The 125,650-nt window shown below is 36.9% G+C and overlaps 1 protein-coding gene across 1 annotated transcript; it reads right to left on the bottom strand.

The window, feature by feature from the left end:
• Positions 1-5,871: 5,871 nt before the first annotated feature.
• Positions 5,872-74,083, bottom strand: brinp3a.2 (bone morphogenetic protein/retinoic acid inducible neural-specific 3a, tandem duplicate 2). Its single transcript, XM_027154476.2, has 8 exons — positions 73,586-74,083; positions 43,384-43,639; positions 26,185-26,375; positions 22,957-23,147; positions 11,540-11,645; positions 10,114-10,350; positions 9,566-9,788; positions 5,872-7,260 (listed from the first exon to the last, which is right to left on the bottom strand). Exons 2-8 carry the CDS (start codon positions 43,578-43,580, stop codon positions 6,144-6,146), a joined length of 2,262 nt encoding a protein of 753 aa, XP_027010277.1. The 5' UTR covers positions 43,581-43,639; positions 73,586-74,083; the 3' UTR covers positions 5,872-6,143.
• Positions 74,084-125,650: the final 51,567 nt, after the last annotated feature.

Genomic DNA, 125,650 nt, shown 5'->3' with positions numbered 1-125,650 from the left:
TCGATGCTTTTATAAACATCCATCGGGGAAAAGGGGATGCTTTATTAATGATAAACCTGTTTAAGCACACACACAGCCCACTTTATAAGAAACATGTCACCTTGTCTGATAGCAATCAAGTGTCCATTTTCAGTAAACACCGAATGGAACATGTTATAGCTTATTTGCCCCCAGTTTGGATTTTATTAATTTATTTATAATTATTTATTTGCCATGGTGACAGTCAATGAAATCACTTTTTCCCCACACTGGTGTTTGATATACAATATGCATGAACTGAAGGTATTGACCTGAAAAGAGCAATGTGCTGCTGGCACATGATTCACTGAATAATTGCCTGGTTGTGCAAGTGTACAGGTGTTTCTAATAAAGAGGACAGTGATTGCATATTGTGTGCTTTTTTTTAAAAAAAAAAAAAAAAAAAAGTATTATTGATTGAGCTCGATGTTGCTCTGTTTGTCAAAAATAAAGGAATACATTTAGTTTGCAAATGAAGAAATCAAGGAAAAAAGAATGTTTCCTGATTTATCTCTAGTTTGGTTTTTATTAGGGTCCTTGTCACTTCTTGTAGCATGATGTACCTGCAACCCAGTCATGTTACAAAGTTGGTCCAGCTCCTATAGGATGGCAGAACCATTTATGACATTAGGTTTAGGCAAGGAGGTTATATGTTTTCCCAGAAGAGTTTTAAGAGCATGAAGGAGATACCGGGAGACTGTTACACCAGCTCCATGTCCAATCTTATCTGGAAAGGGTCGGTGTGGGTGCAGGTTTTCATTCCCACCAAGCAGAAGCCACAGCAAACTCACTCACTCTCATTTTCTACCGCTTATCCGAACTAACTTGGGTCACGGGGAGCCTGTGCCTATCCCAGGCGTCATCGGGCATCAAGGCAGGATACACCCTGGACGAAGTGCCAACCCATCGCAGGGCACACACACACTCTCATTCACTCACACACTCACACACTATGTGCAATTTTCCAGAGATGCCAATCAACCTACCATGCATGTCTTTGGATCGGGGGAGGAAACCGGAGTACCCGGAGGAAACCCCCGAGGCACTGGGAGATCATGCAAACTCCGCACACACAAGGCGGTGGCGGGAATCGAACCCCAACTCTGGAGGTGTGAGGCGAACGTGCTACCCACTATGCCACAGTGTTCCCCCCCACAGCACACTTTGTGCATAAAATTGGACACCACTGTGTTACACGGAGAGAGCTAAACAGGTCCACATAAGCGTAACAACTAACCAGCAATGCTGGTATCTTCTCATTTTTTGCAAGGAGGAGAAGTAAGAGCACCACCAGGGCCCTAGAAAAGGACCTACAGCAGGCTAGTGATGTGCATGTGTCCTTGAGAGTGGCATGAGGCCTCACCCTCCTTTAGTTTAACCTGTGCCCACAGCCCACCACCATGTTTCTCGATTGGCATTTGCCAGACAACACAAAAAATGGCATGTCCAATATTGGTGACCTGCTCTCTTCATGGATATGTCTGGAGATGCTGTGGAGAATTATGCTTCCTTCAGTATCATTTACCATGACCATGTTAGGTAGTAGGTCAGTGATGGCATGGGGAGGAATATACTTTGAGGGTTGCATTAACCTCCATTTTCTAGCCAGTGGTACTCTTATTGTTGTTAGATACCTGGATAAAATCCTCAGAGCCATTGTCAGGCCATGCTGATGAAGTGGCCCTGGGTTCCTCCTTATGTGTGACAGTGCCTGGCGTCATGTGGCCAGAGTGTGTTTCTCAGACGCAAATTTAATTGAGAACCTCTGAGATCTCTGAGTATCAGGGTAGCTGAAGCCACCAAGTAGCATCACAGACTGTCCAAGAGATAACTGATACTGTACTCTGATCCAGGACTGGGATGAGACGAGACCTCAGAAGGACTTACCAAAAGCATGCCCAGATGGCACGTGTGGGCCATACCCACTACTGACTTACTTTATGACCTGCTGTGATAAAATTTCAGGTTGACTCAGGCTATATTTTTAAATGATTACTTTAATTTCCTTTGTGGTCTTGAACGCAGCCCTTAGTGGGTTAATAATTTTGTTTACCACTAACCAGTACCAACATTGTGTTCATAACAACTTACATAATGTATATATTAAAGATATTCAGCTTGAATATTTATAAGTACCTTCCTCTCATAATAACCTATTCAATTTCAAATATACGGTGCTTCTGGGATTGGAGCTTATACAATATTTGATACGATTCATCAAAAAGCTGAAACACTTTTACAACCCCATTGTTCCCACTAGATTTTAAAGATAGTTTACCTTCCTCAGAACAGTAAAATACCAGTGACAATAAACTTTCAGGTAATTTGCTGCCTCATATAACATCCGTTCATTATAATGCCATTCATTAGGAATTATTAGGAAATTAGAACAGTATCTTCGGTCCCACTTTGTCTACAGTATATTCCTTGCCAACAGATTCAGAAAGCTTCAGCTGCTGAATGCACTGATGTATTATAATCATAGATTTTAATGGACCATAACAGTGAGGATTGATTTGGACCTGTAGAAAGCCTACCAAGTGGAATACACAAACCGGTTAATAAATTGATGTTGATGCAGGTGTGGTGTCAGCATCAAAATACCATCGGTTTGTCTGACTGCATTGATCTTCCTGCAGAACCTTTGCTTCTAGGTAATAAAGCTGAACACTGATTTATTGGCAGTAGACAGTTACCTTTTTCTTCCTTCTCTGTTCACATGTCCTTTGTTCCTGCGGCATCATCTGTAAATACTTGTACTGCAAAACTGGCGATGGGGCTGATGTTATTGATTACCTTTTGCCCAGTGTCACATGGTGTGTCCAAATATCATTTACAGAACTGTGATCTGTACTGCCCAGTATCACAGCGTGTCTCCAAATATCATTTACAGAACTGTGATCTGTAGTTACAGACTTGGACTTTTGACTATGACTACTTTTTGCCAATGGAATGGAAATGGTAGAAAGCAAATAAGAAATGTACAGGTTGCTGTTGTGTGGTACAGCACAAAAACTGTTTTTAATCACCAAACAATACCAGTATAAAATCTACCAAATTACTGCAAAAAAATATGCAGTAAGCAAGCAACATTCACATTTTTTTGATCATTTAAATAACCGTAATGAATCAAAATGATCATTGACCAATCCATGTCAAAGTAGATAATATGTTTGGTGGCCTGGAAAAACCTTTCATGTGGTCCAATCTTGACATGTTTGACTTTATAATTCATTTTAAAAGTAAATCAGCATGATTAGAAATTTTAAATTAAAAATTTTGTACTATAGGAACTAGGAACTGGAACAGAAAAAAAAAAATGGGTGTAATTGGGATTTGATCATTTCACGAATATTATATAATACTACAAGTCTAAAAATAATTCCCTTTTTTTATTGACACACAGGTTAAAAGAAATTGTCGGTTGTTTCATCCATCTTAAAGGTTTCTGAGTCCAAGCTGAAAATCATTCTCAAAATGTGATGATCCGACTATCATGCTTCACTGTGGGGATGATGTTCTCAGGATGATGAGCAATGTTGGGTTTCCACCACACAGTGAAATGAAAATTAATTTTGCATATATTATTAAATGATTGGCTGTTTTCCAGAATTAACTGACAGCGATATCTGATGTTTTTCCAGACCACCATATGTTTAATACCAAAATTAGACAGTACAGAGTCTTTTCAAAGCCACTACCAATAGCTGCATTGTGGGAACTGAACCATTGAATATACCATGTGCCTTTTTGTTGCTTCTTTTTTTTCCAGGCTGGGAGAAAGACTGATTACCATTGTAATAGCCATTTTGTACTTTCCTATTTGCCATTATGAAAACAATGTGTTAACTCATTTTGGCATTACTGACAAGCACTAATTTCCCACTAATTTCTCTCTAGGTAGCATGCTGGTTATTAGTAGATGCATTTTAACACTAATTATGCCCTTGCTCATTCTTGCTCATTTGTTTGCACTATGTCATTGTGCCAGTGAGCGATGTTTCCTGTGTAAAATGTTATACTGGCAGCCCTGGTCAGCATGAATTGAAGAAAAAAAAAACACAGCTACAGTAATTGGATCAAACAGGAATGTTATATAATCTATAATCTATATTCTCTGTGTCACTTGTCACACATTCTTGCATTTACACCTCACCTTCATTTCACACTAGTTTGACCCATACATTATATAGTCTATATCATTTCCCAGGAAATTGACATTAGCAGCCTGAAACAAATCATCTCTAGCTGTATAGAATGATGAAATTGAAGTGTATATGCAAACCTCCTGACCTGTTTACTACATACAGCAAAAATGTCAATCAAATAATTGAATTAATTGAACACCTACAATAAAATTAAGCAGGGATTTATCTAAAAGAAACAGCACGACCTGGATGAGTTATGAAACTTTCTAGCACACATTTACAAAGGCACTAAGTTACCACTTCAGTTTAACATTCAGTATAAGGCTCCTTTGTAATTTTAGCCTCTTTTGACACTATATACTGTAGCTAAGTTTGTGGACACCGGACTATCACACCCAGATGTGCTTGCTGAACATCCAGTTCTTAGACATAGTCCCCTTTTGCTGTTATAATAACCTCCACTCTTTTAGGAAGGCTTTCCACTAGATTTTCGAGCATGCCTGGGGGTTGTTCTTTCAGCCACAAGAGCATTAGTGAGGCCGGGCACTGATATCGGGCACAGAGGATTAGTCAGCATTCCAGTTCATTCTAAGGTGTTCAGTACGGTTGAGGTCAGGGTTCTGTGCAGGATTCTCAATTTCTTCCACTCCAACCTTGGCAAAAACATGCATTCAAAATAGCTTAAGGGGTACTGGAATGCTGGGGCAATTTTTGGGGTCTAGTGAAGAGAAACTGTATGTGCTTTCAACTATGTGGCAATAGCCCGAGGAAGGAACAAATGGGTGTAATGGACAGGTGTCCACAAAACTTTGGTTATAACTAGTACAGTTACACACCACACACAGAAAAGAAGCACATAAGTAATAATAATAATAATAATAATAATAATAATAATAATAATAATAATAATAATAATAATAATAATAATAATAATAATAATGACACTATATAAATAAATGAGGACAGACAAATGGCAAATATGATTTTTTTGGGTCCACCAACATCTTTCATCATATTAGATGCTCAAACCTGGCCCCATAAACAGATAGAGATACCAAGAAGTAAAGCAGATATAAAAGAAGACAAGACAAGACAAGACAAGACAAGGCAGAAAATGAGAAAGATGGAGAAAATGCGAACATAAAAAGAAACACCAATAAGGTAATACAAATACAGAGAATAAGGGCAATGTGAAAATAATAAAAGAAACATTTCATAAATACAACTCCATTATTTGGTTTGTATGAGTGTGTGTATGCAATGTAAGGCCCATCTTTATAAAATGATAGCAAGATATCTAAGAAAGTGTAACACAGCTTCACCATGGCAGTGAGCACTGATAATTTGTCACAAAACACATGATCTGTAATGTTAATCAAATGTAATTTCTTTTGTTAAAAAAATTTGATTCTTTCAGACAGAAGGACACAGCTTATCATAAAAGCCATAGTGTAATTGTGTTAACGAGTCTGTTATATTACTATTCAATCAAGCAACTGTCAGGTTTAATCTCGTTTACATTATCATTATGCCATAGAAAAAGGTGGACATAAATTCCCAGTATGTTAACTTACATACTTCAAAAAAAAAAAAAAAAAAAAAAAAAAGAAGACTAGTAAATAATTAATATTACATTAAGTTTTAATAACAATTTATCTACAAAACATACTGACATCACTGAATTTTGTTTAAGGAAAGTGCACTGCCACTAAAGCAAAAAGAAAATTTATATAAATAAATAAAAGAAAACCACAAAAAAAAAAAACCATAGAAAATTTGCAGTCATACATAGCAAAGGTCCCACCAAATGTTTTAAGTGTTGCTTTATACAAGAAAACTGACTTGATTGATTTGAGTACACTTGTTTAGAAGTGAAAGTGGAAAGATATACAATATTGTAGTCAATAATTAAGTGGTTTATTCATGCACAGTCTCCACTGTGTGTAAACATGTTCTAGATGTCTGGCCTTTTAGTTGTTAACTACAAAGTTTGGTTGTCTCATAATCAAGAGGGTTTGGGAGTCGGGCACTGAAAGCCTGGAGAGAAGAATGGATTCGTGCCACTTCATTGACTGTGAGTTTGAGGCGATGACGGAGTAAGCAGGAGAAGAGGTCCAGAGGCTGCTGGCCTGGTGGAGACAGCCGGTTAACACGGTCTCGGATCTCTAGCAACTGCATCAGGGCAGAATCTTGCGAGCCCTGGGTGTACGGATAGTCCAGCTGCAGGATCAAGTCCCGAATTGCCTCCGGGTTAAAATGCATACTGTAACCAAAAACTTGTATGCTGTTGATTTTCATGTACCCTAAGTTTCTGGAAGGGTCTGCCATTTCCAAAGGTTCCAAGTAAACACTCTCATTAGCAGTAGAACCTGATGTTTTAATGTGGCTTCTCAGATAAATGTGAATTGTCTCAAAGAAGGTCTTCCACTTGTTTCCCAGAGTCAGGGTCCAGTTAAAACACTCAAGCGGAAGGTCCAGCTTAGTAGACTGCCAATTTGGAAATTTGTTCTCATTTACAGGTATCAACCAACTCTCTGAGTGGCTCCCACCAAAAGGGTTGATGAAAAGAGTAAGGGAAGGTTCCAGGGTGCTGTTCTTTGTAAGGCAAATCTGTAGGGAGATCCCCAGGAGCATGTGCACTAGATTGGATTTGTATTTGTTGCTCTTTAGTGTGAGAAGCATTCTCTTCCTCCATGAAGGGTCGAACCAGCTGTTGAGGCGCATATCATTGCTAATAAAGATAGCATGGACCTCTAGGCGACGGTCGGCCCTTTGCAGAAGGTACCGCAGCTCTAGGTCTTGCAAATCGGTCTCAAAACCCAAGTAGTTGTCAGTGGAATCGGCCACCATAGGCCGACAGGATCCTTGACTTAGCATATATCCAGCGTTGCAGCTACCGCAGCGAGTGTAGTTGTCACTGGCACAGGATGCACAAGCTAGACCCTCTCCTACAGAACATGGAGTAGGTGCCTGGCATGAGAATTGGTCATATGCGCAAATGCAGGTGTGCAGCTCCTCTGAGAAAATGCCCAGCTGGTTGTTCTCCGAGCAGTAGAGTAATGACTGGATGTAGTTCAGCCAGTATGACCGTGGCCTACATTGGAAGTAGACAGAGTGAGAATTCAGTAATGTGCTGAAAGAAGCACTCTAGACCATATGTGTGGCTTAATGCCTGAGCTAGTTATGGTACTATGTTTAATAATGACATAATCACCTTGGGGAGAAAATCAGACAAGCACTGGAGCACATAATTTGCTGTTAATTAAGACTTTAGCATTAGCACCTTATTGTGACAAAAATAATATTTGTACTTAAGCGGAAAAAAAACTGCTGAAACTATTAGGGCTGTAGAGATATATCTTTGCATTACTGACATTTACTTTGTGCCAGTAACTCTGCGAATGCAGCAGTGTGATCTGTTTGAGATATTTATACTTGGAACCAAAAGCAATAAAAGAGCCCAAGAAATTAACCAAAATTCAGCATGTACAGCTCATTCCCGAGATGAAATCATTCATTTGTTCCTCATGATTCCCAGGCAAACATACCACATTTCTCCAGTCAGTCCATTGAGATTTCAAGCTGAAATGTGTGCCACTTGGGAGAGGAGTAATAATTTCAGTTCAAATTGTGCAGGGAACTCCCTGTACTAATAAAGGTATGACTGAGAGAAGAGTCTTCCCAAGCACCCTGTAGTTCATGACCACTAATCTAGATGATAGAAAACAGCACTATTCTCATTTATACCAGGATAACACGCTTAACATAATTTCTTAGCATATGTCTCCTTCTTTGTGCCAGTTGACTAAAGGTAAAGCTAAAAAATTACTTAGAAAATTAAATATGGTACTTAGGCAATTAATTTGCGTGACTGTGCTGTAGCATAGACAGTGGGTAATTGCCTTCAGCAATACTATAGATAGTTTTGATAAAACCATACTTTGCCCTGTTTAAATAATGCATTGAAATGAAATGCATGTGTGTCTATGTGCATACAATACTATACTTGTTATTTATGAAATTAGCTAGCTCATTTGATAAAGTCATAAGAATTTGCTATCTAGATTAGTTACCTTGAATCAAGTAGGATTGTGATGGATAAGAAGAGATTTAGTTCCTCTTTAAAAAAGAATTTTGTTTTTTTCTCTCTTCTAGTCAGTGTTGTAATGTAACGGAGTACAAATACTTCGTTACTGTACTTAAGTAGAAATTTCACGTATCTGTACTTTACTTCGCTATTTAAATTTATCTCAACTTTCACTTTTACTCCACTACATTTCCTAGATATATGTATACTTTTACTCTGTTATATTTCCACTAAGCATCTTCGTTACTCGTTACTACAAAATAAAATCAGCAGAAATGTGTGTGACTGCAATAAGGGAGGTTTGGCGAATCACTGCTCCTAGATTGCATTACGCACGTCCGCATGCTCTACGGAGAAGCACAGATACGCGCAGCGTGCACGCGCAGTCAGAGCTGGAGGCATTTATCTATAACGTTAATCGGCGGAAAGCCGCAAATACGGCAACCAAAAGCAGTGAAATGTCACTATTCTTATTACCAGAGTTGTAGCACAAACAAAATATTAATGCAAACAATCCATTCAATACTAAATAAAAATAACATTTATTGATTTGGTCTTTGTCTTGTGAATATTTGTTTATTAATGACTGCATTCATTGGACACACTGTTTGTAGAGAATGCACACATACATGAACTGATTTGATTCAAGACTGGCATCATTACATCATGCATAAAATTTTGGTGTCCACTTTTGCCATTTAATAATACCATAACTTTTGGCTTACTATATAGTCAAATAATATATAATATAAAACTCTTCTTGTTTTAAATTCTCACTGAGGGCTAAAACCCCTAAAGATGAAATCCTAGAACCGCCCCTGCTCTTACAGTATGCCTACCGAAAATCACTGAAATTTTACTTTTTACTTTTACTTATAGGCTAATAATAATAAAGGCTACTTCAAATACTTAAGTACATTAAATATCAGAAAATTACTTTTGATAAGTAAGTACAGTAAATATCAGATACTTTAAGACTTTTTCTTGGGTAATATTCTAAAAGGTAACTTTCACTTCTACCAAAGTCTTTTTCTAGTACGATACTTGTACTCAAGTATTGCTTTCTAGTACTTTATACACATTGCATGTGTTGTTTCCATGTTTTGTTAACAATGAACTCTTCATGCTCACTTTTATGGGATTTTGTCCATGTTGTATGTACAGAATGAAACACAATGTACTGTGTATTACATTCATGGAACCTAGGTTGCACTGCAATTTACTTTCCAAGGTACTTAATCCCATTACTGAATTAACTCTTAGCTAACTCCAAAGAGCCTTGGTTTGAAGATAACAAGGCAGTTGTACTCACCTTTCACGTGGTAAGTTGATAACAGGCTGTTTTTGACACCTCTTGCTCAGACTGAAGAGTTTGTACACAACTCGCTGGGCCCTCCTGTACAGACCCTTCATGCTGCTCTCTAGGAGCTCATAGCGCCGCTGAAACATGCCATCTAGCAGCCATAAATGGTGGATTGCAGAGCCGTTGAGGTAAATGTTCTGAGGCAACCTCATCAGGAATGCCTTGAACTCATCTGTAAAGGTATGGAAAAAATAAAATAAAAAAAACTTTCTCCACAGTAGGTACAAACAGTGTGGTGAAATAAACTGCCAACACATTTTCTATAGAGACACTCCCAACATTTCCTTTTATTAACAAAGCAGAACATTGGATGTCTTTGATATCTCTCAAAAAAGGACACAGTTATGACACAAAAATACTTGTCTTACACTTCCCACACTTGCTATTTTTACACAACTGTAAAAATAACTGCACTCACTGATGAATCGGAAATAAAAGTGAATTCTTATACATAGGTTTACTGCATTTAACTATATCCATACTATACATATCCATACCTGATTCCTTGAATTCTTTGTAAAGGAGTTCCCATGATTCAGCTATCCGAAGAAGGCTCTCTTGCATGGCTTGAATGTCCATATAGGGACAGTTACATTCTGGGAACTTTGGGTCACATTTGCACCAGCAGTCACTATCCTGACACACAAAGTCACCTTCTCCATTGCAGGCAATGTAGCCGAGAGCCGCCTGGACAAAGGTATGTCTGAGGTAGTCTGGCAAAATTACCTGCAAACCTGCCATTAAAGAAGATAATAAATCCTATTAAGATTAGAATATAAGTAGCAATACTGTTACGTGTACATGTATATGTATGTATGTATGTATGTATGTATGTATGTATGTATGTATGTATGTATGTATGTATGCATGTATGTACGTATGTGTGTATGTATGTATGTATGTATGTATGTACAGTATGTATGTATGTATGTAAAACATGGCACCTGGCATGGTCAAAAATAGTGATTCTTTTTTTTTTTCATCAGTTTTTTCATACTTCCACATTTAGTTCAAATAAAATAAATTCAAAGTCACCTTGTTACTTTTGTAAATGTTATCTTAACCTCCACAATTTGGTTCAGTTTAAAGCAAGCAGTCATAAAACAAAAGGGAGGAGTTCAAAGACAGATTATAGATGGTTCACTGCTGTGTTTCTGCTTCCGTCAGCATTCGCAGTTAGAAAAAGTAAAAAAAAAAAAAAAACTTGGCCAGCCTTTAGTAGCTAGAAGTGAATTATGTGTTATTTGTTGTTAGAAGAAAGCTATTTGGCCCTTGTGAGTTGAGGACTAATCGACACCCTCCCCACCACTAAAAGTTCCCATGGAGCCACATATGAAGGCTTCACAGCCAAGAACATCCAAAAAAGCAACCATATCAGATACATTTACAACATTTGACAACATTGATTTTATACAATGGAACAATTAAATGTCAAGGGCTTTGCTCAAGAGTCCAGTAGTGGGAACTTGTTGGACCTGGGATTCAAACACACAACCATCCAATCAGTGGTCCAACACCGTAACCACCGACCTACCACACCAGATCAGATCCTGATGGCATAGCACATAGCAGGAATACAAACTTCAGATCGGCCATCGACCTCTGACCTTTTCAGGGCAAAAAGCCTTGTGAGTATTAGATCCCATTATTGTTATTTAAAAGACTTAGACATCGTTCAGATGAATGATGGTGTTTTGTAACAGTGTTCAGATCTAAGAAGGCTGACCTGGATATATAAGTAGATAAATACATAGAGTGGCACTGTCATCCTACCCAGGGGGTATTTCTGTCTTATACTCATTGTTCATGGGATAAATTTCAGATCTACTATGACCCAGAATGAATGTATGAATGATGCATTAAACACTTTGACATGAGATTCTGAGCACATAATAATAAAAATGATTCAGAACAGATTATTACCTTGTAAGTGAACTTTGTTTTCTGGGCTTTGAACCAAAACTGAACTGACAGAATCAAGGTTGTCATAGTTACTGCATCCAAGAGGGCCAGTCCTAGTTTCAGTTACCTGTACAAAAAAAAAAAAAAAAAACAAACAATATTAAATTACCATGAACGAGTTAAAGAGAAAGAGAGGTACAGTGCCGTAAACTACATTCAGCATTTGTGTATTGAGATATATTTACAGTGAAGGTTTATTAAATTGAGATACAGTATTCAGCTAAGAGATTTAGTGTGTTGCAGTACCACAGATTCATACACAGAGTACTAACACCTATTCCCAGTTGGGACACTTCAGCAGTCTGCTGTACTTCCAAGTCTTGTCATTGCTCCATGCTTTACTGAGCCGTTAACAGTTTTCACTTAATCCGGTGTTTTATTTTCTTAAATGTGTGCTAAGAAATTCACTTGCATAAATAAAATATTTTCCATGTTGTGAAAGTCACATATTCTCACATAACAGTCCTTTGAAACATAACCAATCACTTCATTGAATTTTTGCTGGAGGGGATTCAACATACTGCAAATGATTTCATCATCTCTTCTTCCTCCTTAAGGACTGATGGAACTGTGTCGTGTGACGTTCGTTGACATACCTAAAAAATTGCCTTGCTTCATAACCATTACATATATGTGATTATGTAAAGTTTATTATTATTTTTTTAATGATTACATCTATTTTTGCTTTAGTTCGTGGTTTCCCATGTTATCCGCGAGCAGTTACTGTATCTGCTGATAGCGATGCAAGGGGAATTAGCCTTGACTTCATTTTTACCTGAAGAGAGCAGTGTAGTATCTTTTCATTTATATGCTCTGCTCAAACAGATCAGCATCCTTTTTCATGCTAATACCACCATCAACACCATCACACTCCTCACCTTGCAGATCGACATTACGTTTATGGCGTTTGGCAGACTTACAGAAGTGAAAGGACATTACGTCGATACAAGTGAGCGGTTGAGGGTTATGGACCCAGCAGGGGAAGGTTAGTAGGGCTGGGATTTGAATTCATGACCTTCCTAGTCTAATGCCTTAGCCAATGTGACTGTTGTGTGAAAAGTTCAATTTTTTAAAATACGCTTACCAGCCCACCTGGCACCAAAAATCATTCATAAGTTAATGTCGCAGATATTTTTCCACATATTTGATGTACAGTAAACATTAACTAAACTTGTATCTTCATTCTGATGCTGTCACATGATTGGATATTTGGATAACTCCATGATCAAGCAGGTATACAGGCATTCCTATAAAAGGGTAGAGGATGGTGAGCGTATATGAGCACAGACCTACTGTACATACAAGAATAAACCATTGCAATAAACAATCAATTCAATACCAGTACAAAGTCCACATTCAGTGCTATGTGTTAAATGCAAGGTCAGATCTGCTTATTTGTAATAGATGTCCTTGTGAGTGACTGCTGTCATGTGCACTGCTTCTGATGGAGCAATAGTGCTTATCTGAAGAGAGATAGTTAGACAGAAACAGATAGTTCCTTCAGCATGTGGGGTCCATGGTGAAATTCTCAGCTTACTTCTTGGCCCTGATGTCATGCAGCTCCTGAACTGACAGCTGCTGCTTAAGAGTCAGCCTTTTCTGCTGTGCACACAATTCACTGCAGTCTTGACTTTAAACAGGAGGAGACCGAGCTGAACCGTACACTTATTGATGGGGTTCAGATGCTCTCTGTGATGGTTCTGTAGAGCTGAGAGACAGCTGGTTGACAGATGTTTAGTTTCTGCAAATCCCTCAAAAAGGAAAAAAAAAAGCCGATGGTGCTTTTTCATTGTGGTTGTTTTTGTGTAGAATTGTTTATTTTCCATTTGAGAACTTTGGACAGTTTCTAGGAATTTGATTGACTGCACCTTAATCACTGCACATTTTATTATTTCATGTGGTGGGGATCTTTTCAAAAAGTTTATGTGCGGTGTGTTTGTGTGTGTGTGTGTGTGTGTGTGTGTGTGTGTGTGTGTGTGTGTTGATCTCCAGAATGTTTTCAGTACAGCACAAAGCCAGATGGGCCACTTCTCTATCGTAGGCAGACTCATCAGTGTTGCTAATGAGGCCTATTATAATTGTGTCATTTGCAAATTTTATCAGCTTTATAAAATGTTTGCTAGAAACACACGTGTTGGTGTACAAGGTGTAGAGAATAAGTGAGTGTACACAGACTTGTGGAGCCCCCATGCTAATTGATTGGGATAATAACTGGGAGGGTTCCATCCATACAAACTGCTTATTGTCTGATAGGAAGTCAACAATCGACTGGCACATTTAGGGGTCTGCACTTTGTTGTAGCAGTTTGCTATGAAGTCATTCTTACACAACTTTATTAAAGACTGTCTACAAATATGACCTCTGGCATTGAAGCCTGGAGTATCCAGAAGATCAAGTTTGCTGCATGATCAGCTTAGAGGCTTGTCTTATCAGTAAAATGTACAGAAACTAGGACAGGATCAGTGGTGGACTTGAGATGCGATTGAGCCAGTATTTAAAAGCATTTTATGATTCATGTTAAGATTATGGGGAGCACGGTGGGTTAGTGGTTAGCACGTTTGCCTCACACCTCTAGGGTTGGGGGTTCGATTCCCACCTCCGCCTTGTGTGTGTGGAGTTTGCATGTTCTCCCCGTGCCTCGGGGGTTTCCTCCGGGTACTCCGGTTTCCTCCCCCGGTCCAAAGACATGCATGGTAGGTTGATTGGCATCTCTGGAAAATTGTCCGTAGTGTGTGATAGCGTGAGTGAATGAGAGTGTGTGTGTGCCCTGTGATGGGTTGGCTCTCCGTCCAGGGTGTATCCTGCCTCGATGCCCGTGAACCGAGTAGGTCGGATAAGCGGTAGAAAATGAATGAATGAATGAATGAATGTTAAGATTACAGGTCTACAGTCATTCATGTCGAGTAAACTGTCCTTCACTACATCTACACTGGAATACTCATTGGGAATGTAGGTCTTGGACAAAATGTTTTGTGCATTAGCTAACCACTTGTTCAATGCACAAATGAAGCCAACTAGTTGAAGAAAACGTCGAATAGTCTCTGTTAGTCTTGGTCTCAGACTTGTCATGGACTTGTCAATTATTTGACTAGAGCCCTGTTTATCATTAATATGCCACTGAGCATTGCTAGTAAATGGTGGACCTTGTCTTGGAAATGTCTTGGTGCTTAAAGAAAGAAGATGAGGTCCTGCTATTTTAAGTAAGCAGATATGCATGTAACTGATTTCTCTTTTTTTCAGAGCAGTATCGGTTTTCATTTAGCCTGTCAGATCGTGACATTTCCAGGCCGACAGGAAGACAAGGTAAGACATGGCTTGCTGCTGCCACTCAATCATAATTTCACAGATGGATTGCAGTGGTAGTAACACGGGCTCACTTCCAACATCGGTGTTCTGTTATGACACTTTTCCATCTTGCATGAAAGCATATATTATTTTTATAGATGCATACTTTACATAGAAAATAACAAAGGATCACTTGGGTGCAATTATAATTCCTGATTGATTCTTAGCATTTTATAAACTCTGACGAAGCCTCATGATTGCATAGACATGGTCTTAACAGTATTTAATATAAGGTGTAATGCAGATGCAATTGCAAATATATGATTAATCAGGTTGCAAAAAAGGGACTAAAAAATAGTCAAAAATTATGCAAAAGAACAGGTGATCATCAAAAAAAACACGACGCTAAGAAAATAAGAATCTTAACTTGAAGGACAATATAAAAGTCAGAATCCGCAGAAGGAACAAACACACTGAATGGTACTTCAGACTGGCTGAATGTTTTGTGAGTGTATATATAGAGGTGAGGAATGAATAGTGAGTGTGGCTGGGTGTGTGTAATCAGTACTTGGTAGACTATGAACTTGACAGTAAGTGTGTGTGTGTGGGCTGGGAAGTGGTGTTTAAGGCAGCTATGTGTGTAGAGTGTAGGGTGGTTTGGGAAATGGTGTTCAGGAATCTGGTGTCTTTCGAGATGTTGAGGAATCCCTTGCGGATTCCAGCATAGACATGTCATAACGCCATGTGGCGTATTGTACAACATTTCAAATAATTAATTACTCTCACTCACTCATTTTCTACCGCTTATCCGAACTACTCGGGTCACGGGGAGCCAGTGCCGTCATCGGGCATCGAGGCAGGATACACCCTGGACGGAGTGCCAACCCATCGCAGGGCAAACACACACACACACACACACTCATTCACTCACACACACACACACACTCACACACACACTACGGACAATTTTCCAGAGATGCCAATCAACCTACCATGTATGTCTTTGCACCGGGGGAGGAAACCGGAGTACCTGGAGTAAACCCCCGGGGCACGGAGAGAACATGCAAACTCCACACACACAAGGCGGAGGTGGGAATCGAACCCCCAACCCTGAAGGTGCGAGACGATCGTGCTAACCACTAAGACACCGTGCCCCCCATAATTCATTATATAATAATTAAAATAATGTAATAGCAATTATATTAATATTTAGCACATTTTAAATACTAACAAGTTTTACCAGCTTGGAACATTTTATGAGCTGATAATGTTTAATGTTAAAGTGATCATAATGATTTATGAATATTGGCTTCATAGAAAGTGTTACTGACTTTCCAGGCATAAAATGCACACATAGCAAAACCGCTAAAAGAATTGTGAGAAAGAAAAATCTAATAAGAAAAATATGCATAATGTAAAAGAAAAGCACGGTGTAAGGTAATACTTTCCAAACTTACAACAGCTGTTATTCATACTTTGTTGAAAAATGCCTAACAGCAGATTATGTAATGCTCGAGCATGTGCCTGTTGTTTTCCCATAACATGTGGTATTAACAGCCTGTACCTCACATAATGCAGTGAGCTTTGGATTAGATTTCCAATTGTCTGCATTAAAGCGATTAAAAACAAAATTCTATTAAAGCATCTTTATAAATAGTTGCAGATGTTATGTTGCCTGCTTATGGGCCAAATTGAATTAGTTATAGAGACATGAAAGTAGTATATTATATAACTCGTATTTTATAGGCAGTATGAATCACTTTAATAGGAACATCTGTACATCTGTGCACTCATTCATACTGTCATCCAGTGAGACACGTTATACACCATCAGTGTAATGCATAAAATCCTACATATACAGGTCAGGGTTAGGGTTAAAAAACAAAACACTGTAGTGAGTGTTAATTCTGCTGGTGAAAATGCCTCGTTGGTGTAAAGATGTTGGTGTGATAAATCAAATAATACTAGGGATAGGGATAGATATATAAAATTAAAATTTTTAAGTTTTTAAATTAATTTTAAACTTTAATTGTATATATTTACTTATTTATTTTTCTTCTTATTTCTTCTTCTTCTTCTATATTTATTGCTTTTTCTCTCTCTTCTGTTTCCATACTTCTGTAAAGCTGCTTTGAGACAATTGAATTGAATTGGATTGAAGTACTCTTTGCAATCAGGATAAGCAGAAACGCATCCCAAAATGCACAAAATACTAACCCTAACCCTAACCCTGACGCACATGGGCTACAACATTTATGACATTTTGCATATGCAATATATCCAGAGCAACTTAGTGAGCAATTAAGGGTTAAGGGTCCTGATCAGAGGGGCATTAGTGGCAGCTCGGTGGACCTTGGAATTGAACTGCTAACACTTTAACCACTAGACCATCACAACAGCCACAGACCACAATAGGTTCCACCCATTTTCACTAAGAACTGAACCCTGAGGCTACAATTGGTACAGACTCATCCAAACTATCCAGAGGGACTAAATTAAACTGCCCAGTTAGATTGAACTGGTTTACACTCGGTGCGAACCTGCCTTTAATATAACACTCTTTTAGAAAGGAATTAAGGAATTATGAAGCAAGACCTTGTTCATTAAAAGATATTTAAAATGCAGAATCAGAAATTCCAGTTCAAGAAAGGTAGAGGGGAAGAATGGCTTCGGGATTGCTATAAAAGGCTGTGAAATCATGAGCGAGCGCGAAATCATTAGTGCTCTAACAAGTGCCCACTCACTGCTAGGCTGAGATTGGTCATGAGATAATAGATTAACAATCCTTGAACAGGGCAGTTGGGCCAAATTAAGCTGGCAGATGAAGTGAATAGGTAATAAGTAGTATAAAGACAACGTCTCGATTAGTGAATATGAAACGAATGAACGTCTGAACATGGAAGTTATATTCGGACATTTATTTGTCCTTCCTATAGTATCCGTGAAACAAAAAAGGAGGTTATCGAAAAATAATGCACACGTTTTAACTTGCCAAGTCCTTGAGCTTGTGTGGATCAATTCCAAAATCTAATCAATACTAATTCAATTTAAATATTAAATGTATTCAGTCTTGAGATATCAGGATAAAGAGAAGCACAAACAGAAGCACAGATGGATGCACAGAATCCTAGCCAACTCGAAACAGAATTCTTCTGCCACTTGGTGGTGAAGGCTTTCTTTTTCCGGGTTGTTACATAAAAAAGTTTAGGAACGCAAAGAAAGAAAAAGAAAGAAACTGATTGGAAGAAGTGATGGGAAATTCTGGCTGTGTGAGGGGTTGAGTGAGTTCCCATGACACATAGAGATTCATCCTTGCTCCCTCAGGAGTCTGGCCAGCTGGTGCTATCTGAACAACCCCAAGCTCCTAGCAGCACTACCACCACCCCCGCGTACTTTCTTCAAAGGCTTCTCTTTTTATGGTGCCAACATGGGTGAGGACCCGGAAGTGAGAATGATAGGGCTCGTATTCCCTGGTGTTGCGAACATAGACATGTGGCCTCGGCCAGCTGGACCGCATCCATCGAAGAGTTTCGCTGGTGGCATTGTACCTACTCTACTGTGCCAAGTAACAAATTACTTCAGCTTCAGCATCACTTATTCAACCAGCTCTATACTCAGGAATCTCAGGGTCAGGCTCATGTGGTAATTGATAACATATCACAAGTTAAGCCAAAATCAAGAAAAGATGCAACGTAAAAAAGGTCGCTAAATTGCTAGAAATAAAAATAATATTAGTAAGCGGGGGAAAATAAAAGTGAGCAAAGAAGAAAGAAGGAAGAGAGTATGAAGAAAGAAGGAAGAGAGTATGAAGAAAGGATTACAGGGAGATTAGTGGTGTCAGGAAAGAAGCGAATGCTGTAGATTAGGATGGTCAACCAGTGGACCGTGGCATCCAGTGGATTTCAGTGGATCAAAGCATGCACTCAGAGAAAAACATACAGAGCAGGACCAATGGGCATTTTTTTAAAAAAAAAGGTACTCAGCAAAGGGTTGAGCATTAAAAAGTAACTGTTGTCACCTTTCAGTCACTGTAGTGAATTCAGAATAAGAATTCGGGAAAGAATTTTAACAAATTTTTCATTCATACATTCATTTTCTACCGCTTATCCAAACTACTTGGGTCACGGGGAGCCTGTGCCTATCTCAGGCGTCATCGGGCATCAAGGCAGGATACACCCTGGACGGAGTGCCACCCCATCACAGGGCACACACACACTTTCATTCACTCACACACTCAGGACAATTTTCCAGAGATGCCAATCAACCTACCATGCATGTCTTTGGACCGGGGGAGGAAACCGGAGTACCCGGAGGAAACCAGTGAGACACGGGGAGAACATGCAAACTCCACACACAAGGCAGAGGCGGGAATCGAACCCCCAACCCCCGGGGTGTGAGGCAAACGTGCTAACCACTAAGCCACCGTGCTCCCCTTTAACAAACGTTTAAATTTGTAAAATAAGATTTTCCAACAACACGAAATGACTGACAGATTTTTGTTTTTAAAGCTCCATGAGAAGATAATCAGGATCATCAACATGACATTCGCAGAAGACCTACGTGTACATTTGAGCGATCAGGCAGATTGATATGCTTTAACTTACAGACAATGAGATCTCACTTTGGGCAGATTTGCAAGTTGTCATGCTAGATTTGGAAAACGGTCAACTTATGAACTAAACGTTGGCCAGCCAGTCACAAAGCAGCTTGAGTCGTTCCACATTAGGAAGCAAGCTGTGCAGAACCATGCTGGAGCGATACATCATGACTTAGTAAAGGCTCTGTTACACCCACCAGTGCACTAAAAGGATTTGCTGCAAAATGAGTTGCTAAATTTCTCTTTCAAATAACCCAATGGGGGGAGAGCCAGGAGCCATATTCCTCACTCAAATGGTATTTAATTTAGAATTCACACAGCAGAACACTTGCTTCTGTCTGTCATGTGAAATTCAGTCATGGGTCAAAATTTAATAGATACAATGCAGGTGTCAAAGGTCACCGATTCATATTCCTGCATTGATGGAGTAGCACTACGCTCACTGCTATCTTCGCTCAAGGAACGTCTCGGCTTTCCGTGCACAAACTCATGCCGCGATAAGAGCAAGAGCAACTATAAGCAAGCGACAGACAGAAAAACCTCCGCCATGTGGGATCCTGACCTCCTAACCTCAAGAAAAATGTCTGAGTGCAACAATTGTAGGTTGTCAAGGCAGGGTGCTTCTTCATGTAATTAATTATGTAGGCATAATGAAGGGGTGGCCCAGAATAGGAACATCACCACACTCCTACAACTTACAGTAAAAGTAGCTCTTTGGAGGATTTAGTGGGCTTTTCCTGGCCAATTCATTAAATAGCATCAGAGATTTAATGTATTATCAGAGGAAAATCAGATACTGGGTCATATTTATCAATCTTCTAATAAACCTTGCACGTGTTTAGTAAACATTTTGGCGAGATGGATTTTCTTCACATTTGGTGATCAATGCCAGTCATCCAGAAATGACAACAAAAAGTCACAACACAGATGATTTGCATTTAAACACCAATAAAGCCAAAGCTACAGGGATCGACTGAGAATGTGTGCTACCGGTTACCATAGACACTGACTAATTCTTCCTCCTTTCATCGAGTGCCTGTTATATGTCTTTTATCTGGACTGAATGTGCAATCTTAATTTGCCTTGATTTGTTTGAAATACTCCAAATTGTCATTAAATTTGTGTGTAAAATTTGAAAATAATTAAGCTTAGTGGTTAGCACGTTCGCCTCACACCTCTAGGGTCGGGGTTCGATTCCCGCATCCGCCTTGTGTGTGTGGAGTTTGCATGTTCTCCCCGTGCCTTGGGGGTTTCCTCCGGGTACTCCGGTTTCCTCCCCCGGTCCAAAGACATGCATGGTAGGTTGATTGGCATCTCTGGAAAATTGTCCTTAGTGTGTGAGTGTGTGTGTGTGAGTGAATGAGTGTGTGTGTGTGCCCTGCGATGGGTTGGCACTCCGTCCAGGGTGTATCCTGCTTTGATGCCCGATGACGCCTGAGATAGACACAGGCTCCCCGTGACCCGAGTAGTTCGGATAAGCGGTAGAAAACGAATGAATAAATGAACTTGACACTCGTCCTATGTTGTCCTTGACACTTAAACTCGTCACCAGTTGTACGACTTGAAGCCGATCAGTCGAGGTTCCCGTTACTGAAGCTTCTTACATTATGTAAATTTACACAATTTTTGACACGCTTGTAGAATTTGAACAATTTAAACCAACTCTTCTTTCTGGAATGTCACATTGCTTGAGTAAATTTCTTTGTCTCCAGCTTGATAAATGCTTAGCGCAAGCTGTTGGATAGCTATGTGTGGCAAAATGCTACAGATATAGGCCTAATCAATTCAAGCTGTAATCAGATACCGGCTGTCAAAACATTTGTGATGCTCCTGCACTGTGGTCTTAATGAGATTTTTCAATGTAGTTTTGTCCTTTTTTTTTACTTTTGGGGTAAATCGACTTTAAAATGCAATTACGTTATTTCAGGTTGAGATAGATACTAAAAAAAAACATTGCTCTCTGGAAAAAAGCTTTTAGTTTTCAGTGCTGCATATAGGGGATGTCAAAACATTGCAGCTTGAAGCGGTTTCTCAGGCCACTACACATATAATTGCATTAGTAATGAATTTTATTAAACATCAAAATAATTAGCCTCAATTAACCCCAGGTATTGCTTCTGGTCTGTGCTCTGATCTGATTTTTTATAGAACATTTGTCCTGGTCTTATGAGGAAGAGGGTTTTGGTTTAATAGAAATAATCTTTATGAGAATCCAGGATTTGTTTAGAAAATTTATCAAGTAAGAACCAACCAGAGTTTAAAGAGAGTCGTGTGTTTAGTTGGAGATACAAATATTCTGCTAACTTTGTTATAATTATAATATAAGAATCTATCTGTCATGCATCATGTTAAAGCTAAAGAGAGGAAAAGAAAACTAATACATGATTACAAACAGATTAAGTAAGTAAGTTAGTACAGTATGTACAGTACAGACCAAAAGTTTGGACACACCTTCCAAATGTTTGGACACACCACCTTTTCAGCAGGACAATGAGCCCATACGTAAGTATGTATGCATGTAAATAAGTAAGTAAGTAAATAAGTAAGTAAGTAAGTAAGTGAGTAAGTAAGTACATAAGTAAGTATGTAAGTAGGTAAATAAGAAGGTAAGTAAGTAAGTAAGTATGTAAATAAATAAGTAAGTAAGTACGTAAGTCAGTAAATAAGTAAGTACTGTATGCAAGTATGTAAGTGAGTAAGTAAGTAATAATGAAAGTAAATAAGTAAGTATGTAAGTTAGTAATTAAGTAAGTAAGAAAGTAAGTATGTGGATAAGTAGGTACGTAAGTAAGTAAGTCTGCAATTAAGTAAATATGTAAGTAAGTAAGTATGTGTGTAAGTATGTAAGTAAGTATAAGTAAGTAATTAAGTAATTAAGTAAGTAAGTAAGTAAGTAAGTAAGTAAGTAAATAAGTAAGTAAGTGAGTAAGTCATTAAGTAAGTAAGTAAGTAAGTAAGTAAGTAAGTAAATAAGTAAGTAAGTGAGTAAGTCATTAAGTAAGTAAGTATGTAAGTAAGTAAAAGTAAGTAAGTAAGTGAGTAAGTCATTAAGTAAGTAAATAAGTAAGTATAAGTAAGTAATTAAGTAAGTAAGTGAGTAAGTCATTTAGTAAGTAAATAAGTAAGTATAAGTAAGTAATTAAGTAAGTAAGTGAGTAAGTCATTTAGTAAGTAAATAAGTAAGTAAGTAAGTAAGTAAGTAAGTAAGTAAGTAAGTGAGTGAGGAAGTCATTAAGTAAGTAAGTAAGTAAGTAAGTAAGTAAGTAAGTAAGTAAGTAAGTAAGTAACGGAAAGCTAAATAATCCAAAATCCTTCTTACATAAGATAATATAAGCATCACATCATGAAACCTCTCTCACACACACACACACATTGTGTTAAAAAACAAAATTGTTACGAATCTCATTGCCATTATGTTGTGATCCTGCGAGTGTTGGTTTGGCACGAGTGCTTTCGAGAAATATAACAGCCAGACTAGACATGACTAATGACCCACCTTGATGGCAGTGGAGGCGATTTGGAGGTGGTGCAGTTTGCGCAGTGTGCTCTCTCTGTCTATGAAGTAGGAGGCAGCCAGCTGATGGAGTGCTTCCAGAGTCACAGCTGTATTGTTGCTTGTGTAGTCACTAACTTCTGCTTTCTTGCTAAGCTTCCTCTTGTCTACAAATATAGTTAGGGCTTCTTCACCTGAAAATAAATAAATAAATAATAAAAGCAGATTATTATTATCACTCTTTGTGTGATGTATGATTTTATTTGGGAACGTAGCTCATTGAAGGCATGTTTACGCTTCGTCTATAATTTATTGCCGATTTTGTAACCAGGGTCATTTTAAAGGACAATATTTTAAAGGGTGAAACACTCGAAACATAAAACTACTAAAAGTAGAAGTAAAAAAAGGGAAAAAATGAAGAATGCTACAGTTTGGTGATCACAAGCAAGCAATAGGGAGATCTGGTTCAATATTTATGAGGGTACTGCCAGCAAAGATGTCAAGTTGTTTAATATATCTGAATGTAAATATAAGGAAATTAAATCTAGATTTTTTTCTAAACCTGTCGCCGCCTTAATCGTTTGATCTCAAACCTGAATGTATTTAGTGTATAGCATACAAAAGAATTGGCCTTGTCATTCCTGTAGTTTCAGACAGGAAAATAAATCGTTCATATACACATAGAAAATGAATCACACGAAAGAAAGCAAGTTGCTCTCTGTTCTTATAACAAGGTAGTAGGCTTCCATTAGATTTCCATTCTTCAAATGTAATTTTCTGCAAGTTTTCTTTTCACCGACATAAATGAACGCTCAGACCCTTTCCACCCAAGTGAGCAAATTAGAAATTGTTAGAATTGTTATCTAGCAGCATTTTTCATAGCAAACCAACCGTTCGGTAAAGATTTGTAAGAGGGCCAGTAAGAGGTTGTTTTTAATTAGAGAGCTTAAAGGATTTGTGTGAGTCAAGATATTTGCATTAGCCTTGATGAAAATAAATGTCAAGACCAAAGAACTATAGCTGGCAAGTTTATAGGCAGCGAGTTAAATAAAAGCAGCTTGATTTGTTGGTTTTGTAGAAAGGTCCAGCCAGTGGAACGAGAATCACACCTCCTCCATCATGCTTTAGGTCAGGTTATATTACGGTGTTGATAATTACACCCCCTCCCCCGCTCTCTGAAATGTGTATCAATAATAATTATCATTGATATATTTTTATGCTCATGACCATGTTTATTTATTATTTATTATTATTTTTTTCTTTTTATTCTTTATTCTCTTTTATTCTATATACAATATTTGAATTATAGCTTAAGCTATGAAAGGGCGGTGTATACATTTGATGGCAATATAGTGATTCAATTGATTAACGTTATCTTACGAAAAAAAGAAAATAACCAACAGCGATGTGGTGTTGAAGTTGGTTATTTTCCTGTGAAAGAGATTGCTATGAAAATTTTTATAACTCTCACAGCAATCTGCAACATTCATTCATTTTCTACCGCATATCCAAATGTCTCGGGTCACGGGGAGCCTGTGCCTATCTCAGGCGTCATCGGGCATCAAGGCAGGATACACCCTGGACGGAGTGCCAATCCATCGCAGGGCACACACACTCTCTTTCACTCACACACACACACACACACACACTCTGGACAATTTTCCAGAGATGCCAATCAACCTACCATGCATGTTTTTAGACTGGGGCAGGAGGAAACCTCCAAGGCATGGGGAGAACATGCAAACTCCACACACACAAGGCGGGGGCGGGAATCGAACCCCCAACCCTGGAGGTGTGAAGCAAATGTGCTAACCACTAAGCCACCGTGCCCCCGCAATCTGCAACAGATCACACACATTCTCTTTATCGCTTTCTGGTAATGTTTAAGCTATAAAAGATGTTCATCAAATCCTCTGTCTGAAAGATGTTTCTTGTTTCTTGACACTTTAATATTATGAAGACATTCATTAATTCATTTATTCATTATTTAGTTCCTCATTTAGTCTTGCCCAATTCCCAGCCTCTAGTTAGGCTTCCCATCATACAGCAGCTATCTAACTGGGACCATGAAGACAATCATGTGCTTTCAATGAGAACACTTGAAGCCAGTTTACTGCATCTTTTTTTTAGCCACATTGCAGCTCATGCTGTGTCACAGGATGTTGTCATAAACCCAGAGGAAATCCCTATCAAGCTTCTTCCACTTGCATCACATCCCAGACCCCCATGCCCTTTCAAATGCTGCTATAATCCTTCCCACCTCCTAGACTTGCGGCCATGGATATCTGTGGCATTTTCCTGGATTTGAACAGGATTTATCACTGGAACGATAGAGTGAACACTTTTTTTTAATATGTGCTTTTATAAAATAGCATTAATACATCTGTCCTCAATATTAATTACAGTTTTATACTACAATATACTATACACTGAAATGTTGTATGCACACACCAATTCGCACTTGATCACAATAAACTGACAGTTATTTGAAATCAAAATTGCTTTTATATCCTGCACATTATGTTCCTGTTCTTTTCATTTACTATTACAGCTTCTGATTTATTCAATTTGATAACAATAGGTCATACTGACTCCGTTTCTTACATCAATCGCTACGTTTTTTACCTCACAAAGGCCAAACGCTACCATCTAGACTTCAGTTTGAAGTTAGCAAACATTTATAGCATAAGTCACAGGCCTGGCACTCTATTTCCACTTTCTCCCAGTACACAGAATTGCTTGTTTACCAGAAAGATGGAGGTCACATGCCTCGAAGAGTTTTGCATTATATGGAGCTACTTGTGAGCGCAACCTTTGGTAGTCTGAATGTTGGGGGAGTAATCGACAAGTGTAGTTTTCACAGTGGAATCCAATTTCAGACATGATCCCAGGCTTTGTTACCAAAATAATCATGTCACTGTTACATTGAAGCCATCTAGCTGCACCTGCTTCCCACGTCCCACTCTACACTGCAGTAAAATATAGGGCACAAGAAACCGGCAGTTGTCAACATCACTTTCCTTGTTTCGAAATAGCAGCAATATGCTTGAGTTTTGTTTGCTTGATCTAGGTCTGTCTGTTACAAGCCAGCTTTTCTTGTCTTGTAACAGTGACTCCCATATCGAGCAGGCAACTGCCTAAGCAAATGGCTTTTTTTCCTGACAAATCATTTTCCCGCTCGTTTACGATAGTGCGCTTTCTGACATTCAGCATGATGTAAGATGTCTCTACCTCCCAGCGTGGCCGACAGGAGGAAATGCGTCCCATATTTTTTAATAAGGTTGTCGGTAATTAGCTTCACAGAAGGTCTGCGTCCAAGGAGTCGGATGCTGCGGACGAACTCGGGTGTGAGGGGTAAGGGGGAGTCCAGGAAATCCTTCCTCTCCACAGCCAGGTTGTTCACTTTCCAGCGACCGAACTCCCTGCAAAATAATCAACGACACGTTAAACGAGCTAATCCAAAATAATTGGTTTTAATTAACACACGTGTACTCCTCCTCCGGAGAAGGACCAGGACATCAGTTGTGCTAGACCATTAGTTTTCAGTTCTAAAAAACATTTATTTAGAGAATAAAACCTGAAAGCTTTCATTCGGAGAGGAAATCGACTCAGATACCTGCAGCTGACAGGTGCTTTTTGTAATAAACACATCAGAACAGAAATCAGCCCTGACATAAAGGTCCACAGAAACCTAACCAGTTCTGACATCACCTGCATTTATAAGCTTAAAAATAAGAAGAACATGATAAATGAGATATAAGAAAAAAAAAATCCATGGGTTTGGGAAGTAAAAGGTGGCTCGTTTTATAATTTCCATGTACCATGTTTACATACTGTTTACATTTTCTATGCATGCCATACTTTTATGAACTAAATACACTATTCTATTGTTACAATGCATTCATGAGGCAGTATATATATATATATATATATATATATATATATATATATATATATATATATATATATATATATATATATATATATATATATACAGGGGCGGTTCTAGGGTTTCATCTTTAGGGGGTTTTAGCCCTCAGTGAGAATTTAAAACAAGAAGAGTTTTATATTATATATTATATGACTACATAGTAAGCCAAAAGTTATGGTATTATTAAATGGCAAAAGTGGACACCAAAATTTTATGCATGATGTAATGATGCCAGTCTTGAATCAAATCAGTTCATGTATGTGTGCATTCTCTACAAACAGTGTGTCCAATGAATGCAGTCATTAATAAACAAATATTCACAAGACAAAGACCAAATCAATAAAGTAGACAGCTGATGACGCACTTTTGAAAGACGTAAAAGCAAAGTAAAAAAAAAAATCGCTCTTGGGTCAAACTGATAAATAATTTTCTTTCCCATCGACGACATGTCCTGCATTTTTATTGTTTATTCATGAAAGTAAAAATTATACTTTTAGTTTTAGGGTTTATAGAGATATTTATTATGCATTAAGTTAGCTTGATATATACTGTTTTTTACTTGGTATTGATAATATAATGCATTATAAAGACCGGTCACGCATCATCGAAACTTACTATATGCATGCTGTACAAAAATTTATTTTATATACTTGAATTTGTTGCATTTATTTCAACAAAATGGGTCTGAACTTTTTTGGTATTGATGGTATACCGATTATAAATGGTACTGAATGAGCATCAATAAAGCAATTATCTATTTTTTACCATAAAACATATGTAATTAATTGCTCAATCTAACTACCCTATGAACAAAGATGGCTTTTCAAACCTTATGTCAGGGTCATAAATATCTCTAGGACTGCTTTGTCTTAATAAAGCCTTTATCATATTGTTTGCATAAAGATAGGATTTGCATTCAGGCTAAGGCAATTAAATAAGCGAGCCCTTCTGTCGTCCCCACGCTTTGTTTTACTCATTATTTCTCTCTGACATATCTCTTCATCATGTTGCTTTCCGTGCAATCAAGCATAAATAAAAGAAAAAAAAAAGTAAAAAAGAGAGAGAGAAAAAAAAAAAAAATAAATAAATAAAAAACCCACAAGCATCCACAGAGGTCTTGGTGATTATATCATTGCATTATGAATCTCACTCAGCCTCAGAGCTGTTTAAAAGGCAGCATGTCCTATCTTGCCTTTATTCATGTGAGAAACAGTGTGCAACCTCATCCTCAGGTGATGGATAGGGTTAGTAAGGCCCTTTGAAAGGAAATACATCATGTTAAATCAGAAGTAATGACAAGGACCTCCTGACCAGATGCTTGATTGATTCTTTCCAGAAAATGAACTTAATTTCACCTGCCGTTTTGCAATTCATTAGGTGGCCGAACCGGATTTCATACCAAATTATATTAAGAATAAAGTGCACTACAGTAGTGTACAAGCTGTTTATTTGGAATGAAGTCAAATGTAATTTACAGGTATGGTATAAAATGTAATTTTAACTGCAGTGAAAGAGTCAATATACCTGGCATAAGGTGTTACATCAGCCACAACTGGGCCTTCTGGCATTGTAAAATTTCATGCTTTATCTCAATTGTATGTGACACAGTGGTAAGCCATCTAAGGCATATCTGGCAGATCTGGCACAGGAGCTGTTAGTGCCCTCAGCGGTTCAAAGGTTCTGTGCAACAGAGGGTGAAAATCTGCTCTGTCATTTTATTCCTGAGTTACTAGCGAGCGTGATAAGCCTGCCTTGTTTTATCTTAAGCCCCTTATTAGGTCTTGTCATTCGAACCCCAGCAGGGTACTGGCCACTCTCTGAAGCACTGCATGGAGATTTGAAGGAACAGCCTGATTTGCTCATTATCTGAATTCTTATCTTCAAACCCTGTCAAATGCATGGAACAGTTAAGCCTTACTTGGTAGTTCGATAGGCAAATACTTTCTTTCTTTCTTTCTTTCTTTCTTTCTTTCTTTCTTTCTTTCTTTCTTTCTTTGATCAGTTCTGAAATCTGATTGGCTGCACTGTGTTTAAAGCTGCTTTTAAATCTTCTAAAATCTTCATTTCATTAGACTTTTTAATATCCTCATATTTTTTTCATTATTTGTAATAATAATAATAATAATAATAATAATAATAATAATAATAATAATAACATAATTGTAATAATATCTGTTATTTATTTATTTATTTCATAATATTTTTTAGAAATAGAGGAAGCACTCGGGATGTGATGCCAGTCTAATGAGTGGCATAAACATTTTAAAACGTTTTTTTTTAAACTTTATTTTATTTAAAATACCATACCAAACAAACAAACAAACAAACAAACAAACAAACAAACAAACAAATAAATAAATAAATGTGTATTACTGCATTCATACAGTAATATACTCAGCTAATGTTCATAATCCATCGATTGTTTAAAAAAACCCACTGTATAACACATTTATATTTGTAATTTATAATTATTTTCTTCGTCCGCATATTTTGCCCTGCAAAATGTTCGGTATAGGAGTCACTCCAGAACCAGGGTTGAAAATGTGTGCATTAGATCAATAACATGAGCTGTGCAGATCAATCTATGAATGCATGTGTGTGAATGATTTGGTTTTCTCAGTATTCTTGGAGATATTTCTGACCTATATACGCATAACTATAACCGCACCCCAATCATTACATTCTGTATTCATGCACTAGGTTTTAAACCAGCAGTTTGAATCAAGAAGCCATGTTTTCATATAGCAGGTGTTTTTATTCACAATAACTTACAAATGAGGAAACAGAAGCAAAGCGATATATCAAGCAGAGGACAATACAAGTAGTAGTAGTGCAACCATGCAAGATGTTTAATTGAATGCTCGAGGAACAAATTGCACAGAGTAAAGATAGAATAAGTGCAGATTTTATTTATTTATTTTTTTAACTTACTATTAACATACTAACATAAGACATATTTATGTGAATTCTATTTAATAATACATTCTAATAGTATTTGAACACTGGATTGTATTTTTTTATTTCTTTTTTTTTTTTTTTTTTTTGTTCCCACTTTATAACTATAATAAGCTCCTTGATGCTTTGTGATACAGTGATTTTATCACAGGATGGATACGGTGCTCTGGTTAGCGTTAATCCTAAGCACACCCTCGTCCATGATAAAAGCACTGTAATGTATATCTCTCAGGCTGTTTGCTAGATTTATGATATGAAATCTCACAGAAGAACGTTACCCCTACGAAATGTGGACCAGATACACTACAGACTTTTCCCTTGGTTTCAGGTGCAATTAGAATACTTTCTTCCTGGACTAAAAGTAGCTTGTTATGTACGAAACTGGCTTACAAGCCTTAATGCTTAATTTATGTACCGTGAATATAGTAACAGCTAAAGTCTGCTTTTCTTTCTCATACATATGGATTTAAAGAAGGCATGCACATAATGTGGTAAGTCAGTGCAATTAAAGGGTTCTGGTCAATTAGTGACAGCTAGTTTGGCAGATCATTTCCTCCAATGCCCAAAATGAGGAGTAAATTAGCATTTAGCTTGGAGCAATGCAGCATTGTTGCCAGGTGCATCATTTTCCTGCGTACTTCTCAGGCTATGGGTTGAATTGTTGTTTTTTTTTTGATGATTTATGGCAAACAATAGATCATTAGCATTTTCTCTGTATATTACTGTTTAAATACATGAATCAGTCTTGTTAATATCCTCATATATTATCAGTTCTAATCATTTCTGTAGTAGTAGAAAATCATTTAAACACCTTATTCCTGAACTCAGGTGTTTCGCATTGTCTCTGAGCAACGTTTCGCATGGCCTCTTCTTGTCAACATGGGTTGTCCCAATGGTCTCTGTTATTTTCTCTTGTACAAATGTGTTTATGACACTGTGCAATGGACAGGCATCAAATATAGAGTGCAATACTTCCTTTATGTTTTACATATTAGTATAAAATAAATAAATAACAGATATTATTACAATTACATTTTTTTATTACAATTTAATTATTTATCACACATATATTACTATTGAATTCAAAGCACATACTATACCACACTAAATAAATAAATAAATAAATGTGTATTACTGTTACTAATGTTTATAATCCATCACTGTCAGGACTCAACCCGGACTTTTGGCCACGTGCTGTTTTTGTTTACCTTCTTCGTCACGTGTCTGCCCCTCCCTGTCTTCACACCTGATCCTTATTGTGTCATCGTGTCTTTTTATATTTAAGTGGGCCGCGTTGCCGAGTGCAGCGCGGAATCATTAGTTACGTTTCCCCTCGTCATGTCTAGTCTTTTGTTAAGTGTCTTCATTTGTATTGCTTTTGTTATCGTCTTATGTCTTTGTCTTTATTATTTATTAAACCCCTTTCCTTTGAAGCTATCCTGCTTACGGGTCTGTCTCCTTCCTCTTCCGGTTGTGACAATCACTCATTTAAAAAAAATCTAAAAAAAAAATCTAACACGTTTATATTCTTTTGTAATTTAAATTAAAAACCATTTTGCTAACCCTGATCTTTATTTGCAAATTCTACCCTACAAAATATTCCATATAAGACTTACTTCCAAACCTATGTTGGAAATCTGTGCATTAGATCAACATTAGCTTTGCACATCGCTCTATGAATGCATGTGTGTAAATGATTTGGTTTTCTCAAAACTCTTGGAGATATTTTTTGACCTATCTGTAATAGTTTGAGTCAATTGTAAGACCCTGGGACCTTAGTGACATTTCCAATTTTCCAAATGTTCTAAGAACCGTAGTTGGAAATGTGGTTTATTTGCACATTTTTATAGGAAATATTTTATTCAATATGCGGCGGTCTTTTCTCTGGAGTAAAACCAATTACCTTGGAAATATAGCTTCTTATCAGCCATATCAATGCCCCGTGATTCTGTCTGCCTGTCCTGACAGAAGCCTCAGTAATATACAAAGAACTTTTATTTATTAACAAATGTAACATTTCCTTGCTGTACTTGCATTTTCTATTAAATTCTCAGCTATCTGGCAACTCTGTAGTGGCTGTTTCTGTCATTTTGTTAAACCCTGTGCCTTGACAGTACACACTCGGTGCTGTTTTCATGATCATCTACAGCCTTTAAAAATTGCACATTGATTTCAGATGCAAAGTGAGTGCACACTGCAGCCATGTCAAGCCCTGCACTTCCTTATCTATGTACAGTACAGCTCGCTCTGTGGACCTAAAGTTTTTAAAATATTTTTTTCAAAGGAGAATGGTACCTAAGCAAAAAAAGTCTTTAGTATGAATTGAACTAAAGCAACCCAGCCTTTAAATGACTTGACCTTTGAGGTCCTGCTTTTATATCGTCAGCACTAAGCATCTATTGCAACATCTTGGGCATGACTGGCTGCTATTGATGGGTTGAATATATACCCTATATGTTTAGATTTCTTAAGAATCCATAAAGACATAAAGTCATTCCATTGACACTGCACACTGCACTTTATTTATTTACATCAATATGCACTGATTCTCCCTCGCATGTCCTCTGAACCCCTGTTTTTTGGATTATCCTATTGCCTCATGCTTTTTTTTATCTGCCATAATAATAGTAATAATAATAATAATAATACTAATAATAATAATAATAATAATAATAATAACAATTTATTTTAATTGTTATTATTATTAATAATTTAATTGTATTATTATTATTATTATTATTATTATTATTATTATTATTATTATTATTATTATTATTATTATAACAATAGTCACTATATAAGCAATCTTAGTATGTAATATTTACATACAGTATGTACATGAATTATAACAACAGTCTGATATATAATGGGTCTCACCCTCCTGCCATCTGGAAAGGTATCTAAGCATTCGGGCCCTCACAACCAGACAGTGTAAGAGTTTCTTTCCCCAAGCCATCAGACTTCTCAATACTGAACTGACATTCACATTCAGTATACATGTATGATTACAGCACCACCGATGTTCTGCACATATCTTTCACACATTCACTTTTAACTTTCTGCACATTTAATGATGCAAATAACTGCTGCTATCACATAAGCAGACATGAGCCGGTCTGCATGCTATTTTATTCATCTGTCCTGTAGGGTGTTGTATTGTCTGTCTGCACTGTCTTTTGTTTTACAACAAATTGTACACTATGTGCTTTATGTAGCTAGGCTAACATAGCCTAGCTACATACATATTACATATATTTGTACATATATTTTTCATATATATTAGATTAGATAAGAATAGATTAGATTCAACTTTATTGTCATTACACATGTACAAGTACAAGGCAACGAAATGGAGTTTAGGTCTAACCAGAGTGCAATAGCAGCAAATACAGGATAAACAGTGTTTACATGAGTTAAATAAGTTAAATAAAATGGTAATATAGGAGTAATTTACAGATGTGTATGTACTATGAACATAATATACAGATGGCTATTACTATAAACTGAAATTTATATATATATATATATATATATATATATATATATATATATATATATATATATATATATATATATATATGAAAAGCTTCTTCGCTTTTTTTAATCCAGTAGCAAGCCTCAGGCTTCATGTACAAACGATCAGCTCAAAACTCGACACTATTGCGAGTGCACAGTCACACACAGCTGGACTAATACACCCAACTGCTTGTCAAGGGAGAAGTTAGACTCACACAACATTCTCATAAAAACCCCATTTACTGTGCTGCATATGACTTTTCAAAATCACCAGAGGATACTATAACCAGCACTGAACCCTCTGAACGTTGCTGAACTCTTCCTCATAAGCACTACTGGAAGAAAGCTGCACCTTCCCTTACACACGTTCCCTCACTCATATACAATAAATCCTCTAATCGGTTCTTCGTGCCCTTTGTACGGTGAAGTTTTTGCCTTGGTCACATTGTCTAATCAATTAATTTACATTTCTTATCATAACGCATCAAAATATTTCTTATCATGAGATTATTATAAATGAACAATTAACACATTTTAAGCTTTATATTGGCCTACTGTATTAACAGAGGCAGCTAATTGTCCCTATAATTAAATAAAAGTAAAGGAAAAAAAAAAATATATATATATATATATTTTTTTTTTTTTTCCTGTCAAAATAATTATTTCAGGCTTGTTATTATATTGTAATTATTATAGCTTTCATAAGCATACACTGTGCTGGACTGCTGATCGGAAGGTCATTGGTTCGAATCCGAGAACCACCAAGTCACCACTGCAAGGCTCCTGAGCAAGGCCCTTAATTGCTCAGGTGAATAAACTGAAATTAAAAAATGTAATTCACTCTGGATAAGAGGGTCTGCCATATGCTATAAATGTACATTTCCTATAAAATACAGATTCTTTTTAAGTATATCCAAGATCCTTTCACTTTCATATATTTATAACATTTTAAATGTTTTTTTTTTTTTTGTTTTTTTTTTTAAGAACTAAATTTGGGGGTTGATTCTGCAGCCACATTGTCACTCTTTTTTTTCTATCACATTCTTGCAATTGTCAATGTTTAATCTTAAGCCTGTAATTACTGCCACACATCCAGGTCATTCAGGATCATTTAATGAGCCCAAAAATGAATCTGAAATGAAGATAAACACAAGCCCTATAGAAATCTGAATGTTCTTAAATATTAATTGTCTTCAAGTCACAAATGCTTAAAATATCATTTACATATATATGCCTATTTTGTCCCACATTTGGAAATGAAATGAACGTAACATACAAGGACAATTTCCTTCCAGGTCAGGTCTGCCTCCCCAACCCTTCTGTTGGGTCGCCCATTATCAACCCAATTTGGGTCAAGTCTACATGACCCAACCGACTGAACCCTTCAAGTGAGCTGTATAAAAATAACCTGGCAGTGCAAGTCTTCTTCAATTCCTTATATCAACTTATTGAAATTTGCCAGAACAGCAATGCTATACTCCAAGGAAGCGTCGGCTCAGAAAATAATATTGTCCGTTTCAATATTTACAGATCTGTTGCACATCAGATTCAATTTTTTTTTGTTCAAAAAGAGTGATATATTCAGGAAATAATGCAGAAAGGAATCTGCACTGGCATTAAGGGATCAGGTGTCAGCACATGAGGCTTCTCATATGGAAATATTCTTATAATACAATTCTCCAGTGCAAACAGAGTTCACAACACTATTTGTTTACTCTGTGGATTACATTGTATATATATATATATATATATATATATATATATATATATATATATATATATATATATATATATATATATATATACTGTGTTACCTTCTCTTTCCTTTAGAATCCAGTAAACAGGGTTCTGACCGTCCATCATGGATACTGATCATCACTCGTGAATCCGACTTTTTTCCGAGGATAAAAAGCTGGAGCTTATGTGACTTCCTGCATACTGATTGTAATCTACCCTGTATCTAATACAACCTTGTTGCTAACAGTCGCCTCTCGAGAGAATCCCGATAATGCAGTGTAATAAGTATTAAGATCCCACTAATCACTTGGACGCATGATAAGACTATTAATCTCGCAAAGTATGCAATGAAATACTGATGTCAAACGGCTGCCAAAGGCAAAAAAATAAATTCAGGAAATCTTTTAATGGTGAGCCAATCACAGGAGCTATAAAGTACATGCCACAAATCCATAGACGTCAAGTGTAATCGTGGTGACCGGAGGAACATTCAATATTCGTCCTCTGATGAGGGACAAGATTTATGGCGCATTGAAATAATTTTAATAATTTAAGTGCTGAAGTACATGCACAAGTCCTAACAAATCATCCATTTGCACCATGCAGAAGTCAACAAATCCGTGTCCACTTAGCAGAATGTGCTTGTTACTGCAAAGCGCAGATATGAATGATGAATAAATGTGAAAAACATTATGACAATGGTAATTTATAATAAAATATGCTAAAAAATATGCTTAAGTGATTCATAGTATTTGAATTTGACGGTATGAAATTAGCTCATGAATATGATTATGCTACCCAGTGACTGCTGAGCTGATATATTTGTAATACATTTTCCTACAAGGTTATTAAAGGTTGTTATATGTTACTTACATATAACTATATAAATTTGAGTGTGTGTGTGTGTGTGTGTGTTTGTGTATCTCAGTGTCTTGTAGCTCTCAGGAGTTATTTAATGTTATTTGCTGATTCTTGATTTCCAGTCCAGTCTCACAGAAGAATATCATCTCTGTACAGTATATCCTCTACACCTGATCAGAGGAAACAATAATTCAGGAATTTAATGACGATAAATATAAAAAGTGATTTCTTTATCCTTGAATAAGAACCACAGTTATTGGCTACTAGTGACTGCATTTACCGCTTATCTGAACTTCTCGGGTCACGGGAAGAATGTGCCTATCTCAGGGGTCATCGATCGGGCATCAAGGCAGGATACACCCTGGACGGAGTGCCAACCCATCGCAGGGCACACACACACTCTCATTCACTCACATACTATGGACAATTTTCCAGAGATGCCAATCAACCTACCATGCATGTCTTTGGACCGGGGGAGGAGACCCCCGAGGCACGGGGAGAACATGCAAACTCCACACACAAGGCGGAGGTGGGAATCGAAGCCCCAACCCTGGAGGTGTGAGGCAAACTTGCTAACCACTAAGCCACCGTTCCCCCCTATTGACAGCAAATATATCCTAATGTGTTAGACTTGTATTCACACTTGTATAACATGCTTACATAGAAAGAAGTTAACACAGTGGAGCAGAATTACGTTTAATAATTTATACAAATCGTCTAATAGTTGAATGCACCCACAAAATATACATATACTTAGAAAATCTACAAACTGGCATTTGAGGGAATTAATAGCTACATAATATAGCACTTTTGTTTTCAGAGACATTTGCCTTGAGGACATTTTTTTAAATTATAATTATGTGTTGTAAGCGAATCAGATGTGTCATGGTTATGTCAGGGACTAGTCCGGACTTCTGGCCATGTGCTACTGTTGTTGTTGTTGTCACGTGTCTGCCCCGCCTTCGTTTGCTCCTCCCTGTCTCCACACCTGATCCTATTTGTGTCATCATTGTCTTCTGTATAAATGTGAGCCACGTTGCCGATGGCAGCGTGGAATCATTAGTTACGTTTGGTTACCCTAGTTATTGTCAGTCATTGTTAAGTGTCGTCATCTGTATTGCTTTAGTTCTCGTCATTTACTGTCTTTGTCTTTATCATTTATTAAACCCCATTCATTTGAAGCTATCCTGTGCACGGGTCTGTCTCCTTCCTACCCTGGTTGTGACAGAATGATTCCACCGACAACTCGGACCCAGCAGGATAGCTTCCAGCTCGGACCAGCTTTTTTTTCTGTTGTTAAAAAATATCCCCCCTATTCTAATCGTCGTCTCCCCAGGACTGTTCCGTCAGTCTTCCTGATCGTCGTCTCCCCCGGACTGTTCCGTCAGTCTTCCTGGACCTGCCTACCTTGGTTGTGACAGGTTATGCCAATATTCTCACTTGACTACATTACCCATCAGCCTATGCATACCACATGACTGTGCATGACACCACTCTGTAAGTTCTGGTTCTTTGGTATACAATTATCATGTTCAGGTTAATTTAATGTAATTTTTTTGTTTTGTTTTTGCTTTGCCTCCATAACCTTGCCTCATGCTTTGCTATTTTTGTTTCTATTTTTAAATAAAAGTAAAATACAAGTCCACATTTGCATCCATTGCCAGTGAGAATCTTCAAACTGGGGGCACTTTTTTTAACCGAGATTTCTTGGCATTTATAAGTACATTTTAAAAGGGGTATTATTTAATTCATTAATTCTGACTATTCAAAATACCTTTCATGTTTTGTATAAATCATTCATTCATTCATTCATTCATTCATTCATTCATTCATCCATTTTCTACCGCTTATCCGAACTACCTCGGGTCACGGGGAGCCTGTGCCTATCTCAGGCGTCATCGGGCATCAAGCAAGGATACACCCTGGACGGAGTGCCAACCCATCACAGGGCACACACACACTCTCATTCACTCACACACTCACACACTACAGACAATTTTCCAGAGATGCCAATCAACCTACCATGCAGGTCTTTGGACAGGGGGAGTAAACCGGAGTACCCGGAGGAAACCCCCGAGGCACGGGGAGAACATGCAAACTCCACACACACAAGGTGGAGGCGGGAATCGAACCCCCAACCCTGGAGGTGTGAGGCGAACATGCCAACAAGCCACCGTGCCCCCTTTTGTATAAATCAATCATTGGGAAATCATTTGCCATGAATCTATAGAGCCTGATAGATTCATTATTTTGTTTAGAAATAAACCTTTACTACAAAATTCTGAATAATATACAAAAAGCTTTTGAAATGTAAGAAACAGTGTATTATGTGATAGACAAATTGGACAGTTTGGCACAATGTTACATAAAATATGTTCAACCACAAAAAAATAAAAAGTTTTTAAAAAATAAAAAAAAATAAGTAAAACATTCAAATAAAGGTTTGAGTCTTATTTTCAATTATTATTTGTTCTTATATAAGTACTATTAAATGTACTATGTTACTGTTTTTTTTATTACTAAAGAAAGAATTTGCTTATATATATATATATATATATATATATATATATATATATATATATATATATATATATATATATATATATATATATATGTATATGTATTTTTTTTTCTTAACAAACTGGTAAAGGTTGTGTTTAAAACTATAACAAAAAAGATATATACTTTTATATACTGTATTAGGACTCTTTTGGGATCTGAGCACTACTGATGTGAACTGAAATCAGGACCCTGACTTGATGTCTGGACACTGAACAAACATTATATTCAAAATATATCATTTGCATATGTTAAGGAATGGTATTCTTAATAGATTAAGAATTAAAAAAAAATTAAACACATTAATAAAAAGTGTAGTGGTAAATCATTGATATGCTAATCCATTGAAATACATGTCATTATTGAGAGATGGTAGATTATTGACTTTGTTTGGCAACAATTTTTATTTTAGAATTTCAATAATTTTGTTGGTTAATTTTTAAAGTAAAATTATAATTCGAATACTTTAAAGGTAATTCTGAATCAATATACTAAATATTCCACTTCAGTTAGGTATAACCTAGGTAGAAAATATTTTTTTTAGTATTTTTTCATATCTGTGTTATTTCTATTTATTGATGAAGTGGAAAAAAAAGTTTTTTCAAAAGTTTTTTTTTCACTTAAAGGTTTTTTTTCTTTTTTCTTTTTGTGCATTAAAGATTGTAAAGCCATTTTCTCCCTGACCCTCCCTTTTTTTTGCTCCTAAATTTTCCTCCTTTCCTCATAAATTAGCTTTTTTGGGCTGCTCTGTTGTTGCATTGTCCTTTCCGATTCTCCTTGCCATGGTTGTAGTCAAGAGCATTATTTAGAAAGGTAAAAAGTTTACAGCTTTTCCTTTTATTAACTGGTTTAATAGCTAGATTAATAGCTAGTTTTCCTTCCCATTTCAACACAGTTGTTGGGGCTCTTTGATCAAGCATTTATAAAGCAGCTAAATATTGTTCTGATTCTCTTTGTTGCTGGTATTTTTACATTGTACACTAGGAACTATGACAGTGACGACATGTATATTATAGAATAAACATAAATTGATATCATTTTTTTTCATACACATTTATTCACACACATTATTCGTTGTATAATAATTTCTACTGTATAAGAGTTCTTTACTGTACTGGATCTGTTTCTCATAATATAAACAAAAAATCCTTATATCCTAATTTACACCTAATCACCGAGATCCTGACCACGTACTTACTAAGGATGAATAAATAAACCTTGGAAATGAATAACCCAGATTCATGAAGATAGATAGATAGATAGATAGATAGATAGATAGATAGATAGATAGATAGATAGATAGATAGATAGAAGATAGATAGATAGATAGATAGATAGATAGATAGATAGATAGATAGATAGATAGATAGATAGATAGATAGATAGATAGATAGATCTGTTTAGGAGACATTATTTATTCCTTCTCATAATGAATTCATACTGAAGTCATTAAAGATTTTCATATTCTAAAACTTTTCTGTTTAGACACTGGGTATTACAAATGAAGTTAGCAATATGTATATATGCAACACCAGCAGAACGATTCTCATTCTATGTTTCATTTTATATTGTACATTATATACATCGTGACTTATTTAATAAATGTCACAAAATGTGCTTTTATTTACTCACATTTTCCAATCTGAGCTTGTTCATGATCGTCGATTGAGTTGAGGCACGTTGTTAATGTACCCAGCAAAATTTAGCATTCAGAAAAAGCTAAATGCATTAGACTTTCCTTCAATATCCAAACAGCAGTTTTTCCGCTTGAAATCGGGCCAGGCATGCCACTCACACTCATAGTGAAACAAGAGTTCATCTACAGTGCTGAGAGCATCAGACTCTCAAATTAAGCTTGAGGAGTACACATGGGGATAAATGAAAGAAAAAGAAAAATTCTAGTGGATCATTTGTTGATCACATCTGGCTTAGATAAACATCACTTCTCAGGGGTCTTAGCAATTATATGCAAAAACAGCTGTCAAACATGCTGCTTCGTTTCAACAAACATCTTCAGCGCAAACATGAAGCGACCCATAAAATGATTAACTCCAGTATGCTTTGGATGATGACACTGTATGTCATTCGTAATAAGTGTAAGTCTAGTATTCAAGCAACGCTCTGTGTTCTTCTTCTTAACACCACACAAGACCTGCTGCTTTTGAGATGCTCTGACCCAGTTACAGTACCTAGCCATCACAATTTGGCCCTTGTTAAAGACTCAGATCCTTATGCTTGCCCATTTACTTCAGTAACTGTTCACTCGCTTTCTAATATATCGCACCTCTGGACAGGTGCTACTATAACAAGATAATCAAAGTTATTCACTTCACCTGTCAGTACTTTAAGGTTATGGCTGATCAGTGTGTTATTAGGGACGTCTACTACACCTTCTAGAAGGGGGATTAAATCAAATTCTGATTCAATTGTTATTTGTCACATTCTGGCATGGAGTGAAGTGATTTTTACATGATGTTAAAAAAAATAGAGTCAAAATAAAAAGGAAAAATAGACAAAGGATCGTTGTATATATATATATATATATATATATATATATATATATATATATATATATATATATATATATAGAGAGAGAGAGAGAGAGAGAGAGAGAGAGAGAATGGCTTAATTAAATATCTTGCTTACTGAAAGCAATGAAATGAGCAGATGAGCAGTGTGTTTCTAGAAGGTTGTGTTTTCTATCAACCCAAGATGTTTGAGTTACATGGTCATACGATCACACCGCATTCACAACATGACTGGAGTAAAAAAGAGTCTCTAGCTCTTCATTACTTTAGGTGAAACTAAATTTAACATCAATAGTTTTGAAAAACTTTGCTTCCTTGTAAATTTGTTGATTTTTTTTCCCACTCATAACTTTTTTATTACATTTTATTAAAAAACAACAAAAAACAAGAAGCACTTTAAAATAAAAATGTGATGTAATAAAGGTAAATGGCAAATATTAACCATACTGTATATGCTGTTTGTATTGCTTGTAATTGGGATAAGGTAAACGTCTGTAGAGTATTTTAATATAAAATTTTTGATTGTGTTGAATTAAAAACCCCAAAATGCAGGAACCCACGAACACTGGATGAGTAACACAAATACAAACACCATACAAGGGTTAAAAAAAGAAAATAAAACAATAATCACAAAGTATATGAAAAAAAATCTATTTTTCATTTCACAACACAGGAAGTCTTCAATATCTGCAACGGGGTCATGGACATGCACTTTGAGAATAAATACATTATATAAGTAGCACCAGTCAAACATTTTTAAGGTGATATCTGAATAGAAAATCATGGACATGTATCTAAACTAAGACTACAGTATCAGATGAGACCAGAGGTAATGAGTAATTCAGCCTGTAATTTTCTCAGAGGATGGAAATAAAAAAATCATAATAGTCGATCCAGACAGGAATAAAGTCACAGAATAACTTCTGTAAAATAAGAAGTTATCTCAAGACCAAAAGTAAATTCAATCCATTTGAAATATCGATATATTTCAAGTCAGTAAATTCTGTTTTGGCCTTTCCTATCAGGGTTATGCTTAATGCCAGTGCACTAGGGGGCGTTCCAGCAGTGTATGATTTTGTATTATGTCATATGTGGTTGTGAGTTTCATGTTCACGTGTCCTTGCATCACCCTAACCTCTGCACACCTGTACCTAATGTGTCTAATTGTTTCCCGTATATATTCCTGCCGTGTTTTGTTTTCTAGCTCGGAATTCTGGTCTTCAAATTCATGTTTGTCTTTATCTGTTTTTTTCTGTTTGGTTTCTCTTTCTATTTAGTTTTCTTGTTTTGTGTTTCGGTTTCATTTCTTGTCCAGTTATGTGTTTCATGTCCTTGTTACCACTGCTATGTGTTCATAAAATGTGACTATTTACTATCCCTGCATTTGGGCCTGGCTTTTACTCGGAAAGGCACCCCATCACTGATATTTCCAAGGATTTCCCCAAGCTGATACATATTTGAGACAAGGAACATATTTGAGACAAGGAACATATAATGATCTTTAAAGAGACAATCATAGTTTTGAACATTGGAACTGTGTTAGATTGGACACATAACTTACTTCTTTATTTCTTAAATCAAAAGATGTTCAGTTTTCCTATGTCTTTTTTGTGATAATAAGATCAAGATTTCTTTCTGAATTATATATTTTATGATATTTGTACAGCTATAGCTATATATTTATTAAATAAATAACAAAGAAAAATGCTTCATGACCAAAAAAAATAAATAATTCTTTAACAAAACACAACTGACTATATAACTCATCAGTTAACCCTTTAGTGTTAACACAAACAATGATCAGTCGAGTGAAGAGACGATGATGAGCCTTGCGTTTAAATGCCAAAAGTGACTTTTGCCTCAATCTATTATAGTATCTTTTATACAGAACATCTAAATCTAGAACCTTAGAAAAAAAAGAAAAAGAAAACAGAAATAATAATAATAAAAAAAATTGTGTTAATAATCAAATAGAAAATGATGTAAAAATTAAGCTTTCTACTTCAGGAATTCTTCAGGACAGATTTCTGTTTGTTTATTTATTTATTTATTTATTTATTTGTTTGTTTGTTTATTTGTTTATTTGTGTATGTATGTTTTTTTGAAATATGACAAGTTGTATTTTTGACTGTTGATATGACAACAAAGTTTCCAGCTGACATACAGTAGTGCATGTGATAACAGGAACTTGTCCCACAACGTGTAGCAAAAATGTAATGTTTAATAAGTATGTCTTGTGATTCATTCATGTTTTTTTTTTTAATTGATGCAATATTCCAGTGACATGATAACAGTAACCGCTATCATGAAAAAACAAAACAACATTTACTTCACTTTACTTACCTGTATATCTTGTAGCGAGTAGAAAAGCCTTGGCGGTTCCTCTCCACAAAGTCAGTGTACTCCTGGGAGTGATGGAAGGGGCCCTTGTCGGAGAGGAGCCAGTCCAGGGGTCCAGCGGGGCCTTCCTCACTTAAACTGGCACATGAAGCCAGCCAGCAGTGAAGGCTGAGCGAGAGCAACAACTCCCATAAAGCCATGAGAGAGGATTCACTGGCTTCACCACTCAGCACTGGATATCAACATGGCCTCCCATCTCCTATAAAGAAAGAACAGAATTAACACACGCTTATGTGCAAACACAAACACAAACACACACAAACACAAACACAAACCCACACACACACACACACATATGGGCAATTAGCCAAAAGTTCTCCTGTGTCCTTAAGGGAATGAAAATCACTTCAAGAGATCTTGCGATCATAGAGAGAAGAAAGACGAGTCTGCTAATTGTCTGAAAATGAGAAGAATAAGGATGCACTTCAGATGCTTTCAGTAAGCTCATAAGTGTTTGCTGTTTCCTTAGGGATAAATTGAGGACTGATTAACAACAAAAATATGAAGCAATGACAACCTCTCAGACTTTACCTCTTGTGCTTTTAGGATTACATCATTACATCGCATTCAAATTCTGTCTCTTAATATGACAGTTTATGTTAAATTGTGAAAAATGACCCTGTCCATGAAAAGTTATAATCCATAGCTTTAAATATTGATGCTATAAATCAGTGCAACATCATCCATGATATCCACCCTGTATCTATTTTACTAATTTTTTTGCTCATGGCATTATATCCTTATTTTTTCTGCTGCTGTCAGTCTTTTTTTTCCTAAAGCCATAACTGAAGCAGATGTTTGAAAAAAAAAGAAAAGGAAAAAAAAAAAAGATCTCATTACTGCATTATGACAACAGTCTATGAGCTGATGTCTGGCATGTGGCCAGATGTGTGCACGACTCTCATGACTCTCACTGGTAATGGTATTTAAGAAGGTAAAAAATAAATACGTTAAATTTTCCTTCAGTAACCAAAAAGCTGATGAGATCTTCTGCACTTTGTGTAGGATGTTAGTGGTGTGTTGCCTGTGTTGCTGCTGCAGATTTGTAGCATTGTATCCGTTCTTGCTAGTTCCAAGAGCCCTGGCTACAACTCATCTGGGCTTGGCTCCCATTATCCTTCTGAGCCCAAATTTCCAGATCTCTTATTTTATTCTTAATTATATTTGCTCAGCTTTTCACCCTCTCATGTTCAAACTTAATGGTGTTATCATTATCTGCTGCATCCCTCAACAAGCATTGCTTCTCTTTCTTGTCGTAGAATAGCAAATCAGGAAGGTTTGTGAGGAATGGTACAATGGTGCCATGTCTGAACCGCCATGTCCCACATAATGGTGGTGCTCCAGGTGAGTGTTCATACAATTTTCTACATGGAATCTTTTACTTTATGTCCTCAGTATGTTCCATCTTTGCCCACCTAAAATATGATATTGTCTCCTCAGCTTCATTGCATATCCTTCCTTTGCTGTTGACCTGCTGCTTGAAGATGTTCTGTTGGTGTTACCTGGTGTTAACTGCCTGGTCCTGAGCTGCCATAGCAGGCCTTCAGACTTTTTCTTCTACCCAGAGCTGCTCAACCATGCCACACTAGCACTTATATCAACAGACAGTCTGGGAAGAACTGACCAGGATGTGGATTTTTTTTAAGCATTTAAATCTTCTCAGGTTAAATATTGATTTTAATTCTTTGCTTCACTGAAGATCTAGGTCTACAAGTCTACAGGATGTGCTGGAGAGAACTAGCTCATCATTTCTTTTGCAACTGGTATAAAGGAATAATAATAATAATAATAATAATTATTATTATTATTATTATTATTATTATTATTATTATTATTATTATTATTATTATTATTATATTTTAAATTATCTAATTATATTTGGACTACAATTTAAATAAATATATAAATAAATAAAAAAATCTGATTTTAGCAAAGGTCTACCACTGGATGCCCTTTCTGAAAAACCTTCACATCTTCCAAATCCTGACTTGGCCGAGGAATCGAACCCAGACTGCAGCAACGAGAGCCTGGTATCCTGCTGCTGTAACACCTCGGGACTTAAGTCAATACTTGTTTTTATTTTAAATCAAGAATATATATATATATATATATATATATATATATATATATATATATATATATATATATATATATATATATAGTTTTCTGTATTATCACCACATGTTGAGATCCTTTAAGTCCTCTAAGTTGGGACACAGATGTTTCAGATCCTTTAAGTCCTCTAAGTTGGGATGTGAAGCCTCCATGGATCTGACTTGTTTGTCCAGTACATAAACAGTTTTTGCACTGGCAAAGTGCATTATCCGGCTGAAAGAGTTCAATACCATTAGGGATTTCTTTTGCAGCTGTACGTTCTGCAGGTCTGGAACAATATTTAGTTAGGTGGTACAAAATAGACGATAATCGATGGTCGTGAAACACAAAAAATAATCGACAGATCAAAACATGCATTTAAATCATAAAGGAGAGAATAAAATGTTCCTCAATAATGGAAAGGTACTCACTCAGTAGCACAAGATCTCAAATTTCAAGGGAAACAAACTATATCTCTCTCTTAACTAAACGGCAGCAATGGTCTAAAAACAGCAGTGAAATTCACTTCTTTATTTCACCTCTTCATATCTGAGAGTGTTAAAAACTACAGATGCCACCAAACCAGTAGTGACCCACCAACTCACAATAAGGAAGAACAAACAAAGGACTGATTTTTATTATATTCATACTGCATCCGCTATATTATATCTTGCATGTATGTGATGTCATCTTTTTGCTTTGTATTTTTCCTGCTTTTTTTTCTCAAGTGCTTCAGTTAAAAAGTATGACTTCTTAAACTGTAGCATGTTTTAAAGAAAACAAAGGAGAAATAAAAAAAAAATAAAAAAATAAAACATCTATCAGGATGCAGTTGAGGGCACAAGTGCAGGTACTCAGTGATCTTTATTATCAAGGCAAACAAGACAAGGGTGTAATAAAAAAAAACAACAACAACAAAAAAAACAACAAGCAAGGGTCAGACGGTGAGCAAGCAGCATAAACAAGAGCAGACAAAACAAGATCAAAAACGTGAATATCAAAACGAGGTCAAACCAGACAGACTATCAGTGAATTAAACAGCCTGGTACAGACTGGTACATAGAAACATAGTGTCGAAATGCATTGGTGTGTGTGTGTGTGTGTGTGTGTCTGTGTCTCTGTGTGTGTGTGTGTGTGTGTTCAGAATGTTGTGTAGCTAATCAAGTCCAGGTGTGTGTAAATTTAATTAAAAAAAAAATTAAATATCACACGTACATAAGTATTCAGATCCTTTACTCGGTTCTTACTTGAAGCACCTCTGGCAGCAATTACAGCCTCAAGTCTTTTTGGGTGTTACGCAACAAGCTCTGCACACCTGTACTGCGGGGTCTTCTGCCATCCTTCTTAGCAAATCCTCTCAAGCACGGCCAGGTTAGATGGGAACTATGAGTGGACAGAGATTTTCAGGTTTCTCCAGAGATGTTCACTAAGGTTTAATTCAGTGCTCTGGTCTGGGCCACTCTTGGACATTCAAAGAGATGTCCCTAAGCCACTCTTGTGTAGTCTTGGCTGAGTGCTTGTGGCCCAGACTGATGTCCTGACCACCGTGGAACAGGTTTCTATTAAGAATATCTCTGCACTCTGCTCTCCATTCAGCTTTCCCTCAACCCTAAGCAGTTCAATTCAATTCAATTCAAGTTTATGTGTATAGCTCGTTTTACAACTGACATTGTCTCAAAGTGGCTTTACAGAACATAAACATAGAACAAAAGGTTGTTATAAAGAATAATATAAAGAATAATTGAATACAAAATTCAAGATTAATATTACATATATTTAAATGTTTGTATTGATCCCCAATCAGCAAGTCTGAGGCGACTCATTCAGCAGTAACAAGGAAAAACTCCCTTGAATGGAAGGAAGAAACGTTGAGAAGAACCAGACTCAAAGGGGAACCTCATCCTCATATGGGTGACACTGGAGGGTGTGATTATAAATATATGAATAAAATAAATATATATAAAAAATGTAGCTGTAAAACACTCCCACAGTCTGATGCTGCCATCACCATGCTTCTCAATCAGTAATCTGCTGAGCATTAATGTGAGAGAGTTTGGGTATTATGGTTTATAATAGCCACTAGGTAGTGGTGGCTCAAGTGGTTAAGGCTCTAGCTCATTGGTCAGAGATCAAGCCCCAGCACTGCCAAGCATAACCCTTACTGCACCAGGGGTGCTGTATCATGCCTGACCCTGTGTTCTGACACCAACCTCCAAGGTTTACTGTGCTGTAATGTATATGTGAAAATCAAATGCTTCTTCTTTGATTATAGCCACTTTTTGGAGGCCCTGCTGAATTCTGGGATGTGTAGTTGAATGAAGATTCCTTCGTCTAAACGACATTCGGAAACGAGAAACTGTAGCTCTACTAGTGCCAGCTCTATTAAAACATATCTTTTGTGTTTATTTATAACATAGTTACATTACAACTTACATTACAATTATTAAGTCACTAAGCATTTAAGCTGTTGGGTATTTGGTTTGATTCAAAGGTTTCATATTGAACTCAGCCTGGTCTCATGAGGCAGGAGCAGCTCAAAAGTTAAGGTTCTGGCTACTAATCAGAAGTTCAGGGGTTCACGTCTCAGCACTGCCAAGCTGCCACTGTTTGACCCTTGTGCAAGAGCTTTAAGCCTGTCTGCTCTAGGGGTGTTTATTCATGCCTGACCTGTACTCTGACCCCGGTCTCATAACAAGATGGAATCTTTGGGCAACAAATTCAGAGCTGTAATGCATTAGTGACATATTGTTTTCTTCTTTTATTGAACAAACAAAAAAATACTAGTTCAGCATTTAAGTTTGCTATTATTATAGCGGTTTAGTATTCACATTTTGTATGGTAGAATAAAGAAGCACTCATTTACAAGTAATTTACCTTTGGATGATTCCTTATTATACGACTTCTAAGTATAGTGAAGTATTAGAATATATTAGCAATGGAACAATAGGACAAAATATGTGACTCGTTGGGTTTTTGCTTTAAGGACATTAGTCCTACATTTCTGAACACACAAATTTAACTGTATATGTATTATGTATATATACATAATACATATACAGTTACATTTGTGTGTTCAGAAATGTATAGGCCTACGTATTATATCTTCGGGCGGAATCCTCATATCTCCAAAACCGTTATTTTTCAGGAAATTAAAAAAAAGCTGTATCTTATCTGCAATGCACAGGGTTTAGTCCGTGTTGCAGTGGATTGTCTTGCGCTAAATTCCTGTCCTCAGACGAGCACCAGAACTAGCGGGGGTCAAGATTTTTTTTTGTCTTTGAGCCCAGTGTTTTGAAGACATTTACCTCAGAAGACGTGTTGATTCTTTGCGACTCTTCTTGAGGAGAAATATGCCACAAAGCTCTCCCGCTGAGTGAAGAAGAGGTGGACAGTTGAAGTGTCCAATGGAGTCATGAGATTTGCACTCATGCTATTTTCAAGACTTTAGATTGGTTAATAATGTGTAAAAATAACAGACCCACATGGGGACTGACCAATAGCATCGATATGTATAAAAATATGAAATTGACAAAATTTGGACATGCCCGACAGCGATGATATGGCAATTATTCTATATCATGTAAACCCTTATGTAAACATTTATGGCATTTGGTCGCTAGGTCCTGTCAAACATCCCAAAAAAATATGAGCTGGTTTTTTTTTTTTTAAATATCCGGATGTCAGTTGATTAAAATAGGCAGAATGTAATATCCAGATAAGCAGATGCAGTCCAGTCTGTCAGAAAGAACACACTCCAATATGGGCTACAATGCTGCTTGTGTGATTACAGCACATTTAAAAGCTGCCCTTTTTACAGCATGACATCTAATTCTTCTGCACCAACATTGGTGCTCTTCCATGCATAATGATGAAGCACCTCCAGTGGAACCCAACAGCCACTCAGCTACCATCCCAGAATGCAGTGCTCTTCAGCGTTTTGGCATGCCATGGAAAGAGCGCTTCAACTGAGATGTACCTTTCATTCTCAATAGCCACTTGTTCTGACTTACTGTTTCTCTGGTTTGTCCCTGTTTTTTGTCCCTCTGTGCTTTTTGGCAAATTGCAGTTTAAGTTGCTCCCAAGAGTTCAGCACTGCTGTTCCATTTGAAAATAACAGCATAATGATAATAATAGTTTATTAATTTTAATTTTTGTTATTTAGGCATATTAAATGCATTGTTTTTGAAGGAAATAAGAAGGAAATAGGAAGGAAGGAAGGCAGGAAGGAAGGAAGGAAGGAAGGAAGGAAGGAAGGAAGGAAGGAAAGAAAGAAGGTAGAAAGGACAGGAAAGAAAGAAAATGCATGGGTCTGTATAACCTGCAATGTTCTACATTAATCTTTAAAACATTTCAAATGAATAATCATGAGTGAAGGATGTGAACACAGCCAGCTGACAGTAAACATGTTATAATTACTAGTGAAGAACCCTCCTTTGTGTGCCTCTTCCTTATGTGATTGGTATCTTGTTTTAATAAAAGGACGTCCAAATTAAAATCAGGGCTTTGTTGTTGGATGTTCCCTCGGGCCAGGAACAATTTTCCTTCCAGAAATTAAAGTGTATCGATTTCCAAAAGCACAGCGAAATACTTCAAATGCTTCAGAGCCGAACGAATACCCGCTAGCAATCCTGGCATCTGTGGCTTACATTTTATTTCAACTTATATGAAATATTAATAAAGGATTGTACAGTACTGTGCTTAAAAGCGGATGAAGCGAGTCTTTAACAAGCCAATCGCTTAGAGACTAACAAACATTTAAATGTTGCATGTCCTTTGCAATTAATAAAGCTAAACAACTAGCTAACAAATTCACTCAGCAATATACAGTACCTACAGATTCAGCTTGCCATTATGCTATCTTCTTAGCAGTTAATCATTCTGAATACATTTTACACAGCCTTTGACTTGCCCCAGCTTTGTCATATAAAATACAGATTGAAAATGCATTACAAGAGCAATAAAATTCCAGCTTCTGCTAAAAATAATATGAAAAGTGTCCAAAATTACAACAAGGTTTCTTCAAGTCTCGGGTTTAAATACACCAGATATGAAGAATACCATGGTATACATTAAGGTAAGTCACTGGATCAAGTCAAATTAAACTATTATTAGTCACATACACCATCATACACTGTACCACATGCAGCCAAATGCTGTTTATGTTGTGTTATTAAAAGTAGAATAAAAGTAAAATAAAATTAAAGAGAATTTGCTGTATAGAAGAGTAGAACAATTAATATACAAAATATGAAATGCAGGTAACTGACTGATGATATAAATATGAACACTGTATATGAAGAATTATAGTAAGACTTTATGAATAAAGTGCACAAGTGTGCAATATTTGTTAGCTTCTCTTATGACACAATATGTAATCTAGTTATTTCATTTCATTCATTCATTCATTCATTCATTCATTCATTTTCTACCGCTTATCTGAACTTCTTGGGTCACGGGGAGCCTGTGCCTATCTCAGGCGTCATCAGGCATCAAGGCAGGATACACCCTGGACGGAGTGCCAACCCATCATAGGGCACATACACACTCTCATTCACTCACTCACTCACACACTACGGATGATTTTCCAGAGATGCCAATCAACCTACCATGCATGTCTTTGGACCGGGGGAGGAAACCGGAGTACCTGGAGGAAACCCCCGAGGCACGGAGAGAACATGCAAACTCCACACACATAAGGCGGAGGCGGGGATCGAACCCCCAACCCTGGAGGTGTGAGGCAAACGTGCTAACCACTAAGCCACCATGCCCCCCATTTCATTTCAACAGATTTATATTTTAAAATTGTGTCACAGGAACAAACATAACTCCAGGTGGGTCTCATTCAGCTTCTAGTTAAAGGGAAAAATCCTTCCAGAACATTTCACGAAAAACATTTGCTTCCTAAAAAAAATCCAACAATTCACCACAAAAAACAAACAAGTTGTATATATAGAACACCAAAGTGAAAAAATCCCTGACATAAGTAATCATTTGAGAAAATATGTTTTCCTCATTTGATTGCTTATGTCAAGGTTTTTTTTTTTTCACTTTACTTGATGCTCAATTTGTTTGAGTTTAAAGAATATTAAGTGTTTCATTATTTTAGAAAATCCACTAACTAGCCTGCAATCCTGCTTAAAATACCATGACAGAAACACATGTGACTAAACTATAGGAAAATATTTTTTAGATTTGTTTTTTTCATTGACTAAGGAGGAAATTAGTCATCAGCAGTGTTGGGCAATAACGCGTTACTACTGTAGTAACGCAGTTACTTTTGACAGTAACTAATACTCTAACAATTCATCTCTTTTTAGAAGAACTGGCCTTACTGTCCACAAGGAAATGTATTCAGAACATATGTCTCACTATAAAGACACTATTGATAAAGCTAAATCTACATACTATTCTGGCTTAATCGGTTCTAATGAAGGGAATACAAGGGTTCTTTTTTCCTTATTGAAAAATTTTACAACACCCACCGACTCACTTCCCTCTCATTTGTACTCATCTGATTTCTGCAATACTTTAGCATCATTCTTTACCTCAAAAATTGAAGGTATTCATCGTCAACTTATGGCCACTCCTGTTTCGACTCCATGTGTCTCAGTTTTACCTGTTCCTACACAACTGTTCTCTGAGTTTATTCTGCCCTCAATTGATGATATCTTAAAACTTATTCATCAATCTATATCTTCAACCTGTGTTCTTGATCTTTTACCAACTGGCCTTGTTAAGGCTACTGCTTCCTCTCTGTCCCATTTTATTATGGATATTATTTACTCTTCCCTTACCACTGGGGCTGTTCCTTCTCTTTTCAAAACAGCTGCTGTAACTCCAATTCTAAAGAAACCAGGTTTGGACACCAACAACCTTAATCATTTTCGTCCTATTTCTAATCTTCCTTTTATTTCAAAAATTTTGGAAAAAGTTGTTGCTGCTCAACTTCATATCCATTTGTCTGGCAATAATCTATATGAACGATTCCAATCTGGTTTTCGCCCATTTCATAGCACTGAAACAGCTCTATTAAAAGTCACAAATGATTTGCTTATAGCAGCTGATTCTGGTTTACTATCCATCCTCCTTCTCCCTGATCTGAGTGCAGCTTTTGATACAATTTCCCGCGATATTCTTTTAGACAGGCTTTCCACTATTGGCATCACCAACACGCCTCTGAAATGGTTTCATTCATATCTCTCTGATCGCACACAGTTTGTTCAACTAAAATCATTCACCTGTTCCCCAGGGCTCTGTCCTTGGCCCTTTGTTATTTATTACTTACCTTTTACACCTTGGACATATCTTTCATAAACATCAGGTTAAGTTTCATTGCTATGCGGATGACACCCAGCTCTACCTTTCCACAAAACCACATTCCAAACTCCCTCCATCTGCTCTTTCTGATTGTCTCATTGACATAAAATCATGGTTTTCAGCTAACTTTCTTAAACTAAATAGTAATAAAACAGAATTTCTCATTATAGGCACAAAAACTGTGCTTAACAAATTTTCAAATTTTCTTATTTCCATTGATGAATCTCTCATAGCTCCCTCATCTCAGGTTAAGAGTCTTGGTGTCATCTTTGATAGTACCCTTTCTTTTACCTCACATGTAAATAATGTTACTCGGGCTGCATACTTTCACCTTCGAAATATCAATAGGCTTCGTTCCTTTCTCACCACTCAATCTACTCTCACTCTTTTTCACAGTCTAGTAACCTCCTGGCTTGTAATACTGTAATTCTTTTCTTATTGGGCTTCCTCACAAAACCCTTCATAAGCTGCAACTCGTTCAAAATTCTTCTGCCCGTATTATCACTCGTACTCCCTCTATCCATCATATTACACCTGTTCTGGGACAGCTACACTGGCTTCCCATTAATTTTCGTATCAAGTATAAAATTCTTCTTCTAACATCTAAAGCTATCCACAATCTTGCACCCTCATATCTTCTCGATCTTCTCCATACTCCAAAACCAACTCGTACTCTTAGGTCTTCTTCTTCCACTCATTTCATTGTTCCCTCTGTCCGTCTTGTAACTATGGGGAACAGAGCTTTCAGTTACTCCGCACCTCAGCTCTGGAACTCACTTCCATCTGAACTCCGTAATATTGATTCTCTTTCATCATTTAAATCTCAGCTTAAAACTCATCTGTTTAGTTTAGCCTATTCTACATCTTGATTTGTAATGTTGGTCCAATTTGTATTTCTACTAATGTTGGTCCAATTTGTATTTCTATTTAACTTTTTTTTTTCTTTTGTACGCTGACCTTGAGTGTTCAGAAAGGCGCCTTTAAATAAAATGTATTATTATTATTAAATGTATTAACGCAATACTTTTTAAATAAATTAACTCCATTACCGTTACCATATGGTGCGTTTGTTTGTTACGTTTCTAAATTAATTCATTTTGGCTGAAGTGTAGCCTACAGCCGAACCTGTTTACAGCAGCGACGCATTGTAGGATTGGTGGATGCCAACCGCTGTGAACACGAATACGAGGCACTGTGGGTGTGTTTCCGTTTATTCAAGTATGTGCGGCAGTAATGGCGAGTCAAGGCGAGATCAAGACGAGTTTCTCAAAGTGGAAATATGCTCATTATTTCTTTAAAAAAGTAACTAAAAAGTTACTTTGTACAGTAACACGTTATTTTGGTGTACGTAATCAACAAAGTAACTGAGTTACTTTTTGAATGAAGTAACTAGTAACTCTAACTAGTTACTATTTCTTAGTAACAGCACAACACTGGTCATCAGTGTATCTACGTCTAGAAAGCTAAGGTCAAAAGCAATGCCCAAACTTGTGTAAAAGAAATACTGATGAGAGACTTAAGTAGCTGATTGAGACTCACCCTCTATAACCGTAACCTCTCTGAAATGGTGCATATACTCACATGTATACATTAGTCAGAAATGACATTTCCTACTCTGCATGGGATGCACAGAAAATGTGATTAAGCTGTTTGCATAAGTGAATGGGCAATTACTGAACCCACACGACAACAGTTATCCACCTTTGAAGAACTGATTATGATAACTTCACCGTAAGCTGGCCCAAGAAACTGCCAATAATTCAGTCATTTCATTCATTTACAAAGACGATGATTCCCAGCAACTATCCCAAGCTCATCACACTTAGATCTTTAAATATTAGTAGTGTTGGCCAGGAAAGACAAGCCCTCACTAATCATTTTGTACTGTTAAATCCTGAAACATGGGTTTCAGGTAAGGAATAAAATACATATTTCATAATTAATTTAATGAAACATTGAAATTTACGGCATTTGGCAGACGCCCTTATGTAGAACGACTTACATTTATCTCATTTATACAGCTGAGGAACTGAAGATTAAGGGGCCAAGGTGTGGCAGCTTGGTGGCCCTGGGATTTGAAAGCACAACCTTCCAATCTGTAGTCTAAGCTGTCCACTGAGCTACTGCTTCCTTCTGTAGTATAAAGAAAAAAACACCAAACATGCTGTTATAGTAAATAACATATCTCCATACCGGTAAAAGTAACACCTTTTCTATAAATAAACAATGCACAGGTTTTTGCACAAGTACACAATGTTCTTCATGCTTTCAGTTTAAAGCTTATAAAATACACTGCGCTGCGTCATGCAAAGGGAAACGATTACAAAGTTCGATACGATTTCCGAGGGAAAAATATCCTATTGGAACCCCCAGTTATTTCTAGTAATAGGAAGACAATATTTCTTAGAAATGGCTGTCCAATTGGCCAAACAAGCTATTTGTAGTTAACAGAATGCCATTTTGTTTGCAGAGCATAATGACAAAATGTGTTCTGTAATTTGCAGTGTTAGACAGTCATTTTACGTTAATGGCATTGATGGGAAAATGGGAAGGAAGGAAAAGAGATGGAAAAGAAGAAGAAGGAGAGAGTGAGAGAGAGAGTGAGAGAGAGAGTGAGAGAGAGAGAGAGAGAGAGAGAGAGAGAGAGAGAGAGAGAGAGAGAGAGAGAGAGATTGCTAAGAATCGTAAACTATTTAAACTATTTAAATGAAGGGAACATGTAGAACTTAAAGGACAAACACATTACAATATGCTTTTACTGTGCTAAAATAAAATGCACACATATGTAGTATACAAATAAAAAAAAAGCTAAATCTTGAGCTGGGTATGAAGGAATTATATTGAACTAAACAAAACAACGAAATGGGGTTAGCAGCTCTTAAAATGCGTAATAATATAAAAAAAAGATGACAAAATGATTATGACATGATGATAATAGCAAGTTCAACGTGAATAAATAACAAATTAATGTAGTACATGCATATTAATAATCATAATAAAAAGATCATATGAATTTAGGCCAATCTCTATTGTATAAGTATTGAAATGGGTCAGAGCCTTATGGGACTGTTCCTATTTTCCTTTACAAAATATGCGTCATTCTGTCCACGAAGAAAAAGCCTGTTGAAGTATAAATAATTAAGGGACTCTATCTGGGTGAATATAAAACTAATTGTGTTTTTACAAGTCTCTGAGGTAAAATAGATTTTTTTTTATGTGTTAACCACTTAAACTCTATACATTTGTTCTTATAATTGTGCTTCTTTTTTATTAGTTTCACTGTAGTTCCAGAACAATCCATAGTAATTAGAGAATAACTGGCTTTACGTTGTTGCTACAGTAGTAGTGAATACGATTAAAAGTTGTGATACTTTTAACTCATGCCTTGGAAAGTTCCAGCTAAAGAAGATTGATCACTGGCTGTCATATTCGGATTAAATCTAATATGAAATTATCTTTTGATCCGAGGCAAACTCAGAATGATGTGACGTGTAGATATGTTTAAATAAAACCTTTTTTTTTTTTTTTACAGATCCCTATATTTTTGCACAATGTACCGTATAATATACAGTATACACACTGGTATCCTGTAGTGTTTTGTATTGTGTGTTTGCACTGTTTTTGTCTCGCACTGTTTGCACAAGGCTGTTGCTAGGACATCTTACCTTAAGTCCTTAGCTCTGTATTGTTTTATGTAGAATCACGGTCCTGGAGAAACATCGTCTCATTTCATTATGTTCTAATTATGGTCGAAATGACAATAAAAGCTTCTTGACTTGACTTGAGAACATATTACACACACTTAAAGACATAAGACAATGTACCTGAATTGTTTTAGGTTTGCGTTCAGGTTTTTAATGATCTACTCGGTCTTTGTTGTTGTTCCCCTTTAAATATTAAAACTCGGTAAACAAAACAGCTGTAGTTCTTTCTTTTTAATGAAATTTGATTTTCTGAATTTTAATAAAGCTGGTCTTCTGTGCAATTTGTAATTATGTACTTTTTTGTATTTTGAATGGACAATGTGTAATTAATCTATCTAAATTTACCTCCAAAGACATCTTTGGGAAATAAGTACACAATGCAAACGTTATCTAATCATGTTGATATCATGCGGAAAAATATCAACAGCTTGATTATGTCAAAATTTTTAAAAAATGGTATGTTTGTTGGTGCCATTATGTCTTTGTATGCTGTAGAGTGATGATTTCTCTTCACTGGAGCTAAAAGGCCCAAAACTGTTCTAGCATGACTGTGCATATGTTCATGTCTAAGCCACCTCCATGAAGACATGATGTGTTAAGATTCGAGTGGAAGAACTTGACTAGACCAAACTGAACACTAAGCTTTCTTGGCTAACATTTAGTGGAAAGCCTTCTCAAAATAATTGAAGGTTATAATAGTAGCAAAGTGTGACTAGCACTGGAAAGAAATATTCAAGAGGCACACAAATGCCTCGTGCCACACATGCCAGCTCCAGTTGTGTCTTTCTTACTGAATAGGCCAAACCTGTGAGGATCCTAAGACAGCTATAGAGATGTACAGTACTGTATCAGCTCCAGTTGGATTCAATTTCATGAAGATTTCAGATATTCAAAGAGAACATGCCATCTACATGGTCTTTGAGGACAACAACCTCCTAATCAATACACAATTCTATGACTGTATCTGACTATAGAAAGGAAATGATTCATAATAACACTCTCTAGTGTTTATAACAATTTATAGTCACACCTTCCAGTGCCACCCAAATGAGGATGAGGTTCATTTTTGAGTCTGGTTCACCTCAAGGTTTATTCCTCTTCCATCAAGGGAGTTTTTCCTTTCCTCAGTCACCTCAGTGTAATATTAAACATTTTGTAATATTTATTATGTTCTGTAAAGCTGCAATGTGCATTGTTAAAAGCTCCATACAAATAAAATTGAATCGAACTGAAAAATAGACTGAGTGACGTAAAGTGTGTTAAGGTGGATGTAAAGTTATTGTTGATAAGAGATGTCAGAGTAATGGTCTAGTAGCTCGTATAAGCACTCTTTACACCCATGGTGAGCAGAAAAGCATCTCACTATGCACAAACCTCTTAAGGTCACAACAGCAGAAGAAAATATCAGGTGTCATTATCACACTCAGACATTTTCATGTTGGAACATTAGGGGGCGTTCTGGCAGTTGTGTCTTGTGCCCGTTCTGACAGTTGTGTCTTGTGCCCAGTGGCATCCCCAGAAAATTTAAATAGGGGTGGCCAGAGGAGGCAACAGCAATTCTTGGGGTGGCAAAAAAAACCAAAAAAATCATCAGTGTAGTAACGACGAGATGGCGAGGGGGAGGGGCAGAGAAGCAGCTACTCTGGTGGTGCCAATCAATCTACAATCTTTTTTGGTGGCTGCAGCGTATGCTTCATTTTATTTATTTATTTATTTATTTATTTATTTATTTATTTATTTATTTATTTATTTATTCATTCATTCATTCACTTCATGAACTATTGTGAATTTTCATTATGCATTCAAATTCAAATTCATACAAGGGGTGGCCACAGGGGTGGCCCAGAGTTTATACAGGGGTGGCCGTGGCCACCACTGGCCACCCCTTGGGGGTGCCCCTGCTTGTGCCTTGTGTTTGTTCATTTGTTCTGCCCTGCACTTGTCTTAATTTCTTCCCGCCTCTGCGTACAGTACCTGTTGTGTCTAATTATCTTCAGGCATTGTTATCCTTGTCGTTGGAATCCTTGTCATTGCGTTGTTTTTTGTTTGTTTTCTCTTCTTAGTGTCTTCAAGCTTGTGTATTAGTTTCCACCCCCCCAGTATTTTCTTTGTGTTATTATTGTTAATAAATCATGTATTAGCTATCTCTGCGTTTGGGTCTGTTTTTTTTATCTGTGAAGACAATCAGTTTTTCTGACATCAGGTTTCACTCCTGTCAACCAAGAACAGGAATCTGAGAATATCATGGCCACAGACTCACTGAAACCAGACAGATGAAGACTGGAAAAAGTTTTAATGTGTTGTGAATTCTGAGGTGCTTTTCTTCACCATGGCTGTAAAGAGTGCTTATTTATTTACTGTACCATAGACTACTTGTCAGTTTAGACAAGTTCCTCATCAACGAGGTCTGATATTTTTTTGCACCATTCTTTGCAAACTCTAAAAACTAAAGACTGTGTGAAATTCTCATGAGATTAGCCTGTCATGGTTACAGTCAAAAGAATCACACTATTTTATTCTGATGTTTGATGTAAACATGAACTGAAGCTCTTGACCTGTATCATTGTGTTGCACACCATGATTGGCTACATGATTGTATAACTGCATAAATAAGCAATCGCTCCTATTAAAGTGGACGCTGAGTGTATGAGAAAATAATCCATCATTGCAAATCCTCATTTGCATTTACTACACCCACGACTATATTCCTAATCACACATGCCTTCTCAATCACAGCTGATGTGTTATAGATGTGTCAGCAAAGTGGGCATAAATAAATTAGCACTAATATACTAATTTCACTCTGTTTAATCACCTGCCATGAAGCTGCCTTGAGCTACAATCTGGGCTAGTAAGAAATCAGCCCCAGGCTTGCTCTTTTATATCATACTGCCATTGCACTTGAATCCATAAACATAGACATTTTTTAAAAAGCAAATAATTCTAATAATAATAATAATCTCAGAGCTCATAATTTAGCCTACAAATTGAAAAAATAATAGCACTTTTAAAATATGGTATATATACATACACTGTAATGAGTCTGTGCATCTGTGTTTGCCCTGTTTCTGTCTGCTGTCTTACCCCTGCTGTTAATTTGTATGTTGTATGTTTATGTCTCTGTTCCTGGTCCCTGGTTTGCTTTGTGTTCTGCCTTGGGTTGCCTGCCTGCCTGTTTCTTGATTTCTGATTAAATATGTTCAAACTGCATTTGGATCCTCATTCGCCTTTGTGTAACAGTGACAGAACGATTAACCACTATGGATCCAGCAGAAATTTTGTTTTGCCTCCGTCAGGAAGATTCCCCAATTGAGGAATACGCTGAGGTATTTTTGGACCTATGCAACCAGGTGAACTTCGGGGAAAAGGCCCTGAAAGACATCTTCAGGCATGGACTGGAGAAGAAGGTGCGCTATTTAATGCCGGCTGGCCGAGAGATGGGGTCATTGTCAGACTTTGTCAACTTAGCCTTGCTCCTGGGCGGGTCCTCGTTAACCACGGGCAGTGGAGAGACGGACGTCGGCCTTAAATATTTTTTTTGGGGGGGGCAGTAAGCATCGGGGTCCGTGGGCTACGGAGCAAACCAGCCACGGATGCCCGAATGCCCTACAGTAACTCCATCCAGCCCAGTCCTGTGCATGCCTGTGACCGAGCCTGTTCACATGGCTGCCATACCAGCAAGCTCTGTTGAGGCCCGTGCGAACCGGCTGATCTCCAACCTGGCGGATATTCCGATGATGTCGGTTCGGGCGGCCAGCATCCCTAAGCCATCTGCTCCACCAGCCGGGCCGACTGGGCCGCCGGAACCAGTCGGGCCGACCGGGTCGATAGAACCAGCCGGACCGACCGGGTCAACGGAACCCTTTACTTCGACCAAGCTAGCCGAACCTGAACCTTCGGAATCTGCTGTCCTGACTCTTGAGCCTGTCTTGGAACTTCCGGAATGTTCTGGGTCATGTAGCCCAGCTAATATGGTTACGCCCAAGCTCTATAGACACTCTGTCCAGTCCAAGAGGGATAGTCCTGAACTCTCTGCCTGGCCTGAACCAACCAGTTCTCCTGTGTTATCTGTCTTGTGGTTTATTTCAATGGCTTTGCCAGCCCCTCTACCTCCTGTCCCTATTTACTGGCCCAGAATACCTCCAGCACTGCCTTGGGTTGCATCGGACCTTGCATTGCGTCCTGACCTGGCCGCGACTGAGACGGATATAAATCCGATCGTTTAAATCACATCAGGAGGTGGTCTTTGACGCATTTCAGATTAAACTGTAAAATGTAAAATTTGTAAATGAATGTGGTTGTTCAAGTGACATACGTCAGCGCTATACTCCTCCCAAACGGAAGTACGTAACTCGCAAGTGTTGGCTCCAATCTTTCACCCAGGTGTCTCGTTGCGTCTTAAAATGCACTGCTGTCGCCAGTGAAAATGCAGCAAACCATAAATGCTGTTTTTTGTAGCATAACCGTCGTAACAAGTTTATTCGTCTTCCTTTTTTATTGCATTCTGAAAACCGCATACACCAAAACGTGTTCCATTTCAATTACCCTGTAAATGAGGTAAAATATATTTACATTTTGGGTGTGAGGAGAGATTCGCCAAGACGCATTTATGTGGCCTAATGTAAATGGAACAGTTTTAACAAATCAGATAGCTATCGGATCAGAGAAAACACATGAAGTGACCAGGTGTAAAAGGCCCTAAAATCTCAGTAGGATTCAGGTCAGGACTTTGACTCGGCCACTCCAAAGTCTTCATTTTGTTTTTCTTCAGCCATTCAGAGGTGGACTTGCTGGTGTGTTTTGGATCATTGTCCTGCTGCAGAAGTTTGCTTCAGGTTGAGGTCACAAACAGATGGCCAACATGTTGTCCTTCAGGAATATGGTAGACAGCAGAATTCATGGTTGCATTTATCACTGCAAGTCTTCCAGGTCCTGAGGCAGCCCCAGTGAGGGGGCGCGGTGCGGTGTAGGTGTGGATTTCCCTTAGTAATAAAGACTTTCTTTTAAAAACTGCATGTTGTGTTTACTTGTGTTATATTTGACAAATATTAAAATTTGTTTGATCTGAAACAATAAAGTGTGACAAACATGCTATATATATATACACAGTACACCAGTGTGATGGAGATGTTATATCTAATATTGTCACAAAAGTCAATATCCCTACAATAAATAGATAAATAAATAAAATCCCTACATGATCTAATCTGTATCATTTTATTAACTCACTATCATTATTAAATATTGTATACAATACACTAATTGTCCCTCTTCATCTTTTGGCCATTTTCTCCTCGGCTGAAGAAACTCTTAAGCCTCTTAAAAGTCCTCCTCACTTCTCCTAACCCTTTTTGACTATTTTGAACTCTTTTAAGGTTTAAGGTGCTTTATGAATAACTTATCTTAACTATGATCTTCTATTTCATTTTAAGGGGAAACTCCCACATTTATAAGAATATTATTAGAATTTCGTCAGCAGGAGAAACTCTTTACACTAAGAATTTTAATGAATACAGGCCCTGATCTAGATGCTGAAAATGAAACCATAAACTAATGTTTTTTTTCTGGATAGGAAAACTTATCCCTGCTAGCACATTTATATCAGATGGCCCTTACCATTAACAACTTTTCTGCAATATGGTTATATGGTTTTATATATATATATATATATATATATATATATATATATATATATATATATATATATATATATATATATATATATATAAAAAAAAGAGAAAAGATGTTTTCTCTCATGGACTACTTTCTTTGACTCAGAAATCACTTCTGGCCCATCGACACCAGCCATCAGCAGCTACCCACACAGGTTAGCTTGACTCTGCACAGGAGATTCATGCCAGCACCAAATAAACGACACTGAACTTTTATTTTCCCTTTCGTTCTTTCTAAGTGGCCTTAAAGAAGCTTGAGAGTTCTCGAAGGTATTTAATTGAACGATATTTAAAGGGATAAAACAAGAACACAAGTGTGTGGGCTGCTTTTGACTCTGACCGTCTGTTCCAGTATCTCATCTGAAAAAAAAAAATAAAATAAAAAATAAAAAATAAAATTGCAACTGAGTTGATGGACTCACTTACACAAGAACTGTAACACAACTTGTTTCTTCAGTATTCATTGTCTGGGAGGAGGGATACATGGTGAATTTGACATGGTAGTTGGACTAAAAAGTTTTAATTAAGACAAGGTGATAAACACATAGCTAAAGATGAACATGGTTGAATCGTATCAAAGTGGATCTTCACACGAAAGGCAATAAAACACAGTAAATGAAACGTAGATATTACATAGCTGTCATGTGATTGAATAAATATTGCATCAGATATGCTGTCTAATCTGGCTGCCGCTATGAGAAAGAGGGAAGCTTGTGCGATATAAATAACGGGGGGAAAAAAACTAAATAAATACACATGAGACCCCAGATGAAAAGCTTGCTGAAGTGTACAATGAATGCAAGTGTTCTTAACAATCATTAATAATGAATTTGGGGGGTGGGGAGTTTGGAGTGAGAGGGGGTCCCTTGAGTGTCTAGTGGTCTTATTCATAATTATAAATGAAAAATGAAAATAAACACAATTGGATTTTGAAGCAATTTTCAGTACTTTCTCTTTCTTTTTTCTCTCTCATTTATTTCAAGACAGTGCCTTATAGGATCATATGGGATATGGGCAATGAATTGCATCATCTGAGGTGTTCTTTTTATGGCTACTGCTATAAAAATGATGTATATTCATATGCATTCAACCAATTACCCATGGATATTAAATGTAAGAGTTCGTTGAAATACTGTAAAAATGTGTGTAACATGACAAAGTCCTGATTATTCCTCCAATAAAACAAACCGTTTAGCTTGAGGTTGAGATGATAATGAAAAAAAAAAGAGATGGGTTTTAATTATTGCACTTTTGCTCATAAAGTTCTTCATTTTGCATTTTTATTTGGCTGAATATCATTGTACGTCTTGCAGCAGCACAAGAGAAAAGTACAGATAAAACTTGGCGAAAGTGCATGTAGGTATCTCTTAAAAATACATGACCAAGAAGACCTGGTGCAAATGGTGCAAGACGCCTACACTTCCCTTGAGTGCAATGATTATTATGGTTCATTTGTGGCACTTAAACCACACAGTTTTAATGCCTGGAGTGTGAGTGAGAGGCTAAGATTTCAGAACTTAAACATTCTGCACCAAAATGTGTTAGAAATTCAATTCAGTTCAATTTGATGGCTATGACGGTTTTTAAAATGGATATTGTCACAAAGCAGCTTAAAAATGTTACATTTACATGTATTGAATCTATTTAGAAAGCTAGAAGTGATGGCGACAAGAAAAGTAAAAAAAAAAAAAAAACTCCCTGATATAAGATCGGGAAGAAATCTTCAGAGGAACCAGAGTTGAAAGTGAACCCATCTTCATCTTGGTGACACCTATTATAAATATGTGATTATAAATAATCTATCTTGTTAAAATAATCAACTGTTCACTAAGAGACTTGAGAGCCAAACCTTTTAATGTCAATTCCAGGCCAAAGTATTCTTCATGGCTTCTATTTTATGTGGTACCATCTAAAGCAATCCCATGTACAGTATGTCCAAGCTGTGTCTAAGCATCTTTATCTACATCAAGTAGGGCTGGGCGATATGGCTGAAAACTGTATCACGATATCAGTGTTTCACATCGGTCGATATCGATAATTATTGATATTTTTATGACCCATAAGGACCAGGAGAAAAATATATTACATTTAAACATTTTTATTTATTTTATTTATAAACTTAACCTTCCTCTGATCATAATCCCCTCAGTTATTAAAACAAAAATGTCAACAACCAGGAAAACTCAAATAATTATAATGTAAATATAAGTCTAAAGTCACAATGAACACGTCAATTATGTCTTAACATTTAAGGTGCAAAATGAAAGAAAATGTAAGAAATGCTTAGTCAAGTGTAATAAAATAGTGCAAAGTGTTAAATATAAACATAGAGAAACCTGAGAATTTATTGCAAGTTTAGTGCTATTGCATAATTTGCAGACGACATTGGTCTGACTACGGTCAGATTTATAATACCGAAAAAACTGCCATACTGGCGAGCTGACTTTCCCTCTTTTATTTACAATTACCTCGCTCGCCGCGGCTCATTTTCTGCCCATCAGTCGCCGGTTACTGAAGAGGAATCCAGCAGACCAGCACGAGACAATGATATGGCACAACCAAACATGATACTGTTACATGATTGGCTGATAGCGTGTCACTCCCTATGCTGCTAGGTTACCAGAGAGCGAGTGCCTTTGTTAATGCAACCAAACTTGCTTCACAACCTCTATTTCTAACGAAGAAGAATAAAAATTATCGAATGTTTTATCGAACCCATTTCTTTATTGATATCGATCACGTGTCTATCGCGATACATATCGTTATCGTTTTATCGCCCTAACATCGAGTGGCCATAGAAGTACGGTATCAGGTTGGAGAACTTTTCTACACACATATATGTGCTAGAGAATGCACAGGGTGCTCTACTATTACCTTCACTATATATTCTGTAAGGATATAGATTAGCATACAGTGTATGGTAAATGCAATCAAACATTAATAAAAACATATACTTTGTATATGTCTAAATTAAATTTCATAATCACTTTATTTTATATTTTAAGTCTTGTTCCCACTTTTCCTGAAGGAATTGTAACTAATCCTGTGTGCTCCGTCAGTTATTATTGTCGTACAGCTACATAAATTGCAAATAAAATTCTGACACTGTGGTATTGCCAATTCCATTGAGACCAGCATTGCATGAACATCACTATCTAATCCCACTCAGCTAGATTAGAGTGCCTATGGCACTTCCAAGGCTGGAGCTGAATATGGCTTTTCAAGCCCTGGGTCATTATTAGCATGGAAAAATGTCCCAGTTTCTGCTGTGGAAGGACTCAAGCTTCCATACTGCAGACTCTCTGAATAAATTCAGCTGATCCACCTACATCATCCACATCATCCTTTTATTATGTATGACTGTAAACTGAAGAGCAGCTTTACATGTCATTTGTTGTTTATCAGCATTTACCTATGATGTCCTGAATCTTTTTTTTTTTGTTGTTGTTGTTGCTTTAATTATGTAAAAAATTATTACTACTAATAAGTAAGTAAATAAAGTCACACAACCTCTAGTGCATATTCCATCCTTGGGACCTTCTTAAAATCCTGGGACCATAGTCACATTTTTTTAAGCCTGCCCTTGAAACAATCAATAGTCAATTCTTAAGCTTATAGGAAGTGTGGGATTTGTTATTATGAATTTTAAAAATTGCTGATGAGGTTAAGCTTGGCTTGGGTTTCCCAAAAGCATCGTACAGCAAAAAAGCTCATTGCTAAATAACCAAAAAGGCATTACGTTGAATAAGCTCTAAGCTAGTTATTTTTGGGAAACATCCCTCAGCACTAAACACTAAACCAACATTCAGAAACCAGATGGGGACAAAAAAAAGACACTCAAACATTTTAAAATTGCTGTTCGATGAAAGATGCATAACAAAAAGGAGCTCTCTGAAGACACGTGATCAAGAGTAGTTGATCTCCATAAGGCTGGAAAGGGCCATAAAAAAATCTCAAAGTGTTTAGATATCCATCAACAGTTAAACAGTCAACAGTTAGACAAATTGTCTATAAATGGAGATGGTTTAATTCTGTGGCTACTCTTCCTAGAAGTAGGTGCCCAGCCAAGATGACACCTAAAGCACAATTCAGAATCCTCAATGACTTAAAGAAGAACTCTCGAGTAACAGCTACAGGCTTGAAAACTCACTGGAACTGGCAAACATCTCTGTTCACGAATCTACCATATGCAAGTCTTTGAACAGGCATGTTTTTTATGGCAGTGCACCATGGAGGAAGCCAGTGCTCTCCCGAAAAAAACATTGCTCGTGCCTGAAGTTTGCCAAAGAACACCTTAGCTATCCAAAGTGCTACTAGAAAATGTTTTATGGACTGATGAAGCAAAAGTTGAATTGTTCGTGAAGAATACTCAGCAGTATGTACAGTATGGTGCAAAAAGAGCACAGCTTTCCAACATCAAAACATCATACCAACGTTAAAGTGTGATGGAGGGAACATCATGATTTGGGCTTGCTTTACTGCCTCATGGCCTGTATCACTTGCCATCATCTAGGGGAAAATCAATTCCCAAGTTATCCTACAGGATAATCTCAAGGTGGCCATCCGCAAACTGAATCTTAGTAGAAGTTGGGAGATCGAAGTAAATAAGTATCGAAGTAAATCCACCACAGACTGGCATAAGAAAAACAAAATACACCTTTTAGAGTGGCCCAGTCAGAGCCCAGACCGTAACTCCACAGAGATGCTGTGGAATGACCTCAAGAGAGCAGTTCACACCAGACATCCGGCAAATGTTTCAGAGCTAAAGCAGTTTAATATCTATTAGTCCATTAATAAACAATAGTAAAGAACACACACCCTTCTGTGTTTCTTTATCAGGGCTTAAATAACAGTTTTGTGGTCTTCTACCACTTCTACAATCAAAGTACTTCACATGACCACAAAAAACACAACACATTTCAGAAAGTGGTCTTTTTTCTGCAAGATTAAGAGAACATTCAGAAAACAGATGGGGGGAAAAAAGTACACCCAAGAATTCAGTTAGATTTATGATGTTTTACAACATTGCTTCAGATCATCAATGTTTGAGGACATTTGTTTATGTACAGCTCTTTAAAGATCCCTCCAGAGTATCTCATCTGGGTTGAGGTTTGAACTATGACTCCACCAGAGCATCATCTTCATTTCTTCCTTCTTTAGCCAGTTAGATATTGATTAGCTGGTGGATCATTGTCCTGAATATGGTAAATCCTTGTGGATGAATTTGCTGGGACACTGGAAGGTTTGCTTGGAAGTTTGGCATCCTTCTCACTGTAGAATGATGAAGTTCAATGTTCTCCTTTTTCAGTCGCAAGAAAAATATGTGAACCATTTTCTGCTGTAATTTGCCATAAAATGAGATCTGATCCTCATCTTATTTAGGCAGGCACTTATTTCCAGGGATTTCAGAACAGCATAACAGATATTGCGTCATCGTGTAGGCGTGGCCTATTTGATAATCTAACGTTAACCCTAACCCTAACCATAACCGTAGTTTTTGGTTTATTTGTTTTGTTTTCTAAAATAAATCTACCTGTATGACCTTCGTATTATGCTCTTTTTTTGAAAGAGGGCGTTTTTCCAAGACCTCTCGAAACACGACCACTTTACGTTGTGGTAACGAAACCCCTGGAATTTAGTGAATGCCACTTATTTACAGCAATAAGCTGATAACAGACAAACTATTCACATTTCTTGTGACTTTATTGAACACACCCATTAAACATTCACAGTGCAGGAGGAAACATCAAACCTCCTTTGGCAGCAAGAACTGCAAGCAAACGCTTTTGGTAGCTTTTTTACCAGACCTGTACAACGTTCTAGAGGAATTTTTGACCATTCCTCTTTACAAAACTACATTATGTTACTTTGCGTCTCACTCAGGTATAGATTTAAACAGCACATGCAGACTTTAAGCAGTAAGCATAGCTTAGAAATAAGGCTTGGATGATGTGCCAACTGGAGAGCGATATTTAATGGTTAAATATGGGCAAGTATCAGAGAGTAGATACTCAATTATTTCTTTTATAAACAAGGTGACTGCTTCTCTCAGTAAGTCCACAATAAATGCATTCCTTCAGAAACTGAGACAATAGCATTTAAAAGCTTGTTGGCACGAAATATTTCAAACACATTAACTCAATTGTGCCATTAAATCCTGGCCAGCCATTTAGAGTTGTTTGTGATTATTTTTTAGTGACATAGATGTCCTCTGAATCACCCCTAGGCTTTTACAGGTTTAACAACTGCTCTTAGAGCTAAAATGCATTGCAAATTTATCACGGAAACATATTGTTTTACCCCTTTATTAGGATTTTTCCCAAATCTGCCAGGTACTTTTGACAGGTCTGAAAACTGTTCATTAATTTAAGGCTGAGTTTTTAAATATATTACTTATGAATGACCTCTAGCTCACTCCAGGGTTACTTTTATCCTGATATTTATTACTTTATAGATTCTTGCTGCTCCTGTCAATCTAACAGGGCTCACAGTACCAGATTGGATACATGTTGGGCATTTCTCGTTAAGGTTTCTGCATAAAAAAATAAAAATAAACTGAAGGGGGGGCACGGTGGCTTAGTGATTAGCACGTTTGCCTCACACCTCCAGGGTCGGGGTTCGATTCCCGCCTCCGCCTTGTGTGTGTGGAGTTTGCATGTTCTCCCCGTGCCTCGGGGGTTTCCTCCGGGTACTCCGGTTTCCTTCCCTGGTCCAAAGACGTGCATAGTAGGTTGATTGGCATCTCTGGAAAATTGTCTGTAGTGTGTGATTGCGTGAGTGAATGAGAGTGTGTGTCTGGCACTCAATTCAGGGTGTATCCTGCCTTGATGCCCAATGACACCTGAGATAGGCACAGGCTCCCTGTGACCCGAGTAGTTCGGATAAGCAGTAGAAAATGAGTGAGCGAGTGATTCATTAAGGCATAGACGCTACCAAACCTCTGACAGTGTGCCGCGGTATCTGGGATTATGACAAAAAGCTTCTAGCTGGCATCTGCATGGGTCAGATTTGTTTGTCCAGCACATCCAACAGATATTTGGTCAGATTGAGGTCTGGAAAATTCGGACGACAAGTCTGCACCTCTTTGTCATGGTCTTTAATTCCTAAATTATCCTGCTGAAAGAGGCCAATGCCATTAAGAAATACCATTCTCATGAAGGAGTGTACTTGATATGCAACAATGATTTAGTAGGTGGTACTTGTCTCAAGTAACAAGTAACATCCATATAATTGCTGGGAAACAAGGTTTCCTGGTAGAACATTGCCCTGAGCATCTCAATACCTCTGCTGACTTGCCTTCGTTTCCTGCTTCCAACACATCAACTTTAAGAAATGACTGTCCATATGCTATCTCTGGAAAATTGTCCGTAGTGTGTGAGTGTGTGAGTGAATGAGAGTGTGTGTGTGCCCTGCGATGGGTTGGCACTCCGTCCAGGGTGTATCCTGCCTCGATGCCTGATGACGCCTGAGATAGGCACAGGCTCCCCGTTACTCGAGAAGTTCGGATAAGCGGTAGAAAATGAATGAATGAATGTCCACATGCTACCTAAAATATCCCACTCCTACAAAAGTGCCGTTGTAACGAGATTTGGTTTTAATGTTAAGGCTGATATGTATATAATGCATGAAAGTGTTAATAATCGGTTCCATTTTTTCATACTTTCATACTCATTATTCTTCTATACACTGATGAGAGTCTGCAGTCTAAAAGCATTCTTCATTACAGTTCCTGGAAGTCATTGTTTTAAAGCTTTAATCAGCAAGCCAATCTTCCTAAGCTCTTCTTTGGTCTCATATGTCTCGCATAAAGCCGAAAGTCAGGACAAATTCAGTGATCTGCCAGTTTTGCTCATTATCATAAAATAATGGGCTATGGCTGCTCAGCACAAAGCCTCTCTTCTGCTCAGGCCTGACTGCCTGCTTCATGTTCAGCCAATCACTCGCTCACCCTGGGATTTGTGATCTCTTACAATAGCCGCAGTGGAGCCTTCACGCACGAGTCATTCATTAATCTGAGGGCTTGTTAGAGAGACACTTTACCTGTAGATAACCATTTGAAGAAAAGGGCTTCAGCAAGGCACAGTGTGACACCTTCACTTGGCTAAGAAGGGCATTTGTCCACCTCTCATGGTTTCTGATCTCTAGCTGCAACCATTTGAATGGACTAAATGAGCCCTTGAGGAAAAGTGGGCCATGCTAGCTACCATTTGTGTTTATCCTGTATGCTGCAAAGGTCTTTTCTACCTCTTAAAACCGAAAAAAGGGCATAGCTGAGATCCTGTTGAGACTATTATCTCTGCTGAGCACAGACACAGTTACATGTGCCCACAGTAAAGAATATGAATTATCCAGACTCTCACTGCAGTTGTGCTGGTGGCTTTTCTGCATAGAGAAGTATGAACAATGAAATTTATATCTCGCAGACAGAACATGCAAAATACAATAGGGGAGAGCCAGCACAGTTGCACAATTGCAGTTCCCACATATGTTTTTCCTGACTTCGTTACTTTATTATGTCCAGCGGGATTTGGGTGCAGGTTGGAGACATTTTGGATATATTCCCTTAGGTTCTGCTACAGTTTGCAAGATGGTGAGGAAGCATGGGTGTGACCTGCAAGTATAACACCTGTTACAATCATACAAGCACATGCTATAGAGGCATGCCAGATCGTTAACGGTAACAAAAGGTGGTTGTCGATTTGGAACTCCATGATTGCTGAAAAAAGAAATAAAGCAAATTAATCTGAATCGTCCATTGAATAAAATACATTTTATGAGACTGGAAATTAAAGGGTGCATGCCTTTTCTATCTCAGTCCTGCCAGTTTTCTCATGCTACTGTACATCATGTTATGTATTTCAATTGTTTATCTGTGTGCGCTTCTGACGATATGAATGTTAGACTTCCAATGAAAGTTCCATATTTTCAAATATATACCACACATAGTAATTATTGTACTATATTTTGCTTTAACGTTGGATTTGTCTGATGGAACCGCATATCTTTGGCATTTCTGTGCTTTCCGAGCGTGGAACCTGAACTAAAACATGTGAAGTTAGAATTGTGCGGATTTCTCAGCAGCACCTGGTTTAATGCAAACGTCTGATATTATACGCTCGTATCGAATAAAAGGAACAACTCGTGTACGCATGACAATACAGTATGTAGGAAGTATACCGGCTAAATAATCGTCGAGTGCTTAACATATAATAAAAATAATTAAAATCTTACAATGGTGCCAACTCGCCCCTGAGTCTCTAGGTCAATTCTATGCCAAGATCTAATAAAACATTTCTGTCCATGAGCTCTCCAATTGATTTTCTTTCTAATGTTTTTGATGTATTGCATATACCTAATATTCAACACAGGCACAATTGTTTAATGGCATCTTTTATTGCTTTTATAAAAATCTCTGAAAATAAAATAAAAGGTGAGCATTCCCAGCACAATGTAAGCCATAGATTGTGCAGGCTTTTAGACTAAGTCTTTAGAAAGTTGAAGAGTGAGCCTACTGTGTGTAATAAACAGGCACATAACAGCACTCAGCTAAAATCCTCACTGGGCATTGGCTGCTACACTCTTTCCACTGGCTATAGAAAAATCACACACAGTTTGCTGCAATGCATTTGCTCCATCTGTGACAACCCAAGTTGATGTACTGCACAATATCTTGCCAAATCCCTACATTACACACCCTTCTACAGAGCTGCCAATAAATACACAGCATGTGATTTATGATTCAACTCCTCATTCCTTCTTGATGAAAATAATATATTATGGTTTACTGTCAGCAGGAATTCTTATCCAATTTATCTATTTGCATTCATGCACCTACGTTATTTATTTACTGTACACTATTATTATGTGGGTTTTTATATGATTGTCTCTGTTCGGTGCCTTATAAAGCTTCATTCGATTCCAGGCTTAGTTGAGCATTTATTCATGTAAGTTTCCTAGGTTATCAAAATTTCTGTTTATCTTCCCCTCATTCAGGGAGGTTTAAAAGGGTATATTTAAACAAATCGGTCGCTGGACATATGCTGTTTGGAAAGTTTGAAGCTTGTACTTCATGCATCACTAACACTTGACACAAGTCAGCTCTTCCCTGTTGGGTATTTGGATGTCTGGAGGAATATCAACAAAGCGTGCGCCTGTGTGTGTGTGTGTGTGTGTGTGTGTGTGTGTGTGTGTGTGTGTGTGTGTGTGTGTGTGTGTGTGTGTGTGTGTGTGTGTGAGTGAATGAGTGTGAGTGAGAGAGAGAGAGAGAGAGAGGGAGAGAGAGAGAGAGAGAGAGAGAGAGAGAGAGAGAGAGAGAGAGAGAGAGAGAGAGAGAGAGAGAGAGAGAACAAGAAACAGGGAAAGAGAAAATAGAATGCATAATAAGACATAGATGAGAAAAACAATGAGATAGATAGATAGATAGAGAGAGAGAGAGAGAGAGAGAGAGAGAGAGAGAAAGACATATAGAGAGAATCACAGTAAGTATCACTGACCTTCTGTTCTCAGCTTCTACCCTACTGCTATTATTACTGATAATGCTAATATACCTGTTGTTTTTATTAGTATTATCAGTATCAGTTTTGTTGGTACTGTTGTTTGCAGTTGATCCACAAATATTGCTTTTATTGTTAATGCTCTCATTACTTCCTAATGATCTGACACTATTATAATCTATCCAGTCAAACCAATAAAGCCACAGTGCATTGAGCTGAATTCTGAAAGCAAGACTGAGAGAAAGGGTTAAAGAGTGAGAAAGGAAGCGAATATACAGCATAGATCTTATATCATATATCACATGGACATGAACATTCTTCAAGTGATTAGAGTTCCTGCTCAGAAGCTCAGTTAAGATGTGTAATAGTAATAGTACCCTGTCTCTTTCCTGTTATTCATGTGCTATAGGCTCCAGTGGAATGGAATTAAGGCATGCACAGGATCATTGCTAATAGTATCTGGAGGTATTAACTGATTATTGGGAGACCAGTTTCACAGTAATACCACTTCAGGACATGGTTAGTTGACAGCTGGAGTATGTTAGACCCGACCAGCTTGAATTCCGAGCATAAATAAAAACAAATAAATAATTTAATAAAAAAAAATAATAATAATAAAACAAAATGTGGTTTCTGGTGGTTTTATATATATATATATATATATATATATATATATATATATATATATATATATATATATATATATATATGTGTGTGTGTGTGTGTATGTATACCTTTTATGACTATCGTATACATTGTTCTGAACATGCAGCATTACGCAGCATAAAGTCACAAAGTCCATGTTGCTATTACTGTACATCTATGTTCGGGATAACAGGATAGGAAAGAAATTGCCCCAACTCACCCCGACAAAGAGCCCCATTCAAAGTTCATCTGAGCGCGTCCCATTTGTGCTCCAAATTTGCTCATCAGCCATTTCCAGTTTAACGAGATTCTTCATGCGTGTATTTGGCTTAAGGAATAATGACACGCACTGTAATGAGTTCGCAATGGAGACAAACCCGACTGCGCTTTTCACTCCGCGTTCGCGCTCTCACGCTTGCCAACTTCGGTAAGGAACCGCGTCCATGATGCTGCGCTTGGTGATAGCGACTTGGATGTTCCTGGTAGCCAACAGCCTTTCATATAACAAATAAAAATGGGTTATCCTTTAAAAACGTTGAAGAAGAGACACCGTGTGCACTAAAGAAAGCGATGGAGCCTTGTGCGTAAAACGCTCGTCTTTGATATTCCGTTAGAAAGTCAGCAAAAGCGCTTCTTTGGCTGACCCTACTACTCCGGCATCGTGTGTGTGTGTGTGTGTTTGTGTGTGTGTGTGTGTGTGTGTGTGTGTGTGTGTGTGTGTGTGTGTGTGTGTGTGAGTGAGAGAGAGAGAGAGAGAGAGAGAGAGAGAGAGAGAGAGAGAGAGAGAGAGAGAGAGATGCATCCGAGCGGATAGTCTCCAGTAGACGCGGGTGCGAGGTCTTTCGTCGCCCCCTCTCACGCTTGGTCACATGTTTAAAGCACAAGTAGTTCTCTGTAACGGATTTCTGGCGAATGAAGACCGGCAAGACCGTTGACGAGGAAGGAATGATAACGACTTTGAGAGCTAAAGCTCCTTTTTATTTGAGAACAGCAATGCTGGGCTTCGAATGCCGACAGCATCCCACATAGTCGGATATACTGTACATATGCTGGAGAACTTTATTTGTTTGTTTGTTTGTTTGTTATCAAAATCTACACGTCATATATATCATGTGAATAATATGGGAAACATTTCCACCTTACAGCTTCAGGTTCTGATTTAGGGTGATTTTATATACAGTATATAAGTCCTGCATCAGTTCTCTTTGGGTTTTCCGAGGGTTCTCCAGTTTCCTCCCACCTCCTAAAAACATGGCAGATAAATTGGTGGTGTTATTTTTTCCCCCCTATGTGTAATAAGTGTGCGAGTGTGTGTATGTTTGGTGTCCTACAATAGAGATATCCCTTGTACCATTCAGTGTGTATTCACACGATAACCTCACACGATGTCATTCCACTGATACACTGGCTAGGACAAAGTGATTACTAAATATTAAAGCATAAGGGAATGTGTGACCAGATGAAAATGATCCATGTTACAAAATCTCATTTGAAAATTTGAAAAAAAAAAAAGATTTTTGTGAGATTTTATTTGCCAATTTCTAAGAATCTTTGCCATAATATGAATGGATTCGTTCTATATCTGTGTAAGATAATCAAAGCCAGCAGATCTATAGTTGCCTCATATCACAGCTGGCATTCAGAGCTGTCCCTTGGTGTGTATGGGTATGACACTTCTCTCTCCAGACCCTAGCCCCCATCTGTGCTTCAAGAGTGAGTCAGACTGCAGAGGCAGGTCGTACAAATCTCTTACTGATGCACAGGTCCTTTTTTTTTTTTTTATAAAGAAGAATAATTTTTAAGAACAATACAAGAAACATGCATCATACACTGCTGCTACCATCTTACATGTACCTGATACAAAATTAGACAGAGTAAGCCCTTTTCTGACTATATACAGTAAGTACCACTTGACATTGTTCAGAATGAACACTGCAGTCATACTTTAACCATGGGAACACATGCACGCCTCCGTATCTGGCTCTTTGTCTTTTCTTGATTTGCTGTAACACGGATCTGCTGTGCAAATGCCACAGTGACACATCTCTGTGTCTGAGCTGTCCATCGTAATGAAATCAATAATACACAGCCGTTCTGATTATATTACTATTCATGACTCATTTAGGTTTAACTATTTGTCATGTTTTTTGTCATGTTTTCATTTTCCAGATTGATTTAGCAGATTTATGAGATTCTGGTCTCAATATTGATTTTTTATCCCATGATAAAAAAAAATGAGTTGACAAAATGACAAGATGGTGATGTAATGCTCTTGACTTTACTTTTTCCAACACCTATGAACTGTGTACGTCTCGTCGAGAACAATGACTAAGTGAATACAAAATGCCAACCCATCTCAAGGCACAATTACACACTCACACACCAAGTCATACAGTACAGACATGTTAGAGATAGAACACATATCTTTGGTGTTGGAGGAAACCCCTGAAACACAGGGAGAACATGTAAACACACTGCACTGAGGAAGGAAATTACACCCTAATCATGAAGTTGCAAGACAATCTTGATAGCCACTAAGCCACAGTGCCCTAGTGACTTATTATTTTGCATATGATTTAATTTTTTCATATTGCTATTTGCAGAAATCCGTACTTCTGAGCACACGAGGTAGTTGAGGTTATCTCTTTAAAAGCTTGCTTTTTCTCAAAATCTCCTGGTGAATATGAAATAACCCCCATTCTATTAGGAGATAAAAATGAATTTAGATCTGTTCAAATAAGTTCCCTGATTCTGAATTTCTAGGTTTATCACATTACGGAATACCACCATCAGGGATCTAAGTATCTATTTCATAAAGAAGGCATAAGGTCATCTTTCTACAGCCAATGAGAATCCTAGCAACATAGAAAAATAGTCCCCCTTGTGCTGTTCTGATCATTGATCATCATCAAGGGGTGCTGTGGTATCTGGCACCAATCCGTTAACAGTAGATCCTTTAAGTCCTGTAAATTGCAAAGATCCAACTTGTTTGTCCAGAACATCCCTTAAATGCTCAATTGACTGGAGATCTGGGGGATCTGGAGATCTGGGGGATCAGCCAACCCCTTTGTCATGTTCCTCAAACAATTCCTGAGCAATTTGTGCAGTGTGGCAGGGTGGATTATCTTGCTGAAAGAGGTCATGAACATTAAGTAATACTGCTGCCATGAAAGCATGTACTTGGTCAAATATTTAGGTACTGTAGGTTGTATGTGTCCAACATCCAACATGTAGGTGTATGTAACATCCAACATCCAAGGCTTCCCAGCAGAACATTGCCCAAAGCATCATGTTTCGTGCCTTATTCACATAGTGCATCCTGGTGGAATCCCTTCCCCAGGTAAAAAAAAAATGCACACTGACCAAGGCATACTGGGAACACCCTACTCTTGATCTGCAAGGCAAGAGCTCTAACGTTTGCTTCACTCTATGTCAGACATTTTCTTAGTCCTGAACACTTATCTTAAGTCTGTTCCATAACTGTGGGCTTCTGTAAGAAAAATCTCTGTCCCTTCTGTTGACTTTAATACTTGAGGTACTATCAAATAGCCTGTAACTTTTGATCAAAGTAGGCATGACAGATCATTAAAAAATAAATACATAAATAAAAAATAGATTGCTCGGGTACTGCAAGACCAATCAGTACTTCATAGTTAAGTAATAGTATTTTATAATCATTGACTGGGAGCCAATGCAATGTGGATAAGATAGGGGTGATTGTGAAATTGTTTATACATACACTTTTTTACTATTTTTTTTAATAGTCTATTAAAAAACTACCGGTGCAGAATTATTTGAGGAATAAAATATACAACATTTGTGCATTTATTGAACAATTATCAATGTTTATTTGATGCGGAGTTACTATTACAGCTACAAGTTTATTAATTGTGCAACACCGCACCATGTCCCAAAGTGTTCCTCTTACCTTGTCCTTATATAATGACATATTATGTGTCTATATGTTTGTAGTTACTTTTAATGATACGCTATTTCGACAAAACAAGTTACTGGTTACCATGTATAAAAAACAATAGCTGTAAACAGTCATTCCTACACCAGGCTCACCTTTTCTCACTTTTGTTGAAGATGGAGGGAGTCAGCAAAACCTAAATGTCTCCATGCTGAAATCTCACCGACTCAAAAATGACAAATAAATAGAAATCATTAAAAATAAATAAATAAATAAATAAATACCACTGACAATAACAAAAAACTGAGAAGTCGATGCAGTTATAGACAACAGATCAAAACAAGCTGCCAGAACGGACCATTTAACAGGACAGTTGTTAAATGCTTACAAATCTTTGCCCTCAGCCCTTGTTCACAAACAGAAACTCAGTCAGGTATTATCTCTGTTGTACTATCATCATCTGACAAGCTGAGAATCATGACAGTTCCTGGCAGTGTGTAGATGCTTTGAAGCTTGTCTATAGTCTAGCCACTTTAGAGAGGCTCCATATAAAGTATTAATACTGCTTAGTTTAACACACATCAAACTTAGACTTTAGATTACCAAAAGTCCTACTGTCAAGATTTTTTTTTTTTTTTTTTTTAATGTCCACGTCTTCATCTCAGGCATAATCCCATTGACTGGTAGTGTGGAATTCTTTTTCTTTTTCATATGCTTGCCTGACAATGCCAGTGTTTCATTAAACATTAAAATATGCTTTTGGACACAGGCAGATGGTCTACTCTACTCCTTGGAGCTAATTTAACTGGATTCTCAAAAATGAAAACCATCAAACCGTTTCTTCCCATTTGGTAGATGACTTTTACCCTGTAAGTATGATAATACACATTTCTGCTAATAAGAAGTGCCTTACAACCAAAGGGCTTACTGGCTGAATCAAACCTATTGAATTTTGCATAATCGTTTTTTAAAAAAACGAAGCTTGTAAAATTTGTCTAAAGTAATTGTGTTTTATAAATAGGGCACTATGACGCTTCACAAAAGCGTTTTAACCGGTAATAGGAAAAAAAAAAAGAAATATACCCAACGAGAGGTTTTTACTTTCTTTTTCTTGATTACTCTGAAGTGAGCTAATGACTCATTAAAAATATTTAACAGCTTTTATAATAGTCCACTTGGCAGTTTTGCTGTTCACCTAAATAAAAACCTTCTTCTTTTCCCATCGTTTTAAAAGCACTTTTCATTAGCGATTCGCTCATATATAATTAAAAAAAAAAAAAAAAAAAGCCAGGGCTATATATTAGGATTATGAATATTCCATTCTGTCTCATTTGTAAAGATTATACTAAGTGATTAGATATTAGACTGTACTCATACAGCAGCTGCAATACACTAATATACAGCTGTAAAACACATAATATACTGAATAATTAAATAAATGTGGCATTGGATGTGAATATACATTATGCTTAGAACAAAAACACAAACAAAAACAAAACAAACGGAAAAAAAAAAAATCAAGACATTATGTTCTTATTCTTGTGAGCGTGAGCTGTCCAGCACTGTCAGATTAACAAGTTAACTATATACACTTGTCAATCATCTCTCCTACTTCCTTCCAAGCTATATTCCTTGTAATAAAAATAATGGATGAATTTTTTTACATCACGCTTATTGTCTCATGTCTCTATTAATAAGAGGTCATATACTGTATGACAAAATTTGATGATTGTATTTGTCACATATACATTACTGCACAGTGAAATTCTTTCTTGATATGTCCATGTGGGTGCGTAGGGATGGGGCTATTCTTTGGGGGCCTTGCTCAAGGACCAAGCAGTGACAGCTTGGCGGTGCTGAGGCTTGAACACCAATCCTCTGATCAACAACCCACAGCCTTAACCACTTGAGCTACTACCACCTGTTAAAATACAGTACTTTGCAAAGGGTTTAGGCAGGTGAGATAAAATGCTGTAAACAAAGAATGCTTTCAAAAATGGAAGTGTTAAACATTTATTTTCATAAATGAACACAATGCAGTGAATGAACAAAAGAGAAATCTAAATCAAATCAGTATTTGGTGTGACCGCCCTTTGTCTTCAAAACAGCAGCAATTCTTCTAGGTACACTTGCATACAGTTTTTGAAGGAACTCGGCCGGTAGGTTGTCCCAAACAGGTTGTCGGCTTTCTCACATCCTTCTGTCTCTTCATGTAATCCCAGACACACTGGATGATGTTGAGATCAGGGCTCTGTGGGGGTCGTGCCATCACTTCATGCTGGTTTGAAGGCAAAAGGTAGTAACACAAAATGTTGATTTGATTTAGATTTTTCTTTTGCTTAGCTTTTCTTAGCTTTCTTTGTTTACAGCATTTTTTCACACCTGACTAAAACGTTTGCACAGTACCGTATATCCACCATGGAGGTAAGCATAAAAAAGGGTAAGTGGAAATTAGTTGTAAGTGGAGAACTAAATGATTTGTCAGAAGAATTGTTTTAGTGGGAATTTTAGCTTTAGTGAGTAATTAAAAAAGTTGAAGTGTGGATGTTTGGTGAAGGTTGTTATATTAATAATGCATTGCCTAAAGCAACCTGAAGTTAATTTTAATATTCTATATCAAATGAACTACAAGCAACAACATATCTGCCTCTAGATCCTTCTGCTGCATGTACAAGCAAAAATGAAAAGTTCAAATACCAATGAAGATTTTCTATTTGTTTAAATGCATTGCATTGTACCTCCAGGATTTCTAAGTGTTTTGTGATTGTTTTGACCAGAAATATTTGATTTTGTTGCATTTATTTATTTATTTATTTATTTATTTATTTATTTATTTATTTATTTATTTATTATTATTATTATTATTATTATTATTATTATTATTATTATTATTATTATTATTATTATTATTATTATTAATTTGCAAACTATTAAAATTGGCAAAAATACAAGCACAGGATTCTTACAGTGAAGCCTCATATGTATTTACTTACTGTTATATCTGTGTTCATATGTTTGACACACGTGAATATGAAAAAAAGGGCTTTGGCTAAATGTTGTGATGACATCAATCAACCTGTCTCGACCGAAATCTTTAAAAAAAAATTGATTTCTTTTTCATTTCTGCAAACACAGAATCCTTGACGGACTAAATACATAAACTAAACCAATGCTAGGATGTAGTTTTGATCCTACTAAGGAAGAACAGAAGAACAAAATGCTGCATTGCCTTCTTTATAAATTAGACAAATCTCTTACAACATGATTTTATTTGCCTACTTGAACGCAAGAAAAAAAAAGCAACGTCTGTGTCTGATCTGATAAATCCATGAGCTGCAGGATTACACGGATGATTCAGGGTCATAAGTCTGATGGTTTGGTGTCAGTGCTGGAAGAGCTGGTGAAAAAAAAAAAAGCTCATGAGTCAGCATATTATATCGTTCCATTAAAATTCAATCTCCAGCCAGTTTCAGACACACCTCTGATTCGAGGCAATATGCGGGCTGCTATCCTCCCTCCTGGAGATGTGCTGGACAGTCATTTCAGAGCGCTATAGTCATTATTAACCTTATCACTGCCTCTGTACTGCCCTTTGGCTGTTGAAACTATACAGCAGCATTTGCCATCAGTGCTGAATTTTAAAAGATGACCTTATAAAAGCCTGATCAAGAAGATTATCACATTGACTCTGGGTATATGTCAATCCTGAGAGTGTTGTCAGGAAGTGTATTGCTTGATTATTAGGAATTTGAGGTCATATCCCAAATGCTAGGACATAAAAAAAACTACAAGAACAAATAGCTAATAAGCTTGAGCCCTCAAGCATCTGAAAAGTACAATTTAATAAAGAAAGAAAGAAAGAAAGAAAGAAAGAAAGAAAGAAAGAAAGAAAGAAAGAAAGAAAGAAAGAAAGAAAGAAAGAAAAATAAGAATGTAATGGCACAACAATAAAAGCGGAAATATGGATGGGTATCTTTGTAATAAGGGTGAAACGCAATGCCGCTATCTGTAGCTGTATCTGCTGCTATATTGTTTTTGAATTTGGACCATCATTGGGCAAGGATTATATCAGAAGGGATTTTTGGGGTTGTTTGTTTTTATGCTTGTCTTTAGTACACTTTTTATGGAAATAATAGAAAAATAAATCACGGGCTGCTGTATTAAGAGAACAAAGTATATTATTTTTCACTATTCACTAGGGATGTGGTAGCCTAGTGGTTAAGGTGTCGGACTACCAATCGGAAGGTCAGAGTCAACCAAGCTGTCACTGATGGGCCCCTGAGCAAGGCCCTTATCCCTCAATTTCTCAGTTGTGTGAACTGAGATTCAATGTAATTCGCTCTGGATAAAGACGAATGCGGTAAATGTAAACTAACAACGTTATTAATTGGTCTTTAAGCAGACTCCTGCAAGAGGTCTAATTAACGTGACTGTTGAAATTACAGCAATTTAAAAAAATAAAAGATGTCTGTCTAAAATCAAGGTACCGTTAATGTATATTTTGCCGCTTTCTAATTAAAAATACATTATTAAAAATATTATTCATGAAAACGTTCATTTAACACTGATGGAGAATGTTCGTTTAAGAAGGACAAAACAATCATAATGATGAACTTAACAATTAACGTTTAAAAATGTATTTTAGTTAAGACCCCATCAGAGGGATTCTGCCCAGTGTAGAGCATGTGGCCTGCGTAGGCTTTATGAAATGTCAGCTCTGTGAATATAAACAAATTTCTTTCAAGCCAGTTGGCTTAGTGATGCAATCAATCAATCAATCAATCAATCAATCAATCAATCAATCAATCAATCAATCAATAAATAAATATATTTTTAATTGTTTCACTTATTAATATATGTATTTGTATCTCTTTAGAATATGTACATTCTATATATTGCTAATTTTACACCCCTATTCTGTAAAGCTTTTTCTTTGCTGGCTTTATCTTCTTGAAATGATTAAAGACACACACACATATATATATAATTTTTATGATTCTATCTAGTGCTGGGACTTGACAATTGGTAACTGACTTTAAATTAATAAAACTCAACAAAAGCAGCTTTATAATTGTTTGGATGGAAGTGTTTCAGTAACAGTAAGTTTCTCTTACTGTATGTCCGAGGTTTGGGGAGACTTCCAGGCAAAGTAATAGCATATGTATGTAAGTAATAGTTTAACCTGAAAACAAGGATTGTCATTTTTTTCAAATGTTGAAGAAAAATAAGTAAATAGTACATGGTTTCTTTCTTGTGTTCACAATTCCGGAGTTCTTATTTATTTATTTATTTATTTATTTATTTATTTATTTATTTATTTATTTAATAACTTCAGAAATATCAGGTAAATATATTCTTTCTCTCTCCCTCTTTCTTTCTTTCTTTCTTTCTTTCTTTCTTTCTTTCTTTCTTTCTTTCTTTCTTTCTTTCTCTCTCTTCCTCCCTTTCCCTCTCTGTCACTCTCTCTCTTCCTCTCTCTCTCTCTCTCTCTCTCTCTCTCTCTCTCTCTCTCTCTCTCTCTCTCTCTCTCTATCTCTCTCTCTCTCTCAGTTCATGTTCCGGCGACAGCATATGGGAATAAGAAGGAAACTCTGACTGGCAGCACAGTTAAATTACTGTGAAATTTTAGGAGAGAGGCTGTGTCACAAGGGGAAGACTCGCATTAATTCTGCTCAAATCAAGGACCAGCATTCCCATGTTCCTTAGGCATAAATTAACAGTTCTAAAACAGGCCCATGAGCCAGTGCTAAACAAAACCAAACGTGAATAATGCCAAGTTAATTAACACAAACCCAGATGCTCTGTCTTCTGAATGCTTTTACTGCCAAAGAGGGAATATATATGTTTGTTTTGACGTGAAAGCCTCGGTGTCAGTGGAACAGGCATGTTAGCTCTCTTCAGATGCTTCGCTCATTTAGTTTTAGCCGATTGTCGCTCTTGAACTATGTGATTAAATCAGGCATCTTGGCACCTGAAGACACCAGAAGCAGTCCAATTATTATTGATGGAAGAATCTGTTGGTGGCGGAACAGAAATTAAAAGTGAAACTTGAATCAATGAGAAAGGAAATCAAAGTCAAAGTAAGCGAAAATAAATCTGTTCGAGTGAGTGTTTTTAATGCAACGATCGTTTTACGTCTATTCTCTAAAGCAGGTGATCAGATTGTTGTCAGAATCCATTACAAAGTTCATGCTTTTACTTTTTTTGGCATGCTAGTAAAGCAAAATTAGCACACAGTCTGATTCAGTATGATTCCCAGTGTACTCGTTTGAAATTGGCAGCTTTACGGTTCATTTGTGCCTTCGGGGGATTTTCTTACACTAGAAGCCTAGCAGTGTGTTGTCTCATTTCTATTTATTTTTAAATAAAGTAATCAAGGGAAAGTAAATGGCACATATTACTTACAAATAAGCCTTGATTTTTGTTTACTGGGACTAGACCCAATTTAAATATGTAGTTAAAATAAATAAGAAGCAATACTAGGGATGACAACACAACAAGAGCAATGTCTGATTCGCATGCTGAGCGCATATACTCATCATGGCAAAGTAATTATTTAAAACAAATGTGATCACTCGAGTACTATCCAACTGGAATGACAAAGAGAAATATGGTGTTTAAAAAATAGAAATATTTATGTTTTTGTTCCCTCCCCCCCCTCTTTTTTTATTTGGTAACCTGCTTTCTTTTTTTCGTTATTAATCACACACATTCCCAAATGTGTATATTTTCTTCTTGACATTGCCTAGGTAATCTATTTCCTGCTTAGTTATCATAAAAAAACCCCTCTTCTGAAATGCCTACTCTACTGTACAACCTTGCGGATAGGACTCTTACAGTAAACACAGAAAAAACTAAAAACTAAATAATAAATTTATGTATATATTGGTTTTACGTGACTTTAACTTTGCAGTAATATAGAAAGTAGGATGCAATGGCTGATTGCTTTTTTATTTATTAATCAGCTATGCTAAAATATAATTACATATGTGGCTTCACTGTTGGGAGTTTAAAAGAATACTTGTGCTCACAAGCTAAATCGTTTTCTAAAAAAATAATTGATTGTTTAAAAAAAAACAAAAAAACAAACAAAAAAAAAAACACTACAACAGTGCTCACAAAAATAAAAATTATTGGCTGCAACAACCACAAAAAAACCTACTCATGCAATAAATCCTCAAGGGACTGATTAAGACATATGAAAAATGTAAGTCTGACAGAATAATAATAATAATAAAAAAAAAGTAAAACATATCGGAAACATAGACAAAGTACATTCATTCATTTTCTACTGCTTTATCCGAACTATTCTCGGGTCACGGGGAGCCTGTGCCTATCTCAGGTGTCATCGGGCATTAAGGCAGAATACACCCTGGACAGAGTGCCAACCCATCGCAGGGCACACACACACTCTCATTCACTCACACACTACGGACAATTAACAGAGATGCCAATCAACCTACCATGTATGTCTTTGGACCTGGGGAGAACATGCAAACTGCACACACACAAGGCGGAGGCGGGAATCGAACCCCGACCCTGGAGGTGTGAGGCAAACGTGTGCTAACCACTAAGCCACCGTGCGTCCTCAACAAAGTACATATGGATAACAAATCAAAAAACTAATTAGGGAATAATATAAAACAGGTGCACACGGTGAGCAATATACAAATGATATAACAGGGGCAGAGACAGGACCAAATGCAAAAAAAAAAATAATAAAAAATCATATGGTAAAGCGCGAACCAATGCACATGGTGAACAATCACGCATTGTGAACTAGAGAGTGTGCTGAGAGGGGCAATTTGTAACATGGACTGAATGAGTTCTATGATTAAATGGCATCCTGCTTTTTTTGTACATTACTAAGACAAATTTGAGTGAAACTAAGAACACCAAGAACTCCCACGATTTATTTTAATACTGCTCCATTTTTCTCTCTCTCTCTCTCTCTTTTTTACATTTTATTCTCCAGCTGATTCTAGCCTTGTTACTTGTATTGTAGTCTCTAGCCAGACCTTATGATGGCACATCCCAACCATTTTGTGATCCACACTATTGAAAGTGGCTTCTTTTATGATTTGTTATATATCATAGGTGACCCTTACTGCATTTATGACTTCCCTGTCATTTTGCCTCCTAGAGAAATGTCTGAGGCATCTTATGCTTTCCAGGTCTGCAGTACACTTCACAACAGTGTTCTATACAATAAGATATTTTGCACCGATTATGCCAAGCCAAAGAATTTTACGGGCCAAAGCAGTACTTAATGCATCATAACCCAAAGCCTAGTGGGATCAGCCACGGATCTCATAAACCGTGCCTTTCTGAAAATTTATAATTATTGAACGAGGCCAGTCAGAGCATTCCTGCCAACTCCAGACTAGATCTTATGGTTTATAACCTGGGTTATGTATCACTTACCGGATATCTCTAGGTCTTCACTGCAAGAGTTTAAGTTTGGAATTCTGTCTTCTGTAGACAATACTAGTACTAAAAGCACTTCGTCTCTCTAAGCCTCACAGCTAGCCACATCATGTATGTATGATTTGCAGCCAATAACATTGGCTTTTAAAGCATTATTGGCTTTACAGAAGAAGTATGGCAAAAACCAAAGCTGTTTATTTTAGTTTTGCTGTCAGTTGGCGGGTCTGATCTTGGAATCTTGCACCAGACTACTCAAATCATTCTCTGGCCCAACTTCCAACCAGATTGCTTTGGCCTCTGGTTTATGCATCACTTTCCAGATTCAATATTGCATTACGGTTCAGTTCCTCTAGGTCTGCACTACAAGAACCTGGTACGGATGTCAGGGCAAATTTATCCAAGGTTAACATATAAATTTCAGGGGTTTCTTTTCTTACACATAAGATCCCAAAGCTTGCCAAATCATGCTTAATCAATAACATTTGTGCTGCTTACTTTACAGGAGATGTACAATATGATTAAAACTTTGCAGCCTATTTTAATATTTTAATATGGTTGCTTTCTGTAATGGGAAAAAAAAAATCTGTCCTTTTTTTTATTATCCAACCATGACATTATCCAGCAATTGCGTTTCAGTCTGAATTAAATCTTTGTAAATATTGTTGGATAATCAACAGCTTGGCCAACTTATTGCAATCACTGGGTATCTGGTGACCATGATGACATACATGATTAAAGCTTTGATTATTCTCTCCATTCAGTCTGTTTTTTGATCAGCCTGAACTTCTTGATATCATGGTTAACAGATTTATCTGTCATGATAAGAACCTGGTGAATTGCTGGCGATTGTTCTGAAGTTTATTGGTCAGGATTTTGACTGTGCTTTTCCTGATAAGCATCATGTATTCCTTTACTGTTTTTGCTGGTCCTGTAGGAAAACGTGTTGGACGTAATAATAAGTAAGTTCTAACAGACAGACAAAAATGAAAGTGTTGTTTTCTGTCTACAACCTACTTTTCATCACAATTATATGGATTTTTTTAACATAAATATTGCTAGACTATTTCTTTGCAAAGACCATATTATTTAGTGCAAATAAGGAGCCAGTCGAATTGTCGTGGATGTGAAACGAGTGTGCCTGAAAAAGAGGTTTTAATTACTAACCGCTTTCACACAAAAGAGGACAACATTTCAGGTTAATATCTATGCACAATTAGAGAAGTTTGAGGGCATTGCATCACTGTGTAAATCACCCAAGTGCCTGCAATCAGTTTTTGCCAGCATTAGAAGCCCTGTTGCTACCGTGGTCAAATTAGACTACCTGGCATTGAACAGAGCCGTGTTGGGGTGTGTTGGCTTGACCCCTGAAGGGCATCACCGGCATTTCCAGAAGCTGATATTGGAGATCGGTGATCAGCCTTTTGCCTAAAAGCTTCCAAACACCTGTGGCTTAGATATGACCCTGATAACACAGACAAATTGGTGACTGGTGCTGGAGCAATTTCAATCATTTGCCTGATTTACACAGCAAGAGTCTTCAGTGCCATGATTTACATTTACAGCATTTGGCAGACGCCCTTATCCAGAGTGACGTACATAAGTGCTTAAATCTCTAACATTGAATACATTAATGCTGGTTCACTAGGTTACATACTTAAGATACCATGAGTTTAAAACTTTTTTTCAAAGTTACAATGAAAAAGTGTCAAAGGTTGTATTTTTTTTTTTTTTCCATGATCCCAAATCTTACAGAGGTGGGAAGTCCCTATCCATTGCAGCTCAATGGAAGACCAAGCTAATCCAACCAACAATCTCTGCAAGACCATGATATGGCTTTCTTTTACTGTATGTTATATCCATGTACACTATGCTATTTTATGAATTTATGAATTGTTTGTATTTAAAGGAACTAATTCCACTTGCATACTGATGGGCTAGCTGAGCACTTTGATCAAATGCATACAATTATTATGATAAATCAATTTTGTGTACAATAATTGTTGGTTTCACTTTTAGGATTGTTGTTAGGACAAAAAAAAAGAGAAGGTGTTGTTGTAAAAGGTATAGTGCTATTGTTAAAGAAAGCTGTAAAAATAATACAACCAAAAAAGAAATTCAGTATTTTTTTTATACCCTGAAAGAAAAACATGCCATTCATCATCATACTTGGTCAGTTGCCAGAATAGAATTTGCTTCAAAAATGGCTCTCTCTCTGCACTAGAAGTGAAGCTCCAGTGAACATATGTCTTGTGTGCTAGTACGTCTGCTGTCAATGCCACAATAGCCTTCATTCCTGATCTCTTGCCACTTTAGGAAGCATCTAATGAAACCCTGGCACTCTCGGTCAGGTCATAAGACCTCAGTACTGTCTAAAGTGAGTGCTTTTTTGGACCATGTGCACTATTTTCTACTTTTGTTGTTCAAGGAGACATTAAAATAAAGTTATTTCAGCAGACAGTTGATAAATCCATCCCATTCCTCCTTGTTCATTAGCTTATTCACAGATCCAGAATCGACTGTCGGTCTCCTTGACAATAAGTTTCCTTATATATATACAATATTGTATATGTTTTTATATATGTATATGTATGTATATATATGTTTTTAACACCTGTCTGAGACTAGATTCATGTTTGTCTTCTGTTGCAGGAAAATCATCATACACTGTATACCCCAAAGCTACAGCATCCTTCTAGTGTTGTAATATATCTCTGGTGCTGAAAGAATGCCAGTGGCTGATGAAGAAATCCTGCATTGTCCTTCTGGTGTACTGAATGTGCAGAGATGTTTTCTGTAGCTCCACCTGCCAGAAAACAGAAATTGTATCCAGCGTTCTTAATCATCATTCTTCTAAAAACTGAGACATTATTTCATCTCAAGCACTCAAGTAAACAACTTAAACCGGTCATGCTTGATGGTTTTGTTTGCAACGATGCCATCTATTTGTTCCTACAAGTAAACTGGCGTAAACTGTTGTGTAGTGAAATCTTGTCTATATATATATATATATATATATATATATATATATATATATATATATATATATATATATATATATATATCCTCTGCTTCATGCCCAAGCTTGCTGTGAGTGTCAATTCCTGAGTGACTGAGAGTCATTTCCTTTTTTTTTTTTTTTTTTTCTGAGTATGATGGAGCTTGGCTTTAACAATCAAGTCACACTTGTAGGTGTGAGGCAAACGTGCTAACCACTAAGCCACCGTGCCCCCCAGAACAAAATGTTATTATAAAGAATAATCTAAAGACTAATAAAATACAAAATGACCAAGTCTGAGGTGACTCAGGCAGCAGTAACAAGGAAAAAATCCCTTGAATGGAAGGAAGAAACCTTGAGAGGAGCCGGACTCAAAGGGGAACCTCATCCTCATATGGGTGACACTGGAGGGTGTGATTATTAATATAAGGTCTTACAAATGTTGTGAAATACAACTTAGCCCTTCAAAAACACAAGTAGTAAAACTTCTACAATCTCAATCTCAGCCATTGATCGAACTCTCTCCATTTTCTGATGCACAAAAATTCCAGTTAGTAATTTTTGTAATATGGGTTGTGAAGTTACGTCATGCGCTCAGCTCTCTGAAATGGATACTGACTCTTATACTAACTCTAGTTAACCATCTAAAACACACCATATAAAAAAAAAATCTCACAGAATTTGCTACACTGGATCTATGTGATTGAATTGAGTAACAATAACAAAATTAGATTTCATCCATCCAACAGGTTTCAATGACATATTTTCAAAGCCTTAAATAAAATCAAATACAAAGCTCACACCTGAGATGAAAATCAAACCCACAACATATATTTTGCAACAGACTCAATACCACTACACTATTCTACCATCGCCTGAATGTAACAATGTAGTTATAGTCAGATTATATTAATAACTCAGATATATCAAAAAAATAGAGAGAAACAAAGAAAATCGTATTTGAGCTGTTAATAATTTATTCTCTAGCTAAACAACTTCACAAATGGACAATGATGAAAAATCCACAGTGATAATAAGCTCTCTAAAATGTATTCGTTTCCCAGTAAATAGAGTAGAGAATAAAGTACCACTTTATTTGTTTAGCCAGAACAAAAATAAAATACAAATCACATCTGAATCCATTTCCATAATGTGACCAATGGTCACATTACATTTTTGTTTGTTTTTTCTCTCACATTCTTTCGTCTTTTTCCCCTAATTGGATTGTTCTGTACATTTTACATTATTTTTCACTATATGGACTCTCACCAGTGTGTGTGTGCCCTGCGATGGGTTGGCACTGCGTCCAGGGTGTATCCCGCCTTGATGGCCGATGACGCCTGAGCTCCCCGTGACCCGAGGTAGATCGGATAAGCGGTAGAAAATGAATGAATGAACGAATGAATGCATGAATGAATGGACTCTCACCCCCGGCAACCACTTGCACACCTCTAATTGTGTTCACCAGTGTTTAATTATGTATCTTTAGTTTAGCACTGTTTATATGCACCTGTGTTACAGTTTGCACTTTATAAAGTATACATTCAAGTTTGTGATGTTTACCAAGTCTGCTTTTTGCTCCTGTTACCTGTTATTGTATTTAATAATTTCTTTGTTCCTGACCTACCCTAGCCTGATTGGTACCTGTTCATTGCTTGAATAACCTGTGACCCTGCTCTTTGCTTGACAGCTTAATTTTTTCAGCTGTTCTCTAAATCTTGTTTAAATTCCTAATTTCTATTTTTTTTCTTTCTTAATAACTGACCAGCATTTACATTCTACCTCTACTGTATATGTTTGACGTCATGACATTATCGGTGCCTCAAGGGTTCACTCACTCATTTTCTACCACTTTTATCCGAACTACCTCAGGTCACGAGGTGCCTGTGCCTATCTCAGGCATCATCGGGCATCAAGGCAGGATACACCCTGGACGGAGTGCCAACCCATCGCAGGGCACACACACACACACACTCTCACACACACACTAATTTTCTCTGCATATTCATGTTTCCTCACTCAGTCCAATGATATGCTTTTTTTCTGTCGTCTATAAATTGTCTGTAGTGTGTGACAGGGTGTGTGAGTGTGTGGGATCGGGCACAGCGATGGGTTGACACCCTTTCCAGTGTGTCTCCCACCTTGTACCTCAAGTCCCCTGGGACCCTGTGAAGGAAAATTGGTACATGAAATGGATGAATGGATATTCTTGTTATTTTACACTAGAACAACTTGTTCTCATGGATGGACCCCAGGTCGCATGGAATGTTTTATTTTCACAATGTCAACTCCAAGTGCACTACACATTTACTGCAACATTCATTTATTTCGCACATCCATCTTATAGTCCCGGATTTGTGAAGCAGCGGTAATGGGAATTACACAAATGCACTCAAATGTAAAGAAATAATAAAATCTTGTATACAAGAACAAGACAGACGATAGTGAAATAAAACATCTTAATACGAATATATTCATTCACCAAAGAAAAATAAATAAATAAATAAATAAAGAGAAATAAATAAACAAAAGACTGTATTCAGTAATGCATTGATTATATTGTTTCCACAGAAGCAATATAATCGCTGTGCTGCTCTCAGGGGTTTTGTCATTTCATTTGCAAGACAAGAAAAAAAAAGAAATAGAAAAAGGATAAAACAAACAAAAAGAAACAAACAGAACGCATAAAAAATAGAGACTTTGATCGATGTCCAATTCACATTTTTTGAAGAAAAAAAAAAAAAAGCAACACAGTTTATCACAAAAGTACCCATGGCTTTAAATGAGAACAGAAAAGCTCACCGAAAGCATATCTTGTAGCTGGGTGGAAATCATTTTAAAGAAGATATCTACAGTGCCACTGAGGTAACATGATGGGTATTTTTTAATAAGATGTAACCATGAATGTAATATATTGTGCACACCATATTTCTTAGAATCTAAGAATCTCATTCTAACACAAAACGGTTAACTTCATTAATGGTGGTTAGTGGATATCATGTTTGGGGCTTAATTCTAACATTGGTCTTGTATGTGAGTGGAGTTGTTCATGTTCTTCCCTTGCTACATGTTTCTTAGCTTTCCTCCTCCTTCTTCTTCGCTCCGAAGACATGCGTTGAAGGCTGATTGAAATGTCTAAATTGTCTGTAGTGTGTGATTGGTTGTGTGAGGGTGTGTGTGGATGGGATTGTACATGTTGGCACCTTGTCCAGAGTGTCCATCTCCTTGTGGATAGACTCCAGGCTCCCTTTGACCCCATGGAGGATAATTGATATAGAAAATAAATGGATAGATGGATGGATGATAATAACCAACATGGTGCCTCAGTAGCTCTATAGATGACAAAGAATCAGTGATTCGATCAGTGAAAAAGTGATTCATGATGGTCTCCTAACATATTAATGAATTTGTATTGTACATACCATAAACTGTTCCATTTCTCATTGTCTCACTCAAGTTAATTCATCCGGACACAACTTTTTCATGGTCTCAGTAGGATACCATCATGATTTTCACTACACTAATCCCAACTCTCACTCTCGTTTCATCAGATAATCTCAGACAGATGATTACTGTATGTTAACCTAAGAACTGCTGCTGTAATCTTAAAGACTGTAGACTTCCCACGACTCATTCATAATCTGCACTTAAAAGATATCATTTTACCACCTTCCCTATTTGACTTGAACTCTACTACACCTGCGTAATCTAATGATTTATAATCTCACTATACAGTTACTGTACATCCAGAAGCAGATGGGTTCCTGTTTGAGTCTGCTTGCTATCAAGGTTTCTTCCTTGTCATATCTCGGGAAGGTTGTCCTTGCCACTTGACGTCAGAATTGTAAAAGAGATTCAGATTCTATGGCATTTCTTTATGTTTGGTATTCAGGGGAAACGACCCAGTGCAGTATTATGTACTTTTATGTTTATAAAATGTTATAGAAATTTTAAAAATGCCTCTACATATCTGCATTGAATTCTCTGTGTATGGGGGTGTCTTACTACAGTAGCCTAGTGCAATCTATTACATGGTGCAAAAAGGGACAAAGATACTGTATCTAATGCCAGATACCCTGAATACAATTATGACTCGGTCTAAAGTTTAGCCGCACAGAACGATTAGCTCACTAAATGAATTGGTAGCTCTATAGTTGTGAGTAAGTAAGCATTTGTAGAAATATATACAATTCTTCTGTTTTATTGTTCTGTATATATTTTCAGTTTTTTTATTGTATATTTTCAGTTTTTTTATTGTATTTTTTATTTATTTATTGTAGAGCATGAAGTGACAAACAATTCACAGCACGTATTTTCAGTTGAATAAGTTTATCATCGGGATACTTGAAGTGCACTTTTTAATATTGGAAATGTCTGAAAATGGATGTCTTCTGGTATAAAAACAGGGACAGGGAAACAAAAAAAAAAAAAGCAAAATGACAGGGCAAACTTAACAGAAAATAGAAAACTGAGGAGAACAAGAAAAGACAAGGACTCTGCAGAGGAAATAAACGTAATGCAGAGGAAATAAATAGGCAAGTCAATAAGAGTCAGTTAGTTGTAGGAATGTAAAGGCCGAGAACACGTGACACATACAACATGCTGCCGGAACGCCCCCTAATGTTCCGACAGAGAACGTCCAAGCAATGTCCTGACAGGAAATTTCAATGTAAATGGCATGCAATACTAAACAAGTATGTAATTTTGGAGACAACTAATGACAACTTCTCGCATGCTTTTTAAATGCTGTGTTTCCTTCTCGGTGGACCAAGGCCGATATAATAAACCAAAGGGTCTACAAGTTTCCTTCTTGACCTAAACACGACTTACCTAAACATAGACTGGGGGAAAAGAACCCACTCCCAAAGAACACGGCTGCAACACTCTTACTGCCGGTGAACTAAGTGCCAATATGTGCAGTGAGAAATATATATATATATATATATATATATATATATATATATATATATATATATATATATATATATATATATATATACAGTATAGTGAGAGTGATGAAACAGCTAACATATCCAATGGGAAAACCAAGCTCAACGAACAAAGAACACAGGCAGGAGTCACAACGGAACAGAGAACTCTACTCAACAATCTGTTCTCCAACACACACACCACTTCTGACACCCACCCCCTTACTTCCCTTCTTCTTCTTAAACAGGGGCACCAATAATGATGTCAGCGAAGAGGAGGTGGGATCGAGGCAAGCCGGAACTCTGGCTGGGAGAACACAAAGAACACAATAATAAAAAAAAAAAAAACAAACAAATAAATAAAAAAAAAGAAAAACACAAACACTACATATATTGATGTTAGTAGTGATGGATAATAATTGTTTTATAGCAAAAAATATAAGGAAAAATGCAGTTTGCATGTTTTATTAAGCTACAACATAGGCTACACTGGAGGAAGTGTCTGGGGAGAGGGAAGTCTGGGCATCCCTGCTTAGACTGCTGCCCCCGCAACCCGGCCCCGGATAAGCGGTAGAAAATGGATGGATGGATGGATGGATGGATGAAATAAATCCAAATCCAAAAGAATCAAATGCAGTTTCTATTCAAATGAGCAATTGAACAAGCCTTTAGCATCTCTCACTCATTCTCGTTTTCTGTCGCTTATCCGAACTTCTCGGGTCACGGGGAGCCTGTGCCTATCTCAGGCATCATCGGGCATCAAGGCAGGATACACCCTGGACTTAGTGCCAACCCATCACACACACACACACACACTGATTCACTCACACAATCACACACTATGGACAATTTCCCAGAGATGCCAATCAACCTACCATGCATGTCTTTGGACTGGGGGAGGAAACCGGAGTACCCGGAGGAAACCCCCAAGGCACGGGGAGAACATGCAAACTCCACACACACAAGGCGGAGGTGGGAATCGAACCCCCAACCCTGGAGGTGTGAGGCGAACATGCCAACCACTACGCCACCGTGCCCCCCCCCCCCCCCAACATCTCTGAAACAAAATGACAACCCAAATGATGTTGATAGAAGTATAATACGTTTCCAAGTGGATGGCAAATGACGCCAAATACATGTAACATGTTTCCACTAGCTCACTAACTTAAAATATCAAAAATATATAACACAACATTAGCAAATTTAAAAGGCATTTTTAAGATGTCTTGTCCGTCAGAGTTTACATTACATTAAAAACTTTTTTTTTCTCATTCAGACTCTCACTCCTCTTCTGTAAGCAAAGCGAACATGGCATAAAGTGGCTAAAGTTTCACAGTTTGTATTTTCAGTGGAATAAGTTCATCAATTACCTCAAGTGCACTTCTTCTTCTTAAACGGCATATAATAGTGAATAAATATGTAATTTAGGAGGCACCTGATGACAACTTCTTGCATTCTTAAAAAAAAGCTATGTTTCCACAGGTTTTAAACATCAGTTTAAATTCTATAGATATTGTGAGACAAGCATGCTAACATGTCACAGTTTCCCCCTTGTGTTACTTTCTGAAGGAGTCTTGGTGGCTGCTATGCACAGATGTTTATATGGCATTTTGCTGAGCTTTGCAAAACTTAAATGCTGCACTTTAGACTAAATATGTGGATCTTCTGTACTTTCAATTGTACGTGACAGGAACTGTATTTAGTTCAGCTTCAATAGCAGCTTTAGGTTGGAGTGACAACCTAACACAGGGGTGTGTGGTAGCTATAGTGTTTAAGGTGTTGGGCTTCCAATCAGAAAGTTGTGAGTTCAATCCTAGTTCATTGGGCTACCAATCAGAAGGTTGTCAGTTCAATCCTAGGTCATTGGGCTACCAATCAGAAGGTTGGGAGTTCAATCCTAGGTCATTGGGCTACCAATCAGAAGGTTGGGAGTTCAATCCCTGGTCCACCAAGCTGCCACTGTTGTGCCCCGATCAAGACTCTTAACCCTCAATTGCTCAGTTGTATAAAAAAAATAAATTAAAGAATGTAAGTCTCTCTGTACAAGGGCATCTGCCAAATGCCGGACTTGTTTATAGTGGCAGTGGTACCTTTGAAAAAGCACCGATACATTTATTTATTTATGTTCTTGGAGGTGAACATGTATCCTGTTCTTCATTTATGTCTGCAGAAGGGACATTTCCCTTCATTGTAACATTATATTTACCTATTAAGATCATAATCCTACAATTATACAGAATGCTGGATGTCATACTGGTTAACTTACATGCCATTTTCTTCGTTCCTGCCATGACTGTGATAACGAGAATTATATTTTTACTAATCCATATTGTCATAACATTGGATCTTTTTTTCTGAATCACCATCTTGTTTGACATTTTTTACCAGCTGTGATAAAAGTGGACCGTCTATTTCTTGCAAAGCCCTATGGCATGACTGATGCTATTATCACCTTTTTACATTTACATTTACTTTTGTGGAATTTGCCAAACTCTACAATAAACATATACAAAATCATAAATCAAAATCATAACTATACTTACAAAATGAGCATAAATAATGCACCATAAATATTATATTATGGCACAAATATAAAGGTTAAAACAGCTTCATGCTTGTGGGGATAATTAATTCCGCCTATACATAGACACAAAGTGTGATAATTATATTCCACAAAGTACACACTGTGTTAGTGTATTCCCATTTTGCTTAAATAAAAATAGGCCAATTTAAAACCATATGCATAATTTACACTTTAGCTTTTTAAGAAAAGAAAACATAACCTAACAATTGCCTGTGTCTGAAGAATTGCAGGTAGGTTCATTAATTCACAGTGAGTGCTTTCAGCATTCTGGATGCCTTATCTGTTGTAACACAGACTTGTTGCTCCTTGGGTCAACCCGATGATGCTAATGATTCTTTCATGCTGTGTGCTGTGTTGTCCCTTATGTGCTTGCCAGGGAAAAAGAAGTCTGTAAGCAGTGAAGTTTCAGCTTGAAGTCATTATTGATAAAATGTACTGTTAAACTCATGGAGGGTTCAGTCATCCAGCTGTGTCTGTGGTAGAGGCAAAATATTCTTCTTGTTAGAGGTCAACATTGTAAAGTTTGGGTATGGCCACCTGAGTGAAATATGGTTAGGTGTTTTTTTTTTGTTGTTGTTGTTGTTGTTGTTGTTTTTGTATGGTTTATCAATGATTTTCTGGAAACTTTTTTTTTTATTATTTTGTATAACTTTTAGTGTCTACAGAAACCATGTTTTTTATTATTTTGATTTTTTTTGTTTTAATATGGAATTAAGGAATTACGGTATCTGTAGTTGCTTCATGCCTTTTAGACATGTCATACAGCATTTTGAATACAGAATACATACAGAATTATGCTTGGATTTGGTTATTATTATTATTATTATTATTATTATTATTATTATTATTATTATTATTATTATTATTATTATTGGGGGGACACGGTGGCTTAGTGGTTAGCATGTTTGCCTCACACCTCCAGGGTCGGGGTTCGACTCCGCCTTGTGTGTGCGGAGTTTTCATGTTCTCCCCGTGCCTCGGGGGTTTCCTCCGGGTACTCCGGTTTCCTCCCCCGGTCCAAAGACATGCATGGTAGGTTGATTGGCATCTCTGGAAAATTGTCCGTAGTGTGTGAGTGTGTGAGTGTTGAGAGTGTGTGTGTGTGCCCTGCGATGGGTTGGCACTCCGTCCAGGGTGTATCCTGCCTTGATGCCCGATGACGTCTGCGATAGGCACAGGCTCCCCGTGACCCGAGAAGTTCGGATAAAGCGGTAGAAAATGAATGAATGAATGATTATTATTATTATTATTATTATTATTATTAATATTATTATTATATTGTTAGTGGTAGTCATAATAGTAGTAGTAGTAGTAGTAGTAGTAGTAGTAGTAGTAGTAGTAGTAATCGTTGGTCAGGATTTGTTGATCTGGACTTGTTTTATGGCACTTTTTATTTTTATAGTGTTTGTGTTGCTTAACATAGTATCACAGGCCAAAAATGGGATTTCTGTCTGTTTTGTCTCGCCCATATTTAACATTGCATTTCATAGTCAAGTTACTGTACACTCCACACTGGTTCAAATGAAATTAGACAATCACTGATTTAAGTATTTTTATTTTTTCATAAGAATTTCTGTGTTTAGTTAGCATACTTGAGGCAATTTACTCATAGAAATTAATATATATATATATAAAAAAAACATTTTTCCCCCACACAAATATATATCAAACACGTTTCTGCTCTGTGACATGCCCCATGTGCTTGTTCATAAAGATCTACATTTTAAAGGTGTTCAGTTCAATGTGTTTCAGGTTATCCAAACAGAGATAAAAACAATCACCTCACTCTGAAAGCCAACAGTTGTCCTCACTAATTCTTTATCAGATTCATGGCGATCAAATAATTCATTTGTTTATACTGATGGAAAATGTCAGATAAGTGGAACGGAACAACAGTGAACTAGTAAAAAAGGTTAACGTGATGGAAAAGTTTTAATGTGCTGCCTGTTTGCATTCTTACTTTGACAAGCCAAACACTGTACAACATTTCTCTCTCTTCTACATCATCCTTTCAAAACCCAAAATATCTCCAATTAACAGCGAATGCAATCTTTTTTGGGATCTAATCCGCAACCCTGACTAAATGCACTCATTTCTATTGATAATTTCCCACACTCATTGCACATTTTGTCTTTACTCAATCAAGGGAATGTTTCTGATTGGCTGGCTTGCTATGCATGACCTATGATGGCCTGTATGACTGCTCATACCACGGTATAGATATGTTAACGGTATCTCTTTCATCCTAAGTACTATAATAAATTAAAAATAGTAATGCCTACAAGCAGTCAGTGTTAAGCTGCACAGTGCAATATTACTGTGGGTAGGAAGGCAAGGTTAGTGAGAGGAGGATGCTTTCTGTTTTGTCACTGACTCAGATTGATCATTTATTTATCTTCTCTTATTATTTATCTTCTCTCCATGCTAGGGGACATGTCAACAGAGAAGCAGCTCATCCATGCACAAGGGATTGGAACTTGGGGTCAGCTTAGTTACCTATGCTGCTTTATCTTATCTCCTATCATTTCCTATTCCATGAGAGATTGATTTTGTTTTTGACCACTAAGACAGGTAGCATCCACATATTCTGGTCATTCTGGTAGTTGGAGCCGCAACGATTATTTTGGAAAAATAGCTTATTTCTATAATTTAGATTATTTTTATTTGAAACATCACAGTGGTCATGGTTCATATTTAAAAAAATAAACAATACAATAAAAAAATACGCATTTCTGATTACTTTCTGTATGATGGCAGTGATATATTCTATTTTAAATGCATAGTTATCTGGACCATATAGTATAGTATTAGAGATATTCTTTTAAAATCTGGTGAAAACTAGATGAGGACGGCTTCCCTTTAGAGTTTGGTTGCTCTCATAGATTTTTCTCATGGATCATCTCAGGTAGATTTTCCTTGCCTCCATCACCTCTGGCTTGATCATTAGGAAAACATTTTATTTATTTATTTTATTTATTTCAGTAATAATTTATAATTTTTTCCCACAAAACTACTTTATAGAAATATATGAATTCAGAGAAATTATAAAGCTGTTTTGTGGAAATGTCTGTTGTTGAAAGTGTTATATAAAAAATTATTTAATTGAAAATATAATTTAACTTAACAGAATTAAAATATGACAAAAATGACTGACAATAAAAATAGATGGGAAATTGGAAAAGTAATTAAACAATAAATAGAGAAAAATAATTTTGCTTTTGTATAAATTCTCTCCCTGCCGTACAGCTCCAGGGTCCTCAGTCCAGTTCTGAGCTCTGGTCACTGTTTGTGTGTTTTTTTTCCCCATATTATCCCAGAGCTTGGCATTGTCCCTTTTGGTGTAAATGTGTGTGTGTGTGTGTGTGTGTGTGTGTGTGTGTGTGTGTGTGTGTGTGTGTGTGTGTGTGTGTGTGTGTGTGTGTGTGTGTGTGTCTGTCTCACACACACACAGTCACACATGCAGCTGTCAGTCTGGTGAGAGAGAGGAAATGAACAAGAATGAAGTTGAGTGTAGAATTTCACCCTGTTGCAATGTGTGTGTGTGTGTGTGTGTGTGTGTGTGTGTGTGTGTGTGTGTGTGTGTGTGTGTGTGTGTGTGTGTGTGTGTGTCTCTGTGTGTGTGTGTCTGTGTGTGTGTCTGTGTGAGTGTGCGTGTGTGTGTAATTCCTTCTGCTCTGCCTTGACCTTGATCAAAACTGAAATGTCATGCAAAATTTGATAGTCGAATGAATCAACAATTCAATGATTCAGTGATTCAAATGAATCAACATTTATTGAATATTTTAAATTGTTCTATAAATTCATAAGCTGCTTTTGACAGAACACATAAGATAAATTAATAAGAAAGAAATTAAGGTATGTGGCAGAGAATTGCTTTTGGGTGTACACATGAGCTTGATATTTTATTGAAAGGTTTTTCTTAAAAATCCAAATCTACAGTATATCAGCAGGCAGAACTTGTATATGATAAACACGATGACTTCAAAACCAGCACTGCAAAAGAAAAAAAAGAAGAAAAATGCAGTTAAACAAATAACAAATCCTCACAATTAAATGAGAGAAATGAGCCATGCTGAATAGTCTGTAGAAGCAGGTCATGAAGACGGGTCAGCGTCCTGACTGGATCAGAGTGGTAGCTCCCGGCTTGTCTGTGATATGCGCGTTACAAAGATAAAAATAGAAAAAAAAATTCTTCTTATTACCTTAATTAACTGTGACTAATGCTGTGTATTATTAGTTTCTTTTAACATGTCTTCTATTCCCTAAGCTTTTACGTTTTTAGTAGTTTAAAATCCACCCACAAATATTTTCCTGCCAATCACAGAGGTAAATATACATGCACATTTCTAGGGTTGAATGCAAAGATAGCAGTTTTACATCATTATGGCTTATCTCTTGACACAGCGTTCTCAATATAAAAGATGATGAATCTCCTGCTATTTTTACTGCCTTTTTTTTTTGACTATTTATTAATTTTATGTCTTTCCTCAGCACTGGGCAAAGAAAACCCTTACAGCATTTGGCAGACACGCTTATCCAGAGCGACTTGCATTTTATTTCACTTTTTTATTGCAATTCATGGTTTCAGGGCAGTTTGGTGGACCTGGGATTTGAACCCATAACCTTCCAATCAGTAGTCCAACACCTTAACCAGTAAGCTCAAGTCAAGTCGTCAAGAAGCTTTTATTGTCATTTTAACCGTATATAGCTGATGCAGTACATAGTTAAATGAGAAGACATTTCTCCAGCACCATGGTGTTACATAGAACAACACAGTGCTATGGACTTAAGTAAGTTAGTCGTAGCCACATAAAGTGCATCTGTGCAACCTGGTGCAAACAGTGTGAGACAAAACAACAATACACAAAAGCAGCGCCGACATCCCACAGAGTGACTGAAGGAGGGATATTCTGATTTAATGATTTCTAGATATAAAATAGTACTATGTACATGTCTTAAGCACGCTAACTTAAAAAAAAAAGCCAATATCTTATTTTTTTTTTAATGATCAACTTAATATTATTTTAAGGCAGCTTGAAAGAAGATTTATTTATTTATTTTTTACCTGCCTATTTCTAAGCCTCATTTTGAAAATGACATGCTCAATTTGAAAATGCGAATATGTGTATGTGAATAATTCTGGTACATACAGTAGGTATACTGCATATAATTGCAGGTCAGAGTAAGTAAAGATGGAATACAGCAAAAAAAAATAATAATTGGTGGTTTTAAAATGTTTTTTTTTTTTTGCTCCTGGTTGTGTGAGTTTTGCTCAGAGAATGCACATCCTTATACAGTACCATTGGGATCTGCAGAATCTGGTTGTGCTTTTAACGTGTATTGGCCGATTGTTTGTGTCAGTTTTGTTTATGCATTTGTTCTGTCTGTTCATTTAGCTTGGTGTTGGAATTGTGTTGGGTTGTTTAGGTGGAAATTGTCCTTGTAATCTTATATCTGAGCTTCTTCCCATACTTCTGCTATGCTGCATGTGTAGATCCAGTCTGGCTTTGTATGATTAAGAAAGGATTTCTAATTTCTATCCTGGCTCACCCCTAATACCAGGGGCACTAGGGTGGGAGGGTTTAATAATTGACAGCTACTTTTAAAGATAATTTAGACACTATTCTGTTCTTTGGCATTTGAAACCCAGCTAATAACTGGGTTCAGTTTGGTGTTAAAACAGGATATCAGAAAACAACACTTCCTGATGTGCCTCAATACTTAAGAAAAACTAATTTCCCAAAGGACAAGACAGAATTTAGTTATCATGTAGATTCGAACAGACTATGTAAGGAATGCACTTGCGAGCTCAGCATCACCAAAAGGCTTGGACCATAGAAAACAACAAAAGTGCAATTGCAATTTTTTTTTCCTTGGGGAAGAAAAACCCCTTCATAACATATAGCCAAGTCAATAACACACTCGAGGGGGGTCGTAGTCTACAATCAAGAGATGCCTTCATGAATGTAAATACAGAGGGTGTACCTTAAAATGCAAACCACTCAAGAGGAGAAAGATTACACTTTGCTGGTAAACATCTAAATAAAAATCCTGTAGAAATTCTAAAACTAGATTCTTGGACAGTCGAAACCGTATGGACTTGTACCGGAATGATGGGAAGAGAAAAGTATGGAGTATGAAGGGAAGGGCTGAAGATCCAAACACACCACATCATCTGTCAATCATGGTGGAGGCAGTGTTATGGCACAGGCATGTATAGCCACCAGTGGAATTAGGTCATTGGTGTTTACTGATGATGTGACTGCTGATAGAAGTAGCAGGATGAATTATCAAGTGTATAGACCTATACATGTACCTTCTGCTCAGATTCAGTCAAACTGCTGCATAGTTCACATTGATAATGACCCAAACCATACTGCAAAAGCAAGCCAAGAGCTTCTACTGGGAAAGAAATTGAATGTTTTTAAATGAACATTTCATCTGACCTCAACCCAATTGAGCATGCTTTTCACTTGCTGAAAACAAAACGGATTGCAGAAAAACAGAGACACAAACACCAAATGAATGTGGCTGCAGTAAAGGACTGGCTACATATCTCAAGGGATGAGAGGAGATATTTGGTGATGTCCATGGGTTACTGACATCAGGCACCCACTGACAATTTGCATCCAAGTATTAAAAATAATCTTGACATTTATAATTAAATTAGCTTGTCTTATTATTACGAGCCTGTGAAAATAAACTATGTAAAAATATCTGTAATTCCTAAATGCTTGGTATATATAATGTATTCATTTTTTCTCTCTATTTCTTTTTTTTAATTTATTTATTTATTTATTTGTTTGTTTGGTTCTGTACAGCTAATTTTATTTATTTATTTATTTATTTATTTATTTTTCATTATTTTGATATTGCATTTCATATCATGTATGATTGCAAAAAATACAATTTAGACTTCAATTTGCTATTGGAACTTTAGGCACTGGCGATTGTGTCAGTATTAATATTGGGTCAGTAACAGGAATAACAGTTGCTTTATGATACTGAGTGTATGCAATTTTTTTATCTGCCCCAACTGATCACAGGAGTTTACCGATCAGTAGTGTTGTACGTATATGAAATACGTTGGTGTTACATTCTATTCAATTCAATTCAAGTTTATTTGTATAGTGCTTTTTACAATAGACATTGTCTCAAAGCAGCTTTACAGAACATAAACATAGAGCAGAAGGTAAACATAAGGAATAATAAAAGAAATAACGAATAATAAAGAAAAAGAATTAACAGAATAAAAATTCAAGATTATTATTAGATGTATATAGTTCACAATGTATATGTATTTATCCCCCTATGAGCAAGTCTGAGGTGACTCAGGCAGCAGTGGCGAGGAAAAACTCCCTTAAATTGGTAAAGGAAGAAACCTTGAGAGGAACCGGACTCAAGGGGGAACCCATCCTCATATGGGTGACACTGGGGGTGTGATTGTAATATACAGTCAAACAAATGTTGTATTGGTGTAAGGATCATGGACTTCAGATATCCTTAGTATCACAGAGTCTAACTAGAGATGTCTCAGGATTCTTAGAGTCGGCCTCGGCTCAGTGGACGTCCAAAGGCTTCGTCCCACAGAGGACGTTATTACATAGCTATTAACCTATGATAAAAGAGGCATGGTGTAAATAAGTCAAGAAGCTCTTATTGTCATTTCAGCCATATACTCTATAGCTGACGCAGTACATAATGGAATAAAAGAAAGCTTCTTCAGGACCATGGTGCTACATAAAACAATACAGCTAAGTACTTAAAGTTGTCCTAGCAACATAAAGTCCATTGTGTAAAATGTTGAGTGCAAAACATCAATTGTGTGAGAATGCAAGACAGCATGTGCAAAAACATCAAGTAAACAGTTTAATATGGATAGTGAGACATCAATGATAAAAAATATTCAGGGAGGGAAGACTTGCACTGTGAACAGCCGAAATCGTTGAGGCCATTTGCAGCTAGTTCCTTTTGGCTCCATACAGGACTCATATGTACATATCTGCAGTATCCGGATGAAGCAATGTTCAGATATGTGATCTCCACTTTGCTGACATTAGAAGATCAACTCTTCTGGGAAGGCTTTCCAATAGATTTTGGATTTGTGTTCATTCGACCAGAAAAGAGTTAGTAATATCAGGCACTGATGTTGGGGGAGGAGGAGGCAGGAGGTGCATTCAGCAATGCAGTTTCTCAAAGGTGTTCTGTAAAGTCAGGACTGTGCAGAACACTTGAGTGCTTGCACTCCAAACTTGGCAAACCATGTCATTATAGAATAGATTTGTGATGTGACGTGACATACGGCTAAGTACGGTGACCCGTACCCAGAATTCGTTCTCTGCATTTAACCCATCCAAAGTGCACACACACAGCAGTGAACACACACACACACCATGAACACTGGAGCAGTGGGCAGCCATTTATGCTGCGGCGCCTGGGGAGCAGTTGGGGGGGGTTCGGTGCCTTGTTCAAGGGCACCTCGGTCGGCCCGAGACTCGAACCCACATCCTTAGGGTAAGGAGTCAAACTCTCTAACCATTAGGCCACGACTGAACAGGAGCATTGTCATGCAGGAACTCTCAGTTCCAGTGAATGGAAATTATAATCCTACAGCATATAAAGTTATTCTATACAATGGTGAGTTTCCTGCTCTATGGCAATATGACCAGTTGTCCACAAACTTTTGGTCATGTAATGTATTTATTATTTTCTTCTTCTTCTTCTTCTTCTTCTTCTTCTTCTTCTTCTTCTTCTTCTTCTTCTTCTTCAATATTTCAAGATTATTCTATTTTTATGGATTAACCAAATACTGTGGCAATATAAGTCAAAGTAAGAAGGAAAAAAAGCCATTGTTCAGCAACTACAGATTCATAAACATGAACTAGCTAGGTTTCTGGAGCAGCTACTCAGTTGCAGCTTATCAAATCACACACATTTACAGTATGTAAATTATTTACCTTAAGGTATCTCATCATTCCAGAGTCTAGCTACAGAGCGAGACACATTTGTTCAGATAGGGGAATGTTTTCACTTTGGTTTACCTTCTCTGGTCTGATAAGCAACCTGTTTTTTCTTTTCTTTTTTAGAATGTTACAAAATGTTTTTAACACAATTCAAAAGGTGAAGTATGCATTTATTCTTTCCTCATCAAAATCCAAACAGATGTCTCGTCTGTCTCTTCGGAGACCTTGGCACTAGACAAAAGTACTAACATGAAGCACCACTAGAAAGCAATACACAGACATAAATGGACACTTAAAACATAGCAGCCATCACCAATTAGTTGGTTGCATATCAGATATCCCATACTAAAGTACAATCCCTTAAAAAATAAAGATGTCAATACCCTTGTAATACATTTTGTTGCGATCGTTGAGAAACAGTGCATTTTGGAATTTTATCCAATTATAGAAGACATAAACCTACATAGAATGTATGTGTAATGTATATCTCCTTCATACTCTGAGTCAGCTACAGTCCACTAAAGACTGAAAAGTGCAAGGCAATTATTCTAACCTTTCCGGCCGACAAACCTGTAATCAGGCTGTGCATATGTGCTGCAATATTTAATCAGTCACGGATAACTTACCATGGTGCTTAGAGGCACAGTGGATGCAAGGTCTGTAAATAGGTTTTCTAGCGTCACCCAGTACGTTTCTCTAAATAGGAAAACATTAAAGCCTTTATGGTTGTAAATATAATGACAGCAATCAGTAATCCCTAAGGTTAATTTGACAGAGAAGCAATCAGACAACATGGCCTCTTTCTATAGACTTAAGTAAGCATACAAAACCATGCCCAAGGACATAGAAAAAGAAAATTTCCTTTCGTATAGCTTCTAATTGTTTTAAAATGGTTCATAAGTGTGCCCACATTTATTCTGATAATATTTTATCATGCTCTTTCATGGCTGGGGAATTACATACTTGTCAAATAATATAATCGAAAACACTATGTGTTCTAAAACGTGCTTTGGGCAATGACAGGAGCACTGAGTAGAGAATTATGAGTCCCAGGAAGCGTTTAAAAAAATAAATAAATAAAAAATGAAATATATTTAAATTGTCTCCGTGTTAAGGAACACCTTCGGCAAAATAGGAAATTGTTCTTATAATTTTAGTTGTGTACATTTCTAACGTAAGCACTGGTATCTTTATTTAAGCAAATAGATACTATTTGGGTATTATTATAAACAAATGCACCATGCATCACAGATTTCCACTGATAAAATATATAGATGAGAACACATCAGAAGACATGATGACAGCTTTGCATTCTGGCTGTCGCTGTCCCAACATCCACAACATCCATGCTTCAAACCTGTGTTTCTCAGTTCTGGTCCAGAATTGCAAGCATCCTCCATATTCATCTGATGCAACACATCATCTGATTAAAAAACCTGAAGCAGATTGACGTGGTTGACGCCAACTATACATAATGAGTCGGACTGCCCTGAATATTAGTTTAGGCATGTATGTCCTTTCCCATGAACCCCATCAACATATATGTAAAGATTAGGTTTGGAAGTTTATAAAATATCCAACCAAATATATTTTGACACCTGACCAATCGCTGTGCTTGTTAAATGAGATTCCAAATGCATTTTCCTCATGAATTTTCTGGAAAGGCTTTCCACTAGATTTTGAAATGTGGCTCTCTTCACCCATGAGTGCATTAACAAAGTAATTAACTGATGTTGGGTGAAAATACCTGGCATGCAGTCAGCATTGCAATTCATGCCAAAGGTATTCTGTAGGATTGAGGTCAGGTTTCTGTGCAGGTCATCCAAGTTCTTTCACACCATCCTTGGCAAGCCATGTCTTTATAAACTTTGTTCGTGCATAGGGGCATTGTCATGCTGGAACATGTCTGGGCCTCTTAGTTCAAAGGTTAGCTGTAATGCAAAAGTGTACAAAGATATATCAATATATATATACATATATATATATATATATATATATAGATATATATATATATATATATATATGGCATTTCGCAGACACCCTTATCCAGAGTGACTTACAACTGAGCAACTGAGAGTTAAGGGCCTTGCTCAGGAGCTTGGGGGGACCTGGAGTTTGAACCCATGACCTCCCGATCAGTAGCCCAACACCTTAACCACTGAGCTACCACATCCATACATATATATATATATATATATATATATATATATATCTATATATATATATATATATATATATATATATATATATATATATATATATATATATATATATATATATATATAAAACACAATCATACAAAATGCTGTGACAATATAGTGTAGAGTTGCCATATAGTGTATGCATACAATCTATATAACCTTGCTAAAACAAAACATTCACTTCATCATAGGGACTGTGGTAGCCTAGTGTTTAAGGTGTTGGGCTACCAATCAGAAGGGTGTGAGTTTGATACCAGGTCCACCAAGCTGCCACTGTTGGGCCCCTTAACAACACCGTAGGCCCTTAACCCTAAATTGCTCAGCTGTATAAAAATAAGATAATGTAAGTCACTCTGGATAAGGGCGTCTGCCAAATGCTGTAAATGTACTGTATAAACAAGCCGGATGATCCTAGTGCCAGGATCACAATGCTATTCCAAATCAGAGACTGCTGTGCCCTTTCCTTTACGGAAACCTGACAACACATCAGAGTCGGCTATCCGTTTATATAGACACTCCATCCACTGCAGGGAACGCACTGTTTCTGAGGATACAAAGGTGCTGCTGTTTGAATCTTTTTCAACAATAGACAGTGTTTGAATGTAAAGAATGTGAGCAAATACTATTCACTTGATGCAGAACTGCTGCTTACATTCACCACACACAGATTCCAGGACAAAACGAGGGCTACTACATGATGCTCTCGATGTACAAGGAACTGCAAACCTGTATGCCATGTTCATTGTTAATAACTTCTGCTTACATACTGTCTTCCTAAAATACCACAAAAATGCATTTACTGATTTAATCATCTTTACTGCAAAGTGAAGGTCACTAATAAGACACTGCCCCAACCCACGTTGGACAATCAGACCACATCTCCCGCTTTCTATATCCAGCATACAGACAAAACCTCACACAAGCTTCTCAGCATGTGAATCTGTTAAAGTGTGAACTGAAGAAATTGAACATGTGCTTCAGGACTGCTTTAAGTGTACTGGCTGGGTTATGGTTAGAACCATCATTCTCACTAAATGTACCAGGACATACCCTAACCTAAACAGTTCCGGCCTTGCTGTATTCCTGCTACATTGCAGGCAACACAGATGGCCACAAAAAAGCCAGGTTTGACCAACATACAGTCGTATGCAAAAGTTTAGGAACCCCTGACAATTTCCATGATTATCATTTATAAATATTTGGGTGTTTGGATCAGCGATTTCATTTAGATCTATCAAATAACCGAAGGACACTAAAGTAATATTTCAGTAGTGAAATGAGGTTTATTGGATTAACAGAAAATGCGCAATATGCATCAAAACGAAATTATACAGGTGGATAAATTTGGGCACCCCAACAGAAAAATCACATCAATATTTAGTAAAGCCTCCTTTAGCAGATATAACAGCCTCAGGATGCTTCCTGTAGCCTGTAATGAGTGTCTGGATTCTGGATGAATGTATTTTGGTCCATTCCTAATCATAAAACATCTCCAGTTCAGTTAGGTTTGATGGTTGCCGAGCATGGACAGCCTGCTTCAAATCACCCCACGGATGTTCAATGATATTCAGGTCTGGGGACTGGGGTGGCTGTTCCAGAACAATGTACATGTTCCTCTGCATAAATGCCTGAGTAGATTTTGAGCAGTGTTTTGGGTCGATGTCTTGTTGAAATATCCAGCCCCAGCATAACTTTGTGACTGATTCCTCAACATTATTCTCAAGAATCTGCTGATATTGCCTGGAATCCATACGACTCTCAACTTTAACCAGATTCCCAGTACCGGCACTGGCCACGCAGCCCCACAGCAAGGTGGAACCTCCACCAAATTTTACTGTGGGTATCAAGTGTTTTTCTTGGAATGCGTTGTTCTTTTGCCACCATGCATAACACCCCTTGTTATGACCAAATAACTCAATCGTTGTTTCATCACTCCACAGCACCTTATTCCAAAATGAAGCTGGCTTGTCCAAAGGCGCATTTGCATACCTCAAGCGACTCTGTTTGTGGCGTGTGTGCAGAAAAGGCTTCTTTCTCATCACACTCCCGTACAGCTTCCCCTTGTACAAAGTGCGCTGAATTGTTGAATGATGCACAGTGACACCATCTGCAGCAAGTTGATGTTGCATCACAGATTTGGAATTTGGAGGTGGTCTGTGGGCTGTTTTTGACCACTCTCACCATCCTTTGCCTCTCTAATATTTTATGTGGCTTGCCACTTCTGGCCTTAACTAGAACTGTGCGTGTGGTCTTCCATTTCCTCACTATGTTCCTCACAGTGAACACTGACAGCTTATATTTCTGCCATAACTTTTTTAGCCTTCCCCTAAACCACAATGTTGAACAATCTGTTTTCAGGTTATTTGAGAGTTGTTTTGAGGCCTCCATGTTGCCACTCTTCAGAGGAGAGTCCAAGAGAACAACAACTTGCAATTGGCCACCTTAAATACCTTTTCTCATGATAGGATGCACCTGTCTATGAGGTTTAAGGCTTAATGAGCCACCAAACCAATTGTGTGGTCCAATTAATCGGTGCTAAGTAGTTACAGGTATTCAAATCAACAAAATGGCAAGGGTGCCCAAATTTATGCACCTGTCTAATTTCGTTTTGATGCATATTGCACATTTTCTGTTAATCCAATAAACCTCATTTCACTACTGCAATAGCCCTGGGCACATTCTTAGAGTCTGCTTATCAGAGCTTGTTGATGTCTTCCCTACCAAAAGCTTTAGTACCCACTTGCCCCAGGCCAAACAAAATTATGCCTGGCCAAAAGGAGAGCATGAATGACCTGCCTGAGTGATTATCACCCGGTTGCACTGTTTCCAAATGTGATGAAGTGGTTTGAAAGGCTAGCCCTGATCCATATTCATAGGAACATACATATGATCTCTTCAATTTGCTCAATGCTATAACTGGACCACAGATGATGCTGCTCACACTGCAATCCACACGGCTAAAAAAGTAGGACGGAGAGAAGGACGACTAGATGATAATGATATTTATTGATTTCTGCATGGTTCAATATAGTCATCCCAAACAAATTAAACAAACAACAACAAAAACCTCCTTAAACTTGGACTTATGCCCACTCTCTGTAACTGGGTCCTAGACCTATGTCAAGCAGAGACCTGTCAGTTACAGGCATTCACAGGGGTTTCGTTACCATGACATAAAGTTGGCGTGTTTCTGGAGGTCTTTTATATCTATTATGCTTTATTATCTTAAAGTTAAGCTATTTTTGAAAACAAATAAACAATCAAACTAAGGTTAGGGTTAGGGTTAGATTATCAAATAGGCCACGGCTGCCCGATGACGCAATATCTGAAATAAGTGCATCCTGTCAGTCACAACCCCAAACAGGCACCACTGTGTATTAAGACTTATGCACTACATCTACAACACATATGTGTTGGCTCCCAGAACAACAACAACAGCATCATCAAATTTGCAAATGATCCTACAGCCTCTGGCCTGGATAATGAGTATGACAAGACAGTGTATAGAGAACAAGTGTCTGAACTATTGGCCTGGTCCTAGAACAACAATCTCTCCCTAATTATTCTCATCAAAACTAAGATGATTTTTGCCCCCATACAAGAGGTAATACTGACAGGGATGTAGTGAACAGTGAAGATGTTGCTTGGTCCCAGAACCCAATACACCTAATAAGGAAGCAGCATCTTTACCAGGCATTAACGCTAAACGTCTTAAAAACCTCTACAGGTGTACCATCAGAATTATTCTCACCAGTAGTGTCACAGTCTGGTTTTCGAGTTGCTCTGCTCAAGAAAAACTATGATTCAGTGAGTTTGAAAAAGTCCAAAATATCTCAGTAGTAGCCTACCAATTACTGGAACACATTTACAACAGTGGGGTCACCAGAAGAGCCCACAATATCATCATGAACAGAGCCTCATACTGTTTTCATCAGGTTTATGTTACAGGAGTATAAAGTCAGGAATCACACTGCTAAGAAACAGTTTTTATCTGTAGCCCACCAGGCTGCACAAGTCAGTAAGCTCTCTGTGATTCCTAGCTTGGATAAAAATTGGAGGCTTGCTTCAGGAAGGGCATCCTGCATAAAACCTGTACAGAATCAAATATGCCGATCAATGAGCCGCTGTGGTGACCCCTAACAGGCAAAAAAAATAAAATAAAATAAAAAAAAGTTCTGTAATGCTCTGCTATGCATGTTATTTCCAAGCTGTCACCTTGCCATGCTATTACTTATTAAAGGTTTATCAAGTAAAGTCACTTTTATTGTCACATCACCACAGCACATGTGCCTTGGTGAGTGAAATTCTTAGGAGCAAACTCCAGAATTTGCAAAACAGTTATACAGATAAAGATATAGATAATGAATGTGAAAATGTGCAATTTGCTCATACATATAGTCAGTACAATGTGTGTACAATATGTATAATTACCAAACAGATAATCAAGTAATCAACCAATGAACATTTGCAATATGCTCACACATATAGTCAGTACACGCAGTGTACTATTGGGCATCCTTACAGTAGCACTACACTTTATCTGCAATATGTACTTATATATGTATATGTGTATATGTATATGTGATTTAACAAGCAATGAATCCAAAACAATCAACATAATAGTAAAATTAGTTACAATAACTTGTACCAAAGGTATAGTAATCTAAATAGTCTGCTTATTAATGACTGGTTATTATTAACCAACAGGCAGTGAAAACGCACAATATTGTGTCAGACTCTGAGGTGTAGAAAAAAAGACTTGAATCCTTATTACCAGCTCCAAAGGTTACGATGCAAAATATATCAATGTGTTGCTCCATCGTAGTGCATATGAAATAATAAAGTTGCAATGAATATATGCCTACTGTATGCCATGATATTTCTATGCTGTAATGTTCTTGCCTTTGTCATTGTGAATTGTTAATAGAGGTGGATATGAATCAGGAAGAAAACCAAATATAATTTCCTCTCTCTTCTTTGTACTAATGATAACAGCCTATTTACCAGCATATTAACACTTCATATTGTAATATGCAGTGCATTATGATATAAGCATAAGCAATCCACATGAGCATAAAGCTAACCATATGCTGAGGAACATGATAGTATGACAGAGTGTCCCAAGTGAAAACTCTCCAGCACACTTCAACATGCCGGCATATCCCGCTATCATCCACAGAGAAGCCTTTCTTTGGATTATTTGTACTGGATGACTGGAGCAAGGATACACTGGGGATTTGACTATGTACAGTACTGTACACAGAAAAGAATGACTATCACAAAAGACAAGGACTTCCATATACAGCAATCTTGTCAGTCATGGATTGTCCTGTTTTGAATTTTGGCTATGATGTGTGCATAGATGATTTGTCTACAAGCCCAAAGCTTTACAAAGTGTCTAGGATTTACAATATAACAACATTTATCAAGTTTTGTGGATAATAGAATTCGTGTTGCTTTTATAGCATTAAACCATGGATAATAAAGTACCTGAAAAACCTTCTGAACATGAAGAGAGAGGTTTTTATTTTAGGAGATAAGGAGAGAACTAATGGCTACAGAAAGAACTAACAATGCAACTCCATAAGGGCCAAAATAGAATACAACCTAAAGCAGTTACAGAAAAGAAACAACTCGTACAGGGGATCTTGGATATGGGTCAATGAACTCCCGGTTTCAAGTATCCCATTGCCCTCACACTTCTTCCACTAGCTCCGTTGTGCCATGTGGTGAGGTTTCAAACAACATTTCGACAAGTTTCCCCAATTCTCCAATGTTATGCTACTACTGAGAGCAGCACATCCACCGTTTCCATCTCTTCTCTTCACAATACAGTCTGTCTCATTTAACAAGGTGGCAAGGCTCGTGTGCCTGTGAGAGCTATAAGGCCTGATTGAATCAGTCAATCAGGGTGCTCTACAGATCCACTGAACTCACTTCTAAAATAAGTGCTCTCCTCAAAAGATCTTTGAGAGGCTTGTCCTCAGACAGCGCTGGTCCTTGGACATGAATTATCATAACTCATTTAAAAATAAGTTAAGTCAGAACATAAGAGGCAGTCAGAGATATGCTGAAGGAGGAAGTTGAGATTGTAAAACAACACATAAAGGCAGAACAGGAAAGTCTAGTGCCAGCTTTTTTGTCAAGGAGGACAGAGGTGTTTCGAATGTCTAGCGGGATACAGCATTTATTATGATGGATGACTTGTACCTTGGAAACATTTGACATTTTTGAGTAAGATCTTTCTTAATGCATGAACATGAAGCTCATGGACAGGATTAAAGAACACCAGAATGTTACTAATATTGTGATTAAACATGTTACTGAGAATGCCATAAGTAAGGTCACGGATGACTGCTGGGACAATGCATAATTTAAAACATATTGCCATGTAGTCAAAGTGATAAGTGAGAATACTGGTTGCAGTTTCTATTAATTTCATTCCTAAATGGAAACTAGCTGGTGATCATAGCTGGGTTCAGGTAGATACAGGGACAGGTAGGTACAGATTTTTATTATTTATTATCATATTTGGTTAAAATCATTTTTAAAACATTAAGAGTTTAAAATTCAGTCAAATTTATGTTGTTCAAACAAACGACAAATAAATGAATAGATGATTAAGTAAGTAAGTAAGTAAGTAAGTAAGTAAATAAATAAATAAACAGTAGTTTTTCTGGATCAAGGGCTATTTTATAATCTTAAAAGCAAATTTGCAATGACTATGGTAATCACTACAACCCTAATCATGCGGCAGCATACTGTACACTCACTGAACACTTTGTTATTCACACCTGAACATATTCATGCAGTTAAAAGCCAGTCAGCCAATCATGTAGCAGCATTGCAGTTCAAAAAAAATCATGCAGGCCAGTAGCTTTAAGTAATATTCACATCAACCATCAGAATGAGGAAACATTTGAGCTCGGTGATTTTGACTGTAGCATGATTGTTGGTGCTGGACAAGCTGGTTTGAGTATTTTTTTTAATTAACTGCTGATCTCCTGGGATTTCCATACAAAACAAATGAATGAATTAATGAATGGTGCAATGAAAAAAAAAATTAAAATACATCCAGAGAGTGGCAGTTCAATATTCATAATTTCCTTGTTAATGAGAGAGGTCATGGACACAACCTGGACACATGGACACAAGTCCAAGCTGGTGGATATGGTGTAAAGCCACAGTCTATTTGAGTATTGTTGCTGAGCGTGTCCATCCTGACATGGCTATATGTTACACATCTTGTAATGGCTACTTCCAGCATATTAACGTTTCAAGTCATAAAGCAACACAACAATGAGCTCAGAGATCAGTGCTCAGTGACCTACCTAGTCTCCAGATATGAATCCAATAGCATACCTGTAGGATGTGGTAGAATGGAAGATTCACAGCATGACAGAGTACCTGAAATATCTGCAGTAATTATGTGATGCAATGATGCATGTCAACATGGATCAGAATCTCAAAGGAATGTTTTCATCATCATGCCATGCCATGCCATGAATAATTGGGGCTGATTTGAGAGCAAAGGCAGACCTTACCTAGTATTATTACAGTGTTGAAAAAACAAACCCCTCAGTTGTTTTTTTTTTTTTTTTCAGTATCCTAAACTTGTATCAAATATTTATTTCACTGCTTGCAATCTTTTCGTTCATATATCATATATCACAGCATCTTTGCTTCCTGAGGAGACTAAAGAAACTTCATCAGTCTCCTCAGATCTTAACAAGTTCTGATCGCTGCACCGGTGAAAGCATCCTGACCAACTCGGTCGCAGTGTGATATGACAGCTCCACTGTTTCTAAAAGAAAACCTCTTTGTTTTGTGCTTTGAATGAATATGTTCATTCCAAAGCATTGCAAGGCACAATCAGGACACATACTATGGATTTACAGATGCCAATCATCCTACAAAATCTGTCAGTGGACAGGGAGAAGAAACTGGAGTACCCAGAGGAATCAATAAATCAATCAATCAATCAATCAATCTATCTATCTATCTATCTATCTATCTATCTATCTATCTATCTATCTATCTATCTATCTATCTATCTATCTATCTATCATATGAATTATTGTATATGGTGCCCACATAAGCAGCTAACATTTCCAAATGTAAATCCCTCCTTTAAACCTTTAAATATTAGCAAAACCTTTGGACTCAAGCTCCTTGCTTAGTCTACCAGATTATTTCATAAAATAATCTACCATTTTACTTCTCAATAATTATATAGAAACTATTTTTTGTTACAGGGGGGCACGGTGGCTTAGTGGGTAGCACGTTCGCCTCACACCTCCAGGGTCAGGGTTCGATTCCTGCCTCCGCCTTGTGTGTGTGGAGTTTGCATGTTCTCCCCGTGCCTCGGGGGTTTTCTCCGGGTACTCCGGTTTCCTCCCCTGGTCCAAAGACATGCATGGTAGGTTGATTGGCATCTCTGGAAAATTTGTCCATTGTGTGTGATTGCGTGAGTGAATGAGAGTGTGTGTGTGTGCCCTGCGATGGGTTGGCACTCCGTCCAGGGTGTATCCTGCCTCGATGCCCGATGACGCCTGAGATAGGCACAGGCTCCCCGTGACCCGAGGTAGTTCGGATAAAGCGGTAGAAAATGAATGAATGAATGAATGAATATTTTTTGTTACACTTGCAGTCACAAATATCAGCAAGCTGTGATTACTTGTGATTACATGTGGCCTTGTACCAACTGCTAAATCACAACCATGCTGATATTTAATATTACAGCAATCTGACTTTTGCAATAACGCTTAATTATTAACAATAATGTCGATTTAGAACAATTGTTTGTTCTTTCTATCCAGAATAAAATGCCACTAAATTCCACTATATGATTTTATCTGTTCCTGCTGAAAAAGATCCAAGGAAGTTTAACAATAGGAGTGAATTCATGTCAGAACGAAAAAATTCCCAGAACGAGAAAATCCGAAAATGTGCACTGATAATTAGTACATTTACTGATCTTTTTTAACCTATAAACGTGGGAAAATGTAAAGTTTCTATAGAAAAAATGAAAAAAATTAAAAATTAAAAATTAGCTAACAATAATTAGCAATTAGCTAAAGTGGTGGAATAGGTTCTAAGAAGTTAAACTGTAAACCTTAAATGATTTGGAATCCAGTAAGACATAACCTGTTGTTTTGCTTGTGCAATCTAATTTAGGTTCTCATACATTACTACAAATCACTGAGAGTGGCGTTAAGTTCTATTTGAATATATAGAGCAAATCCAAACTTTAGGAAACCTTATACAGTTTTCTGTCTTATCCCTTCACAAATGTCAAGTTGAGGTGAGTTAAAGCATAACTGATAACTGAGGAAAGGTATTCCAAGATGATTTCCTTATATTATAAATATAGGAAGTGTAGAATATATGTATTTCTGTATATTTATATGATTGCAGAGAAAAATGTAAGTAATGCCTAAAGCATGATGGAATCATGATGTTATACTTGAAAAATGTAGGATGGACAAATTTATACAATGTTATACACTGCCAACGAGTTGCTACTAGAAAACATACTAGCTCAAGCATAACTCAACAAAGTGGAATAATGTGTCTCGCTCGACACTCTTTATTATCATTATCATTATTTTTTTTCATCAATAATACAAAAGACCGTTAGTAAAAAGTCACCTCTCTGAAGCACGATAAGCCGCACAAGGACAATTTGAGATGTAGTATCATTAAATTTGTAAAATGTAGTGTATTGTATATGTATATATATTGTATATATATATATTAAATATCTTATATACAGAGCTATATATTTTTCTCTTCCAGCAAGTCACTGAAGAATTCAGACACAAAAGCACACAAAGTACCAGTATCAGCCCTTTTTCTTCTGCACTCCCTGAATGATGTGGCTTTAAAAAAGGCCCGACAGCCCACTTATACTGCACTTATAAAACTGACATGCTTTCTTGAATGATCAACACCATCTGCCAATAGTGATGGATTCCCCTGTCTAAAACGTCAGGCAGTAGTTGTTGTATACAGGCAGCTTGGCAACCTATTTAACCCATGACTGTTCCTCTGCTGTCCTCAAACTTGTATTTGAATGTCTAATCTACATTTGTTCAACCCTTAAGCAAGACAGAATTACTAGGCTCTAAAGGCACTGAGCTGCAACGTGTTATAATCATCATACAATATTACTGAACATTCATCTTAAAATTGTATACACTTACTTTTGCAGTATATGGTTGTGTCCTGTACACAAGTCCTGTAGTGATTCTGTGGTACTTTACAAAACAAATAAACTGTTATTTTCCAAGAGGTACAAGATACACCGATTCCATGCTATTCGGGGGCAACATAAAAAAAAAAAATGTTTTATGGTAAAGTTTAACTTTCTGCCATTTTTAAAATAAATGACTGCAGATTGTTTATATAATCTCAATGCATATCCAGAGTCTTACCTTCTTTATCAAGTTGTTGTTGTTGTTGTTGTTGTTGTTGTTGTTCTTCTTCTTCTTCTTCTTCTTCTTCTTCTTCTTCTTCTGCTTAGTAGTACTGTAGTAGTAGTAATAGTAATAATAATAGTAGTAGTACTTAATAGTACAGTTTCTACTTGGTATGCAGTGATATCCATTATAGAGCTTTCAGTTCAGTTCACATATTAAAAAAAAAAGTTAATCAAGGGTCTTGGGAAAATTAAAATGAATTACCCCAAACCCCCACTCGCTGCATAATGAGTTACGTAGCAAATGATGACACTTTCACCAGAGGTATTTAATGGCTATGTGCCATCTGTGCTGATGCAAAGCAGGTTAACTAATGAATGTATTGTAATTAATTTATTTTTATAAAAGATGTTTCAACCAGTTATAAGCTTGAAATGTACATTTTTGTATCATAAAACTATCGCAATATCTATATTGTGTTTAGGGTTTATGTATCTACATTTCTAAATACAGTTCCTTCAGAATATATTGGATATATAGACATGGTTAATTCATTTCGGTTTGAGAAAAAAAGATGGATATGAGAGCAGAATTTAGGATAATGACCACCTAATTCTTCAGCTATCTTTAAGCTAAATTTACAGGAATATATGAGCCAATATGTAAATTACAAGTAAGATAACAACACTTTCTTTGCATATCCCTTGCTTTTAATGATGTATCAAGCCTGAAACTCATTGTTTCCATCTTCTCTTCTCTTCTCTTCTCTTCTCTTCTCTTCTCTTCTCTTCTCTTCTCTTCTGAACACTTGTGATACAACACATTTCTATCAATTATTAACACAATAAATAGTTATAAGAAATTATTTAGTGGGAATAACACTTGTATTGTGCTTTTAATACTGTTGATTTTTAGTATATGTCTATGTAGTGTTTTTGTTTTTTTTTACTTCTGTTGTATATCCATGTAGTGTATTTTACATTTGTTGTATATCCATGTAGTGTATTTAGCTCTGTTGTAGGCCTATGTAGTGTATTTAGTTCTGTTGTAGGTCTATGTGGTGTATTTAGCTCTGTTGTAGGTCTATGTGGTGTATTTAGCTCTGTTGTAGGTCTATGTGGTGTATTTAGCTCTGTTGTAGGACTATGTGGTGTATTTAGTTCTGTTTTCTGTCTATGTAGTGTTTTTAGCTCTGTTGTATGTCTATGTAGTGTTTTTAGCTCTGTTGTATGTCTATGTAGTGTTTTTAGCTCTGTTGTATGCCTATGTAGTGTATTTAGTTGTGTTGTATGTTTATGTAGTGTGTTTTACATTTGTTGTATGTTTATGTGGTGTATTTAGTTCTGTTGTAGATCTATGTGGTGTATTTAGCTCTGTTTTCTGTCTATGTAGTGTATTTAGCTCTGTTGTAGGTCTATGTGGTGTATTTAGTTGTGTTGTATGTCTATGTAGTGTATTTAGTTGTGTTGTAGGTCTATGTAGTGTATTTAGTTATGTTGTATGTCTATGTAGTGTGTTTTACATTTGTTGTATGTTTATGTAGTGTATTTAGTTCTGTTGAAGGTCTGTGTAGTGCATTTAATTGTGTGTCTCTGATCTGTTTTACGTAACCCCATGGTCCTTGTGTAATTTTGTTTCATTTTACTGTGCACAGTACTCTACTAGCTGTATATTAAATATAATATATGGATTTATATCTAATATTTGTATACACAATTACATTTAGCCAGCTTCTCTTTTGTGTCCTTCTACACAACTTGTATAGTGATTTCAAAAGACATACATTCATACATTTTATATTAAAGAAAAAGTACTGTGCTGCAGATTTACCATCTAAATTCAATCCTGATCCATTTTGTAGAGTTCAGCACCACATCAACACACAACATGAAGCACAAAGACCCTTATTTTTTTTTAAATATTCATTGCATATGCAGCACAAACCTATGACCATCACAGTAAAGACACCATAACAGAAACAAATGCAACAGTCAACTTCATTCGTATTACATATTATATGTCTTCATAAAATGTGCCTTTAAATAAAATAAGCAGTGCATAAATAAAACATAAGGTAACATGTTTTGCCTATAATGAATCTCATATAACATGCTCTCAGAATAGTATTCTGTTTAACTAGCAATAAAGAGATTTAGATGCACTCTGTAGCGAGGGTCTTGACGGATGAAAAGAAGCTAGCTTATGGCAGGCTGCCCGAGTGAATATGACTGCAAAAGACATTAACTTTTGTGGAAGTGAAGTCAATAAATAAATGTAAGCAAGAATTCATTTAGGTGAGCAGTACTCTATTCATTGTGATCCTTCAGAGGCATCGATGGAGGAAAGCAAAATGGGAGACAGAGTATAACATTATATTCAATTAAAGCACACATATTTTACTGAAAATGAAAGGCATCCTTTTACAATCTGGCTTACATAAGCTTTCTGATTCGGTCAGCGCTTCATAAATTGGCTCAAGTTTTAAAGTTTAAACAGTGGTATAAATTATCTGTTAAAAGTATGCATGATTTAATTTCATTTAGCCAACAAGTACTTGGAACTGGAACCTACATACATAAGGCATTATAATAGTGATAGTAGTAAACAGAACCTATATTCATAAGGTATTACAGTATAATAGTGCTAACGATTCCTTGGTAGCAAGTATTATAATAAACATCTAGTAATGTGTTAAAATTTGATCCATTAGATGATGTGAATTCATTTTAGATAACATCTTGGACATTAGTTATAGCTTTAGCGAGAATGATAAATGTATGTGTAACTTTTTGTTGTAGCAGCTCACACGTAAGGATTTGAATGGTGAACGAACCACATAATCCAAACATATTAATAAACAGATTATCTGTTATTTCCAGTCTCCATGTTTGTAAAGTTTCCTAGTACATTAAAGTGTTAAGGACATTAAAGTTTACACTTTCGGGTTTTCAGTAAAATGACAAGATGCATTTTTTTTGTCTTGGTAATCTCAAGAGAGAGAAAAGAATATCCTTTTGAGAGAAAAAATGCCGTCATTTTTATTATATTATAGTTGATATAAAATAAGTGATGAAGCTAATAACGTGCCTTGTGGATGCTCAACAACATTGAATATACAGTAAGTCTAAACTGTGAAGAATGAGATGTTTCACTCATTAATAAACGAATAAACAGTACACAGTAAAATGAAACAACGTTCCTCCAGGACCATGGTGCTACATAATACAGAACTAAAGAAAATACATTACATATAGTAGACATACAGAGAATTAAGTACACTACATAAATGTACATTTTATAGTAAATATGACCAATAATAACAACACAACGCAAAGTGTGTTAACCATACATAAAGAATTCCTTGTTAACTAATACATGTGCTAATAACTGAGAGCTTGTACATAATGCACATTGGCTTTAACATCACATATTACAAGCATACTTAATATTTCTCTCTCTCTCTCTTGAGCGATACGTGCAACTCCTGAGCTCCTGCCGGAACTTCATCACATAAGAAGGAAACAAAAAGTTATCACAATGACAGGAATGGCAGGTGAGGACCTTTTATATTGTATTTATATATATTTATTATATTATGGTGTGAAATATGAGCTGGCTTAAACAGGGAACACACAGTTCAGTGAAACAGACAGTACAAAATCCAAAACGCTGACAAAGGGGCAATGCAGAGTAGGCAGTAAACAGAGTCGGAAACAGTCCAGTAATCCAGTACATGGGTAAACAGGGCAATGCAGGGCAGGCAGAAAACAGAGTGAATAAACAGTCCAATAATCCAGTATATGAGCGACCAGGGTAATGCAGGGCAGGCAGAAAACAGCAACAAGGAACAAAACAGGGTCAAATCAGGAAGCGTGTAGAAGAGCAGGCAGAATCAATGGCAGAGGAACAGCGAGAGACAATGCCGGGTAGAGCAGGAACAGGAACAAAGGTGGGATGACTAATCAGGAGCACTAGGCATGCTGAGAAAACCCATGTGAAATGAAATTTTATGGAAAATCCACGATGGCCTCCGATCCGGAAGTCATCGGATGTGTGCATGGTCGATGTGGCGAACGCACCGACACACAGGAGGTTTAAGGATTTCTCTCAGTCAAAAATATAGTTGGAAACTGGAAGGCCACAGGAACAGTCCTTGAAAAGGAAATATATGTTAGGCTTATAAAAATATCTGAAAGGCAGAGGCGAATAATGGTTAGAATGGTGCCAGACAAACCACAGACCACCTTCAAAGAGCTTCAAGAACATCTTGCTCCTTATGATGTGATCGTACATGGTTCCACAGTCCAGAAAAGCTTAATGGTAGAGTGATACGGAAAAAGCCGTTTCTGCATACTGCCGGCTAGCAGAGTGGTTTTAGGTATATAAAACCTCATCTGGATAAGCCAGAATCATGTTGGAATAATGTGCTATGGACAGAATAAACTAAGATAGAGTTATTTGGTCACAACTTAAAGCACTTTGTATGGTGGCAAAAGAACACAGCTTTCCAGGAGAAGAACCTGCTCCCTAACTGTAAAATTTGGTGGAGGGTCCATCATGTTATGGGGCTGTGTGGCAAGCACAGGTACTACAAATATTTTTAAAGTTCAGGGTCACATAGATTCCACCCAGTATCAACAGATTCGTAGGAACAACGTTCAACAATCAGTCAAGAGGTTATGACATGTTATGACAGGTTTTGGTTGTTTCAGCAGGACAAATAATAATAATAATAATAATAATAATAATAATAATAATAATAATAATACAAAGTAATACATGCACAAATACAATGTAAACTAGCCATCCCAGTCCCCAGACTTAAACATAAACATACTTGAACTTCATACTTGAATTCAAACATAATTGAAAATCTATGGACTGATTTAACCTGCCATCAAACCTGTCTGAACTGAAAACATTTTGCAAGAAAGAATGGTCAAAAATATCTGCAACAAGAACTCAAGGCCTTATCAGTGGCTATAAAAGGCATCAAAGTACATGCTGTTATTTCAGCCAAAGGAGACTCTACTAAATGTCTGCATATATGGTGGTGTAGACAGTAAAGAACATTGAATCTTGAACATAAATATTGATATAATACTTCCATTGGGGTGCCCAAATGTTTGCATCGGTCAGATTTTGTTGTGATTCACATTGTCTTGTTTCCGTTGATTGAAATAAATGTCATTGTAAAGTGAAGTGTTACTGTTTCTATAGGTATAAATTATATCCAAAATGAAACCGATGTTTGGAAAACCCAGCAGACTATAACGAGATAATATGATAATTATCAGGGGTGCAAAAACTTTTGCAGAAACTGTTTGTATGCAGTAGAATTAATAAACGACTTTAGAGAAGAGGATCAGAAGTGCAACGTACAATATACAGTATAATCAGAGGTGTGTAGAGTATCCAAAATCTGTACTCAAGTAAAAGTACTCAAATAGTTAGTTACCTGATACTTCTCAGTAGTTAGTTACTTGTTACTTCTCAGTAGTTAGTTACCTGTCACTTCTGAGTAGTTAGTTACCAGTTACTTCTAAGTAGTTAGTTACCTGTTACTTCTGAGTAGTTAGTTACCTGTCACTGCTGAGTAGTTAGTTACCTGTCACTCCTGAGTAGTTAGTTACCTGTCACTGCTGAGTAGTTAGTTACCTGTCCCCTCTGAGTAGTCAGTTACCTGTCACTTCTGAGCAGTTACAGTAGTTACCTGTTACTTCTGAGTAGTTAGTTACCTGTTACTTCTGAGGAGTTAGTTACCTGTTACTTCTGAGGAGTTAGTTACCTGTCACTTCTGAGGAGTTAGTTACCTGTCACTTCTGCTCTGATTGATATGAAGCGAAAACCCTGAATCTCAAACACACCCAGATGTTTTTCTAACAGTTAACTCTGTCTTTATTTTCACATTCACAACAAAAGCTTGTCAGTGTCTGCATTTAAATAAGTTAACAGAGAACAAACAGAAGGTGTGTGTATGCGTGCAGTGTGTTTGTTTTTATGTTTGTGTATGAACTTGTTTATGTGTGCTTGCGCTTCAGTACTGTGTGTGAATGTTATATGTTTGGTCATTTCTTGAACAATCAGCTTTACAGAATGTTCCTGTTGAACAGCAGTAATTGTCTCTCAAGATATCTACAATCAGCCCAGAGTAAAATACAAACCTGTCGGTGTCCGGATTTGTGATTTAATTCAAGGCGTCACGATATGCTGTTCAATTTATGGAGCTGGAATTCTTGTAACGTATTTCAGTTCACTTCGATGCACAGAGCAAGCATTGCATTATGAAACTATTCTTTTTGACATATTGTAATGAAAACATAAACTAAGCTTGAGGCGATGGGTGATCTGTCTCCGACAACTCGCACACGTCTTCCTCTGCTACAGTCTTCATCTTCCAACTAAACGAGTGCTAACGTCTTCCAACGCCTCGCGAGATTTGCGGACAAATTATTTACAAAAATCTCATATTTATTACCATTCGACTGTAATGGAGGAATGCCGCCAAATCTTATAATCTAAAAGTACAAGTTAGCCAAAAAATTTACTCAAGTATATGTTACAAAGTAAATGTAATTCTTTACTATGCACCTCTGAGTAAAAATCATCATGATATACTGCACAACCTTTATAATAGATACCGACTTGTTTATAATAGTAAAGCAACTAATAATGTATGTAAATATGGTTAACATTTTAAATGTCATCAGTCCACATAAGGGTATTTCCTAATTAACCTCAGAGGAACATGGAGCTCAGCTGGTATATACTGAATGCATGCACTTCCATTGTGGAAATTAAAAAAAAAAAAAACATTTTTCTTATAGGTCTTTTATATTTTGACATTAGATTTTACTCGATTTTACTGTAGTTAATCTGAAATTAAAAGTAAAATATAATATTTAATAGTGTCTTACCTCATCGTCATCATTTATGTCTTTATTCCCCTTTCCTGAAGATCTGATTTGTTAATATAAATAATAATAATAATAATAATAATAATAATAATAATAATAATAATAATAATAATAATAATAATACATATATAGGTCATTATTAGTTAGAAATGCTATGAAGTACAACAAATGGTATTATAATAAACCGTGATGCGACACGATATCATATTACAACATAATACTGTTATAAAAGTATTATTTCTAGAAGTTACCGCAGCTTTACTGAATTCTCAAATCTGATTGGTCAGAAGGTGTTCTCAAAAATTAATTTTCAATAACACAAAGAGAGGTTTTGCCTTTTAATGTTTATATTATGTGCTTGTTCTAATATTTTATTGTTGCTACTGTATAGTAACATCCAGTTCATAGAAATCTGTATTTACTCCATAAAAGTGAAGCATAATAAACTGCAAAATCTGTTTGTTTTTTGTTTTTTTTCCTTTTCTAACCCACAATTTTTGACATGGTCAATCTTTCTGAAAGAAGATTTATATAACGATTTATATTGTGTGATAGAAGAGGAATTAAAAAAAAGTACACGCTGTTATTGGTAATGAGTGTAGAATCGCACCAGCTTATCGTTTAGTATTTTCTTATGACAAGCATAAAGTTTTATTCATTACTTCTTAGAACTTTAGGAGACGGGATTACGATAGGGATTAAAAATTTACAACGAGAAACTTTACAAAGAATTACAAGTAGATTTAGAATTGTTTCTGAATAAGGGTTTTATAGAATATATCCTCAAATATTCTCTCCTTTCCATTTCCATTGCACACAACAAACACCGACAGCCCATTTGCAGTCATGTATGTATGTATGTTTACAAATCACCCTTGGTTCAGGAAATAACATAATTACTGTGTCCCAGACAAGCTGGGTGGCAGTAAGAGTTAG

The sequence above is a fragment of the Tachysurus fulvidraco genome, chromosome 5 (assembly GCF_022655615.1).
Source record: "Tachysurus fulvidraco isolate hzauxx_2018 chromosome 5, HZAU_PFXX_2.0, whole genome shotgun sequence".
NCBI lineage: Eukaryota > Metazoa > Chordata > Actinopteri > Siluriformes > Bagridae > Tachysurus > Tachysurus fulvidraco.
The sequence above is the reverse complement of the archived record's forward strand: the minus strand, read 5'-3'. Positions and strand labels throughout refer to the sequence as shown.

Coding starts and splice junctions, on each gene's coding strand:
- brinp3a.2 (XM_027154476.2), bottom strand. CDS start 43,580: ATGGCTTTATGGGAGTTGTTGCTCTCGCTCAGCCTTCACTGCTGGCTG. Junction 23,148..26,184: donor CCTGTCGGCCACGCTGGGAG/GTAGAGACATCT, acceptor ATTTATTTTCAG/GTGAAGAAGCCCTAACTATA. Junction 9,789..10,113: donor CAAAGAATTCAAGGAATCAG/GTATGGATATGT, acceptor ATACCTTTACAG/ATGAGTTCAAGGCATTCCTG.